At 47.6% G+C, this 144179-nt stretch overlaps 1 protein-coding gene across 2 annotated transcripts; it reads left to right on the top strand.

The window, feature by feature from the left end:
* The first annotated feature begins 73950 nt into the window (after positions 1 to 73950).
* Positions 73951 to 138262, top strand: LOC128833436 (uncharacterized). 2 transcript variants are annotated; one of them, XM_054021324.1, is made up of 7 exons: positions 73951 to 74066; positions 82688 to 82760; positions 84365 to 84535; positions 88172 to 88238; positions 106782 to 106854; positions 133396 to 134141; positions 136502 to 138262. In XM_054021324.1, the coding sequence occupies exons 2-7, from the start codon at positions 82753 to 82755 to the stop codon at positions 136541 to 136543; spliced, it is 1107 nt and encodes a 368-aa protein (XP_053877299.1). In that variant the 5' UTR covers positions 73951 to 74066; positions 82688 to 82752; the 3' UTR covers positions 136544 to 138262. The 2 variants fall into 2 exon arrangements, with proteins under 2 accessions (XP_053877299.1, XP_053877300.1); XM_054021325.1 differs by lacking the exon at positions 82688 to 82760.
* The last annotated feature ends 5917 nt before the right edge of the window (positions 138263 to 144179 follow it).

The raw sequence follows: 144179 nt of genomic DNA, 5'->3' as shown, positions 1-144179 counted from the left end.
ATGTGAAAGGGGTCACCAGTACAAAAGTTTGAGAACCACTGCTCTAACAGAACAAATTCCACCACTTCCCATCTGAAATAGGATTCCAATTTCATCCACCAACTGCAGATCTCCCCAAGTTGCTGCACCACTCCTGAGTCAAAAAGCATGTAATCTCCCTATTTTCCAACCAGTTACTATAGACTTGCTCAGTGAGGCCTAAATCTAGACTGGTTGCTTTGTGTTGATATTAGTCACCTTTCAACTTCCATTTCCAAGTAGCTCCAGGGTCTGTCAGTATTACAGTTGGTCTCAAAGAGACAAGGTGGGGTAGGTAATACTTTTTGTTGGACCAATGTCTGTTGGTGAGCAAGACAAACTTTTGAGCCATAGAGCACTCTTCTTCAGGTCTGAGAAAGGTACTGGAAAGTGTCACAGCTAAATACAATATAGAATAGATAGTTTAGCATAAGTAGTTAGCACATATTCTAAGGGACCATTCAAGGTGAAGTGACCTGTTAATTCCCCTGTGATCATAGGAAAAGAGTGGTCCATCTTGGCCTTGCCAGTGTTCTTCTCCCAGATATTCAAACATTTTAAGATATAGGGTCAGCAGAATCTAAACTGAGGCAGAGTACAGCTCCTCCCACCAATAAGCATGGTGTGAGATATGACACGCTTTTAAGCCAGAGGGGTCCCATCCACTGCACCATAAACCCCAGGACCTACCTGAAACGATTCTACTAGCACTTGCTGTTACTTCTGCATAAATTGAAGAGCAGCAAGTGCTCCATCTCCTTCCTTAGAGGTTTTTAAGGTCAGGCTTGATAAAGCCCTGGCTGGAATGATTAATTATTTGGGGATTGGTCCTGCTTTGAGCAGGGGGTTGGTCTAGATACCTCCTGAGGTCCCTTCCAACCCTGATATTCTATGATTAATCTGCAGCAATCAACTATTTTGCCACATTTGCTTTCTTCATCTTGTTACATTCTTCATATGCGCTATGGAAGTGCAAAATCACACAACACCCAACATGCCATCAAGGAAAATAGGTTGAATAGTTAAAATAAGAAAATTCTTCAGGTAGCTTATGTTCCTCCTTAAGGGCTAGCTCAGTGGTTTGAGCATTGGCCTATTAAACCCAGGGTTGTGAGTTCAATCCTTGAGGGGGCCACTTAGGGATCTGGGGCAAAATCAGTACTTGGTCCTGCTAGTGAAGGCAGGAGGCTGGACTTGATGACCTTTTGGGGTCCCTTCCAGTACTATGAGATAGGTATATGTCCATATATTATAAGGCTTTGTATTCCAAATGCAGTAGTTATAACAAAACAAACTGGACTTCACAAGCCAAAAATCAAAACCAGAAAAACTCCAATCTAGCCTATAACCTCAGCCCTATAATAACTTGATATAGATCCCTTCCTAAGTCTAGGCTGGTTCCTAAGCAGCTATCTTTATGGTGTTTCCTGTCATCCAACTGAGGAAACTGATTAGCCTGCATTCCATAACCCTGCCTCATGATCTTCCCCTAAGCACCTGTGCATGTGGAGAGATGACCTGAGCTAGAATAGGCAGCAGGTTTAAAACAAATACAAGGAAGTTCTTCTTCATGCAGTGCACAGTCAACTTGTGGAACTCCTTGCCTGAGGAGGTTGTGAAGTCTAGGACTATAACAGCGTTTAAAAGAGAACTGGATACATTCATGGTAGTTAAGTCCATTAATGGCTATTAGCCAGGATGGGTAAGGAATGGTGTCCCTAGCCTCTGTTTGTCAGAGGATGGAGATGGATGGCAGGAGAGAGATCACTTGATCATTGCCTGTTGGTCCACTCCCTCTGGGACACCTGGCATTGGCCACTGTCAGTAGACAGGATACTGGGCTAGATGGACCTTTGGTCTGACCCGGTACGGCCGTTCTTATGTTCTTATTATGTAGAATTAACTCCTTGTTTTCCAGGTGGGGGGTGGGGGGGGGCTCTGCACTGTCACAGGTTTTTTTATTATTATTATTCAAAGGTAAAACAAAAAAATTATTTTTAATTTTATTATTACTGTAGGTGCATTTTATAGGTAATACTGTACACTTTGTTCCTTCTGAACAAGTCTTTGGGGGAGGTTTCTGAAGATTGGCCTATATTTCCCATTCCCCTTCTGCATGGTTTGGAGCAGGGGTGGGCAAACTTTTTGGCCCGAGGGCCACATCTGGGTGGGGAAATTGCATGCCCTCTGCCTCCCCATCCCCACCCCAGGGGCCGCAGGGACATGGTGCCGGCTGCTTCTGGGAGCAGCGTGGGGCGAGGGCAGGCAGGGAGCCTGCCTTACCCCCGCAGCACCATGGGGGTGGCAATCCCGTGGGCCGGATCCAAAGCCCTGATGGGCTGGATCCAGCCCGCAGGCCGTAGTTTGCCCACCTCTGGTTTGGAGGGTAAAAAAATGCATGCAAGAAAGCCATATTGAGGCCACATAGAGGGGAAGAGTGGCTATGTGAGATGATACCCCCATATCAAATAGCCACCTTCTTTTCCCTACCCTACAACACATACACTCCATGAGCTGTACAGTCAACATGGGTTAGACCAATGGGTGGAAGAAGATGCACCATTTGTAACGCTCCTGAGTCTCCTTGAACTGCAACAGATCACAGGGAAAATCTGTGGAAAGTTAACAGCGACAGTAGCAATTAACTTCTGTTGCATGCTGGGTAACTCCTTTCTTTGTAGGAACAGAGTGCAGCTCTAATTGTCTGTTGCTAGCCCTCGGAGAACAAGATCTCTCTGGTTTCCAAGATAGCTGCCCCAGTGAGGTCTCTTTAGGTAGGTCTGGAGGACCCACCTTTACTGTTTTTTTTCTTCCCACTTCCTTCTTCTTGGGGCTGGGTGTAGCTGACCAGCAGTGGGCCAGGAAGGGCTGGTATACTTCATCACGGGGGAAATGCTCAAACTCCACAGCTCTATTAGAACTATGGAGTTTTTACATTAGTGTGGTTTCCTCCATGAATTTTTGCACAGGAGACTAATGTATGGGTCAGTTGCAGGGAAGGGATGCTTACGTTTTCAGTGAGACGCATAAGGCCATTTTTATTAATCTGCTAGTTAATTTTTAAATGGAATAAAGATATAAACAATATCATTTTAAAATACATACAGGGATGCCAAGCTGTGACAATATGAATGAATGAGACTTCAGAAGAAATTATAAGAGTTAAATATCTCACTGAAATATACATAGCAAAAATAAATCCATCAGAAGAATTAAATACTTTTTAAAATGCCTTAAAGTTATAATGATCTCATTTTACCTATGGGGAAACTGAGGTACAGAGTGGTTAAGTGATTTACCCAAGGTCACTCAGCAGGTAAGTGGTGGAATCACCAAATAGAATAGAACACAGTTTATTTGATTTCCCAGTTTCCTACTCTAACCCCTGTATAATGCTGCCTCCCTTTAGCCCATTTTTTCATTTAACTTGTTGGGGTGAGGAGGGTTTTTTCAGCCTTCATTGTGGTAGTTCCGAAGTAGCCACTGGACTAATCGCTACCTCAGATGGTTTGAGGCAGATTCATTAGTTAATATTGCAGTTATAAAGATACCAGCTCTGATGTAAGTGAGCCTTAATTTAATTGACAACAGCATTGCATCCACTTGATGCCAGGGAGAGTCTGACCTCTCAGTACTACATAAATTCTAAGTAGGAGCTGGATTCTGCAAAGTGCTGAGTACCTCTTGGGAGATATTGACTTCCCTCTAAGGATTGGGACCTAAAATGTTGGCTTGTAAAATCTTTATAAATGCTCATAACCTTTTTCTGCAGTTGGGTTCATCTATAACTTGGCTCCCTAGTTTTGGTTCTGTTCTTACCTTCATTAAGAGCTATAGGCATCAACTTTTTACTTTCATTGATGATTAGTGTAGCTAGCTTTTGAGACCACCAAAAGAAGTATCAAAGATTCATTTCATACTTAGCAGAGGATGCACTTAATACAATAATTTGGAGGCTTAGAGAAAAATGCTTTTAATGCATTGATTTAACATCTTTTATGTACCCTTTCTTTTTACAATTTTTTTTGTGACTATACTTCAGCCAAGATTAATGTATAATTCCATTAAGGTTAATTAGTTGTTTTACAATCAGACATCTACTTATCCTGTGATAATTCATGCGAGCAGTTGGCAGTGATGAAGACTTTTAGGACTTGCCTGGTTTACAGGAAAGTAGCTGTCTACATTTAAATAAATCCTTTACTAAAATGGTTGTTACAGTGTTCATAAAACTGCCTGTCTGTCTGCATTCTGGCTCTCAGCAGAGATTGAGTCATTCAACACAGCGCCCTCTTGTGCTTTAGACTAAAATGGAAGTGGTTGCTCTGTGGAAGTCTTAATGAAAAGCAGCTCATAAGCAAGTTACGTAACCTAATCATAATCCAGGATCAGCGGGGTAACAATATTTAAAGATACAGTGTCCCTTTTCTGTGACCTATTTTACAGTAAACGCAAGGGCAAAAGTATATGATTACTAACTCTGCTCTACCTTTCACAGTGGAGTCATTCAGTGCAGTTTTAAAAGCCTCGATCTGCATTTTTTTCTCCTGCTTTCAAAACAGGCTACTGGTACAAAACAGGCACTTTAGCTTCCTCCGTGACTTTTGATGGTATCAGATCCCACTCAGCCCAGAGCAACGTCTAGCAGCAGCAAGAAAGCAAAGTATAATCAATGAAAAAGGCTTAATATCTTACAGGAAACTGACATACTGTAAATTGGGTTTCATAGGCTGCCCAGTATGTGTGGCTATGTTACCACATACTTTCAAAGCCATATTTAACCACACAAATAGCTCTTATCGCTTTATTGGACCTCACACAACTACAGTGTGTGCTTTCCACATTTTGCTGTCACATTTGTATTTAACTTAAGAAATTCATTCAAATTGTATTGAATTAAATTGAGGCCAGCTTTCATAATTTTTTCCCCTTCAGGGTCTGTTAGTTTCAACAACAGATTAAATACTTGTATGTTGATTCAGATCTCGCCCTTTAATCTGACAACAGACTGGATCAAAATAGGGCTGTGTGTGTGTATATATGAGTTTCTCATAAATTAATTTTTTTCTTTGACTAAAGTTCCAAGCTTTAGGCCAAACTTAAAAACCCAGGAAACCTCACTCCTCTACCATTCCCCTTCTAAACACACCTCAAAGCTCTATGAATTGGATAATTTCTATTCATGATTAATAACATGTATATAACTATACATTTAACAATAATAAATAGATTTTGCGGTTATTAACATTTGTCTGTAGCACCATAGGTGAGGATGATACTGTACAGATAGATTAATGACATAGCCCCTACTCCAAGGAAGTTATAATATTGGGGCAAATATTGTGAATACTACTGGCTACAGGCCCTGATCCTGCAATGGTAGCCACGCTGGCAGACCTTTATGCATACACAGAGCCCTGTTGATTTCAAAATTGCAGCATTTACTACCAGAGTAGTCCCAGGTCTTGCATAACTTATTACCAAGTATGAATACTTACTACCATGAGTACTTGCAAGGAGCTCTTAGAAATTAAAAAATGATTGTTAGTTCTGGGTGGTTTGTAAACATTTCTTTTGAAATAGACACTGCCAGGCAATTTAGGCTCACATTTAATTTTCTTTTTAAATGTTTACAAAACCTAATATTTACAGAGATGTTTCATGACATTTAAAAAGAAAAGAGAGAAAATTCAATTAAAACAGTTATGCTGTGTTTGCAACCAAAATACTTCAGTATTGTACTGGTGTCTGAGAAACAGATGGGAACGAACTAAAACTGTTACAATGAAAAGTTAAGCCACAGGGAAAACAACTAATGAAGTTTCAATGTCTAAACTAAGTGAAGAGCAAAACTGAAAAAAAAAAAAAAAGTTATTTTGCTTTCAGCGATACAGGCAATGAATACCTTTTAAAAAATCTTTTAAAAACCTGACTATCCCCCTCCCATGAAGGTCTCATCCTAGTCCTTAATAGTTAGAGATTGTCATAAAGCATGAGGATTTTTTATCCCTCCCCCAAAATTATTAGCATTCATTATTATAACACTGGATATTCTTATCCATATAAATCTCTACTCCCTCTCTGAATCATGCTAAATACTTGGTCTTAACGACATCCCGTGGCAGAGAGATCCACAGTCTAATTGTGGAGGGAAAGTATTTCCTTTTATTTTTTCCACCTTTCAATTTCATTGCATGACCCTTGTTTTTGTCTTATGAGTCAGGGAGAACAAAAGTTTTTGACCCACCTTTTCTAGGCCACTTATTATTTTGTATATTTTTATCATGTCACCTCTTATTTGTCTCCCTTATAAGGTAAACAATCTCAATCTTTTCCAAGCTTTTTTCATATGAGGGCTTTTTCTAAGGGTCTCCCTACTCATTCTCACAACCTTTTTCTGAACCTCCCTTAATTCTGCAATACCATGTTTGAGATGGGGTGACAATACCTCAAAGGCAGATGATGGCATGCCATTTATTTATATAATGGCATCATAGAATTTTCCATATTGTTCTACATCCCATTCCTTATGCATCCTAACATCTTGTTTTGCTTTTTTGACCACAGCTGCACACTGAGTGGAAGGCTTCAGTGGTGCCTAGGTCCCTTTCTTGAATTGTTACTGCTAATTTAGACCCCTGTAAGGAGTAATTTAAAGTTTTCCCTCCAATGTACATTACTTTGCATTTGTTACTATTGAACTTCCTCAGCCTGTGTGTTGTCCATTTACCTAGTTAGTAGGTTCCTCTGAAGTATCTCACGGTCTTCTTGGGACTTGACAAATCTAAATAGCTTTCAGAGTGATAGCTGTGTTAGTCTGTATCAGCAAAAATAACGAGAACTTGTGGCACCTTAGAGACTAACAAATTTATTTGGGTATAAGCTTTCGTGGGCTAAAACCCACTTTATTGGATGCATGCAATGGAAAGAAAATACAGTAGGAAGATATATATACACACACACAGAACATGAAAAAAATGGGTGTTGCCATACCAACTATAACAAGACTAATCAATTAAGGTGGGCTATCAGCAGGAAAAAAAACGTTTGTAATGATAATCAGGATGGCCCATTTCCAACAGTTGACAAGAAGGTGTGAGTAACAGTAGGGGGGGAAATTAGCATGGGGAAATAGTTTTTACTTTGTGTAATGACCCATCCACTCCCAGTCCTTATTCAAGCCTAATTTAATGGTGTCCAGTTTGCAAATTAATTCCAACTCTGCAGTTTCTCATTGGAGTCTGGTTTTGAAGGTTTTTTTTGGAGTATTGCGACTTTTAGGTCTGTAATTGAGTGACCAGGGAGGTTGACGTGTTTTCCAACTGGTTTTTGAATGTTATAATTCTTGATGTCTGATTTGTGTCCATTTATTCTTTTGTGTAGAGACTGTGTGGTTTGGCCAGTGTACATGGCAGAGGGGCATTGCTGGCACATGATAGCATCTGGACTTCTACCAATGTGATATGTGAATGAGCCTCTGATGGTGTGGCTGATGTGATTAGGTTCTCTGATGGTGTCCCTTGAATAGATATGTGGACAGAGTTGGCAATGGGCTTTGTTGCAAGGATAGGTTCCTGGGTTAGTGTTTGTTGTGTGGTTGCTGGTGAGTATTTGCTTCAGGTTGGGGGGCTGTCTGTAAGCGAGGACTGGTCTGTCTCCCAAGATCTGTGAGAGTGAGGGATCGTCCTTCAGGAGAGGTTTTAGTCGGGGGCTGAAGGTGACGGCTAGTGACATTCTGTTACTTTCTTTGTTGGACCTATCCCGTAGTAGGTGACTTCTGGGTATTCTTCTGTCAATCTGTTTCTTCACTTCAGCAGGTGGGTAGTGTAGTTTTAAGAACACTTGATAGAGATCTTGTAGGTGTTTGTCTCTGTCTGAGGGATTGGAGCAAATGCAGGTATATCTTAGATCTTGGCTATAGACAATGGATCGTGTGATGTGGTCTGGATGAAAGCTGGAGGCATGTAGGTAAGTATAGCAGACGGGTGGTGAGGGCTAAGGAGATGTGAGTTCAAGTGTGCTCTACCACAAACTCCGTGTGACCTGGGGCAAATCATTGAGTCTATCTGTGCTTCCATTCACTCCCTATATGGGAATAATAGCATTATTCTGGGTATTGGGAGGATAAATAAAGACTATGAGGGACTGAAAGGAGGTGAAAAGGGAAACACAGGAAGTAAAAAATTAAATAAGGAATATAAAAGCTAAAATTAGAAGAAATGCATCTTCATGAAACAGTTTTAAAGATAAGATGTAAAAATGTAAGGGGGTGAAAAACCTTGTTTGTGTATTTTCCTTCAGACACTGAAAAAGACAGGAAGAAAAAGTTCAGAGAAAAGTGGAGGTGTGATTGATATAATCTGGGACCATATAGATCATTGTTGCAACCAAGGTCCTGTAGTGGCATGCAAATCTTGTATAAAGGGGGTCAAATGGGGTGTCTAGGACAAGGTTATGGTTTACTGGTTATGATTATGCTGTCTATATGTGTGTATCAGTTTTGTAGTTGAAGTTATGAATATTGGCTCTATACTGTCTGTATGGCAAACTTATGCTATGCTTCTGGGTGACATCCCAGACAAGCTGAGATTAGCTCTGCCTAACCTGCTTGATGGCCCATTAAGGACCATCAGCTATACAATGGACTCATTGAGAGAAGGCAAATATGCCTTGAGACTCAAAGTATGCAGGAACTTGCCCATGTGACTCCAGACTCCATTTTGCTGTAATTTTCCACAGTAAGAACAAAGAGGTGTTCTTACACCTGGAAAAGACTATATAAGGCTGATGCCTCATCTCCATCTGGTCTTCAATCCTGCTTCTTACCTCTGGAGGAACTTTGCTACAAGCTGAAGCTTTGAACAAAGGACTGTGGACCCATCCCAGCGGGGGATGTATTCCAGAGACTTGATTTGAACCTGCAGTTTATTCTATTGCTGCTGCAAGCCTGAACCAAGAACTTTGCCATCACTGTATGTAATTGATTCCATTTAACCAATTCTAACTCTCATCTCTATCTTTTTCCTTTTATGAATAAACCTTTAGATTTTAGATTCTAAAGGATTGGCAACAGCGTGATTTGTGGGTAAGATCTGATTTGTATATTGACCTGGGTCTGGGGCTTGGTCCTTTGGGATCAGGAGAACCTTTTTCTTTTACTGGGGTATTGGTTTTCATAACCATTTGTCCCCATAACAAGTGGCACTGGTGGTAATACTGGGAAACTGGAGTGTCTAAGGAGATTGCTTGTGAGACTTGCGGTTAGCCAGTGGGGTGAGACCGAAGTCCTCCTAGTCTGGCTGGTTTGGTTTGCCTTAGAGGTGGAAAAAAACCCAGCCTTGGGCTGTAACTGCCCTGTTTGAGCAATTTGTCCTGAGTTGGCACTCTCAGTTGGGTTCCGCCAGAACCACATTGTCACAGGAGGATAGGAAAATAAAAAGGAAAACTTCATTGCAAGCACAAAAGTTTTATTTTTGAGATTTACTGGGGGGGAAGGGAGCAGGAACTGCTACCACCCATGTGATAAGTATATTCTCCAGGGATGCCAGTTTAGCTCTAGAGCAGTTCTTTTTGTGGGTTTATTGCTTATTGAAAAGCTAGAGGAGCTGACATAAGAAAAAAAAACACAAAAACCATTCATACTGGTACAATATCGTCTTGTGTGAAAATGGGCCTAGATTCCATAGTGATAGAATTAAATTGAGGCTACAAAAATCAGCAAATGAAATAAAAAGTAGATTACCAATTCAACAGTGTGGTTAGCAAGGTCCAAACCTTGAATCTTTTATCACCCAAAAGGTGTCACGATCTGATGCCTGCTGGTCTTTGAGAAATGTACTGGTGGCCTCCATGGACAAATGTGCACATCACAAAACACCATCTCAACTGGCACAGTTAGATTGGTCTGAGGCTGAAATGTCCCCTTTCCAAGAAATCATTCCTCCAGGTGGGGGAATTTTGGCAGTGCTGTGTAGGGAAGCTTGCACTGCTGTGTATTGAGAGACCATCAGCCTGTCAATCTAACCTAGTTCAATAAAATTACATTTTGCCAAAAAAATACAGTACAAACCTGGTTATTGGAAATGTTTTGTGGTCATCAAAATCATCCAGATAAATGGAGAGTCAAGCGATCAGGGGAATTCTAGGGTAAAGATTCATACTAGGGGGAGAATCTAGATTAGGATTGGAGGAAATTGTAAGATGTACAGGGTTTTTCTGGACATACGTATGTTTTAATTCTTCTTCCCACTGTGGCAATTATTTAAAGTAATCATTCATAGGTATGGTTACAATTATATTGTAATTTAGAGTAGAGCTTTTTCTTGGCAGGGAGGGGGAGAAAGGGGCATTCTTAGGTTTTTCTAGCAGAGGACGCACCAAATAGAAAATTGTTTAGAAGGACAAAGATGATGGGGGCCTCTCGTGCTATTGATTTACAGTGCAGGTCTTCAAGAGAGAGGAAGGTCTTGTGATGAAAGCAAGGGTCTGGGATCCAGCAGATGTGGGTTCTAGATGGGGAAATTTGAAATAATTCACTTAACTTTCATGGGTTGCTTTCTTTGTATGTAAAAATTGGGGTAAGGTTTACCTTGTGAAAGGGGTATTCTAAGGCTAAATTAACGTTTGTACAATGCTTTGAGATCCTCACATGCCATAGAAATGCCATGTATTAAGAAAAGCAACAGCTTTGCAGGGACACTTGCTAAAATGGGTCTTTGCACTACACCAAGAACCTCTAGATTTTGACATTGCTCGCATTTTTTTTTTTTTTAAACTCTGTCTCCCTCCCTATCCCCTTGAAGACTCACATTTTTGGACTCAGTCCAAAGACTTCATTCTTGATCTTCTACATCAGAGAACAGCTACAACCACGCAATTCCATCTACACTGTATGTAGGACACGTTAAACATTCCACATCTGAGAAAAACTTGTTAGTTCTTCCTTTTTCGTTTCTGTAGTTGCAGTGCTTCTCCAATTGTGAGGTTGGCCTCCCCAGGGAGGCTCTGATCTCCTCCCAGAGGCGCTCAAGCAAGTCCAAGGACAATGAAAAATGGAATATTTCCTTGCTCGTTTAGTGATTTTCACTTAGGATTCAGCAAAGGCAGAACCATCTGTTGTGTATGTAATATCCAATAATAGATGGTTCTCAGTTTGCTGAATTCTAAGTGGAAGCAAGCCAACAAGAAAAAGAATGATCCCAGCTCTGTTTCAGAATATACTTCCAAAAGATTTTTTTTTTTTTTGCCACCCTCTTGAGACATTTCCAACAAGAGAGGTCATTTTATGGAAGAAACAGTGAGGCTAAAGATTACGAAACTCAATTTTCTTTATTTTAGTGATGTCATTTTCCTTATTTCATTTATAAAGCACTAGCAAGGTACCAGTTTACATGGTGTTTTACAGAACAGGTAAGACGACATAATTCACAAACTAGGGGCCTGATCCTGTCACACTGAAGTCAATGGCACTTGCCTCAGATTTTAGTGTGAACAGACTCAAGCTGCAACTCAGAGGAACAAAATATTAGACATAACACAGATGGGTCAACAAGTCAGGCATGAGAAAGTGTAGAAATCTTGTTGGTGAGGAGCTCAATTTAGGAAAGCAGGTGTTTTCTCTGATATGTCTGTGTTCACACCAGGCCTTTTTCATGATCAATTACAGTTAATTTAGAATCCAGCAACGTGTACAAGTAGTTCAAATTATTTCTTCCAGTGTGCATAATCGTGCACATATCAATAGTGACTTTGGTCTGCTTTAGGCTGATTAGAACCTAACAAAGTCAGGTGAACACTGAAGTTCCTCAAATCTTCCCCTTTAACCTAAATCATCAAATTATCATCTGCAAAATTAACTAACAGTATTGATGTTTAAATGACCAGTTTTCAAAGTTAACAACCTTTACAGAGGAATGGGGTCAGTTTCCCATTTCTCTCAGAACTATTGTTTCAGGCCAGCTACAGACTCAGGTAGACAGGACTGCATCAGGACTCGTTTACCCTGGGGTTTTTAAGCCACCAGTGCAGTTACATTGATGCAAACCCAATATAGATAGAATGGTAGACCTGAAAGGGACCTCGAGAGGTCATCTAGTCCAGGTCCCTGCACTCACAGCAGAACTAAGTATTATCTAGACCATTCCTGACAGGTGCTTTTAAAAATCTCCAATGATGTAGATTCCAAAACCTCCCTAGACAATTTATTCCAGTGCTTAATCAGCCTGACGGGAATTTTTTCCTAATGTCCAACCTATATCATCCTTGCTGCAATTTAAGCTCATTACTTCTTGTCCCATCCTCAAAGGTTAAGAATTTTTCTCCCTCCTCCTTGTAACAACCTTTTATGTATTTGAAAAACGTATCATGCACTGCACTGGTGTAAGCTCTGACTTGCACTAATGAGGCTCTCACCAGGATAGTGATTTGCAGTGATGCAGCTACATCAGAGGCTAAAAACCTAACGTAGACAAGGCCTCAGTTTATACTTAGTTCATGTTTAGAATTTTTTTTGTGGCTACTCTAACAATAAGCTTAATTTTTTTAAATTAAAACTGAAGCCTTACATTCTGGATAGCCGTTCTGTAGGAAGGGATGGATTCTGGGGCAAATTCTTTGGCCATGGAATTGCAGTGTTCATTGGGCCCAGTGTATGAGACTGTAAAGAGGAGACATTTTGGTCACTAATGACACATAGTCCTGGAAATAGAAATCAGGCCCTTCAGGTCCAAAAATCACAAGCTTGAGCTAAAGCTTTCTATGCCACTTGAGATAAAGACGACTCGGTGAAATAATCACAACCACTGGAGTAGGTCTGCTTCTACTCAAGAGAGGGCAGTGGTGATACATAGACACTAGCTAGTGTATTATGCCTACCTTGATCCAAAGACTCCATGGTATATTTAGGAAAGAGAATAAAACAAAATGCTTTATTCTATAGAATACAAGGCAAGGAGAGTTACCAAGCCATCAGACAAACAATGATAAAATTCACTTTTTTCCTTTTACACACACTCCATCCTTTAATAGACAACAATTCAAGCCCTCCAAAACAAGCCATGGAGTTCAGATCAAAGCATCTAAATACACACACAGGGACTAAAGCAGTCCCACTGCAATGAGGTTAAAGGTGTTGAGCCCTGGGCATTGAGAACACGTAGCACTTCACCAGAATATTCTGTAGGATCAATCCATGAATGCATTGCCCTAAAGCCACCAGCAAATCACTCACTATCCAAGCAAGGTTAAGGGCCTGTCCAAATTAGGGAAATTTACATTGGTGCAAACTCCTCATGTAGACAACCCTTCACTACTGCAAAGTGCAAGCTCCTAGTCCTCTCTCAATAACACATCGGTTCAAAAGAATTCAGACTTTTGTATACTGACTGCACTCCAGTGGTGTAAAGGGATACTGAAGCGGGCCACTGGGGATATACCTGCTGTAGTGGGAATTCTTGGATGGCCCAGCAAGCATAATAGCTCCAGAACTATGCCACCAGTCTTCACAGCTTAGGCATAGGGGAATAGGTCACCACAGTGGCTGAAGGAAAGAGAGCACAGCTAGAGCACCTCTACATTATGGCTATACTTGGCTGTCGGAACTGCTCCTTGGAGCCATAAGCAGCTAAATAAGTTAGAGCAGCCCCAAGGCTGCTCTAACTTGCGCCAGGAGTTGGCCACATAATACAAGGAGAAATAGCAGGTGGCATAACCCACCTTTGCCCTCTGACAGCTTATGCATTGAAGATAGGCCAATTGTCAATTTTAGCTGAAATGTGTCTTGTTAATGTCGGTTTCATTTTTAGGAAAATATTGATCTATTTAATATTGTAATGAGCTGGAAGGGGAATGTCCTGGAAATTATAAATATTTTATATGATACCAAGCTCAGATTTTCTCCTCGTAGCTGGAGGACACTACTCTTGAATCCTTTGGATACCAATGTGATAGGCACCATAGAGACAGACAAACAAACACACTCCTCTCACTAGCTAAGATATTACAAACAGTATAACTGGGATTTATCATTACAGATGAGCATCTCACAGGGTTGCTTGTTATGTGACCTAGAGCCACAGGATAATGGAAAAAAAACCCTGAAATTTTATTTTAAAAATAAATCTTTTGGGGGGGTAGATCTTTTTAACTGCATTAAGAAGAAAGTCTTAAACCCTTATCGCCAGAGCTATGCCAACATTTTTGACAATGCTAGTATGCTCAGACAAAACAAAGTAGCTGATTTTAAGGCCATAACAAAAACTGGATGGACATAGATTTTTCCTTCTATCAAGCATATACGTAAGTAGGGAATGGCATTTGATCTTAGAGCTTCTGATTCTGGAGCCCACAAACGTTCTTCACCATGTCCATGATCCTCGTGTGATCATTTACAGCAGTGGAAAGTAGGTCTAACATACCATGTTGGTTTGATTGGTAGCATTTTATACTCACTTTGCACTGGTGTATATGACTACACAGGGTGCAGGGCAATGGTGACTAGAGCACCAGGCATGCATATAACTCTCCCAGAAGTTAATAGGAGTTTTCCCTGTGCAATGAATTGGGAGCTAGGAATTCCCCCCCTCCGGTTCTGATACTTAGTTGTCGCAGCCTGGCAATGTTGTGTTGTTGCTGTATTACAATGCAATGCTCCTGCTGTATTATTCCACCACCCCGAACTGATTATTAAGGTGTAATCCTATCCATCCCAGACTTCATCGGGCTCAATGTACTAATTGTCCCACACGTTCTTCCACATACCCCCCATGATTACCTCTGAATGTCCCTTTAGGAGCTTTTGTCTCTTGCTATAAAGAGTTGCTTGCCTTTGAAAAATCCTTCACTTGAGAAACCTATTCTAAATACTTGGACCCTCTTAGCCCTAGGACACTTCTGATTGATTAGAACCTGGAAGTTATCCAAGACATCACTTTGAGTGAAATTAAAAATACCATCTTGTCTATGGATCTGGGAACACTTGAGCACCTGAAGGGCAGGCACTTCAACTAGAGGAAGTACTTTCAGTAACATAGCACCTCTTATTGTATTTTGGAGAGGGGCTTGAATTACAACCCTGTGTCCCAGCAGCCCTGAACTTTGCGGCAGCACAGATCTGGACCTAAGCTCGGTAGGCTGGCTCATCTTTGTGAAATGGGGCAAACAAAACCTCAGATCTGAACATCGCTAAGTTTTTGGCCAGTTCAGAGCCAGCCCCAAACGTGGCAAATTGGCCTCATCTCTTTTTTTAAACTTTGTTTCCTATGGCTGCCTTCCCCATTCTAAGTGAAGCACAGAGAGACTTTGAGGGAAGACAAGTTTAACTTAGCTTCAACTAGCTTGGTCTGAAGGAGGCTCCTTTGCAGTTTACCTAGTAGGTTGGCTGCGGCTGTCGATGGACCGCAAGGGCCCCAGCTTGCCTCTCAGCTGTATTAATGTGCAGGATACATAAACAGCAAGGACAGGTATTAATCAGCAGCCTTCACCAAAGAGTCACGTCTGCATTGTTGTCTAGACTAGCTGACAGCCACAGGAACATTCACTCATAGAAACCACAAACATTTTCTCTATTACTGACCCACTTACCTTCACCCACATGGGAGGGGCACTTCTAGCACTAGCTTACTCTAAACAACCGGCACTTCGACAGCACCTTCCATTCAATGAGCCTGCTGGGCTCCACAAACAGAATTCATCGGTGCAGTCCTCCTGCAGTTTAGATATTAGCCCCACTTTACATATGGGGAAACCGAGGCACATGAGAAGTTAAATGAGTTACCTAAAGTCATATGCTAAGGGCCAGGTTAACCAGGGGGACTTAGGTGCCTAACTTCCCCTTTAGGCACCTAAGTCCAACAGTCAGCATTTGTGGCATTCACAGAGCCCCTGCTCAGCTGCTACCTAACCCTGTAGGGCCGAAATTTGCTACAAGCCTAAGTTTCTGCTGGTGGGCACGCACACAGCCACCTCAGTCCTAACACCAGCAAGCGGCTTGGTGCCAACGTGCACCTAAGCCCTAATGGGATTCACAAACTAGGGTCTCCCTCACCTATCTTGCCTGCAGTTCCCAAGCTGGTAGACATGCTAAGAGGCCACCTTAGGTCATGTCTAACAGATGGGTCCTCCCACAAACAGCCCAAAGAAGCTCCCTTCCCCCCCCCCCCCCTACTCAATACCCCGGTGGTTAAAGCACTCACCTGAGATGTAGGTAACGGGGGTTCAAATCCCTGTTCTGCCTGATGTGGCACAGGGACTTGAACCCAAGTCTTATACATCCCAAGTAAATGCCCTATACTTTCTGTTCTGTATTTGGAGGTGGGTGGGGGGACAGATGATATAGGCTCATTACAGGGTGATATCACTTTTCATTCCACTAGTATCTCTGAAGGATGTTAAACAGAAGCTTCTAAAGTTAAACATTTTTAAATCAGCAGGTCCACAGAATTTGGATCCAAGAGTTTTAAAAGAGCTGGCTGAGGAGCTTGCAGGACCATTACTTCTTGGAGCACTAGGGAAGTTCCAGAAGAAAGCTCATGTGCCCATGTTTGAAAAAGGTAAACGGGATGAGTGGGGTAATTATAAACCTGTCAGCCATACATTGATCCCAGGCAAGATAATGGAGCGCTGATGAGGGACTGGGTTAATAAAGAACTAAAGGAAGGTAATGTAATGAATGCAAATTAACATGGGTTTATGGAACATAGATCCTGTCAAACTCACTTGATCTTTTTTGATGAGATTACAAGTTTAGTTGCTAAAGGTAATGATGTTGATGTAATAAGTTAAATGCCTTACAGAAGTCTATTACATCAACCAACATTTTGATTAAAAAACTAGAGTGATATAAAGTTAACAGGGCACTCATTAAATGGATTAAAAATTGGCTAACTGATAGGTCTCAAAAATGTAACTGTAAACGGGGAATCATCATCAAGCAGGTCTGTTTCCAGTGGGGTCTTGCAGGGATTGGGTCTTGGCCCTATGCTATTTATCATCATCATCATCAATAACCTGGAAGAAAACATGAAATCATTACTGATAAAATTTGCAGACAACAAAAATTGGGGAAAATGGTAAATAATGAAGAGGACAGGGCACTGATTCAGAGTGATCTATTCTAGATCACTTGATAAACTGTGCACAAGCAAACAATAGGAGTTTTAATATGGCTAAATGTAAGTGTGTACATCTAGGAACAAAGATTATATGCCATACTTACAGCATGGGGGACTCTATCCTGGGAAGCAGTGACTCTTGGGGGCTGTGGTGGATAATCAGCAGAACGTGAGCTCCTAGTACAGTATGATGCTTTGGCCAAAAGCGCTAATGTGATCCAGGGATGCATAAACAGGGGAATTGCAAGGAGGAGTAGAGAGGTTATTTCACCTTTGTATTTGGCACTGCTGGAATACTGTGTCCAGTTCTGGTGCCCACAATTCAAGAAGGATGCTAATAAATTGGAGAGGGGTCAGAGAAGAGCCATGAGAATGAATAAAGGATCAGAAAATGTGCTTTGTAGTGATAGACTCAAGGAGCTCAGTTTGTTTAGTTTAACAAACAGAAGGTTAAGGGATGACTAGATTACAGTCTACAAGTACCTACAGAGGGACAAATATTTAAAAATGGGTTCTTCCATCTAGCAGAGAAAGGTCTAACATGATATAGTGGCTGAAGCTGAAGCTAGACCAGAGGTGGGCAAATTAAGGCCCATGGACCACATCCAGCCCGTGGGCCACGTCTCTGAATCCAGCAAGGACTCCCTTTGAAGGAGCAAAACTTTAAGCCACACCCATCTTGTTTGGTTTACTCCTGGCTAGTTTAGGCTGCTCCCTGCTCTGTGTGCTGGCTTCTGAGAATCCATTTTTAGGTGTAAACTCTCCCTATGCCTTGTGTATGGAGATTGGGCATCTAAGTCAGGGTTGTGAATTCCACTTGGGGTAGTGCACCTAATGTTAGGTTGAACATTACAGTGCCCAAGTTCCCCTTGCAAATCTATGCTTAAGTTTTTGGTGTAGGTGGAGACAGCATCTCCGGTTTCCCATTCCTATGCTTTAACTATAAGTCGGTCCATGCCCTCTGTAGCTATAAAAGCCCATATCTTCTTTTCATTACTCTTCTGCTGTATTAGATGATGGACTATAGGACTTCGGTACCATCATAAGCAGGGTCGGTGCATGGAAGTTTCACACCCTAGGCGAAGCTTCCACCTTGCGCCCACCCCCTGCAGCCCTGCGGCAGCTCCCCACCCCCCCTCCGCCCTGAGACGCCCCCCCGCGGCAGCTCCCCCCCTCCGGGGAGCCATGTGGCAGCTCCCCACCACAGCTCACCTCTGCTCCGCCTCCTCCTCGAGCACGCCGCCCCCACTCTAATCCTCCTCCCCTCCCAGGCTTGATGCGCCAAACAGGTGATTGGCGCCACAAGCCTGGGAGGTGGGAGAAGTGGAGCAGCGACAGTGTGCTTGGGGATGGGGCATAGCATAGATGAGCTGGGGTGGGGAGCCCTGCGGCAGCTCCCCTCCCGCCCTAAGGCACCCCCGCCCTGCGGCAGGTCCCCATCCCCCCGGCCCGGGGAGCTGTGCGGCAGCTCCCCACCCCAGCTCACCCCTGTTCCGCCTCCTCCCCGAGCACGCTGCCCCCGCTCTAATTCTCCTCCCCTCCCAGACTTGCGGCGCCAAACAGCTGATTGGCGCTGCAAGCCTGGGAGGCGGGAGAAATGGAGCAGCTGCTGCGCTGGGAGAGGGAGTCTGAGCCGCACGTGTCAGCGCACCGCTGGCAGCCCAGCCCAGGAACGCTGTAAAAAAAAAAATGGGGGGCATCGCTTTTTGGCGCCCAAGACAACCACCTAGTTTGCCTTAATGGTAGCACCGGCCCTGATCATAGGATTGCCATGGTGGACCAGACCCTTGGTTTGTCAATCCGAGTACTCTGTTCTTGCACTTCATGCACCAACAGAAGGCAAAAAATATCCCAATGTGCTATTTAATGCACAATACTCTTGGCCAATTGACATGAAGGTAAATTCCTTCCTGAACACTATGCTAACCTTAAGCAGGAGACATGGCTGTCAATTACTTGGTATTTATGACTGTGTTATTATTAGTCAGACTCATACAGACACTTTTTAAATCTAGTTGCAGTAGATGAGCTAAATTCTGCTCTTGGCTACATCAGTGTAAATGTGGATTAACCCCACTGAAGTAAATAGAGTTACTCTTGCTTTACATTGGTGAGAGTCAGAGCAGGGTTTGGTCCTCTGGCTCTATGACCTCATATGGTAGGAAATTACACAGGCTGACTTCTCACTGCCTGAAGAAATACTAGTTCAAAATCATCTTGCCATCTAATCTCATCAAGCGAGCACCACTTTTTTGTTTTATAGGGCAGAGCAAAAGGAAGGGACCGAGCAGGTGTCACTAAGTCCTTCTGTAGGCTGCTGGCCTTTCTCCCCAGCCCAAGAAGGATTAAAAAACCATAGCCTGAACAGACAATGGGTTTCTTAGGGCACTATGCATTGGTTGCACCAACAATCTGTAGCAAATCCCTAAATGAACTAGCGCAACATGAACCCAACAGCTAGTCTAGATCCTTTCCCCTGACACAAATCTTCCTTGCTAGAGTCTCCCCTGCTCCAGTTCTAGCAGCTCTTCTCCAGTCTTCTTGCTCCATGGTCTACCACAGGAGCCAATTGGCTCTCTCTACCTCTGCAGCTCCAGTAACTATTTTCCAGCCTTTATTGGAATCAGGTGCTCATCCACTAGTTACCTGACCCCTTCCTTACTGGGTTTGATAATCCCTTCTACCAGGTCCAAACACCTATTCTTATTAACAGGGGTGGCTGGCCGGCCTCAGGCCCCCTGCCTCTTAAAGGGCAGACTACCCTATTATACCTTCATTGTGGAATCAACAGCTGCTGCTTCACAGATATGGTCTAAATGTCGCTTCCAATCCAAGTCATTTTTAAATCCATACCATAACTTTTCCTGTAAAGAAATCAATCTTCTTGAAATCTCACACATGGCTTCTCATCTCAGAGTAGAACTTTTCTGGAAAGACTAATAAAAAAAAATCAGAAAAGGAATTTTAAAGGCAGCCGGCCAGATCCTCAGCTGGTGTACATCAGTGTAGCTCTAATGAAACCAGTCGGAGCTATGCTCGGACACTAGCTGAGGAGATCTTTCCCAGAATGTTTTGAAAACAGAACTCATTTTCATTAATCTCCTAGAAACTTGTTATCTTGATCTTTTGCAAGGATTCTTGCAAAAGATTGGGGCAGGGGCAAAGTTAAAGTAGGACCTAGCTGGGCCTGGGTGATGGAGGAAGATCAATGGGGTGAAATTAGATCATTAATTATGCAGAAGCTGGGTTGGTGATGTAAATCAGAAGTGATTAAGGTAGTACTACCAACACCTAATCATGAGTCACAAAAAAGTTACAAGATGGATTTACAAATTAGGATTTAAAACAAAAATAGATGTGGGGTTCTTTTTATTTATTTAAAATTTTAGCCTTTCAGGTAGACTGACCGTGTTTTTAAGCTTTTCTCATCAACCATGAGGGGTAGAAACTTACTTTTAAAAAGAAAATCTGAGACCCTTATGTAATCACAGGACTTCAGGAGATGGGGCTTTATGAAAAAAACAAGTATAAGGGGGTGCACTTGCCTCTCGCAAGCACCCGATCTCAGTGCATGTACCTGGGCGCGCTCTCTCTGTGTTTGTGGTAGGTCTTCGGTGACTCAGCCCTCCAGCCAAGTCATACACAGTCTGTCTGTGAGATAACAAGGCAAAACCCTCCCAGGGTACAAATCCAACAGGGGCCTCTCTCATTGTCCTCTGTAATGTCTCTCTCAAGTTGTCTCTGCTCCACTATAGAGCAGTGCCCCAGGGCTCCCTCCCTGGAGGCAATGTCTTCACCCTCTCAAGGCCTTTCTAGCCACAGCTCTCCAGCTAAGCCACTATGGTTCAGTTCCCCTTCTGGGGTGCCTCAAGTCCAGGCCACTTTCCCAGTGGCTAGTGGGGGGGACCCAGGCCCAGCCTCTACTCTGAGTCCCAGCCCAGGGACCCTATAGATAGCAGTCATATCATGTCCCTTTATGTAAGCCACACAGCTGTTCTAATTCCCTGGACCACTCCTCCATGGCTCCAGCATATTCATCACCCTCATCTTATGGGCTTATCCTGATTGAGTCCCAACAGCCAGCCCATAGCTCCTTTGCATTCTCCTTGGCTTCTTCCAGCACTGCTCTATTCAAGTGCCTGTAGCTTGCACCCCGCCCGCCAGCCAGCCAGCCACACCATCTACTCTTCACCAGCTCTAGCAAGGAACTGACCTCACTTTGGCCCTGCAGCTCTTCTTATACTAACCTGCTGAGCCCCGATTGGTTGCTCCCTGAAGCTTCTCTAATTGGCTGCTGCCCGCACAGCTACTCTAGGCACCTTGGAGGACCTCTCTACTGCCCCTTTTTGGGGTTGGGTGTGGTAGGGCAGTGAGGCCTCTAGCAAGGGGCCTTCAAACCTAGTCCACCCTGTCACAATAAGATACCACAAGAATTGTGATAAAATCATAAGATGGCAATGCTGTGAAGGATTACATCGCAATGGAGAACTGTCTGGATACATTTATTTTTAAATTGTTCATTTCCATGCATTCTGTTGATTGGTTTTTTTTTTTTTTTTTTAAGAGGTCCAGAATTTTTGTAAAGAAAGCGTAAAACTGGTTTGGGTATTAGCTGAACAGCACTTAAGGTTGAAGTATGTTTAACTCTTTTTTAAATTACTATTTGTATTTAGGAATATTCTTAAAAGCTACGTTAAATCCTAGATATTCTGCTTTCTAGTTGATCTAAATCCTAAAACACCTAGAAGAATCCACCTGCTAGAGATCCGATTAACAATTTTGGAGATGGAAGTGAAGAAAAGCAGTCCCATCTCCTCCTCCATGAGTAAAATGTAAGGCACACTAGTGAATCAGGATTGATGGACTTTAAAGACTCAATTTAGTGGAGTTAGGTCTTAATTTGTAAATGCTTAGCTGTCTTGCAGAAGCCCAGGAATGTGCCATCCAGTCTCCATAAAGACAGTGGTGGAGGAATGGGTTTTATGGGGAGAACTGAAATAGAGATTCAGTCTCCATTGCTGAAACTACAGTCTTGGAACATACAAATGTTCTTATAGGGCTGCTAAAGGATCAAAGTACAGTCCCAAGGTATGTGAAGAATGTTATCGCAGGACTGATGAAGGATCAAATTATGGCCTCAAAATACCAGGATGTTATCACAGGGCTGATCAGCAATAAAAGTGTGTCTAATAATAAAATGAATTACACACCATATTACTATGCTTGTTATCTATTTTAAAAGCAGAGATGGAACCCAGGCTCAGATCAGGGTTTGATGTTCAGAAACTCTTGCTAAAGAATACAAGGTCAATCGTCAACAAATCCTGTATTATTTATGATCTGGTTTCAGACAAACCTTCCAACCTGGCCAGCATCACTAAGACCTGGCGAGATAACTTCTCTAGCCCCATACTGGCCCACATAGGCGGCGAGTTATATGGGCCGGTGGTGCTCATGCTCCACCAATATTCGGGAATGTGGGCCCGGCTTCACCAAAGTTTGGGCTTATATTTTCAGAGCCATCCCGTCCATAGGGTGGCCTGGGGGATTAGCAGGGGGCCTGGCACCGGCGAGTGACCTGGCCCCAGCCCACCCCACTCCGCCCTGCCTCTTCCCGCCCCTGCTCAGCCTTCACCCCACCCCCATTCCACCCCTTCCTCCAAGCCCCCACCCCGCCTCTTTCTGACTTCCGCCCCTCCCCCGAGCGATGCCAGGAGCTGGCGGAGCGGGGCGGGCTGGGTCACTCACTGCTGCTGGCACCAGGCCCCCCGCTAACCCTCCAGGCTGCCTTAGACCCCGTGTCCCCCTGAAGTGCGAGGCCCCCCTAAGGGCCCCCCTAAGGGCCCGGGGCGGTTGCCTTGCTCCGTGCTATGGACAGGATGGCTCTGCTTGGACCTATTCTGGGCACCACCAAAAATTATACAAACCTGGCACCCATGCTGGCCCAGATGGTTTTATTAACTACTCAGCTAAAAGGAAGGCAAAAGTAACCCAAGAAGGAGATAGTCATATTCCCATTCAACCTCATATGCGCAAGATGCCTCACCCTGGAGAAAAAAAATATCATTTGAGAGCATTCACGTGACACCTGAATCTAGTTATGACAGAAATCGATCTGGTATAAACGCCCCCTCCTTCCCCCCAAAATCCTACAGGATTCATAGAGAAATTACCGGATTGCTATTCAGGAAGATGTTAGAGTTCCCTAGACTCTTGATCTTTGGAGACTGTGTATCTGACAAGAGAAGTTTATTAGTGTAAGCGGTGGAATGGTCCCGCTATTGTGGGGAACTTTCCTGGCTTCTGCACTACCCCGGTGAAGTGGGCTAGTGAAAGGATCCGAGTCCTCACTCCCACTTCCTTTACCCAGAGGCCTCCCTGCCCTTGAGGACTCCCCTTCCACTCTCCTGTCTGGCAGAGTCCTCGTAACCCCGACAAGGCTGGGCCCAGGATTCCTGGGGGTCTCGACCCCCAACCCTGCTGTGGTCACCCAGGACAGGGGCTAGGGTGTCCCCACTCCGGGGTACTCTCTCTGCACTGGGCACCTCCCTGACCCACTGATCATTTCATACAATTTAAAGCAAATACAAGTTGTTTAATTAACAATTAATTTTAAAAAAGAATAAGGAAAAATGGGAAAGGTTAAAGGAAAACACATCACCCCGCTCTGTGGCCGGGAACATTACAAACAGTGTCTCTGGAACGTCAGGGCAGTTCACAGTCTGTTCCTTGTAGGTCCCAGGCTCCTTCTCAGGCCCTGGCCGTGCTGCAGAGACGCTGTGGGTTGGACACTTGCTCTGGTGGTGGCCACACGCTCTCAGGCTCTAGGTGGCAGGATCCTTTTTCCCAGCGTCGCCCCTGCCCAGTTGGGGTTATGATCCCCCTGCAAGTCTGGCTGCAAGGCCTCTTGGCTGAGGCGTCTCCCTGTGCTGGGCCCACTGCCCAGGGTCCCCCTCACTCTCCCCAGCTGCTCACCGCACTCGGACTGCACACGGCTCCGGACTGCCCCAGCCCCAGCTCCGGACTGCTCCAGCTCCACTCTGCCTCAGCACGGCTGCTGTTGCTGCTCTGCCTCCAGCTCCCTGGGCTGCTTCTCTGGCCTCTCTGGCTCTGGTTGCTGCAGCTCTGCTCGCTCTGGGCTGTGCTCTGGCTTTGGGGCTGCAGCTCTGCTCCCAGCAGCTCAGCTCGGGCCCCTGCTCTCTCCTTAGCTCGGCCCCACTCTGTCTGACCCAGGCCATTCCAGTTCACACGGAGGACGGGACCCCCTCTGGCCTCCTGACTCTCTGATTAGCTGCCCGCCCTGTCAATCAGGCTGATCTGGAGCATTGGCCTCTCCCCATTGTTCCTGGGGAGTCAGTCAGTCTCAGGCTCCTGATTTGCCATCGACCCCTCCCCTTTTAGTGCTGGGAGCTAGCAACCAAAACACCCCCACTGAGTGTTAGTAAGGGGGCAACAGTCCCCTTACATTAGCATACTGAGTCAAATACTAATGCAGAGCTTGCAGAGACTTCAGAAAGAAATTAACAAGAAGAAGTGGGCTGTAGTCCACGAACAAGAAGAAGTGGGCTGTAGTCCACGAAAGCTTATGCTCTAATAAATTTGTTAGTCTCTAAGGTGCCACAAGTACTCCTGTTCTTCTTTTAACAAGAAGAGGTAAACAGTGGAGGAGAACCCTGTTTTCAGATGAAGATCAAAGGTCTACTCTGATATATCTGGGGTGTAGATGAACTCTTCAGTCTGTGAGCAGAAGCTGCCAATGGGATTGATTTTATGAAAGGGGAGCTTAGCTAACCTGGCTGAAAACATGGGGAAAAAGGACTTTGGGGTAAACTAGCCTGTAGGAAACAGGGGAATGTCTTGGGAGTTAAATGTCTTGAGGGGAGGGATAGCTCAGTGGTTTGAGCATTGGCCTGCTAAACCCAGGGTTGTGAGCTCAATCCTTGAGGGGGCCACTTAGGGATTTAGGGCAAAAATCAGTACTTGGTCCTGCTAGTAAAGGCAGGGGGCTGGACTCAATGACCTTTCAAGGTCCCTTCCAGTTCTAGGAGATGGGATATCTCCATATATTTATTTATTTATAAATTTAGGCTCAAGAAAGGTGTGTTATGATTTTCTTTTATATGTGACCATTGGTTTCCAATATTTTTTACTTGCTGTCATTGGAATCTCTGTTCTTTGAAAATAAACGTATTCTTGTTTTCACTATATATCTAAGTGCTGTGTGTTAAGGGGAGTGGTGAGCCGGAGTTAAAATAGTGTGTACTGTCCCTTTGGGAATAGAGGCAGAGCCGTCCCTTGGGTATGGTGAATTGGGGCAACCGCCCTGAGCCCCGCGCTTTGGGGGGTCCCACGGGCGGGGAGGTGAGGTGGGAGGCGAGCAGGATGAGGAGGTTAATGGGGAGGCAAGCGGCAGGCAGATGAGGGGGGACAAGGAGCCTCCCCTACCAGAACCTCCCCCTCCCCACAGCACCGCCTGCCCACTTGCTGGCCCCCCCAATCAGCTCCTCCCCATCCCTTTCAGCGCCTACCGCCTGCCGTGGATCTAGGGTGACCAGATGTCCCGATTTTATAGGGACAGTCCCGATTTTTGGGTCTTTTTCTTATATAGGTTCCTATTACCCCCCACTCCTGTCCTGATTTTTCACACTTGTTGTCTGGTCACCCTACGTGGATCAGATATTTCACAGTGTCAGGAGGCGCTGTGGGAGGAGGGGAGAGGAGCGAGGGCGCAGCGTGCTCAGGGCAGGGGGTGGAACTGGGCAGGGAAGGGGTGGGGCAGGGGTAGGAAGAAGCAGGGTGGAGATGGGGCCTTGGGGGAAGGGGTGGATTGGGGGTGGGGCCTGTGCGGAGCCAGGAGAAGAACTCCCCGGCAGATTAGAAACTCGGTGCCTATGTCCCAGGCCCTGCATCCCTCCTAGGGACAGCCCTAAATAGAGGATCTGAGAGTTCTGGGAGTGTTTAGTGGAACAGAGGCTCAACACTTGGAGGACTCGGGAGTTGATGTGTGCCAGTCACTAATCTGTACAGAGAGAGTGAGGCCTGTGGGGGTCTGGAGGGCAACGCTTGTGCTGCCACAGACAAGACTTCCTCACGCGAAGGGCATGTGGTAGTGAGGTACCTCACAACCCTGGCATCTCTTAGAATCATCACTGAGACCCACACACAAAGCCAGTCACGCACACTGGGCATGATCCTCTGTCTAGAATCAAACTGGACATCAAAAACATAACAAAAATCTTCTCTTTCCTAGTTCAACCACCACCGCCTCCAAGCTACGTAGGACGAAATGCCTGCCCTTCATGGTTAGAGAAAGCCAGCATGAAACAAGTAGCCCCACTGGTGACTGAAATTATTAATGACAGGTTTCAGAGTAGCAGCCGTGTTAGTCTGTATCCGCAAAAAGAACAGGAGTACTTGTGGCACCTTAGAGACTAACAAATTTATTAGAGCATAAGCTTTCGTGGGCTACAGCCCACTTCTTCGGATGCATACAGAGTGGAATAAATATTGAGGATATATATATATATACACACATACAGAGAGCATAAACAGGTGGGAGTTGTCTTACCAACTCTGAGAGGCCAAGTAAGAGAAAAAAAACTTTTGAAGTGATAATCAAGCTAGCCGAGTACAGACAGTGTGATAAGAAGTGTGAGAATACTTACAAGGGGAGATAGATTCAATGTTTGTAATGGCTCAGCCATTCCCAGTCCTTATTCAATCCTTTGTTGATTGTGTCTAGTTTGCATATCAATTCTAGCTCAGCAGTCTCTCTTTGGAGTCTGTTTTTGAAGTTTTTCTGTTGTAATATAGCCACCCGCAGGTCTGTCACTGAATGACCAGACAGGTTAAAGTGTTCTCCCACTGGTTTTTGAGTATTATGATTCCTGATGTCAGATTTGTGTCCATTAATTCTTTTGCGTAGAGACTGTCCGGTTTGGCCAATGTACATGGCAGAGGGGCATTGCTGGCACATGATGGCATATATCACATCGGTAGATGTGCAGGTGAATGAGCCCCTGATGGTATGGCTGATGTGATTAGGTCCTATGATGATGTCACTTGAATAGATATGTGGACAGAGTTGCCATCGGGCTTTGTTACAAGGATAGGTTCCTGGGTCAGTGGTTTTGTTCAGTGATGTTTGGTTGCTGGTGAGTATTTGCTTTAGGTTGGGGAGTTGTCTGTAAGCGAGGACAGGTCTGTCTCCCAAGATCTGTGAGAGTAAAGGATCATGTTTCAGGATAGGTTGTAGATCTCTGATGATGCGCTGGAGAGGTTTTAGTTGGGGGCTGAAGGTGACAGCTAGTGGTGTTCTGTTATTTTCTTTGTTGGGCCTGTCTTGTAGGAGGTGACTTCTGGGTACTCGTCTGGCTCTGTCAATCTGTTTTTTCACTTCAGCAGGTGGGTATTGTAGTTTTAAGAATGCTTGATAGAGATCTTGTAGGTGCTTGTCTCTATCTGAGGGATTGGAGCAAATGTGGTTATATCTTAGAGCTTGGCTGTAGACAATGGATCGTGTGGTGTGTCCTGGATGGAAGCTCAGAGCACCTTGAAGTGTGCAATACTCCAGTTGGTTCTCAAGCAACCAACACCAGATGTTAACAGTTTCACCAACTGCTCTTCTGTTTCCAACCTTTTGGGCAATGATCTGCACAGGACTCTCTCTCCTGTAATTGCTGCTAGTATGCATAAAAACAACAAAGAGTCCTGTGGCACCTTAAAGACTAACAGATGTATTGGAGCCACAGGACTCTTGGTTGCTTTTTACGGATCCAGACTAACACAGCTACCCATCTAAGGTCAGAAGAGACCATTATGATAATCTAGTCTGACCTGTATAACACAGGCCAGAGAATTTCCCCCAACATAATTCCTATAGCAGATCTTTTAGAAAAACATCCAGTCTTGATTTTTAAATGGTCAGTGACGGAGAATCCGCCACAACCCTTGGTAAATTGTTCCAGTGGCTAATTACCCTCACTGTTAAAAATGGACGCCTTATTTCCTGTCTGAATTTGTCTAGCTTCAGCTGCAGCCATTGAATCATGTCATACTTTTCTCTGCTAGATTGAAGAGCTTATTATTAAATATTGGTTCCCCTTGTAGATACTTATACATGTAATCAAGTCACCCCTTAACCAGTTTGGTAAGCTAAATAGATTGAGCTCCTGGAGTCTACCACGATAAGGCATGTTTTCTAATCCTTTCATTATTCTTTCTGGATCTTATCTGAACCCTCTCCAATTTATCAACATCCTTCTTGAATTGTAGGCACTAAAACTGGACACAGGATTCCAGCAGCGCTCGCATCAGTGCCAAATAAAGAGGTAAGATAACCTCTCTACTCCTGCTAGAGTCCCCTGTATATGCATCCCAAGATCTCATTAAAGGCTAAGTTGTACCTGCATAGTAGTACAAGGATAGGGAGTGGATACAAGTGGATATCTTTGCTCAAGGGACAGGTATAATCATTATACTCCCAGTATGCATAGAGCAGGGGTGACTAGTGCCAACAGAAATGCTAGAAAACGCAGAGGCTGGGATTTACAAAGGCGCCTAAGGGAGTTAAACACCCAAATCCCATTTAAAAGCTGGGTGCTCAACTCCCTTAGGCACTTGTGAAAAATTTCAGGCATAGTGGGCAGGGATGGGCAGATGCCCCTCACGCCAACAGATCCAAGTTAGCCTGGGGGAGGATGGCTTCTGCATTTTCTGTAAGGTGGAGGTGACAGCAACAAGCACCAGGTTCAATACCTAGTGGTTCTTCTTAATACAGAGCTGGCTTGAGTCCCCTCCCACTAATCTGGGAAAATTTAACACTACCCCTGGGTAACTATAAGAGGCAATACTTGCCAGCTTGAGTCAGGATAACAAAAGAAAACTTTTATTAAAAGGGAACCCAGCATTAATCTGGGAAAACACTACAACCACATTCAAAAGCCTGTCACCATAAGCAAACACCCACCCCACAGTACCTTGGGCAGCGTCTTCTGCCTCAGTTTCCCACCTAGTGGTGTGAAAGTCCAATGAATGAATGTCCCTTTAACATGCCACTCCCCTTTCCCTCCACGGCACCCCCCTCACAATTTGTTGTCCTTGGTGAGTGAAGACCACGCGTTCAGAGATGGGTTCACGTCTGCGCCTGAGTAAGGGTGAGGGGAGGCCTTGAGCAATGTATCTGCTGTTGCCATACACCTGTGCAACTGGCTTACTGATACTGCCACTTATTGCTGCCGTTTTTTCTGTCCCTGCTGGCTGCTTGCTGCCACTGATATTTCCGCTTCTCGATGTGCTTCCTGCTGCATTTTGCCTGCCCCAGGCAAACTCACCCTTGTAAGAGCTGCACCGATCTTCCTGAGCCCTCCACAGCAGCTTAAAGCAACAACCTACCTCCGAGGGGCTCGCCGGAGGTCAGCCAAGAGTCAGCATCAGAGTTTGGACCAACCCAGCTGTCTTGTATCATAGGCCTTCCTTCCCCACGCTCATCACCTCATTCTTGGATATGAAATATAACCAAGAGGCAGGTGTCTGTTTGCTTTTTACATTTCACCCAAAGGCACTCAGCATTTGGCATTCAGGCTCCGGATCCTGAAAGAGTAAACGAGCAGATCTATCTAGCTATCTATCAGGTACCTATCACTGTAGTGTCTAGATGAAATGGAAATTAATTCTGCAAGAGTCTGTTTTCATAATGTAATATTATCAATCAGTCGGTGGATCAGTTTCACTCTGGGTTGCTTGTGCACTAGCTCCTGGCTGCTGGGTTTGAGCTCCTAGCGCTGCATGAGGAGGTGTGGTGAATGTTTACATCTCATTTGCACTGACATTTTACAAACATTTTGATAACATTGCTATTAATGCTATATTTTCTGAAACCCTTTAAAACAACACATTCAACCCGAGCGTGACGTGCATTCCATATTCCTTATGAAAATACGCATATGCTGTGAATATGACATAACTGAGATGTACTTTATGCAAGATGGTTCATATGAGATATCATTTGAAAGGTTATGATTTACTGAATGAGATGTTCCAATTTGTATGCCTGTATATTTCTGTATCTGAAGTTAGGAATATTGACTATGAATCTGTATTTCAGCTATGCTACTTTGGGTCATGCCCGCTGCTAACACTTCAGGTACAACAATGGAAAAGCCAGACAGAGCGGAAGGCCCATCAGCGAGGACAATAGACTGAAAATCTTGGCCTTCCTGTGGACCCTCCATACATGGACGCTGTGATCCTACAGAGTTAGGTGGTCTTGTCACCTGATACTAAAGCATTACCTGGGAGTCGGGACTTCTTGTAACTTTCCACTGTAAGGGAAGGGGGGTCAAGTTTGGGAAGCAAAGGATTCCCACCTTATGTAAATCCTATTTAAGGGTATGTCTTCACTACCAGTCGGACTGGCGGGCAGCGATCGATCCAGCGGGGATCGATTTATCGCATCTAGTCTAGATGCGATAAATCGACCCCCAAGCGCTATCCCGTCGACTCCTGTACTCCATCTCGGTGAGAGGCAAGGGCAGAGTCGACGGGGGAGCGGCAGCAGTCGACTCACCATAGTGAAGACACCACGGTAAGTCGATCTGAGTATGTCAACTTCAGCTACGTTATTCACAAAGCTAAAGTTGCGTAACTTAGATCGATCCCCTCCCCCAGTGTAGATCAGGCCTAAGGGTGGGGAGGACTGCAAACAGGACTCCTCCTCTCCGTGGCCTGGCTGCCAAAGAAGAAAGACTGCAAAAGGGAAGGCAAGGGGGGAGTCCTGTCTGAAAAGGAATATAACTGGAACTCTGAACCACAGAAACTTTGCAAACTGCCTGCAACAATATCTAGGGTGAGAAATACTATGTGTAACCAATTTCTTTAATGAAACTAGCGTAGTTTGTGGGTTTGATTTCATTTGCTTAGTAATCTGGTTTGTTCTGTTTGTTACCCCGTTTATCACTTAAAATCTGCCTTTTATAGTTCATAGCATTTGTTTTGTTTATTAGTAAACTGCTTACTCTTCCACCTATCTTTCCTTTGCATCAGGATGGTATGCTGTTGCTCTTTTAACATTGTCTGACAAACTGCCAGCTGTCCTGAACTCCTTCATCCCATAGATTTTCTTCCAATGTGATCTCACCTACCAGTTCTCTGCTTTTCTTGATTTCCATTGTCCTTATCTGCTGCTCTCACTCCTTCCTTTCCTTAGAATCATGGAAATCGCTTTCACCCAAATTGCTTTCCACCTTTCAGATTCGCAACCAATTCCTCCCCGTTAGTCAGAATCAAGTCTAAAATGGTTGTGCCCCTGGTTACTTCCTCCACCTGCTGAAAGAAAAAGTTGTTCCCAATACATTCCAAGAACATATTGGACATTTTGTGTTTTGCTGTATTACTTCTCCAACAGATGTCTGTCTCATTAAAGTCTCCCTTTCATACCAGGTCTTGTGTTTTGGATATTTCTGTTATTCTTTAAATGTCTCATCCACCTCCTCTTCCTGATTTGGTGTGCTATAGTAGATTGGGTAAAAGATAAAAGGGGGGAAAATAGGTGTGATGCTGTGATAGCAGAGACTTTCAATTGGTCTGCCTCTCCCCTCCTTCTGGACCTCAGAACAGGTGTATCTATTCTTGATGTATAATTCAAGACCTCCTTTTTCCCCCCGGCCTGTCCTTCCTGAACAAGCTATACCGTTGTATATTCCAGTCATGAGATTTAGCCCATCAAGTCTCTGTGATGCCCATTAAATCAAAATTTAACTTATGTACTAATAGCTCCAGTTCTTCCTGTTTATTCCCCATCCTCCTTGCACTTGTGTATGGACGTCTAAGATGTGGAGCAGATATCCCCTGTTATCCCTCTTGTTGCTCCTATGACCCTATTGTAATTTGCCATTTCTCTCACACATCTAGCCTTCTGTTAAGATTGCCTTTTTTATACCTACCTGTGGGCTTTTGTCACCTGCCTCCTTTAAACCCGGTTTAAAGCTCTGCTCACATGGTTGGTGATTTGTTGCACGATGCTCTTCCTCTTTGTGATCAGGTGGACCCCATCTCTTCCCAGCAGTCCTCCTTCCCAGAACAGCATCCCATGGTCAAGAAGGCAAAAGCCCTCCTGTCCACACCGTCCACACAGCCATTCATTCATCTTCAGGATGCATGTGTCCCTGCCTGGACTCTTATCCTTAACTGGGAAGATGGGCAAGAACACCATCAGTGTTGAATCCTTTACCCTCACTTCCAGAGCCCTGTAATCACTGCTGATATGCTCAGGATCACACCTGGCAAAATCATTAGAGTCCAGGTGAATGAGCAGCCCGGGGTGGTGGTCAGGGTGATGAATGAGGAAAGTGGATGCTGTGTTCTTCATTGGCTATTAATTATAATAATGTTTTTAGTAACTAAAGTCTGCCACTTTGTAGAACATAGAAAAGACATGGTCCCTTCTGTGAAGAGTTTACCACTAAGGCCCTGCTCTGGCACTTGGTACTATATGGGCAGGCCATTATAATAATAATATAATGAGATATACCTATCTCATAGAACTGTAAGGGACCCTGAAAGGTAAATTGAGTCCAGCCCCCTGCCTTCACTTGCAGGACCAAGTACTGATTTTGCCCCAGATGGCCCCCTCAAGGATTGAACTCACAACCTTGGGTTTAAGCAGGCCAATGCTCAAACCACTGAGCTATCCCTCCCACATGGAGCAGTATAGAGCCCCATATAATGGTATAAGTTATTAAAACAGACAACGAATTGTGAAGATGTCTGTAACACAGGTGGCATTATATTATTGGAGGAGGGATAGCTCAGTGGTTTGAGCATTGGCTTGCTAAATGCAGGGTTATAAGTTCAATCCTTGAGGGGGCCATTTAGGGAAATGGGGTAAAAATCTGTCTGGGGATGAGTACTGCTTTGAGCAGGGGGTTGGACTAGATAACCTCTTGAGGTCCCATCCAACCCTGACATTCTATGATTATATATCTCTTGGAGATGGTCTATAAATGATTCCCCACTACATTAGAAACCAGAATGAAGTCAAGTCTATGCTGGAAATCTTAGGCTAGCACCTGGGTATTGTACCTCACATCCCTTGAAATCAGCTGGAGTTAGAAGCTACAAACCCAGCTTGTTTTGTACTAAGTAATGGCTACAGAACAAGAAACAAAGTCAACATTGGTTCAATTGTTTTAACGTTATGAACATTTTAAGTCAGCAGTTTTGTGCATGCTCATTAGATGATTGTTATTCAGGTATTTTTATTAATTTGATAATTTAAATGTGTTTATGGACACACTCAGTGTTTGGTGGCTAAGAACATTAAAGTTTTAGGCCCCTACTCCTGTATCCATGCAGAGCCCTCCTGAAGTAAATTGGACTCCACAGAAGCACAGGGGTTGGCACTACTGAATCCTGCATCAGGATCAGGCACTTTATTAGATTTGTCACACTTCCAGTGTGACAAATCAAAGAGTGGCATGAGCAGCAAAGGTTAAATAAAATAGAATTTTGAGGCTTTGAAATGTGAATTCATTTCTTGAATGGCCTCTCTTACTTCTAATATTGGAAATGGCAGAATTTCCCCTTCCTCTACTTCTTGGTTGTAGGGATTGCTCAGGTTGGCCAGAATATCATATAGGATGTGTTTTGAGGTCTTCCAAAAGGTCCATCTCCCCAGCTCCTCTACAGGGGAGCTACAACTCTTGGAGGTACTTTGAGCCTCCCTCATGATCTTCCCTAGATCCTCAGCTCATAAAAGGAAGGAGGTGAGATCAATCCTTTCCTAGATTCCTATCAGAATCTTTTAGGACTCCAGCAGAAGTTCTAGCAGCAGAAGTGTTTGTGGTACCAGGAAAATCACCCCTAGGTGTGGACCCTAATGCTGACTCTGAAGTCTTGGTATCTTCTACTTCAGTTGAGGATAATGTTAGTGCTTCCCCCCTCTTTCACCCAGCTGGTCTGAGACAGATGGGGAGAATGGTAGCAACCTTAACTATCCAGACAGTAGCAATGGCCTGTCCCAATTTTAACATCTTAGGTTCTGTGGACAAAGTTAGAATCACTTTACCCACAACTGAGGGAATCTTCTAGCCTGCTGAGAAGATGGCGTTAACACCACTTTCTGGATCTTCTGTGTTTTTACAGAGTCTAGCACAATGGGGCTATGGTCCCTGAAAGAGGTTCCTAGGCGTGACCATAATACAAATAATAAATAATCATAGCTGAAGGGGTTATACTAGGGGGCCATGGATTTGTTACAGTACAAGTATTTTTTTACCTAAGATGAGATCCCTGCAGTTTTGATGAGCTAATGCCAATGTCTGCCTTGTTCAGAGAAGGCCCCAATCTGGATCCAACAGCTTGTCTTGATTCCAGTTTCCATATTTTCTCAGTGGGAGACTGTTGGGGAGATGCATGTTATCCAGTCTCTTGTTCTGAAGGCAATACCATCTGTGTTTTTCCACTCGGTACGTTGATCCAGAGATCAAACCTTCCTGCTGCCCAGTTTAGGGACTCACAAGCATTTAAACCCCCATAAAACTAATCAAAACCAACATGCCTATAAGCTGCAACCACAACTGGATGTTCATCTACACTGCCTGCTGTGAAGATGCTCGGGATTGAAGTTTTCTGTGGGGGCACTCTGACGTCATAAATCAGCTTAGCTTGCTCCTGTGAAGTTACAACTGTATTTACAGTTTTTACTATAGTTTATATACAGCTTCTAATTGTTTTATTTAATTACTTAAATAAATACATGGTTCCAGAGTAGCAGCTGTGTTAGTCTGTATCCGCAAAGAGATCAGGAGTACTTGTGGCACCTTAGAGACTAACAAATTTATTAGAGCATAAGCTTTCGTGGGCTACTGCATCCGAAGAAGTGGGCAGTAGCCCACGAAAGCTTATGCTCTAATAAATTTGTTAGTCTCTAAGGTGCCACAAGTACTCCTGTTCTTTTTAAATAACTACATTGCATTTTTGGGTGCCAGGCTTGAGATGCTTTAAAGGGTTGGGTCCCAATACTCACATTGAGGAAATCTTGAGCACCCAGTTCTGAAAGTGTCTCAAGTTGGGGATCCAAAAATTGAAGCACCCAAACTCACTAGTTGCTTTTAAAACTCGTGGTCACTGCCTATATCTACACATTAAAGAGGAGGATTTTGGTTCATTTACCTGCGTGGTTCTCAGCCTTTCCAGACTACTGTCCCCCTTTCAGGAATCTGATTTGTCTTGCGTAACCCCCAAGTTGTATCTCACTTGAAAACTATTTGCTTCCAAAATAAGACATAAAAATACAAAAGTGTCACTGCACCCTATGACTGCAAAATTGCCGACTTTCTCATTTTTACCATATCATTATAAAATAAATCAACTGGAATATAAATATTGTACTTACATTTCAGTGTAGTGTATATAGAACAGTATAAACAAGTCAGTGTCTGTATGAAATTTTAGTTTGTATTGTCTTTGCTAGTGCTTTTATGTAGCCTGTGGTAAAACTAGGCAAATATCTAGATGAGTTGATGTACCCCCTGGAAGATCTCTGCGTACCCCTGGTTGAAAACCACTGATTTACCTTACAGCAAAACAAGGAAGGAAATCATTTTATGGACAGTCACATGAAATTATACACACTGAGATTAAATTATATACACATGTTTCTAATCCATATATAATCAAATACTTGCAGAAATGTGCAAAGGAAAAGTGTAATAACTGAACATTCCCTGGCAGTGTAAGGCAATTAGTAAAAACAGTTCTATTAAATAAATGCTTCGGGAAACAATCCATAGAAACGTGATAAAAATTCACATACAGAAAAAAAAAAAATCGATGATCCATTAAAGAGGCTGTCAACCCAAGAACTATTAGATGTAAATCATTATTGCTGCTGTATGTTCTAGTAGGAAGTTGGGTACATACAGTTCTCAGTGAATCCTTTGGAGAGGAGAAATTTAAATGTTTTACCAGACAAAGTAGAGAAATCACATCCTTGTACTTGTGACAATGAGGAAAATAGTCCTGTAAAGTGCTGATCACTTTGCTTGTGATCCAGCAAAGCACTGATGCATGTTAGGGACTATTCACACTAGGGCCGGATTTAAAGGCAGGTGACCCAGGCAACCACCTGGAGTGCTGGGCTTAGCGGGCTCCATGCTCAGGGTGTGTGCTCTGTTTTTGTTGTTAGCGACAAAAGGGAAAATAGAATGTTTGAAGTAAAATGTTTCAGGTTTTCCGTATGTGGATTAATTTTCCACTCACCTCCTAGAATGTTCTGAACTTTTGTAGAATCTTGTGGAACCTTCCAGACTTTCTGAGAACTACATTTTCCTCGAACCAGAATGTTGTCAGCCAGTCCCCTGGGGCTATACAAGGGGTGGGGCGTCTCCAGTCAGTCAGTGAGAGATAAGAAGGGAAGGGAAATGAGAGCCCAGCTGCAATGTTGTGAACCTTGTTTTATTGTGTAATTGTGAAAGTGTAAATTTATCATCATATGACAGGGATAAATCATGCAAGAAAATCGTGTATCAAGGTCGTGAAATGGGCTACAAATGCAATAAAAAAAATAAGGTATTCAAAAGTTAAACAAATGGGGGGCGTTTCCTGAAACTCTGGAAAGGTAGAACCCAATCTTCAGCTGCTGTAAATAATGTCACTCCCTTGACGTCTATGTAGAGTCAATACTGACTTACCCCAGCTCAGGCCCATAATAAATTATGCACTGATACGCTTAGGCTTTTAAGACAATTCATGCCTTTTTGAAGACGTACAGTTAAAGTAATAAGAGAGAGAATAAAGGGATCCAAAAACTAGATGAATGCCCACTCAGGGTCATACAACACGCCTGGGATACAACTTGGCATGTTTAAATTTTGAAAGATACAGCAGCGTGGTACATTGCTTAAAGGTGATATGTATAGGAAAAATGGGTTGGTGCCCTTTTTTTGCTTCTTCGTAATGTCTGAAGGAGGTTTTTAAAAGGTATTAATCTACTTGTTTTACACATTAGTAATTCAGAGGTTGTCTACTTGGCTTTTCTTGGAAGACAGAAGGACTAGCAGAATTGTGACATCACATATATCAAGTGACAGAAAGTTGAGTGGGGAAGTGACTTTTATTCAGATTGCTTAAAACTTAGCATTTGTTTTCTTTTTGGAAACAGCTGTTTACGAAGGGTTTGAGTTAAACACTTGTTTGGTAAAGACGGAACATCACCACTCCTTCAATTAAAGACTGTGACCTCCAGTTATATGGAGGAGTCCTACAAGAAGATATCCAGAACAAGATCACACTCGCTGTTCTTATGGTTCTAATGTTAAAAAAAATATTAAACCCCTGGCCCTCCAGGCCTTCTTTTATACATCATAATTAAGCATAAAAGGGCACAGCCACCTGTAGCAGTGCAAGACTCACCCCTGCAGCGCCTCCTGTTGGTTTCCTGGGAATTAGCTCTTTTTCCAGCTCCAGAGCGCCCTCTGCAGGCCGGTGTCCCGCTTGCCACTGGCCCCCATGTCCCTCCCAGACCCCGGTGCCCTTTACCCAGGGGTTCTGCCCACTGCAGCAACCCTAATCTGGATTTCCCCACTCAGGGAACCCCCAATCCCCATCTCATCTCAGTATCAGGCTACAGCCAGTCACCATCTAGCCCCCATTCACTGGGGCAGACTACAGTGTACAAGCCACTCATCAGAGGCAAGGGGGGTTTGGACCTGCTGCCTTGGCCTACCCCTGGGCTGCCCTCTGCAACCCCAGTACCCTTCTGGGCCTTTAACAAGGCCTGCAGCCTGGGGGGTTTCCAGGTCGGAGTTCCTCTGGCCTTCCCCCAGCCCTGCTCCACTCTAGGTACCCGGTGAGCTCCTAAGCAGCTAGGACCTTCCCTCTCTAAAAGCAGACAGAGACTCTCTGCTCCTGGCCCACTGCCCTCTTATAAGGGCCAGCTGGGTCCTGATTGGGGTGTGGCCCGAGCTAAGGCTGCTTCCCCAATCAGTCTTGGAGCTGCTTGCCCCAGCTATAGCCCTCTCCCGGGCTGTTTTTAACCCCTCCGGGTAGGAGCGGGGTAACCACCCCGCTACACCCCCTGTTTTGTTTCCCTTGCACATCGCCTTTGATACTGATAGCAACTGCTCACAATCAGACCCGATCCCTTTCCAGGGAGAGGTACAGAATCAGCTTGTAACACGTTAACAATGTCATTCTTACTGCGGTAAATATGTTTAAAATCAAGGGCTACATCCTACTTTTAGTCAAGAACATTCTTTAATATTGTAGGGAGGCTGTTTCTGCAAGGTGGCAGCTGGATTGTCCCATCAGCAAGGGTCTTTGCTGAGTGGCTTAGTAGCACAGTGAGGGGATTACTGACCAGCTATACTGGCTTGGCCACAAGCGATGTGCAGAGGCTGGCATTCATAAAAACAATACCCGCTTCCTTGTAAGTACCAAATACCTGAACATTTGGCTACTAGAGGGGAGAGGAAGCCCAGGGATTAGGGCTCTAGCCTGGGATTTAAGGCTCAAGTTCAATTCCCTGTTCCGCCACAGACCTCCTGTGGGATCTTGGGCAAGTTACTTAACCTCTCTGTGCTGCTGTTCCCAATCTGTAAAATGGGGAGCTTAGCATTGCCTACCTCACAGGGGTGTTGTAAGGATAAATGCTTAAATATTGTGAGGCAGTCACATCCTGCAGTAACGGGGACTTATGAATACCGTATAGGAAGAGAAGAGTCATGTGACCAGGAATCTTTGAGTACTGACAATTATAGAATAGTGGCCACCTCTCCATAATGTAGTTCAGGGGTCGGCAACCTTTCAGAAGTGGTGTGCCGAGTCTTCATTTATTCACTCTAATTTAAGGTTTCACGTGCCAGTAATACATTTTAATGTTTTTAGACGGTCTCTTTCTCTAAGTCTACAATATAGAACTAAACTATTGTTGTATGTAAAGTAAATAAGGTTTTTAAAATGTTTAAGAAGCTTTATGTACAATTAAATTAAAATGCAGAGCCCCCCGGACCGGTGGCCAGGAGCCGGGCAGTGTGAGTGCCACTGAAAATCAGCTCGCGTGCCGCCTTTGGCACGCGTGCCATAGCTTGCCTACCCCGATTTAGATTAAAACTCATTTTCCATTATGAACCTCTCTTAAAATGGAATTTTGGCTCCTGGCCAAAGGAGTTTGCTGCTGTTGTAGTTTTTAACCAAGATGCCAGTTAGTTGGTCAAACTGTTTTTAAAAGATGCCAAATTAAAAGAGAGGGATTAGGAGAGTTATAAAATTCTTCTAAGTCTTTTTTGCCACTTGAGTTAGAAAATGGAAAGTAGACAAATGAAGTGTACTTTGCTAGATCCATCTAGTCAAGAGGTAGAGCAAAAGATCAAATTTCTTAGCTTCCTGGAACATTTTTAAAAGTCATAAAGTTTTTAAATAGGAACATCAGAATGGCACACCAGCTCTGGAGGGCTTGAAAATAAGGTGACAAATAACTGCTGGTGATATAAGATTTAATTACAAAATGCAGTAAGGTCAAAACTTTCACGTGTGGCTACTGGCTTGGTGTGCCTCAGTTCTGGGGGGACCCCACCTTGGGTCCGTTTTTCATAAATGCTGAGCACCCGCTCCTCCATTTGAAAAAAAAATCAGGTGCTACATGTCTCAAATTGGGTACCCTAAGTCAATGGCCATTTTTGAAAACTTTGGCCTAAACCTTGAGTTCTAGTCTTTGCAGAGACGAATGTTAATGTGTAAACCAAATGCTATAGAGGGGAAGAAATCTTGGCAAGTTTCTTTGCAAGAAACTTCCTCCAGAATGATTCCATCGGGTGGTAGGGTTTGCCTTCCACAGATCACGCTCCATGTATGGCCCACAAACTGCATGGATCCCTGCAATCTATGTGGAATCTGGGGCATGCCTGGAAAATTGAACCCATTCTTGCAGAGGCCCTGGAGTTTCTTGCTGGCCCTGAATCCATGGCAGTTGGTTTTGGGTCCTATGACAGTGCACCTCCTGTCCAGGGTAGTTTCTAGGGCATCTCCTAGGGGAAGAGATAGCTCAATGGTTTGAGCATTGATCTGCTAATCTCAGGGTTGTGAGTTCAAGCCTTGAGGGGACCATTTAGTAGGGTTACCATATTTCCACAAGCAAAAAAGAAGACACAGGGGGGAGCCCTGCCCCCATCCACTTCTTCCCACCCCCTCAGAACCCGCGAACCCCCCCCGCTCCTTGTCCCCTCCTGAGAACCCCCTAGGACCCTGACCCTTATCCACACCCCCACCCCATATTCACATCCCTGCCCCCGGGGACTCCCATGCCCTATCCAACTGCTCCCCACCCCCTGACAGGACCCCCAGAACTCCTGACCCATCCAACCCCCTCTGCTACCTGCCTGCCTTGACCCCTCTCCACACCCCAGACCCATCTAACCCTCCCTGTCCCAACCCCTCTCCACAGCTTTCCCCGCCCCAAACTCCTGACCCATCCAACCCCCCTTCCCTGTCCCCTGACCAGGACTGACTTTAAAGAGCCCAGGAATCAGGCTGCACTCTGGCTGGGGTTGCGGGGCTTGGGGCCAGGCCGGAGGTGCTGGGCCGGAATTGGGGTCGCCGCCCGGGGGCTGGGGCTGCTGGGCACCGCTCGGCCTGGGCCGGAGGGAGCTGCTCGGCCAGGGCCGCGCTGCCCCAGCTTACCTGCTGCTGCCTCCCGCCTGCCCCTGCTTCTTTTCAGACTTCCTGCGAAGATCTGATTTGCAGGAAGCGGGGGAGAAGCAGGTGGGTGGAGCGTTGAGGGGAGGGGAGGAGGGGGAAGACAGCTGTGGGGCCGGACAGCGTGGTAAGGCTGCAGGGGATGGGGGGAGCCGGGAAGGGGCTTTGGGTGCCCAGCAGCACTTGGCCACCGCTTTTCTGTCTATAAATAGCCGACCGGGGGGAAATCCCGGACATTTTTAGATTTTTAAACCGCCCCCCCCCCCCCCCCCCCCGGACAGCTATTTATAGACCGAAAAGCCGGACATGTCCGGGGAAATCCAGACATATGGTAGCCCTACCATTTAGGGATCTGGGACAAAAAAAATTCTGGGGATTGGTCCTGCTTTGAGCAGGGGGTTGGACTAGATGATCTCCTGAGATCCCTTCCAGCCCTGATATTCTATGAATTCCCCAGCAGGGATCATGGGCCACAGAAAGGTAGTAAAGCCTCAGCCTGTATCTCTGCACTGTGATCTGGCAATTCCGAAACCACGGGACCGACGGACCTACCGCAGGCATGTCGCCAAAGGCAGCTGCTTCCCTCACAGCGACCGGCACGCCACCCCCTGTGACTTGCTGCCCCAGGCACGCGCTTGCTGCGCTGGTGCTTGGAGCCGCCCCTGCCCATGTCTCATTTACTGCTTGCTATTCAAACCCTGCTTTGAAGACAAAATTATTCATTTCCTCATGGGTTTTTCTAAGATGCTCATCACTATAGGACCTGAGTGATTCACAAAGATGAATTTATTTTCACAACACTCATGAGAGATGAGGTGGTGTTATTGTAATTTTACAGACGGGAAACTGCGATACAGAGAGATTATGGTCAAAGTGTCCACTAATTTTGGTTGGTCAACCTGAGACATGCAAGGCCTGATTTTTTTCAGAGTACTTAGCAGTATACAGCTCTTCATACATTCAAAGCACACTTCAGCTGCAGCCGTGTGTGCTCAGCACTTCTGCAAATAAGGACTTCAGGATCTCAAGTTGGCCCCTCAGAAAATGAGAGCCACTAAGAAAATCAAACCTTTGCTGGTGTGGAATACAGTCCTTCTGTCTAGACCAGGGATTGGCAACCTTTGGCACGTGGCGGCCAGCACATCCCTTGGCCCATGCTGCTTCCTGCAGCCCCCATTGGCCTGGAACGGCGAACCGCGGCCATTGGGAGCTGCGATCGGCCGAACTTGCGGACACTGCAGGTAAACAAACCATCCCAGCCCGCCAGCGGATTTCCCTATTAGGCTGCACGCCAAAGGTTGCCGATCCCTGGTCTAGACTCATCCCAGCATTTGGGCTCTGCAGTGTAACTCAGGGCAAGGCAGTTTCATTTCCTATGGCCTGGCCAATACACAGTAGGAAATAAAAGCAACACTAGATTTTATGTAAACATAAAAAGACACCAGTATGGTAAAATTCCCTCTGTATGCGAGGGTGACATGAGTCAGCCAGTGCTTTGTTGCTTGCTCAACAGGGCAACAAAGTATTAAAAACCTCATAGCTGATGGGAAGCCAAGTATTACTAAACAACTCACACTGATAATGATAGGCTCTTTGGTGTTCAAAATATACCTTCGCAGCTATACCATTTTACAAAGTTGGCCCAGCAATCTGAGAGGGGGAAAAAGGAACTAACATATTCTACCCAATATTTGCCTTAGGAAACAAGTCATTTCAGCTGAAGTGCACCTGTGCTGGACATCCGATGTCTGTCAGCAGATGCCTGTAGCTAACAAAGGAAGCATAATCGCCACCTACGGTTCCCAGAAAATAATAGCAGGAAGTGGGGTTGTATTGATTAGGACTGTGGGCAAAAAAGCAATAGGTGCAATTTCTACAGTGCAGTAGTTATTATTCTTTGATTAATTGCACATCGTGTACAGCCATTTTCAATACAAAATGTAATAGCACAGGGAAAACGGAACATTTAGGGGCAGTGTAAGATGGATCTAGTACCAAGTTAAACCACACAAGGGACACTGTTCTGATGGCATTTCTTGTTTTCATGGTTAATTCAGTAAACCATCTAATTTCGAATGTACCTTGAAGTTGCCACAGCAATCCCAGTCTGCTGCCCGGGAGCACCATAGACAGCCGGGGCCTTGCCACCGAATGTCAGTTGAGCTTGTCATGGAATATATGTGCACCAGTGATGAAGAACTCAGATCCATCCTTTCCCCAGGCAGGACCACAGCTGGGCTTGGTCCCATCAGTGTGGGCAGGATAGGATCCAATCATCTTTGATGCATGGTCTCTCTTCTCTCCCTCTCCACCCTTTATTTCACATTGACTGGTTATTTCAGTCATGATACACACTAACAATCAGCCTTGTTACCTGCCTACTTGTGCTGCTTCAACACCATCCGTAGTCAAGGGAGTGAAGTCATCTGGCTAATACCAGCATAATCACTAATAAGCAGCTATGTTGCATCACTGAATATGTCACAGTCCCTCTGAGGGAGAGGGAGGTGATTTTTAGAGTGCCTTTTTGGAGGGTCTTTAGGGCAGAGAGGAGAAGGCTGCAGAACCCGAGGAGGGAATTGGTCACGGCATGGACCATGGAACACTGGAGAACAATCCTGCACTGGTCCCCATCGGTGGTTCTCACAATTGTCATAGTGCATACTGAATCTTAACAGAGAGATTAAGCCAGATTCTATCTCACATTAATGTGTCTGCAAAACAACTCCACTAAAGGGCAACTAAAATGATTAGGGGTTTGGAATGGGTCCCATATGAGGAGAGATTAAAGAGGCTAGGACTCTTCAGCTTGGAAAAGAGGCGACTAAGGGGGGATATGATAGAGGTATATAATATCATGAGTGATGTGGAGAAAGTGGATAAGGAAAAGTTATTTACTTATTCCCATCATACAAGAACTAGGGGTCACCAAATGAAATTAATAGGCAGCAGGTTTAAAACAAATACTGTAGGGATATTAAAGAAGGTACTAACAGTGATTCCCCCAAGTGACAGTGACCCCCTCATAATTTGTCCCCCTCACTTTAAAATCCAACAGTTTCACCAAGTACAAAAATCTCTTGGGTCTTCTGTTAAAACTTGTAAGCTACTGTCTGTAGAAACCATTGATTGTATCTATCCTGTGAAAGATACTTTACTACTATGTAAAACTTACAAACAAGTTAACTGACTTTGTTCTTGAAGTAATTGATACAAAGTAAACAAACACTATAAGCCGTTAAGTGACTTTCGCTTCATTCAACGGCTCCTAGGACAGACCCCCACCCTCTGTGATTAAAGGGCCGGGAGTCTCAAATGAATTAGCACACACCCTGAAAGTGGTAGAGACAGTAAATTAAAATATGGTTAAGATATGGAATGTATGCTGATGAATGCTTGATATACATGAATGGTTAGGGAGGTGCCAGCCTAGAAAGGGAGTATCCATCGGCCGAAGAATGTGTCAAGTGGATGACCAGAAAACCCCCGGAGGATAAACTGGGATCCACCCCATCACCTGGAAGGATGAGAAACACAAACTTTGGACAGTGTGGAGCCACCAGGAATGTACCACTTTGGACAGGAATGTGCCATCTGCTGATTGAGTCAGCAACAGCAGGATGAAACATCTCCCATAGACTAACATAGGAATTAATTCCTATAAGAATGGACTCTAAAGACTGATGACTTTGAGTCTCTGGTTCTGCTGCCAGCCTCCAGGAGCATCAGGTGCACCTGACACAGACTGGGCTCCATCCTCATGACCAAGATACCTGGCCAGTAACTTGGCATGAGCAACTTCTAGGCTGGTAACTATAACACCTATACAGAACTTGAATGAATGATTGTGGGAATGAACCTCTCTCTATATATATATATATATGTGTGTGTGTGTGTATGAGAAATAAGTAGTCAAACAACGTTGTTTACTTTTATCTTTTGCTTTATCAGTATATTTACAATAAATGTGGCATCTTTGCCTTATCCCTCTTAATAAGATCCTGCTGGTTTTTATTCTATTGGTATAACAATACAAGGAAGTTCTTCTTCACGCAGCGCACAGTCAACTTGTGGAACTCCTTACCTGAGGAGGTTGTGAAGGCTAGGACTATAACAGCGTTTAAAAGAGAACTGGATAAATTTATGGTGGTGAAGTCCAATAATGGCTATTAGCCGGGATGGGTAAGGAACGGTGTCCCTAGCCTCTGTTTGTCAGCGGATGGAGATGGATGGCAGGAGAGAGATCACTTGATCATTGCCTGTTAGGTCCACTCCCTCTGGGGCACCTGGGCATTGGCCACTGTTGGTAGACAGGATGCTGGGCTGGATGGACCTTTGGTCTGACCCAGTACGGCCATTCTTATGGTCTAAAGCTACTGGAGTGACTCCAGATTTACACTGTTGCTCAGCATTTGGTGTATTGTCCTGGGGACACGGTCCCTACCATTTGCAATTGCTCAAACCATCTTACCTTTCACTTGCCAGCATATAACATTTCCATGGGAGCTGCTGCAATTCTTTACATGGAGGAGCAATACGAGGGAAGTTTGCATTTTTAGCTGTCTTAAATGGAGAACCAGCATCTCTGATTAACTAGCTCACGGCCCACCACCCATGCTCTGTAGGCCACAGCTTGGGACCCACCCGCCTCTCAGCCAAAAATCCAGGATTCTTTCCACCAGAGATGCAAAAATCAGACATGGTTTCCTGGAGTGACCTAAGATTCCAGAATCTCCTACATTCTTTGTGAGAGAAAGTCCTAATCTAGGTCTTCTCCATCTCTGATTTCTGTGATTGTAATAGAGATAGGATTTAGTCATCTGTAATTACCTCTAATCTGGGAGAACTAAAAGGAATGTAGAAAGCTGCCTACACATTACTCCAATATGAGTGCAGTTTGCCTAGTTTCTGCCCTACAGACCTACAAATGGATGAAAACCAGCAGCACTGGAAAGTGAACTAGTCACAGCACCCACTGGGCTGAAAGAGAGGAGAGATTTGCCTTCCACTGGCCCAATCTAAGTAAACCCAAGTCTGGCTTGAAGAGTGTCTTCCTTACAAACTGAGAATCTGGGGTTGATTATTAGAATCCATACTCAGTTTCTTTAATTAGATCCTGTCCTTTTTGCTGGAATATATATTTTAAAACCTTGGCAGAAAAAAGTAAAGATTAGTAGGTGTCTCTAGACAGTGCTGTAGTTGAAATGGGACAGTTTTCATAGCCAGGGACTGTGCCAAGGGTACTTTACTTGCCAGGACACCATCTCCAGAGCATAAGGAGAAAACTGGACTGGACCCTTCCCCACCCATTCACCGGGTCTTGAATATTCCCTGAATACTCCTATCTACCAAATCCTCGTTCCTCCTCACATGACAGACATCCCCAACCTGGCCTTGCCCCCCCAGATTTTCCCAGTTCCCTCTTAACAAGTGTCCGCAATATTCCGTTTGCCCCCATGATCTGCCCGGAGAAGCGATTGGCAGGAAAGGAAGAAGCACTTACTCACAACCAGATGTCAGATGATGTGCACAGAGGCCAAGGAAGATACTAAAAACTTATCAGCAGAGTCTGCTAGAAGCTTGCCACAAAGACCGGAGAAGACATGTAATTAGGGTGGAGTCTGCTCGCTTGGTAGCTGAGAAAACATTCAGATGTTTGCCAAGAAATCTACTTACTTTATCAACTTTTCTAGCAGAGTTTGGACTCAGGATCTCAGACAAACTAATCAACGGCCAGAATTTTCAAAAGAGCTCTGCCTCCAATAGCTCCCACTGTGGCACTTTCGGTCAGTTTTAATAGGGCTGAATCCAGCATGCTGAGTTCTTCTGAAAATGTAGTCACTTATTTTGGTGCCTAAATGGAATCTCAGCTCTTTTGATAATTTGGCACAATCATGGGTGCTGTGAGCCTGTGACATGGTGTACCAGGCATTCACTACCCGCATTCCCACCGGACACCCCACTGCCTTGGTGCACACTGACCTAAGAAGTGAAAGGCAGAGAGTTTGGACTTCCAGGAGTTGCCTAAAAAGGCCTCCCAGGATCAGTTGCTGGTGGAACCAGTGAGACTTGGTCCTCCAGTGGCTAGAAGAGCTGGGAGTAGGCAGAGGCCAATCAGAGCAATATCCCAAATTAAGGTTAATAAATTTAATGATACAGTTTAGATATTAGCATCCAAATATTTGGGTACGTCACTCATAAAGGGTTGTACTAAGAGTAGATAGTGGAAAGTGAATATAGCAATGAGGGTAGATTGTCGCTCAGTAATTGAGAATTTAAGATGGATTATATTTACTGAGGGACAACCTATCTTAGAAGTCTTTCAGTGACTTTCCTGGCTTCACTAAAGTGAACTGTAACCCAAAACCAGCCAAAATTGATCAGTTTGGCTGAGCAGATCTGCCCGTTGAACACCTGTCTGCTCCTGACGTCTTTCCCCCCAGTTTGTCACTAACTGTCAGAGGAAAGCTCATTCAGACCCTGCTTACACTTAGCTATTAATTGGGCTACTGAAATTAGGCAAGCACACTTTGCAAGACGTCCTCTGGCTGAGGCGAGCTTGTGACAGAGCCCTTCAGAAAACTCCAGCCAGTGGATCAAATCCACTGGTGCAATATCATAATCTTCCACTTACAAAGCTCAATGATCAGCAAAAGGATGGCGGAGGGGAATACACCTTGATGTTTGCCGTCTCCAAGGAGTCACATTGCATCCGTATGATGAAGAAAGAACCTGGTAATGCCAGATGATATTTTGCTGGTGCATGGCTGAGTTGAGTTTCTGGTTATTATGTGGGAGTGGTTTTTTTTCTCTTCAAGTCTTGGAGGCGGTTTAGTGGCTCATTCCATCTTCATGATTGCAAACACACCACTCCAGGTTTTGGCTTTCCAAGAGCTTGTTTACTTCTTGTAGTTTTCTGAACTTGGACAGTGGAAATAAAGTAGTTATTTTCATTTTCATTTATGATCTAATTTTGGATCGATTTCACATGCATTTGCCCAATACTGCAGTGCTTGGACTGCAAACAGGCTGCAGGGGGGTTGTTTATTATGTATTTCAATTTACATCAAAGCACCCATCCATCACTCTGGGCATTTTTACCAAATTAAAGAAAGCATGGGAGCATTTTTGTTGGTCTTAGGCTTTAGACAACCTTGTTCTTATAAAAGCTAAATTTGGGTCCAAATTTGCCCTGACAATGGCACCAAAAAATGTCACTTCAAAGGGAAAAAGAAAAGAAGGGCAGTTTTGTGCAAAAACCACAGGACTGGGAGTCAGGGATACGGGTTCTATTCCAGGGCTGGTTGTAGGGGCAGCCACAAGAAAGGCGGTTGCCCTAGGCACCAACTTCCAGGGGGTACTAGACCACTGTGCTGCCCACTCCTGATCTATTCCCTGACCTACCGTAGACATGCTCTCTGATCTTGGGCAAGCTGCTTCACCGCCTTGCCCCGGTTTTCTCCGGCTGTATAAATGGGGGATAATCCGATCCATTTCACAGGGCTGTTTGGAGTTTTAATTCTCCAATAGCTCCTATCCTGCAACTGGGGTCACATTGACCTCAATGGAACTCTGCAAGAGTGCATGGCCGGATTCCAAGATTGGGGCCAATATTTGTAAAGCTTTTTGAGATCTTGGCTAGAATGGGCTATCAAAGTGCAAAGCAGAAGAACTGGAAGGAAAAGAGTCTCTCTAGTACAAAGTTTCTTACTCAAGCAAATTCTTGGTCATTAACCTGGTGGGGTACAAGAATTACCAAAAATACTCCTTTGACAAATAGGGAGGTACTTCTCCTCCTCTTTGGATCTGCAGCCACATAACACATCTGGAAATATTTCCTCTCCCCCTCAGCTGTTCAGCAGGGAGAGGAATTCAGCAAATCAGTAACAGACAGTTTGGAGAAGGAAACAATTCACTCTAACCCCCTGGAGCTTAGTGAATTTCTCAGTTCTGATGCTGGCCAACCAACTGTGAGTGTGATCATTTTGTGCAAAAATCAGATGCCCTTTTTTGTTCTACCTTCTCAGGGCTAATCCAACGTAGGAATTATAGAACCATGGGGAGATACAACTACATTGGCTTGTGGCCAATGCACACGTCTAGCCATCAAAAGGACAGGGTTCTATTCCTGGTCATACCGCAGACTTGCTATGCGCCCTTCAGTGAGTCACTTAGCTGATCTGAAACTCAGTTTCTCCATCCACAAGAGTTTAACTACCCACATCATCGGGTAGTGTGAGGGTGGATTCATGTATCTAAAGGGCTGTGACCCCTTTGGGTTGAGGGTGATATTGAAGGTGTCTCTAATATTATTAGAAAAAACAACCAACACCACAGATAAAAAGCAACACTGAACACATAGGGTGAAACTGGCATTGACTTCAGTGAGGCTGTGATTTCACTCATACTGTAGTGAGCTTCCCAACAGATGGTGCTGCTGCTGCTGAACCTGTTGCATGAACCCCAATATGCCAATCAGCTAAACGAAAAGATGGGGGCCGGTGGGGGAGGGCCGGGGCTCGCCTTTTACTCCGTGATGATTATTTTGGGAAAGTGTTTGTATTAAGTGCTATCAAAAGTCTGATAGGTTGGGAAACCTGGAAGATTTGTGTGTTACCTTTGGGGGAAAAAATATTGAAAAATAGTTTGAGGTGCCACAAGGTATGTGGCAAAATTTGGCCCTCTGGACTTATTTAACATTCATATTGCTGTGGTGCCTAGAGACCTTACCCGCATCGAGCACCATTGTACTAGGCACTGTACAAACTGTATCAAATGACAACCCCTGCCCCAAAGAGATTACAGTCTAAAAATCCTTAGAGTTTAATGGCTACATTCTCAGATGGTCCAAATTGGCATAGCTCTGTTGACACCAGTGGATGAATGCTGATTACACCCGATGAGGCTCTGGCCTAGATATCCTTAGGGAGGTTCCAAGTACGTGCTCCCATACACAATAGCGAATAATAATTTCCTGTGCAGCTGGAATCTCTGGGTGCAATCCTGTACCCTGTGTTACGCAGGAGACCAGATTAGATAACTCGACACAATTGTCCCTTCTGGCCTTAAAACTTACGAATTTATGGCTATTGCTATAGCTGACTGACTGTCAAAAACAAGTATCAATGTTGCTGAAAGAGCAGAAAAACTAATTCACATTAAGCTGCCATTTCAGAAGCTGAAATGGGATATTAAGACACTCCCTTTAAACAGACAAAATAAGGTGAGTTTACATATGAAGTATCTACATTCTGAAAGGATTTCCAGCCTTTAAAACGTTAATAAATAGCAGCTGCAATAATTCCTGGCATTTGTGAATAGATCTTTCAATAGGAGGACCAAAAAAAAAATCTTCCACACAGTAAAAGTTTTTGTGGTTAAGCCCGGGATGACTTATTCCCGACTTATTCCCACTGTGAAACCAACAGATTTGTGTTTTACCAAATGGATAGCTGGGAATAATCCTCTGTTGGGGAGATGAGAGGATTTCTCTAATTTCTTCCTTCCAGTAGTACTTGTGGTGACAGATAAAAGAGGTTTTCTTTGTTGAGCTGTAGAATGCCCCCCTGGAGTATGGGATTCAAATTGTGTTGAGGACACTAATTGCAGCAAATTAGATACAACTCATGGCCCACATCCAGCAATCTTATCTTCCAGCATAGTACCCTGCATTGGGGATCCAGGCGGGTGAAGAGGGCCATTCTAATTGATCTACTTGCAGGATTACAGCTGAAAACATAAGAGCAGGCCGGAGAATATCCACTGGAGGGCAGTGCAGAGATCTCTGCCATGAGGGTGTAGGAGGTTAATACTAATGACAGGGAAGCAGGCAGCATTGTGACAGAAGAATATTTAGATGGGGTGAGTGCTCACAGTTCAGGACAGATTTTCAAGAGAGCTCAGCAAGCTGGGAGTTACGTGCTCTTAAAAATCTGGCCCTACGGGTTACATCGGTTGCGGTGATAAATAAAATCCTGCTTTTGAGCAGCACACAGCAAGCTCCCTTTCTAGCCTAATGCGAACAGTAGTTCAGTAGCCTCATTTCCAGGACTTTAGCAACGGACTCTTCCATCACCTCCTCCTGGAGATTCTTCCACACCGGCTAAATCCTTGGGAATTTGCATAAATTCCTGCTGCCCTAGACCCAACCCCAAGTGCAGGCAAGGAAAGCCCCAGTGTGCTCTAGTGAATTTATCCTGGTTTTGGGCAGGGGTAAGTTCCATCAATGCAAATCACAGCTGGCCTTGGGTACAGGGGCGGCTCCAGGCACCAGCACTGCAAGCGCATGCCTGGGGCGGCAAGCCGCGGGGGGCGGCGTGCCAGCTGCCGTGAGGGTGGCAGTCAGGTAGCCTTCGGCGGCATGCCTGTGGGAGATCCGCCGGTCCCGCGGCTTCAGCGGCAATTCGGCGGCGGGTTCGGTGGCAGACCACCCGCAGAAGCGCTGCCGAAAAGTGCCGCCGAAGGCCGCCTGACTGCCGTGCTTGGGGCGGCAAAAAACATAGAGCCGCCCCTGTTTGGGTACCCTGGGGGTTTGCACAGGGGCAGCTCCATGGGTGCAAATTCCCACTATAGGCCAGGCCTAAATTACACTCTGTTCCTCTTAGTTATGCCCCCTTGTACCACACTAAATAATTCCTCTCCCTCCCACTCTGCAAATATTTGTAGATGGTTATTTTGTCCTGCCCTCCCTTAGTCATCTCTTAGCCAACCAATATTTATTTTGTTTGACACACATGATACTGCAACAATAGAGCACATATGTAGCTGTCTATGTATTCCAGGGTTGCATTGTCTCATTTTTAGGGTATTTAGTCATAGTCAGAATATAGCAGCCTTAACTCTTGGGTAACCAAGATTTTAAGAGTGGGAATGGAGATAGATTTTTGTCTTCCCTTTTACACCACTCCACCAAGTCCCCTGATAGCTTTTGTTGCTCTTCTTTGAACCCCTTCCCTCTAAAGCAGACTAAATATGCAGGGCGTGATTCACCACAGCACTATGTGTAGTCACATTCACTAGTGCAGAGAGCGAACAATGCTACCAGCATGATTTAGTCAAGTTTTACACCAATGTTGCACTGGTGTAAACTATGATACAAGATGCAAGGCAAAGGCATGATTCATGGAAGTATTTTGAGTGAATGCTGCTGGAGATCGGTGGGTCTGATGGGTATGGTAGAAGAGTCTAGAACAGAACAGATGTAAGGGGACAGGATGGGTATTTGAGTATTTCATATTCAAAACAAAGATGCAGAAATGTCTTCCCTTTGTCTAATATCTTTATAACTGACTCCATTTCCCCCCCTAAAATCCCTTTTTCTAAGCAAACTTTTTTGGATCCTTGCTCTTAAATGAGTATTTCCATTTGTGTTCTGCTCAGCTGTGTTCCCCTCCCCTTTTGGAAGTCCTGAATTGCTGTCTTCACTCAGATTTCTTCCACAGATTGACTTGTTGCCATCAGCAGAAGGCTTTCAGAGCTCACACTGAAAACCTCCCATTTTTCAAACACACTCTCCCATTTCAAACAAATGATTCCAATTTTTAAAATTACACTAATGCACTTTGGTTTGGAATTGCTGAAACAAACTAAACCGAGAGGGGGCGGGGAAGGGTGTAGTGGTTAAATAGAACTGGGAGAGTTCAGAGGTTTTGTGTTGCTTTTTAATTAAATGACTTACAGTAATTTACTGCCTGAAACAACAGGTTTAAATTATTCAGCTTGGGGATTTTTTCCCCTCTACTTGGCTTTTAACACTTTTTATGGCTTTTTATGTGATGCAGTGTCTGAATTCTAATGAAGTGACAGTAAAGTGATTATCTCATTTCAGTAAAACTTGCCATCTTAATTGAATAGAGCAATAATATACATTGCCACAGTTCAGAGATTGGAGGAGGAGCCAGTTCTACCCAGAGGCACAACAGTGCAAATTATGGCCCCAATTCAGCAAAGTATGTGCTTAAATGTAAGCATAAGGGTAGGTCCATTGACCATCATGGGACTTCTCATGTGCTTAGAGCTAAGCACATGCTTTAATTCTTTGCTGAGTTATGGCCCAGTTTATTTAGTTAAACATGGAACAACTGAACCCTTAAGAGAACAAAAGATTATTAATGGATGATATTATTTATTTGTATTGCATTAGTGACTAGGAGCCCTAGTCGGGGGCCAGGACTCCACTGTGCTAGGGGCTGTACAGACACAACAGAAGGATGGGCCCTGCCCCCAAAAGTGTACAGCTGAAGTAAAAAAAACCAAGAGAGAACAGATGGATACCCACCAACCAACAGGGGACCACGAGGAAAAAATGAGAAGATATTGGTCACAGCACACCAGCTACCTAAACGTTAAAAAGATGAGGTTTGTCTGGCACCTGGAAAAGGAAAACTCCATAAACTTCAGTTTTTCTTCCTCTTTCTCAGCAGCTGCTCTTTTTTCTCATCCTCCTTCCACTCAAAGGCCACGCCCACTTAACTACAGCTCCCCTGGCTTGGCTTCCCCTAAAATAATAGGGAAGCCTAATTCGGTTCTCCTGTATACCCTTTCTCAAAATACAAGAGCAAGAGGACTCTTTGGGCAATGAAATGACATCACATCTAAAACTGGAAATGGCGTAATCTCTTATTCCAAAACACAGTTATCCTGTGGAACTCACTGCTACTGGATAATTCTGAAACAAACATCTTAAGATGCCAGATAAGATAAAAGATGTTTATAGGATTAAGACTAACATGCTAGTTGGGATAAATATTATAACAGTTATTAGTGCCCATGCCTCAGGCCATCAATTTGATTCCCAGATAGGATCAGAATGAATTTCCCCCTCCCCACAACCGCTCTGCTATAGTTAAGGTTGAGAGTCACTTACTGTTTCAAAGATGACTACTCTAAGTGCTCTAAAATTCAAATGCTCTCTTGGATTTTCTTGAAATTTGTTGTGCCTCATGAGGCTGTAGGGTAGGGTTAATGGACCAAGTGTGGGATCATTTGAGAAAGAAGTTCCTGAGATACAGCCCCCCTAAAAATCATGAGTTTACAAAAATCACTTATTAATTGGAATTTGCAATGTTGCTATAGCTGTGTTGGTCCCAGGATATTAGAGAGACAAGGTGGGGGAGGTAATATCTTTTACTGGACCAACCTCTGTTGGAGAAAGAGACAAGCTTTCAAGCTACACAAGAACTCTTGAGTAGCTCAAATGCTTGTCTCTTTCACCAACAGAAGTTGGTCCAATAAAAGATATTACCTCCCCCACCTTGTCTCTCTGGTTTTGGGAATGTTTAATTTGTGCACACCTGGGGCTCAGACTGTGGAATTATAGAAATGTCAGGCTGGAAGGGACCTTGAGAAGTCATCAACTCCAGCCCCTGTGCTGTGGTAGGACTAAGGAGATCGAGACCAGGGATCGGCAACCTTTGGCCCGCGGCCTGCCAGGGTAAGCACCCTGGCAGGCCGGGCCCGTTTGTTTACCTTCCGCGTCAGCAGGTTTGGCTGATCACGGCTCCTACTGGCCGCGATTTGCCACTCCAGGCCAATGGGAGCGGCAGGAAGCGGCGCGGGCTGAGGGATGGGCAGGCCGCCACTTCCCACCACCCCCATTGGCCTGGAGCGGCAAACCGCAGCCAGTGGGAGCCGCGATCGGCCGAACTTGCGGACGCGGCAGGTAAACAAACCATGCCAAAGGTTGCCGATCCCTGATCTAGACCATCCCTGACAGATACTTGTCTTACCTATTTTTAAAACCTCCCATGATGGGGGTTCCACAACCTAACTCGGAAGCCTGTTCCAGAGCTTAACGCCCCTTACAGATAGAAAGTTTTTCCTAATATCTAACCGAAATCTCCCTTGTGCAGATTAAGCCCATTCCTTCTTGTCCTACCTTCAGTGGACATGGAGAACAACTGATCATTGCCCTCTTTACAACAGTCCTTAACATACGTGAAGACTGTCATCAGGTCCCCACTTCAGGCTTCTTTTCCCACGACTAAACAGGCCCCGTTTTTTTAATCTTTCTTCATAGATGAGATTTTCTAAACCTTTGATCATTTTTGTTGCTCTCCTCTGGACTCTCTCCAATTTGTCCACATCTTTCCTAAAGTGTGGCGCCCAGATACTCCAGCTGAGGCCTCACCAGTGCTAAAGAGAGAGGAACAATTACCTCTCGCATCTTCCATACGACACTCCCGTTAGTACACCCCAGAATGGTATTAGTCTTTTTTGCAGCTGCATCACCTTGTTGACTGATATTCTGTTTGTGGTCCATTATAACCCCTGGTTCCTTTTCAGCAGTACGACCACCTAGCCAGTTAGTCCCCATTTTGCAGTTGTGCATTTGATTTTTCCTTCTTAAGTGAAGTCCTTTGCAATTGTCTTTATTTAATTTCTTCTTGTTGAATTCAGACAAGTTCTCCAATTTGGCAAGGTCATTTTGAATTCTAATCAAGTCCTCCAAAGTGCTTGCAGCCCCTCCCAGCTTGGTGTCCTCTGCAAATCTTATAAGTATTCTCTCCACTCCAGGATCCAAGTCATTAATGAAAATACTGACTAGGACCACACCCAGGACTGAGGCACAGATACACCCTCCCAATCATGCAGCAAACCATTGTGTGGGGGAGGGATAGCTCAGTGGTTTGAGCATTGGCCTGCTAAACCCAGGGTTGTGAGTTTAATCTTTGAGGGGGCCACTTAGGGATCTGGGGCAAAAATCTGTCTGGGGATTGGTCCTGCTTTGAGCAGGAGGTTGGACTAGATGACCCCCTGAGGTTCCTTCCAACCCTGACATTCTATGATTCTATGATACCTACTCTATGAGTATGGTCTATGGCTTTGATCTTCTCCAAACTGCTTGGGATTTAACTCAGCTAGTGCATGACACCCACTCTCTCTTTGGGGCAGCAATATTAACTGAGAGTTAAGTATAAAACTCCAGGTTGGCATGATCTAAACTGGTGCTGTGGAAAGACGAAATGTGCAAATGGAGCTAGACTATGGCCTGGTCTACATTAGAAAACGTAGGTCAGCTTAACTATGTTGCTCAGGGGAGTAAAAAATCCATACCCTTAAGTGGCATTGTCAAGCTGACCTAACCCCCCAGTGTAGACAGCGCTAAGTTGACAGAAGAATTTTTCCATTGAGCTAGTGGCTGCCTTTTGGGGAGGTGTATTACCTATGCCAATGGGAGAACCCCTTCTGTCGGTGTAGGTAGTGTCTACACTGAACTGCTATAGCGGTGCAGCTGGTCTGCTGTAGCATTTCAAGTGTAGACAAGCCCTTGGGCTCTGTTGATGCTAGAATGTTTGCGGGCCGTGTGTTGTCACAGTAACTGGATGGCACAAGGTGATCTGCTGTAGTCATGGAACCTAAGCTACGCCCATGCACTACAAGTTCAAGCTCTACCCTTGCCAGCTTTCACAGGATTTGTCATTTCTGCATTCTGCATGGGCTCCTTTGGTAAGTTTTGCCCTAAGACCAACATATCTGTTCTAACAGCAATATTTCAAGATGCTTGAAAAATCTACATACAGACTCTGATTTCACTTTGGAAGTGCTGTGAAGAAAAAGTTGCATGAATTAACTAGAGGGAAGATGAAAACCTCTAGCAAGCTATTAGGGTAGCTTAATTGCGATGCATGCTCCTCAATCATTTCCTGAACAAAGGCACTTTGTATGATCAAAGGAAAGGAAGTCACTGTGCCAAAGGAAAGCAAATTTTACAAAAGGTAAATCACGTCAGACCAACCCGATGTCTTTCTCTGAGACGAGAATCGATTTTCGAGACAAAGAAAATACAGTAGACCTAATCTACCTGGATTTCAGGAAAGCGTTTCATACAGTTCCACGTGGGAAATTACTAGTTAAACTGGAGAAGATGGGGATTAATATGAAAATCAAAAGGTGGTTAAGGAGGAAAAGGTGAAAGGGGAAACTACAATGGGGCCTTGCCCGCCATCACGTCTGCTCTTGGACCCATGTCACCCTCAGGACCCCGGCATCCTCTTTGCAACACAGCCCTCCAGCCATGTCACCATCTATGCTCCCCACTTCTGGGGTTTAGTACGGCTGTCCAACTGTCCAGCCACTTCCCCAATGGCAAGTGGGGGAGGGGAACCAGAGCCCGCTCACTACTCTAGGTCCCAGCCCAGGAACCTTGTAGATAGCAGCCATGTGCTGTGTCCCCTCCAACTTCTCAGCACATATCCCTGGGCCACTTCCCTGCTACCCCAGCACCTTCTTCACCTTTACCTCAGGGCCTCTGCATGCTAGGAGCTCCCTCTTGCTCCCCCAGTCCTTGCTAGCAACTGCTCTGTCCATGGCTCTAACTTCCATCCACCTGCTAGGAACCCAATTCTCCCTCCTTGAACTCCAGGCAGCAACTGCCCCTTCTCTGCCTGCAGCTCTTCTTATATGGGCCTGCTAGACCCTGATTGGCTGCTTCTCACAGCCCCTCTCCTATTGGCAGCTTCTTGCACAGCCTCCCTAGGGCTTTATTAACCCCTTACAGGCCAGTGTGGGGCCAACACCCCATCATAGTGTGCTAATAAAATTTGTGGATGATACAACATTAGCAAGTATCAGAGGGGTAGCCGTGTTAGTCTGAATCTGTAAAAAGCAACAGAGGGTCCTGTGGCACCTTTAAGACTAACAGAAGTATTGGGAGCATAAGCTTTCGTGGGTGAATGCCCACTTCATCAGACGCAAGTAATGGAAATCTCCAGAGGCAGGTATAAATCAGTATGGAGATAACGAGGTTAGTTCAATCAGGGAGGGTGAGGTGCTCTGCTAGCAGTTGAGGCGTGAACACCAAGGGAGGAGAAACTGCTTCTGTAGTTGGATAGCCATTCACAGTCTTTGTTTAATCCTGATCTGATGGTGTCAAATTTGCAAAGGAACTGGAGCTCAGCAGTTTCTCTTTGGAGTCTGGTCCTGAAGTTTTTTTGCTGTAAGATGGCTACGTTTACATCTGCTATTGTGTGGCCAGGGAGGTTGAAGTGTTCTCCTACAGGTTTTTGTGTATTGCCATTCTTGATATCTGACTTGTGTCCATTTATCCTCTTGCGTAGTGACTGTCGAGTTTGGCCAATGTACATAGCAGAGGGGCATTGCTGGCACATGATGGCATATATAACATTGGTGGACGTGCAGGTGAATGAGCCAGTGATGTTGTAGCTGATCTGGTTAGGTCCTGTGATGGTGTCACTGGTGTAGATATGTGGGCAAAGTTGGCATCGAGGTTTGTTGCATGGGTTGGTTCCTGAGTTAGAGTTGTTATGGTGCGGTGCGTGGTTGCTGGTGAGAATATGCTTAAGGTTGGCGGGTTGTCTGTGGACAAAGACTGGCCTGCCTCCCAAGGTCTGTGAAAGTGAGGGATCGTTGTCCAGGATGGGTTGTAGATCACTGATGATGTGTTGGAGAGGTTTAAGCTGAGGACTGTAGGTGATGGCCAGTGGAGTTCTGTTGGTTTCTTTTTTGGGCCTGTCTTGTAGCAGGAGGCTTCTGGGTACACATCTGGCTCTGTTGATTTGTTTCTTTATTTCCTTGTGTGGGTATCGTAGTTTTGAGAATGCTTGGTGAAGATCTTGTAGGTGTTGGTCTCTGTCTGAGGGGTTGGAGCAGATGCGGTTGTACCTCAGCGCTTGGCTGTAGACGATGGATCGTGTGGTGTGTCCGGGGTGGAAGCTGGAGGCATGAAGGTAGGAGTAACGGTCGGTGGGTTTTCGGTATAGGGTGGTGTTAACGTGGCCATCGCTTATCTGTACTGTGGTGTCTAGGAAGTGGACCTCCCATGTAGATTGGTCCAGGCTGAGGTTGATGGTGGGGTGGAAGCTGTTGAAATCGTGGTGGAATTCTTCCAGGGTCTCCTTCCCATGGGTCCAGATGATGAAGATGTCATCAATGTAGCATAGGTAGAGAAGGGGTGTGAGTGGACGAGAGCTGAGGAAGCGTTGTTCCAGGTCAGCCACAAAAATGTTGGCATATTGTGGGGCCATGCGGGTGCCCATAGCGGTACCACTGGTCTGGAGGTATATATTGTCATCAAATTTGAAATAATTGTGCGTGAGGATAAAGTCACAGAGCTCAGCAACAAGTTGTGCTGTGTCATCATCAGGAATACTGTTCCTGACAGCTTGTATTCCATCTGTGTGGGGGATGTTGGTGTAGAGAGCCTCTACATCCATGGTGGCTAGGATGGTGTTTTCTGGGAGGTCACCAATGCATTGTAGTTTTCTCAGGAAATCAGTGGTGTCACGGAGATAGCTGGGAGTGCTGGTGGCGTAGGGTCTGAGTAGGGAGTCCACATATCCAGACAGTCCTTCAGTGAGAGTGCCAATGCCCGAGATGATGGGGCGTCCAGGATTTCCAGGTTTGTGGATCTTAGGTAATAGATAGAATAACCCCGGTTGGGGCTCTAAGGGTATGTTGATTTGTTCCTGTGTTAGTATAGGGAGTGTCCTGAGTAGATGGTGCAGTTTCTTAGTGTATTCCTCAGTGGGATCTGAGGAAAGTGGCCTGTAGAATTTGGTATTGGAGAGTTGTCTGGCAGCCTCCTTCTCGTAGTCAGACCTGTTCACGATGGACACAAGTTGTCATAACTATAAAGGGAAGGGTAATAGCTGTCCTGTGTACAGTACTATAAATCCCTCCTGGCCAGAGACTCCAAAATCCTTTTCCCTGTAAAGGGTTAAGAAGCTCAGGTAACCTGGCTGGCATCTGACCTAAAGGACCAATAAGGGGACAAGATACTTTCAAATCTTGGGGGGGGAAGGCTTTTGTTTGTGTTCTTTGTTTGGGAGTTGGTTCGTTCTCGGGGACTGAGAGGGACCAGACATCAATCCAGGTTCTCCACATCTTTCTAAGCAAGTCTCCCCTATTTCAAACTTGTAAGTAAATAGCCAGGCAAGGCGTGTTAGTTTTCCTTTGTTTTCTCAACTTGTAAATGTACCTTTTACTAGAGTGTTTCTCTTTGTTTGCTGTACTTTGAACCTGAGACTAGAGGGGAGTCCTCTGAGCTCTTTAAGTTTGATTACCCTGTAAGGTTGATTTCCATACTGATTTTACAGAGATGATTTTTACCTTTTTCTTTAATTAAAAACCTTCTTTTTAAGAACCTGATTGATTTTTTCCTTGTTTTAGATCCAAAGGGGTTTTGGATCTTGATTCACCAGGAGTTGGTGGGAGGAAGGAGGGGAATGGTTAATTTCCCCTTGTTTTAAATCCAAGGGGTTGGATTTGTTTTCACCAGGGATTTGGTGAAGGTTTTTCAAGGTTTCCCAGGGAGGGAATCCATTGAAAATGGTGGCAGCCGAACCAGAGCTAAGCTGGTAATTAAGCTTAGAAGTTTTTATGCAGGCCCCTACATTTGTACCCTAAAGTTCAAAGTGGGGATCTCAGTCCTGACATGGTGAATAGCGGTGGGATCATTTTAAACCCAAAAGCCAGTGAGATTTTTTTTTTCCTTCTAGCTGCTTGGAAAGCCGAGCTGGAAGTAGATAGATGCATATCTTATCTCTCCTTGCCTGAAGGCAGAGGTGTTAAGTTTTTTTTACAGGTCCTTTGTTAAGAGAAGGGTTCAATTAGCAAATGACTGGTAAAAGGTATTTACAAGCTGAATTGTTTTTTTTTCTTTTTACATCCTCCGGAGTAGCTAGTTAGAAAGTTACTGTTAACTCTGCAGCAGCCAGAGCTGAGAGCTTCCCAGTTTGTCAACTGCAAAGGGGGTGACCCAGCACAAGAAAACAGGAAAATGACTACCAAAGAAGAAAAAGCCAAAGAGGAGGCCCACAAGAGAGAGATAGAGCTGAGAGACAGAGAGGAGAAAGCCAAAGAGGAGGCCCACAAGAGAGAGATGGAGCTAAAAGAAAGAGAAGAAAAAGCCAAAAAGGAGGCCCATGAAAGAGAGATGGAGCTGGAAAAAGCCAAAGAGGAGGCTCACAAGAGAACTATGGAGCTGAAAGAGAAAGAGATGGAGCTGAGAGAAAAAGAGATGGAGGAGAGAGAAAAAGAAAGGAAGCATGAACTGGAAGTAGCAAAAGCTAAGCAGGATGCACCAGCCAATGCTAACAACCCCCCTCCAGGTACCACTTCCCATCCCAGAAAATTCCCCATCTACAAGGCAGGCGATGATACTGAGGCCTTCTTAGAAAATTTTGAAAGGGCCTGCCTTGGATACAGCATCACTGCAGACCAGTACATGGTAGAGCTGAGGCCGCAGCTCAGTGGACCCTTAGCAGAGGTGGCGGCTGAAATGCCTAAGGAACACATGAACAGTTATGAACTTTTTAAAAACAAGGCCAGACTCAGAATGGGGCTAACACCCGAGCATGCCCGTCGGCGGTTCAGAGCCCTAAAGTGGAAACCGGATGTGTCATTTACCCGTCATGCCTACCACATTGACAAAAATTGTGATGCCTGGGTATCAGGAGCAAATGTTAAATCTCTGGAAGATCTGCTTTCCCTAGTAAAAATGGAGCAGTTTTTAGAGGGTGTTCCTGAGGAAATAGAAAGGTACATCCTAGATAGGAAGCCCAAAACTGTAACTGAGGTGGGGGAGATTGGAGCCCAATGGATGGAGGTGGCAGAAAAGAAAAAAACTAGTAGCAGTTGGAGCGAATATCAGAAGGGGCAAGCCGAAACAAAACCTTACCACCGGGGACAACCCAAGGCCCCACCCACATCCCAAGGGAAACCCCAGACGCCTTCTCACCCCACCACACCAGTCTCCACCAACCAACCTCGTCCCGGTGATACCTTAGCAGGGCGATGTTTTAAATGTAATGGACTGGGACATATAAAGGCTCACTGCCCCAAGAACCCCAACCGATTACAGTTCATTACACCCCAATCACACCAAAGATCCCCAAACCCAGATGCCTCTCTCATACCCTCGGAGCGAAGGGAAACCTTGAGAGTGGGCGGAAGGAAGGTTACCGCTTGGAGGGACACTGGGGCTCAAGTGTCAACTATCCACCAATCCCTAGTGGACCCCAAACTCATCAACCCAGAGGCTACAGTGACAATTCAACCCTTCGTGTCACAATCTGTAACCTTGCCTACAGCCACGTTGCATGTCCAGTACAAGGGCTGGTCAGGAATGTGGACTTTTGCAGTCTATGACAATTATCCCATTCCCATGCTGCTGGGGGAAGATTTGGCCAACCATGTGAAGGTAGCCAAGAGGGTGGGAATAGTCACCCGCAGCCAGGCTAAGCAAGCTTTCACCCCCATCCCTGTTCCTGAGCCGTCCACCAGGGCCCCGTCTGTGTTACCGGAGACCCAGACAAAGGTGGTGGAACTGGATCCCCTGCCAACGACTGCAACAGCCGTAGTGGATCCAATCCCAGAGACCCAGCCACAGCCAGTCCCAGAACCGGAACTGGCAACGCAACCAGCACCAGAACCATTGCCAGCCCTGAGTCCAGCGCTTGCAAACCCGTCTACAACTCCAATGCCAGAGGGCACCAGCGAGCCTGAACTGGCAGAAGCAGCAGATAACCCTACGCAAGAGGCTCAGCCAGAGCCTGAGTTACCACATAGTGCACCAGCGGACAGCGGTTCACAGTCAATGGAAACAGCCCCAGCACCTGCATCACTTCCAGAGGGACCAAGCCCCAGTCCACAGTCCAAGGAGGAACTGATGTCTCCAGCATCAAGGGAACAGTTCCAGGCCGAGCAGGAAGCAGATGACAGCCTTCAGAAAGCTTGGGCGGTGGCGCGGAGCACCCCACCGCCTCTCAGCTCTTCTAACCGATCCCGGTTTGTTGTAGAACAAGGACTTTTATACAAGGAGACTCTTTCTGGTGGACACCAGGAAGACTGGCATCCTCAAAGGCAGTTGGTAGTTCCCACTAAGTATCGGGTAAAGCTCTTGAGCTTAGCCCATGATCATCCCAGTGGCCATTCTGGGGTGAACAGAACCAAAGACCGGTTGGGGAAGTCCTTCCACTGGGAGGGAATGGGCAAGGACGTTGCTAATTATGTCCGGTCTTGTGAGGTGTGCCAACGAGTGGGAAAACCCCAAGACCAGGTTAAAGCCCCTCTCCAGCCACTACCCATAATTGAGGTCCCATTTCAGCGCGTAGCTGTGGATATTCTGGGTCCTTTCCCAAAGAAGACACCCAGAGGAAAGCAGTACGTACTGACTTTCATGGATTTTGCTACCCGATGGCCGGAAGCAGTACCCTTAAGCAACACCAGGGCTAAAAGTGTGTGCCAGGCATTAACAGACATTTTTGCCAGGGTAGGTTGGCCCTCCGATATCCTTACAGATTCGGGAACTAACTTCCTGGCAGGAACCATGGAAAACCTGTGGGAAGCTCATGGGGTGAATCACTTGGTTGCCACCCCTTACCACCATGAAACCAATGGCCTGGTGGAGAGGTTTAATGGAACTTTGGGGGCCATGATACGTAAATTTGTAAATGAACACTCCAATGATTGGGACCTCGTGTTGCAGCAGTTGCTTTTTGCCTACAGGACTGTACCACATCCCAGTTTAGGGTTTTCACCATTTGAACTTGTGTATGGCCGTGAGGTTAAGGGGCCATTACAGTTGGTGAAGCAGCAATGGGAGGGGTTTACGCCTTCTCCAGGAACAAACATTCTAGACTTTGTAAGCAACCTACAAAACACCCTCCGACATTCTTTGGCCCTTGCTAAAGAAAACCTAAAGGATGCTCAGGAAGAGCAAAAGGCCTGGTATGATAAACATTCCAGAGAACGGTCCTTCAAAGTAGGAGACCAAGTCATGGTCTTAAAGGCAATCCAGGCCCATAAAATGGAAGCGTTGTGGGAAGGACCATTCACGGTCCAGGAGCGCCTAGGAGCTGTTAACTATCTCATAGCCTCCCCCACCTCCAACATAAAGCCTAAGGTATACCATGTTAATTCTCTTAAGCCCTTTTATTCCAGAGAATTAAACGTTTGCCAGTTTACAGCCCAGGAAACAGATGACGCGGAGTGGCCTGAAGGTGTCTACTATGAAGGAAAAAAGGATGGTGGCGTGGAAGAGGTGAACCTCTCCATGACCCTTGGACGTCTGCAGCGACAGCAGATCAAGGAGCTGTGCACAAGCTTTGCACCAATTTTCTCAGCCACTCCAGGATGGACCGAACGGGCATACCACTCCATTGACACAGGTAATGTTCACCCTATTAGAACCCCACCCTACCGGGAGTCACCTCATGCCAAAACTGCTATACAAAGGGAGATCCAGGACATGCTACAGATGGGTATAATCCGCCCCTCTAACAGTGCATGGGCATCTCCAGTGGTTCTAGTTCCCAAACCAGATGGGGAAATACGCTTTTGCGTGGACTACCGTAAGCTAAATGCTGTAACTCGTCCTGACAACTATCCAATGCCACGCACAGATGAGCTATTGGAGAAATTGGGACATGCCCAATTCATCTCTACTTTAGACTTAACCAAGGGGTACTGGCAAGTACCACTAGATGAACCCGCTAAGGAAAGGTCAGCCTTCGTCACCCAGGCAGGGGTGTATGAATTCAATGTACTCCCTTTCGGGTTGCGAAATGCACCCGCCACCTTCCAAAGACTTGTAGATGGTCTCCTAGCGGGATTGGGAGAATCTGCAGTTGCCTACCTCGATGATGTGGCCATTTTTTCTGATTCATGGGCAGAGCACATGGAGCACCTGGAAAAAGTTTTCGAGCGCATCCAGCAGGCAGGACTAACTGTTAAGGCTAAAAAGTGTCAAATAGGCCAAAACAGAGTGACTTACCTGGGGCACCAGGTGGGTCAAGGAACTATAAATCCCATACAGGCCAAAGTGGATGCTATCCAAAAGTGGCCGGTTCCAAAGTCTAAGAAACAGGTCCAATCCTTCTTAGGCTTGGCTGGATATTATAGGCGATTTGTACCCCACTACAGCCAAATTGCCGCCCCGCTGACAGACCTAACCAAAAAGAAACAGCCAAATGCAGTTCAGTGGACTAATGAATGTCAAAAGGCCTTTAACCAGCTTAAGGCAACACTCATGTCTGACCCTGTGCTAAGGGCCCCAGACTTTGACAAACCGTTCCAAGTAACCACAGATGCGTCCGAGCGAGGCGTGGGAGCAGTTTTAATGCAGGAAGGACCGGATCAAGAATTCCATCCTGTCGTATTTCTCGGTAAGAAACTGTCTGAGAGGGAAAGCCATTGGTCAATCAGCGAAAAGGAATGCTATGCCATTGTGTATGCGCTGGAAAAGCTACGCCCATATGTTTGGGGACGGCGTTTCCAACTACAAACAGACCATGCTGCGCTACAGTGGCTTCATACCGCCAAGGGAAATAACAAAAAACTTCTTCGGTGGAGTTTAGCTCTCCAAGATTTTGATTTTGAAATACAACACATTTCGGGAGCTTCTAACAAAGTGGCTGATGCACTCTCCCGGGAAAGTTTCCCAGAGTTAACTGGTTAACAATTGTTTTTGGAATGAAACATATTGTTAGTTTTTATATAATCAGTCGTATGTCTAAAGGTACATGTGTCTTATTAACTCTGTTTTCTCCTAAAACTCCAGGAAGAAATCACAGCCAGTGTGGAACCGAACATCCAACACTATCTGTGATTTGGGGGGCGTGTCATAACTATAAAGGGAAGGGTAATAGCTGTCCTGTGTACAGTACTATAAATCCCTCCTGGCCAGAGACTCCAAAATCCTTTTCCCTGTAAAGGGTTAAGAAGCTCAGGTAACCTGGCTGGCATCTGACCTAAAGGACCAATAAGGGGACAAGATACTTTCAAATCTTGGGGGGGGAAGGCTTTTGTTTGTGTTCTTTGTTTGGGAGTTGGTTCGTTCTCGGGGACTGAGAGGGACCAGACATCAATCCAGGTTCTCCACATCTTTCTAAGCAAGTCTCCCCTATTTCAAACTTGTAAGTAAATAGCCAGGCAAGGCGTGTTAGTTTTCCTTTGTTTTCTCAACTTGTAAATGTACCTTTTACTAGAGTGTTTCTCTTTGTTTGCTGTACTTTGAACCTGAGACTAGAGGGGAGTCCTCTGAGCTCTTTAAGTTTGATTACCCTGTAAGGTTGATTTCCATACTGATTTTACAGAGATGATTTTTACCTTTTTCTTTAATTAAAAACCTTCTTTTTAAGAACCTGATTGATTTTTTCCTTGTTTTAGATCCAAAGGGGTTTTGGATCTTGATTCACCAGGAGTTGGTGGGAGGAAGGAGGGGAATGGTTAATTTCCCCTTGTTTTAAATCCAAGGGGTTGGATTTGTTTTCACCAGGGATTTGGTGAAGGTTTTTCAAGGTTTCCCAGGGAGGGAATCCATTGAAAATGGTGGCAGCCGAACCAGAGCTAAGCTGGTAATTAAGCTTAGAAGTTTTTATGCAGGCCCCTACATTTGTACCCTAAAGTTCAAAGTGGGGATCTCAGTCCTGACACAAGTCAGATATCAAGAATGGCAATACACAAAAACCTGTAGGAGAACACTTCAACCTCCCTGGCCACACAATAGCAGATGTAAACGTAGCCATCTTACAGCAAAAAAACTTCAGGACCAGACTCCAGTGAGAAACTGCTGAGCTCCAGTTCATTTGCAAATTTGACACCATCAGATCAGGATTAAACAAAGACTGTGAATGGCTATCCAACTACAGAAGCAGTTTCTCCTCCCTTGGTGTTCACGCCTCAACTGCTAGCAGAGCACCTCACCGTCCCTGATTGAACTAACCTCGTTATCTCCATACTGATTTATACCTGCCTCTGGAGATTTCCATTACTTGCGTCTGATGAAGTGAGGTTCTTACCCACGAAAGCTTATGCTGCAATAGTTCTGTTAGTTTTAAAGTTGCCACAGGACCCTCTGTTGCTTTTTACAACATTAGCAGGCATTGCCAATCTGGAGGAAGACCGGAATATCATATAAGAAGATCTGAATGACCTTGAAAATTGGAATAATAGAAATGGGATGAAATTTAATAGTGCAAAGTGCAAGGTCATGCACTTAGGGATTAACAACAAGAATTTTTGCAATAAGCTGGTGATGTATCAGTTGGAAGCAACAGAGGAGGAGAAATACCTAGGTATATTGGTCAATTACAGGATGACTATAAGTCCCCAACATGATGTGGCTGTGAAAAAGACGAATGTAGTCCTAGGATGCATCAGGCGAGGTATCTCCAGTAGAGACAGGGAAGTGTTAGAACAATTATACAAGGCACTGATGAGATCTCATCTGCAGTACTTGCAATTCTGGTCTCCCTTGTTTAAGAAAGATTAATTCAAACTGGAAAAGGTGCAGACAAGGGCTACTAGGATGATCAGAGGAATGGAGAACCTACCTTATGGAGAGTATCAGAGGGGTAGCCGTGTTAGTCTGGATCTGTAAAAAGCGACAAAGAGTCCTGTGGCACCTTATAGACTAACAGACATATTGGAGCATGAGCTTTCGTGGGTGAATACCCACTTCGAAGAGGAGTAGAGAGCCCGTATGGAGAGGAGATTTAAAGAGCTTGGCTTGTTTAGCCTATCAAAAGGAAGGATGAGAGGAGAAGTGATTGCTCTCTATTATCAGAGGAATAAACACCAGGAGGGAGAGGAGTTATTTCAGTTAAGGGCCAATGTTGGTACAAGAACAAATGGATATAAACTGGACATCCACAAGTTTAGGCTTGAAATTAGACAAAGGTTTCTAACCACCAAAGGTGTGAAGTTCTGGACCAGCCTTCCAAGGGGAATAGTGGGGGCAAAAAAACCTAACTTGTTTCAAGACTCAGCTTGATAAATTTACTGAGGAGTTGGTATGATGAGGTTGCCTACAAAGGCATATGGCCCATCCATGACTGCAAGTAGCAAATATCTCCAACGGCCAGAGATGGGACACTACATGAGGAGGGCTTTGAATTGTTATAGAGAATTCTTTCCCAGGTGTCTGGCTGGTGGGACTTGCCCACATGCTCAGGATCTAATTGACTACCGTATTTGGGGTTGGAAAGGAATTTCCCCCCAGGTCAGAGTGACAGAGACCTGGTCATGGGAGGGGGCTATGCCTTTCTCTGCAGCACGGGGCATGGCTCACTTGCTGGTTTGAACTAGAGTCAATGGTGGATCCTCTGTAATGTGAAGTCTTTAAATCATGATTTGAGGACTTCAGTAACTCAGCCAGTGGTTATGGGCCTGTTACAGGAGTGGGTGGGTGAGGTTCTGTGGCCTGTGATGGGCATGTCAGACTAGATGATCATGATGGTTCCTTCTTGGTATAAAGTCTGAATCTAAGACACTGTGCCAAAGCACAGCCTCCAAACATGAGCGGCTCATAACATTTTCAGAGTCTTACAACTGTTTGTGGTGCAAGCTAGGTAATATGTGGGTTGTAGCAGTGAGGGGAAATGTGAGGGGGCAGGAGCAGTGCAAAGGGCAAGGGAACTGGGACAGGGGTGGGCGGGGGGCTCTACACCTTTGCCAACCTTCTGTTACAGACCACCAAACTGCACGAGGGAACAGGGTGACCACCTCCTTACAGACCTATCTATAATGTGTAGGGGAAAAAGCTGCGTGATCATGGAGGACGTCAATCTGAGTGACATATGCTGGAGGTTTTATGCTGCCAGTTCTAAAACATCCCTGGAATTTTTAAACACTGTAGATGACAATTTCCTAACTCAGGAAGTGTTGTGGCCCGTGCAAGGGAATTCTTTATTAGACATTATAAAGAGGAACTGATCACAGAACTAAAAATTAATGGCAGCTTAGGTGATCATGACTTGATCACGTTTATACGGTGCGATCAGACTAAAGTCCAGCCCAGTAATATATATAATTGGTGCTTTAATAGAGCCAATTTCATACAGCAGAAAACATTTATGAGCCAAATCAGCTGGGAGGAAAAATTTAATAAGAAAAATGTGATTGATAATTGGGAGCCCTTTAAGAACATCTTACTAGATGTCCAAAAAGCCATGATCCCACAACGAAAAAAGAAGACCATACTGGTTAAAAAACTGACCTGGTTTGGAAGTGAAGTGAAGGCAGCTATAAAAAATACATATATAACAAATCAAAAAAAGGGGAAGTTGATAGTAATGAATATAAATTAGAAGTTAGGAATTGTTGAAAATCTATAAGGGAAGCAAAAGGACACAAGGTGAAATATATGGCCAGCAGAGTTAACCGTAATTAGAAGTTTAAAAAATATTAGGAACATAAAGAATCCTGACAATGTATTTGTTCATTACTAGATGGAAATGGTAGATTATCAATAATAATGCAAAAAAGGCAGAAGTGCTCAATAAATATTTCTGCTCTATATTTCAGGAAAAAACAGATGATATCATCTCATTATAAGGTGATGATAACACTCTTTCCATTCTTCTAGCATCGCTGGAGGATGTTAAATAGATGTTACTAAACTTAGACATTTTTAAATCAGCAGGGCCAGATAACTTGCATCCAAGAGTTTTAAAAGAGCTGGCAGTGGAGCTTCCTGGACCATTGAAGTTGATTTTCAATAAGTCCTGGAGCACTGGGGAAGTTCCAGAAGTCTGGAAGAAAGCTAATGTTGTGCCAGTTTTTAAAAAGGGTAAATAGTCTGACCAGGATAATCACAGGCCTGTCAGCCTGACATTGATCTCAGGCAAGATAACAGAGCAGCTATGATATGGGACTTGATTAATAAAGAATTACAGGAGGGTAAGGTAATTAATGCAAATGAACATGGATCCTGTTAAACTAACTTGATACCTTTTTTTGATGAGATTACAAGCTTGGCAGATAAAGGTAACAGTATTGACATAATATACTTAGACTAATGCAAGGCATTTGACTTGGTACTGCATAACATTTTGTTTGAAAACTAGAACAAGGTAATATTAAATGGCACACACACAAAATGGATTACAACTGGCTAACTGATAGGTCTCAAAATGTAATTGTAAATGGGGAATCATCATCAAGTAGATGTGCTCATAGGCGAGGCATGTGACTCTGGCGTTTGGGGAGGCTGGGTGGGAGCGCCGGAAGCTCCTCAGAAGTGGGAGGGGCCAACTGGCACCCAGACTGTGGCCTCACCCCCACCTGGCCTCTTCCCCCAAAGGCCCTGCCTGCACTCCACCCCGAGACCCCACTCCACCTCTTCCCCCAAGGCCCTCTCCCCTGAGGCACCCCATGCCCACTCCTCTCCGCCCCTTCCCTGAACCCCCCTGCCGCTCGCTCCTCTCTACCCCTTTCCCCAAACCCCCTTTGCTACTTGCTCCTCTTTGTCCCTTCCCCTGAGCCCCCTGCTTGCTCCTTTCTGCCCCCTCAGGCCTTAAGGGCAAGTGATGGGGGGAGGGGGCACAGAGGGGAGAGAGAGGCGGGCAGTGGGTCTCAGGGGGAAAAGACAGAGCGGGGGCAGGAAGATGCTGAGCGAGGGCGAGGCCTCAGGGCTGGGGTGGGGGGCGGTGGCCCCCTCCCTTCTTGGGAGCTCCCAGCAGTGGTGCTCCAACGGCTGCTGGACTGGTGCTCCTCCAAAGGGAGGCACGCTGCATCCAGCATTTCTTGCCCCGTTAATCCTCTTATACACACTGCCCAGGGGTGTGCTTCCAATGGGGTACACAGGGATTGGTTCCTGGCTATTTAACATCTTTATCAATGACCTGGGAGAAGATATAAAATCTCCACTTAGAAAGTTTGCAGCAAAAATTGGGAGAACGGTAAATAATGAAGAGGGCAGGTCACTGATTCTGAGCGATCTGGATTGCTTGGTAAACTGGGCACAAGCAAGCAAACAATATGTATTTTAATATGGCTAAGCGTAAATGTATTATCTAGGAACAAAGACTGCAGGCCATACTTACAGGACAGGGGACATTATCCTGGGAAGCAGTGACTCTGACAAAGATTTGATGGGTAAAGATTCTGATGGATAATTAGCTGAACATGAGCTCTAAGTCTGACTCTGGCCGAAAAAGGGAACGCGATCCTGGGATGTCTCGAATAGGAGCCGAGAGGTTATTTTACATCTGTATCTGGCACTGGTGCGACTGCTGCTGGAATCCTGTGTCCGGTTCTGGTGCCCACAATTTAAGAAGGATGCTGATAAATTTGGGAGGGGTCAGAGAAGAGCCACGAGAATGATTAAAGGATTAGAAAACACATGTTAGTGTGATACACTCAAGGAGCTCAGTCTATTTAGCTTGACAAAGAGACGCTCAAGAGTTCCTTGATCACAAGTGCCTACATGGGGAACAAATATGTGATAATGGGCTCTTCCATCTAAGGGTACGTCTTCACTACCCACCAGATCGGCGGGTAGTAATCGATCCCCGAACGCGCTCCCCGTCGACTCCGGAACTCCACCAGAGCGAGAGGCGGTAGCGGAGTCGATGGGGGAGCCGCGGCCGTTGATCCCGCACCGTGAGGACCCGAGGTAAATCGATCTAAGATACTTTGACTTCAGCTACGCTATTCACGTAGCTGAAGTTGCGTATCTTAGATCGATCCCCCTCCCCCCCCCCCCCCCCCCCCCGCCAGTGTAGACCAGCCTTAACAGAGAAAGGTATAACACAATCCAGTAGCTGGAAGCTGAAGCTAGATAAATTCAGACTGGAAATAAGGCATACATGTGTAAGGGTGAAAGTAACTAAACATTGAAACCATTTACCAGGGGTCGTGGTGGATTCTCCATCACGGACAATTCAATCAAGATTGGATGTTTTTCTGAAAGATCTGCCTTAGGAATTATTTTGGGGAAGTTCTCAGTCCTGTATTATACAGGAGGTCAGACTAGATGATCACAATGCTTCCTTCCGGCCTTGGAATCTATGCCTTTCCCAGCCTGCTTGGTATTTTTTTGGAGTGTAAAAACTTCAATGATTAACTGAGTGAGGAATGCAAAAAGGTCAGTCTGTTTCCCGGTATTATAAAACAGGGCTAAGGCTCTGTTGCCTTGTGTAATCATAGACACCTGTATAAAGTGAGAGTCAGATGCTAGCACTCTGGTCTGATGCCTTTTAACCCTTACTTTGTACAGGTGTCAATGACAGCACAAGCTGCAAGACAATGGACAATCAGGCCTAATAATTATTCTTTACAGAAACGCATTAGGAGGGCTTGGGGGAAACCATTCTTCCTACACTGGAGCTTCAGGATACTTTAGGCCACCCTGCTCAGACCCCCAACATAAGGTTGTGGCTGGAATGCTTTGATGATCCCTCCCCTCCAGCCCTGAAGCTTCTCTATGTGAGGCTGGGAGGCTGAAGCAGCTCCGGGGAAGTCATTGGGGGGTGCCTTACTGTGCTTCATTTGTAATGAAAGAGGGGCCCAGGGCTGAAGCAATTTTTTTACATTCATAACTGATAGAGCAAGCCCAAAGGTGCCGGGGCTAGGAACTGCCAAGTCTAGCGATGCCAGGGCTAAGGGCACCAATTAAGCACTGATATCTTGTGGTCATGAACCCTGCCCCCCTAGCGGAGCTGCAGGGGGACCATCTAAGGCTCAGAACTGAAGGTGGACACATAGGATCTCAATTGATGATTCAGCCCACTGCAAAGACTGGAGCAAGTGGCAGAACTGAGTCCCTCATCTGGGTTTGAATGTCATGTATGCACCCCCCAAAGTTCTGGGGTATTCAGATCTGGGGGGGGTTGGAAGGGCTGGATTAATGCAGGGGCGTTAGGGGCTGCAGCCCAGGACTCCGGGCTAAGGGGGGCCCTGGCGTAGCAGGGCTCAGGCATATAGGTGCCAACTTTTCCTGGCGCCAGTGGGTGCTCGCCTCCGGCCTTGCCCCAACTCCACCCCGCCCCCTTTCCAACCCCTTCCCCAAAGTCCCCGCCCCAACTCTGCCTCCTCCCAGCCCCTATTGGACTTCTTCCCCAAATCCTGGCCCCGGCCCCACCTCTTCCTGGAGTGCGCCGCATTCCCCCTCCTCCCCCGCTCTCCCTCCCAGTACTTGCCGCCCCAGTACATCTGTTTTGTGGTGGCAAGCACTGGGAGGTAGGGGGAGAAGCAGGGATGTGGCGTGCTCAGGGGAGGAGGCGGAGTGGAGGTGAGCTGGGGTGGGGAGCTGCCGGTGGGTGCAGAGCCCAGCCCCGGAGCACCCACGGAGTTGGTGCCTATGCTCAGGCCGGCTGCCTGCATGCCGTGCCCCATGACACTCCCAGAAGTGGCCGGCTGCTGGCACATCTCTGTGGCCCCTGGCAGGGGAGGAGGGGGAGGCGGCTCCAAGCTCTGCCCCTGCCCCCAGCACCATCACCACGGCTCCCATTGTCCAGGAACTGGCCAATGGGAGCTGCGGGGATGGTTCTTGCAAGCACGGGCAGTGCACGGAGACACGCTATTCCCCTCCCCCCACGGGCGCACAGAGATATGCCAGCAGCCGGCCACTTCTGGGAGCGGCATGGGGCCACGACATGCAGGCAGCCTGCCTGAGCCCTGCTGCACCGCCAGCCAGGAGCTGCCTGTGGTAAGCGCCTCCTGGCTGAAGCTTGCACCTCGCATCCACTCCTGTACCCCAACCCTGTGCCTCACGGTCAGAATCCCCTCCTGCACCAAACTCCCTCCCAGACCCTGCACCCTGACACTCTGCCCCAGCCTGGAGCCCCCTCCTGCACCCAAACTCCCTCCCAGAAAGAAACTAATATAACAGCTGTTGTAAGGTAAGACATAGGCTATTCTGAATTAACTATATTCTATATGTTTTAAGACTGAAATGTAACCACAAAATGGCTTTATGTTAATTAAAAAGCAAGTTTAGTATAGCGTTAATAGCTTCAATGCCATAATTGTGATCATTTTGTTTTAAATTAGGAAAAAGACTTGTATACAGGGCTCCACAAAATCTAATAGCCCCGGGCCCACAGGAGAGTTAATCCGGCCCTGGGGATTGGTTGTGCCTCTCTCTACAGAAAAGGGGGCTTGCTGGGTAAATAGGTCAATATAAAGGTTTGGGTTGGTTTTTTTAAATGGGTACTTTGTCCATCCCTAGTTTCCCTTGTGCCCCATTATGGGGCCATGGTTGCTGCCCATGCTGGTTGGACTCTGTCTGGGCCCCTTTTACCTGTATAGCCACAGGTGAATCTGTTGGTTTTGGCAGATGCCTTTGCTCTGTGCCCTGGCTGACGCTGCACAACCAGGAAGTCCCTGAGATTGCAGCTACCCACCCACAGACTCCTGTTCAAAGTTTAGAGCAACTGGGGAACGGCAGCTCACAGCTGGGAGAAAGTTTCCCTGCAGAGAAGGAAGCCCCCTTCCCCCTTCCAGGAGGCAGGGCAGGTTGGGACCTGCAGGAGACTCTGAGCCAGGGCCTTGCTTCTCCTTGTGGTGAGTGGCTTTGTGCTCACAGAAAGTTTGTTCTGGGAGAAGCGAGTGGGAATGAGGGTGGAGATAGCAGCTGTGTGCTCTCCCCTGGGGCTTCCCTCTGCACTGCCCTGGGGAAAACCAGCATGGGGGCACCCTGCTCTCCCTGGTGGGATACAGGGGTGACCCCTGCCCCCTTCTCTTCCCTATGGCTCCTCTGCTGTCCCTGAGGTGGGGGGGGCAATCTACTCTCTCCCATGGGGAGTCCCTTTGCTCTCCTAAGGGGGCTGCCCCATATCCCTAGTGAGCCCCTTGTCCTCCCCAGGGGGGGCCTTCTTCCTTTGCTCTCCTGCGGGAGTTGTGCCTTAGGAAGGTTCCCCTCCCTCCTCCTGGAATTAAACCTGCCGCCTTGCATTGCTCAGACAGGGGAGACTGGGAGGCAAGGTGGGGCTTCTTCCTGTGGCTTTGAAGTGGGGACTGGCAGGGTCCAGGGGTGTTTGAAAATGGGATGCAGAGTACAGGAGTCTCCAAGCTAGATGCAGGGGGATCTCAGTGTTGCTGGCAGAAGGGGGCATGGCTCTGTAAAAGTGGGGAGCTCCTGGAATTGCAGGGAGTTGATTGGAGGACAGTGGTTATGAAGTGCTGTGGGGAGGATGTGGGGGGCAGCAGCAGGGTGGTTATGAAGTGGCATGGGGGGTGTGGGGGATGGGGTGTCTGGGAGGGTGGGTATGAAGTGGTATGGGGCTGTGGGGGATGGGGTGTCTGGGAGGGTGGGTATGAAATGGCATGGGGGGGGGCTGTGGGGAAAGTGGCAGGGGTTTCAGAGGAGTGGTTTCCCCGTGGTTATGAAGTGGTATGGGGGGAGGGGTGGTTGTGAAGTGGCCTGGGGGGTTGTTGTGGGGAGAGTGCGGGGGATCAGAGGATTGGTTAGGGAGTGGCATGGGGGGCTGTGGGGAAAATAGCGGTGTTCAGGGGGTGGTGATGAAGTGACATGAGGACTGGTGGGGAGGTGGCCAGGGATCGCGATGCGAGGAGATGGCAGAATCCCCAGTTTGCACACTGGGAGGAGATCTGAGTTGTATGCAAGGCCTGGGAGCCCAGATCAGGAAGACAGGTGGCTGGTATCTCCTACCAGACTGCTTTTGTGTCCCTAAGGGAGGGAGGCAAATCACTGAGGGACTAAGGCCATGAGGGAATATGTGGCGCCTGGTATCTCTGGGCTGGGCCTTCTCTGACTTTATTAGTACTTGGGCATTGGGCAAGCACCTCCTGAGAGCCCATCCCTGCCCTAAAGAACTTGCATTCTATATGCACAACAGACCATGCTGGGATGAGGGAAACACAGGCCCAGGGAGGGAAAATGATTTGCCTAAGATCACCAGCAAGCTGGCAGTTAGGATTAGAACACAGGTCTCCTGAATGTCAGCTTAGTGTCCTAACCATTGGATCACACTGGCAGGCAGTTTCAGGCAAGCACCCTTCAAGGTGACTTGAGGTGTGGGGGGAGGAATTTACCTTGGGCTCCTATTGTGCAAGCATAAAGAAGGCCTGAAACTTTGGTGGTTCTCAAAAAAAAGTGTTTTAAAAAAAAACAAAACATTTTTTCTGTGCTTTTTTTCCTCCTTAGAAATACCAATGACAACTCCTGTCTCCCCTCTGGTGTTCAAAATTTCCTTGGGAGCTTTCTCATCCCTTCACCGAAGAAATTGTGAAGGTTGGGGGGCGGGGGAGATTGGATCTTTAAAAGAGACATTTCTCCCAAGTGTTTCTCATGTGTTTGAGTTAAATAGGTACATGGGTTAGAGGCAGAACAATGAGTTGTCAGCAGTCTGAATAAAAATAATTTCCCCTCCTGGTGAATCAGGTTTCACTTCGGTCCTGTGTAGGCTAGAAAAATTGGTTGTATTTGAAAATCTGGTAGCTAATAGGTTTTTTTAAAACACAACTTGATACCAAGCTCAGACACAGCTTTAAAAACCTTTACAACCGCCTTGGCAAACTCCCCTGGGAGCCTTTAAAAATATGCTAGCTGGCCATGGCCCTAAGATCGGCCGTGACCAGCTAATCCGTGTCTACGCTAGGTGCATAATGCCCACTGAACAGCTTCTCTTGATTTAGCATTGTCCATATCAAGCCCATTACATTGGTGTGTGCCCTCCCCCAGACCACTGGTGAAGAGAACCATACTGCTCCTGGTATTGACTAGTGTGTCCTCTGCCACCTCCCGCTGTTATCACTTACCTATTCACCAGCTGTTATTACTTATATACTTTTCTGTTCACTTCCTTCTTGGTTCTTGTTCCCCAGCTGCTCCTCTTTGAAAACAGGCCACTTGCTGTGAGTAACTAGGCTGTAAGAGAGACATATCTTGCAGCCAAGATTTTGGGTGCTCCAATATGACACCTTAACGGGGTCTGGTTTTTCACCAGCCCATTGTATGGACCCTTGTCTTGATGTGCACCCAGATCCACTAGTTATTCCTGGAAATCTTGGTCCATATTTTTCCTCCTTCCTCTCCAGCTAGCCCACGTCTGCAGTCAGATGGCACCTTCCTGTCTGTGCCATCTGATCAGCACTCTGGTTTTCTTCAGGTCTTGGAGCTTCCCTCTCATTCACCAGGCAGAAGCTCCTGCTGCTTTCACGGTGTGCTGTCTTGGATCCATGATGACCGCTCCGTATTCCGGGTGTGATGTTGTGCAGTCTATATGGTTTTATAAAAATATAAGTGAATATAATGTAACTGGGATATGCTTTGTGCAAAAGGTCTCTTGTAAGGTATCATTACAAAGCTTATAATCTACTGAGTGTGATCATCCTATTTGTAGAAATGTACCACTCTTGTATCTAAAACTAGAAATATAAAACATAACTCTGAGGGCCTATTGTAATTATGTAAAGTGTGGGCCATTAAGGATGGTTTGGAATCTTGATGACTCCCATTGTCTGCAGATGGCTGTATTTACCTGTGAGTCTTCCTGTATATGTGTGTGCTGGCAAGTGGGCAATGAAGTCTTGCAGTGATATGTGATCATGGGAAATTGGAATCTGAAATAACCTGTAGCATCTCCCAGCTTCCAAACCTTTTTACAAGCATTAATGAAACAATTCTCAAATCACTAGAGCTCTGCAAATTTGCAGATATCTGCTTTATATCCATAGGCCATATTTGCCAACCAGATGCAGATACAAATTTTGTATCCGCGGAGGGCTCTGCAAATCACCCTCAGGTAGTTCATAATTACTATTCCCATTTTTTTTCATGGGAAAACTGAGTCTGAGTCTTTGCCATGATCACACAGCACATTAGGGTTAGAAGCCAAGAATTCCTGGATCCCAGCCCTGGCCTCAGACTTCATCATACCATGTTTCTAACCTATAAGTATATTGCAATTGACACTACTATGATGAGCTCTTCTGTCATTATCTGAAATAATGAATTGGGGTCCCATTGTGCGAGGCTTTGTACTCACCCCTAGAAAGAGAGAGCCCATCTAAACAGATATGATGGACAAAAGCTGAGAGAAAGGAAGTTGTATTATCCCCATTTTACAGATGAGGAACTAAAATGCAGACTGGCTCAGATCCTTATAGATAGTTAGGCTCCTAACTTCCATTGAAATCAGTTTCAGTTAGAAACCTAAGTGATTTGACCAAGGTAACCCAGGAAGTCTGTGGCAGAGCTATGAATTGACCCCCTCAACCTCCTGAGTCCCCAGCCAGTGCCGTAAGTGCAAGGCCAGCCTGCTTCAGCTTAACCTTCCTTCCGCACTTGGGGTCTATTCCTGCAATGTGCCCTTGGAAATTATTGAGGACGTTCAGCACTTTTCCGTAGTGAGTGATCAGCCAGGATGACTGACGGGGGATTAATGATCTCTTTCTGTTGTTTGAGGGCAGGTGCTTTGTAGCTGTTGAGATCTCCTCTAGAGGCTAAATTTAGATGGCCAATTTCCCCCATGGTGTGGTGTTTTCAGTCAAGAAGCTTTGCCCCCGCTTGAGCAGCCAGACCACATATCATTAGGAAGAAAATGAGAGATTGTTTTCTCAGGGCTCTCTAATTTGTAAAGATTCAGAGAGGAAATTCTATAGAGTCCTAGGGAATTGGAGAATCATATTGTTTCTAAGTGCATTCAGTGTTGGTGAAAGGTGCCAGACTGAAAACCCTGGAGAGCTAAGCCCCCGAGGTACTCAGAGTAGGTATAACATGAATGGATGATGCAAATCCTCCATTCTATTCTATCTAGGTTCTTACACCATCTTCGTTGCTCATCACTATAGCATCTGAGTGCCTCCCAGTTAGTGCATTAACCACTGTCCTAAGCACCTGTCACCTGTTATATCTTCTCTCATCCTCTCCCCAAGGGGAGCAATGCATTCACTGGAATGTCTTGTTTTGGTGAGGGCTTTAGGTTTTTGGATTTTTTGTTTTGTTTTAAATATACCTGCTGCTCTGTATTTATTAGAGAAGACAAGGTCCAAAAAAGGCACCTTTCACTTGGAGTGGAAAGTGGTGAGGTTTGTGGTGGTCCGTAGGGCCTGGGGGAGTTCATGCTGCAGGCCCAGACCAGCCCCTGAGAACGTTCTGTCTCCTTCACAGACAAGCTGTTCCCATATTTTTGAGAGTTCCATTGTGCCAGCGGAGCAGAGTTGTTGAGCAGGGTCTTCATCTTGGAGCTTTCGGCTGTTTTAAATAGGCTGCACCCAGGAGTGCTTTGAAGCTAAGAAGCAAGACCTTGAACTTGATCCCAAAGTCTCTGGGAAGCTGGTGTAGAGAACAGAGGGCGGGCGTGATGTGCTCGTGGTCGCCGGTCTTGCTGAAGGGATGCTCTGCAGAGTTCTGTACTAGTTGGAGTTTCCTAAGTGCTGAAGGCTTCATGCCCAGGTATATTGCATTGCTGTAGTCCCGCCAAGCATTGACAAAGGTGCGTGTAACCAAGGGCAGGTCATCATCCATCGGGATGGGACAGAGCTTCCTAGACAACCAGAGTTGACAGAAAGCATTATTTGTGGTTGCTGCTACATCAGACCTTAGTGTCAGCAAGAGTTGAAGAGTACTTCTAAAGTATGGACTGAACTGACCAATTCAACCACAGACTGCAGCATGGCTGCAAACTCCTCGACATACTTCCCTCTCCCCACCATCCTCGCCTGTCTTGCCTGGGTTCAGCTTCAGCCAAATGCTCATCCGCGAGCTGATCTCAGCCAAGCACTGGGCCATCTTCATGGTAGTGGCATGGTCATACGTGGTGAAGGATAGGAACAACTTTGTGTCATCTGCATATTGCTGGTGCTTGAGTGAGTGTCATCTCACCAGTTCACCTACTGGTTGTGTGAAGAGGTTGAAAAGGACCGGAGAGAGAACTGATCCCTATGGGACTCCACAAAGGAGGGGTCCTGCGGTGGAGATACTCTCTTTCCAATCACTACTTTTTGAATGTGCCCTTCCAGGAAGAATTCAGACCATTTTAGCACATTCCCCTGGGCCCCAGTTACCTCTCTCAGGTGAGGGGCACCACCTTGCTGCCTGCACGCCGCTCTGAAAGAAGCCTCTCTAGTGCGGTCCTAGGAATTTGGTCTCTGTGGTGAATTCAGTCCTTAGCCTCCTGGCTGAGAGTGCCAACAAGTGTGGTGAGGTTTGGGAATATGACACTGTAACAAATATACTTGCTGCAGGTAAGTGTGCACGTCAACTCCCCAAACTCCATTCCAGGAAGTTGGGCCTTCAGCCTTAGGCGCCAAAGGCCTCTACCAGCTGAGCTAAAGGAGAATTCCCTGCGTACCGTGATTCGTGGTCCCTAGCCCAGCCACTAAGATTATGGCTATGCTGCAGTCAGTGATATGGCAATAGCACAGGTGGGCATACCTGCCCTACCTTGAATCAAACTAGCACTGGTAACAATAGTACTGTAGACATGGAGGCATGGACTTTGGCATAGGCTAGCAACCCAAATAGGTCCCCACTTCTGTTCCTAGATTAAAGCTAGCGCAGGTTTGCCTACTGTGCTACAGTAACACCTATTGCCGTGTAGACACAATCGTAAGGGCAACGTCACTTGTGTTAACGCGTTTCGCAGGTGTGAGGCCTGAGAATGTTTAAGAAGTCGGCCCCGTTCTTATCATCAGTTTGTTTCTAGGGCACCATGGATGCACATGGTGGTAGCCCTGTACAAACATAGATGTGTTGAGCAATAGCCGGAGTCCCTGCTTGCAAGAGCTTCCAGGGAGCATGAATGCAGCAGAGAGGACAGATTAAATCTCTCATGCCAATAAACTGCCTTTGCCAAGACTCAGGGTCCAAGGCTAAGCCGGTGAAGGATCAGCTGGAACACAGCAATGCTGGTATGTGTCTTAGATTCTTTGCTCCGAGCGTACCGACCTGAGGCCAGTCAAAACCAGGAGGAACTGAAATAAATCACGTTGGTGCAGCTGAAAACAATGCAAGCCTGTCTCGTGAGTCAGGCTCAGCAAAACTCGATCATCCTGTTTGTTGTTTCCTGGGACCACATGGATCTTGTGGCTGCTTCTCTGGGGGTCTCATCTTTGTCCCCTCTGCTCCAGGTTTTTTTTTTTTTATTTTTTTATTCCTTTTCTAAGTTTTACCATTCTCCCGGGGCTACTTATGCTAATATAATTCATCTGTTGCTCCACCCAAGGAACAAGGGTCTCAGCTATTTTTTCCAATGCGGATTGAGGGCCAATTTTCTTAGTTTGTCATCTTAAAAAGGGAACTTTAATTTCTTTCTGGGGGAGCGAAATCCGCCTGATTTTAGTCAAGCCCCTTCAGCTTCTGGTGGGAGAGAGCAATAACGTGGTTCGTGAGGCTGAAAATTCGGTTTCGGGGCGGGGGGTTGGCGGCAAATGTTTCTTTTGGGAAATAGTTGGTCTTTTTCTTCCCTAACTTTGGAAATTAGGAACAGAAGGTCCAAGCTTTAGCTGGGGAATCCAACAGGGCTCCACCAACTGCAGATCTGGTTCTGAATGTCCTTTTTCCCCATCTTTGCCCTGTCTATTTCCAGGTGGGCTCTAAATGCAGGGCTGGATTAAGGTGAGGATGCATGGAGCTCTAAGCTGAGAGGGGCCCATTCACCCACTAATGTTAGAGGTGCAGGCCCTGTCAGAGTGTGCGGGATCTCTCCTGAGAATGGGGAGCCAGAAGCAGCCACAGAAAAAGAGCCAGGAGCACTGTGATTTGTTGGGTCTATTGGGCCAAGCCCAGTTTCGGCTCAATCCCTCACTGTCTAAGCACATTCCATACAGGTCATGCTGCTGGAAAGGACGTGTTGCTTTCGCTTCTCTTGTATTTTAGCTCGTTTCATTATTAGTATATGCAGGGTTGTATAGGAGAAGGTTGCAGCTGAACAGGTAACGCCGCCCTTGCTCGGAAAGGGCTCGCTCTAAGTGAATGCAAACCGTACAAGACCAGACAGATCATACACAGAGCAACAGGGTGGGGCCAACGCAGCTTGACATAGGTATGTTCTGAAAGTCTCTTCCCAGAGATGGAGGGTGGTGTGGGCCACTATTCCAGGCACATGGAGTGGCATGGGAGAGGGGTCGCAGACCCAAGCACTGAACACCGAAAATAGTAATCGGCAGTCCTCTGAAGTGCCTTTAAATACAGGGCTCTTGGAGCTCTTTACAAACATTCATTCATTCTCCCGACTCCCCGGAGAAAGGAGAGAAGTATGGCACAGAGAAGGAACTGAGGCAGGGTGAAGGGAAGGGACTTGCCCAAGGTCACATGGGGAGTGGGGGGTAAAGCCAGGAGGAGAGCCCTGCTGTAAAGGTCGATACCGGTGTTTCCCAAACGGTGTGCCATGATGCAGTGCTGTGGGTGTCAGCTCTGAACCAGTGTGCCGCGTCATTTTTTTTGAAATGCGAGAACAAAAACATCCTTCCCTTCTATTTGAATGAGTGTTGGAGCCAGATCCCACTCTGTACTTTTGCTCTCTGGGACGAAGTCATGTTCCATGCCCCAAAGCCAGGTTAAGATAGCAAGTCTGAGTCCTGCAAGGTGGGGGTGAGAAAGGAACGGGGGGGGAAGCTGCCTTCTGATTGGCCATCTGCCTCATTGCCCCGCCTCCTCCAGTGGCAGAGCAACCAATCTGAGCGCCAGCTCTCTCTCCTCCCCTCCTGTGATCAATGGGTCAGCTTCTCCCCCTCCCTCCTGCAGCCAGGTGCTGGGCGAAGATCCCCTGGGGTCCCCAGCCTGGAAGGGGAGCAGGGACCCTACTGCAGCCCCTCAGGGTTGGGAGTGGGGAGGAACCCCAGGAGAAACACAGGTGAGGCAGGCAGGGGAGCTGAATTTGGGTGGGAGGTGGTAGACCCAGGGGGGCAGAACTGGTGGGGGAGCTGTGGAGGCAGAACTGGTAGGGACAGCACTGGGGTCAGATGGGGCTGGACTGGTGGTGGGTAAGGACAGAACTGATGGGGGGCTTCAGGATAGAACTGATTTGGAGACTAGGGGCACAGGATTGATTTGGAGGTTGGGGGCAGAATTCATTGTTGGGGAAGGGACGGTAGGATGACCAGACAGCAAATGTGAAAAATTGGGGCAGGGGTGGAGGGTAATATAAGAGCCTATATAAGAAAAATATGGAGCCTATATAAGAAAAAGACCCTAACATTGGGACATCTGGTCACCTTAGGGGACGGGGAGATGTGGAGGTGAGAACTCCTGCAGCAGGGGCCATACAAAAGGAGAGCCTCGAAGATGAAAAGGTAATAACATAAGTCTTGATACAGAATAATGTTGGTAGCTGTTGTTTCTTGATTGGTACAACTTTTGTATTATTCCTTCATCATATAATAAAACAATTTTTTTATTTGGCGTCTGGGTGTGAATGTGTGAGTCGACTGAAAATGAATGTCACAGGCTGTACAATAAAGTGAACGATGTTTGTTAGAGTCTATTGTAAAGACTGTGAATGGCCAGGGTGGTAAACAGCCAGGAGCGCCGCCAGCTTTTCTGCGGCCCTAGGTGGCGGAAGGTCCCGCCCCGAAATGCTACCCCCCACAGAGGCGGTGGAAGGTCTGGCCGCCGAAACCCCCAAATTGTAGTGCCCTAGGCGACCACCTAGGTCGCCTAATGGGTTGCGCCGGCCCTGTAAACTGCTTGAACTGAGGCGATAAGAGGGCGAGTTCGTTTTGGAGACAAAATAACTAAAAGTTTCCAGGTGTGCCATGGCAGAGAGAAGGTTGGGAACCAGTGGTCTAGATCAGTGGCTCTCAAACTTTTTTACTGGTGACCCCTTTCACATAGCAAGCCTCTGAATGCAACCCCTCCTCCTTATAAGTTAAGAACACTTTTTAGTTATTTAACACCATTATAAATGCTGGAGGCAAAGCGGGGTTTGAGGTGGAGGTTGACAGCTCGCGACCCCCCCATGTAATCACCTCATGACCCCCTGAGTGGTCCCGAGCCCCAGTTTGAGAACCCGTGGTCTAGATGTTTTGTTACCTCTTTACGCCCCCTTCTTTTGCTGCTTTATTCCACAAATATTTATAATACATTTAAATTTAACAGAGCAATTAAAACTGATTAGTTGAGATTATTTTTTTAATCGTTTGACAGCCCTTGGTTTTTAATTTTTATTTTTCATATTGTCTTATAATAAATCTTAGAAAAGAGAAGTCCTTTTCAAAAGAAAAATTGAAATGTTTCATGACAAAAATGTCAAAACAGGACACGTTGATGGTATTAGGACTTTCCCCTTTCTTACTCTGAAACAAATTTTTAGCAAAATCATGTCAATTTCATGAAGCATCTTGATTTTGGCAGAACTGCAGTTCCTGACAAAACTCGTCGTTCAACCTTTTTCTGACCAGCTCTAGCTGAAAGGCAGCCAGCCAGGTAGAAGGGAAGCTTTAGGATGGATCTGGGCTCGAGGTCAAGAGCTCGCTGATCATTTTCGCTGTCTGGTTCCAATATTCTAGCACTTGGTGCTGTTCATTTGATGTTCCTCCCTTGCAGTGTTGGGTGTTTAATAACCCCTGGCAACATTTCTCTGGTTGTTACAGGAGGGTTCATAAAACCTTAGTAAATTCCATAAACCCTGCTGCTGGGCTTGGGGCGTGATCCGAGTCCCTTTCTCACCTACTACCAAAGTCCAATCCCCATCTCACACCACCTCCCTAAACTTTACACATGCACATATTATATATCATACCACTATACAAACCTTCAGATACAAGCATGCCCTTGTGCAAACAACACATACCGCCTCCTTCTGATGCACATTGCTACCTGAATAATACAAATGTTGCAGGTTGGTGCTGGTATTCTTTGTGATTTTTATTTGCCGTGCGTGTGTTTCTTTTTTCAGTGGTTTTATTGCCCCTCCCCTTCCACCTGGCCACATGGCTCCCTCTTCGGCAGAGAAACCAGAGTATTCGACAGTCACTTTCAGCTCCTGCCTGCTGCAATGGAGTTTAGCATCCATTGTCCCTGTCCTGCTCACGGTTCTCCTGCTCCTTCTCTGCATCCCCTTTAAAAGGTAGGTGCTCTCCCTCCTAAATCTCTCACTCTTGCTTGCTCTCGTTATTCATGATGAGTGCTGCTGGTGGAAGGTGCTGGGCTGGGCTGTCAGCCCTGGGGACAAAGGACCACATTCAGAGTGGAATCTAAGGGCTTGCTGAATTCGGGAAAACTGGCACTGGTATAACTACACTGATGTAGTTCCATCGCTGTAACCCCTGGTGCTGACACACTGTGCCCGTGCAAAATTGAAGCTAGACAATTTGAGACCAGAAATAATGTGGAAATTAATTACCCCTCACTGTTAAAAATCACTGGAACAACTTATGAAGGGCTGCGGCAAATTCTCCAGCACTTTAAAATCAAGATTGGATGTTTTCTAAAAGCTAAGCTCTCGTTCAAACAGGAATTAATTCAAGGAAGTCCTATGGCCTGTGCCATACAGGAGGTCAGGTTAGAGGAACACAATGGTTCCTAACCTCTGAATCCGTGAAAATGGGTTTTGCACCAGTGTCTGGTCTATATGCAGAGCTGCACCAATTTCACTAAAGGTGTGTTTTGAAAGAGATTTAGTTTAAGTGGTGCAAACTGCTGTGTAGATGCTCTTAAATCAGTTTAAACCCGGTCTATAGCTGAATTTGGTTACTAACCGTTTTTAAAATGTACCAGTTTAAGTTTAATAGGCTCTAGATCAATTCAGTTAAAGCAGTGCCCTGCTTTATTGTAGTCAAGGCATCCCTAACACTTTGGTCAGAGAACATAAGTGGGTCAAAGGGCATTTGCATGTAAAGGAGTCTGACTCCCTCTCTCTCCCCCACCCCAGAAAAAATTGGGCCGTAGCAATGGCTGAATCAGAGAAAAAAGAAGAACAGGAGTACTTGTGGCACCTTAGAGACTAACAAATTTATTAGAGCATAAGCTTTCGTGGACTACAGCCCACTTCTTCGGATCTGAGTCCACGAAAGCTTATGCTCTAATAAATTTGTTAGTCTCTAAGGTGCCACAAGTACTCCTGTTCTTCTTTTTGCGGATACAGACTAACACGGCTGCTACTCTGAATCAGAGAGTTAATTTTCTAGCTAGCACAAATATCAGGCCTAGGTGGTGAGCTGGATATTTCTGATGGGTATTCATCTATCTGCATGCTAGACTGCTCACCGCCCTGTCTGATGTGACAGCCCCTCTGCAGGGAGAGGGATGAGAGCGAGACAGAGGACCTTGCATTTGTTGATGCCAGTCTCCTTGGCTGATTGAGGATAATACAGATCAGCCTTAATGGGGGTCCCGTGAAGTTTGTGGCAGAGCAAGTGGAGGGAAGGGGATGAAAGGACCATATGAGAGGGACAGAGCGGCTTCCCCTTCACTCCAGGGAAGGAAGCAAAGCTGTGGTCAGGCCCTGGGCCAGTTGAGAGACCAGCTGCACCCTCTCCAAAGGACACTATGTGCAGCGGTGCTGTGAGATTTCTCCCCTGGAGGTGCACTTTGCCAGCTTGGTCACTGGGTGGCGTCCGCTCACACACATGGCAGTGAAACAGCATTTGTGTGGCATTTTAACTCTAGCCATTAACTCACCCAGGGCAGAAGGGGAATTCGGCTACCCAGGTTTCATGTCGCTGAGCACAGGGGTTCTCAGCCTTTTTCTTTCTGCCCCCCTCCCAGGATGTAAAATCTCCACGGCCCACCTGTGCCACAACAACTGGTTTTCTGCATATAAAAGCCAGGGCCGGCATTAAGGGGTAGCAAGTAGGGCAATTGCCTGTGGCCACAGGGCCCCTGCCAAGCGAAGTTGCTCAGGCTTCGGCTTCAGCCCCGGGTGTCGGGACTCAGGCCCTGGGATTCAGCCCCATGCAGTGGGGTTTCAGCTTTCTGCCCTAGTCCCCAGCAAGTCTGACACTGGCCGTGCTTGGAGGACCCCCAGAAACCTGTTCGCGGCCCCCCAGGGGCCCCCGGACCCCTGGTTAAGAACCACTGGGCTTAGAACATCTCTTGCTGCTAGTATCGTGTGGGACTTCATCTGCAAAGCCTCATTGGCAGAGCCAGATTTTAAAACCGAGCGGTGCAGGAGGGCAGAGTGAGGGGTCGCTGGCGGTGGGTTGGAGAGCGAGCCCACCCCATGCTCGCTTGGCAGCAGTCGGTTGTTGCGACCTGGCACACGGGGTTATGGCACCAGCACCATCTTGACAGAGAGGCGGCCGGGACAAATCTGAGCACGTGGTGGTATGACATACCGTAAGGGGTCACGGAGACACGTGACACTGTGCACTAGTGTTGCAAAATGGAGTGGGTAGCCACGCCCAGCCCCCCGGGACAGGAGCTGCTTCTGCCCTGCATGAAAATTTGTGTCGTGTGCCTCCTTTTGTCAGCTGCATAATGGGCTTGAAAAAGCACCCCATGTACATCGAAAGCTGCCGGTGGAGGGAATGGCCCGGTCACTCTGCCACTGCTTATCCTGTGCGCTGCTCCTCCTGACTGTGTGCACAAAGGGCTCCGCAAGGGGGAGGGGAAAAGGGGGATTAACAGGCAACACAACATCTTTCAAATGGGACAAAAACACCAAAGGGTTTGTCTGCACGGCAAGTCACTGCCCGGCAAGCCAGGGTGTGAATCTCCAGCGCACCACCTGGCCACGCAGCTACGTCCCACGTGGACGCCGCTACGGTGCAGTGAAAGCCCCGGAGTGCAGCTTGGCTTACTGCTCCTTGGAAGCGTTACTGCGCAGAAAGCTGGGAATTCACACCCAAATACTTACGCACGTGCCTGAACTTAAGCGGGCGACTGGTCCCATTGTTGTGGTCAGTACTCAAGTGCTTTGCTGGTGTGGGGTCTCCCCCTGAGCCCATTGAAATGAATGGAAATACTCCCAGGGCAGGCCTACGCTGCAGTACCAGACCCGGCGTGGCGCTGACACAGGTCAGCTGACTCGGGCTGGCAGAGCTCTAAAATGGCAATGTAGACATTCAGGCTCTGGGCTCGGAGAGCCCACGTGGAAGCCATGGCACTCGTTACAATGCCTCTCTCTGCTAGTCACTGTCTCAGGGGCCCGCCACTCCGCAGTGTGATTATTCATAGTCCGTGAAACAAGGAGGAAAGGGCTTGACAATGGGGACAATACGGAAATACATGTTAGAAATTGCTGATGGGGAAACCTGTGCTGGGTTCCATCTTAGCCCATCCCCCAGCCAATGCTGGGCCATTCCTCCTCTCTCTCCTCTACTCCGTTCTAGTTTTAAGTGTATCAAGTGACTGGGCTTTCGCCCTTTGTCTGGGAAGAGACTGCAGTCATCATCTTGCCATTAGGAATTCCCTAGGATGACCAGACAGCAAATATGAAAAACCAGGACGGGGGTGGGGGTAATAGGAGCCTATATAAGAAAAAGACCCAAAAATCAGGACTGTCCCTATAAAATCGGGACATCTGGTCACCCGAGAATTCCCTGAGCTTCCTTTTAGCAGAGTTTGATCCTGATACTCCAAATTATCCACCTAAACAATTCCTCTCTCTGGCCTGGCTGGGGTCAGGAAATATCTCCTGGCCCCATTCTGATCTGTCCAGGTAGCGGCTTTGGGCACAGAAAGGTGATGACCATCAGAGAAACATTCCACGCATTCTCCGGAGGAGCAAAGTGAATCTTTTGTGTCTTTTTCATCTTTGCAGGAAAAACCGAAGTTTTTCCATCAGACCCATCGAGAGACATGTCAACTCCTCCAAGCTCATCAGAGTGGTAAGTGCTGGAGGCCTCTGGAAAAGGTGTTTTTCCTCAGCGCCGCTGCGGCAGGATGATCCTACAGCAATGTTAAGTGGGTGCATTCCTGATGCCTTTGCTTTTGCTTCCCTCTTCCTCTTGTTGTACCTGGTGCTGGGCGCTCTAGCTCTTAAGCGTTGCTCGTGCTTGGAGAGAGACAGGACAGGGTGGGTCAACACTGGTGTGAACTGGGCCAACGTGGGCTTGTGCAAATCTGCTGGAGACTGGCTCTTTGAGGGCAGGACCTTGAAGGAGGGGAGAGGAAGTGCCTAGAGATAGCGAGGAGCGTGTCCAAGAGTTCAGATCCAGGAGTGGAAATTAGGAACTCTTAGCTCCCTCTGATATTGGGCAACCCTTTCTGTGCCTCAGTTTCCCAGTTCAGTAATGTCATAGTTACGGAGCTCATTGCACCCCTGTCCCCTTTGGGTCTGTTTGAGTGCATCCCCCCAGTGTCGGGCCTCATGCCCTTACTTATCCTGCAGTTAGACCAGGCTCAGAGTACAATCCCCACCCACCCACCTATGCCAACCACTTCCGTGCAGGTCTGACTGGACGCCTGCTTTTCTTCCCTTCAGGAGTTTCAGAGGGTAGCTCTGACCCTCTGGCCCAGGCTACCTCTGACTCCTCCACAAGGGGGAATGAAGCAGGTCAGGTTCACCTGGGAGTAGTTACTCAGGGAGTTAATCACTCCGGCAGGGAGGCACTGGGGCATGCTGAAAGGTTAAGGAGCTCAGTTAGACGGGGAACGTCGGAGGAGAAAGGTGGCTGCCAGAGAGACAGAGGGATTGCAGAGAGAGGATCCTTCCAGCAGACTCATGAGAAGCTGCCAGACAAAACCACCACTCCAAAGAGGGAGAAATAGGGCTGACAGCTGGGGAAGGCTGCACAGACGAGAAGTAGCTCTGGGAACAGCAAGGGACTGAGACGAACTGGTTCTGGTTGTTGTAAACAAGGGACCTGAGCTGGAACCCAGTGGAGTGGGCAGGCCTGGGCACTTCCCCCTCACCCCCCAACACACACAACCCAGCCAGGGACTTTTAGAGAAGAAGCTCCTAAACCCATAAGACCTAGGGCTGATTAGCCCCTACTAGAGCCCTACTCAGTCCCAAGGGGGCCCTTGGGAGGTGACAGTGGCCGGTGATGCACCATGCAAGTATGTTTATTAGCAAACAGAACAAAGCATTGCACAAAATGACTTCAAAACCACAAGCATGCCTAGGCTCCTCCATGCTTACACTTCGCCACAAGCGAAGTTACGATGGGCTTTCCTCTGGCGCTACAGAACAGACCCGATTTACGTTCGTTTAGGAAGGCAAGGGGCTCCTGACACCCAGCCTGGTCCCAGTTTGCCTTCAAGAGAACATATGTCCCGGACTGTCTCCCCCCCCACAACTTCTTAGGCACAATTGCCTGCCCCCCGCCCCCAAAGCCCCACCCAACCTGTGTGTGCCCGAGCCCACTTACCATATTGCTCAATGGCCTTTGTTACAGGGCCGTGGTGTAAGATCATCTATTTGCCAGTGATTGGTATTTCCCAGCCAGTCAGGGCATAAGAGTTCTCCCATGGTTGTAGCTATGTTGTTTGGCACTTAAACAAATTCAGTCTTAACGGCTCGCAGTCCCAGGCCCCGTCACTGTGGGGGAGGGTAACGAACTTGTCAGCTCCCTCTGACATACCAACTCCCCACCCTGTACAGGCAGTACTGGGTGGGGTAAAGACCCAGGTGCACCACAGAGCACCCCCATGTTTATCACAAGTCAAATGAGCAAAACTGCTCTTAATTACCTGCCTGGCTGAGCTTGTGCAAGGAATAATTATTAAGTACTTCAGGGCAAGGGCTTTCTTTATTTTTGTCTCTTGTATTGAGCTGAGCACAATGGTGCATAATTAATGAGTAGACCAGGGATCGGCAACCTTTGGCACGTAGCCCACCAGGGTAAGCATCCTGGTGGGCCGGGCCAGTTTGTTTACCTGCCGCGTCTGCAGGTTTGGTCGATCGCGGCTCCCACTGGCCGCGGTTTGCCGCTCCAGGCCAATGGGGGCGATGGGAAGCTGTGCGGGCCGAGGGATGTGCTGGCCGCCGCTTCCCGCCACCCCCATTGGCCTGGAGCAGCGAACCGCAGCCAGTGGGAGCCGCGATCGGCCGAACCTGCGGACGCGGCAGGTAAACAAACTGGCCCGGCCAGCCAGGGTGCTTACCCTGGCTGGCCATGTGCCAAAGGTTGCCGACCCCTGAACTAGAACGTCTTAAAATGTGACCATTATTTTCAAACTTGGGTAGTTAGTGTTATGCATCAAAACCTGTATTTAGTCACCTAAATCAGTGCCTGTAAAAAGTCAGGACATTTAACACACTCAATTCCTATTGACTAGATAAGTTCATGGAGGACAGGTCCATCAACAGATATTAGCCAGGATGGGCAGGGATGGTGTCCCTAGCCTCTATTTACCAGACGCTGGGAATGGGCAACAGGGGGTGTATCACTTGATGATTCCCTGTTCTGTTCATTCCCTCTGGGGCACCTGGCATTGGCCCCACTGTTGGAAGACAGGATACTGGGCTAGATGGACCTTTGGTCTGACCCAGTAGGGCCGTTCTTATTACTCTAATTGTTCCACTCTATCTGAAACCGTGCCCAGCACTCTGAACTGTTAATGGTACCAGTGCCACTGCAGAAGGATAAACTGCGGGAGTTGTTCTTAGGTCATGTCATCCTCTCTGACTATTTGAAAAGGCTGGCAAAATCTTCCAGGGATCAGTGGAGTTACCCGAGCACTGCCTTTTGTGTCTCTAGGGAGAGATGCTACCCGAGGAAGAATCCCTCAACTAATAGAAAAATATCTGTTTGTAACTGTCAGTGGTGCTCACCTCTCCCAATTGTTGCTGGACAGCCTTGACGTTAGAAGGGACTAAAAAATGGGAGAGGCAGCCCTTCCCCTTTGGTTCAGCATCTCATAGCCAGTCACTACAGGTCTGTAATGACTGGAAGTTACCACCATCTCTTAGCTGTTTGGTAGCCTAGGTGTAGCAGGTCTCCTAGCAGGCAGATATCCATCATAGTCTGGATACCATGGAGTGTGTGGTATATCTGTACTCCACCAACTCCCATATTGGACGTCTCAGCCCTGACGCTAAGGACTGAAGGGGCCTTTGATTCACACCCTCGTGGTTGGGATAGTCACATTGGGTCAGAGTGCGGGAGGCTGGTGCTACTTTGGTCTTCGTTGCACGTGCGGGTTGCACAGGGGACTCTGTCCAACGAAGCCTTTCACCAACACATGAAAAAGAAGGGCCCTAGTCAGGGAGGGGTACAATGGAGTTTTCCCTTTAGCAAAGACAAGAGAGAGACGTTCATGTTCACACTGAGAGACTACAGCCTGGCTTCACTTCTGGTGGCCTGGAGAACAGGGTGGGAAACCAGTAGTAACTCACTCTGAGCAGCCTGGTTAAACACAACCCTTGCAAACAGGCTGGCTGTGGAGGATTGGAGAGGGAGAAGGATACTAATTAATATCATCAGAGGATCTTGCAGCCCTTTACAAGCATGAATTAACCCTCAGTGCCCCAGGGTGAGACAGAGAAATTCTATTCTTGTTGTGGTTATCCCCATTTGTAAAATGAGACCCAGAGTTTAAGTGACTTGCCCCTCATCACCCAGCAAGTCTGTGGCTGAACTGAGAACGGAATCCTTCCCCTCCGAATTCCCAGTCCCGTGCCTTGGCCAAAACTACCAAGTCTCTGGGAGCTGCAGGTGCTTAGCACCTCTGCAAGTCAGGCCACTTTTATTTAGGGGCCTATGTGTAGATTTGGGAGCCCAGTGTTAAGCAGCGAGTTAGAAAATGGCAGCCTGTTTTACATCTTCAGAGTGCTGTACAAGCCGTGTCTATGTGCTCTGAGTATTACTAACAAACCATCGGATAGGTGCATATTGCAAAAGCCCATTCTACACACTGATTGGAGATTGCTCCCCCAGTCAAGACCCCCACCTAATAAACATCCCATGGGCCTAATTTATCATTTTCCCACAAGCAGTACCTTTCCACCTATCATCTGATGGGGAATAGATTAGTAATGCTAACGATCACCTGGCAATACTGGGTGGAATGTGTAAGCCCATGTGGCGGGAATCTGTAATACCACTTCTGGACTAGTTGTGCTCTGCACAAAATATCAAGACTCTGGTGTCTCGTGCTATGACAGCCCTCTAGTGTCGGAAAATGGAAGGTTCTCTGCCTTTTACAGTAGAATCTCAGAGTTACAAACTGACCAGTCAACCACACACCTCATTTGGAATTGTAAGTACGCAATGAGGCAGCAACAGAGACAAACAAAAAAAAGCAGATACAGGACAGTACCGTGTTAAACCTAAACTACTAACAAAATAAAGGGAAAGCAGCATTTTTCTTCTGCATAGTGAAGTTTCAAAGCTGCATTAAGTCAATGTTCAGTGTAAACTTTTGAAAGAACAACCATAATGTTCTTGTTTCAGAGTTACGAACAGCCTCCCTTCCCGAGGTGTTCGGAACTCGGAGGCTCTACTGTATAAAAGGGGTGTTTGAGGTAACCAGTAAATGTTTCTATAGCAATTTGAAACACTGAGTTTTACTTGAACGCTAAAGACGGTTAATTTTAAATAAATGTTTGAATGGAGCAGAGACGAGATCAGTCGACAGGAATACGGCCAATCCTGTAGCTAGAGCCAGCCATTGAAAACCATGCCCATGTGAATGGCAGCACGCTGCTGAAAGCATGAAGGTTCTGTATGTGTGAGTCAAAGATCTAGGGCGAATCTCTAACCAGGAGCCGCTGGGTGCAGTGTTGCTATGTGGAGAGACAGGCATTGGCTACTTGTTGCTTGTAGCTTCTGGATTTTCTGGGGTCAAGTCCAGGAAAGGAGAAAAGACGAGAAAGGACTTTGTTTCGAAACTTGCTCCTTTTTTCAGGCTCATTGGAGCCAGTTATGTTGGTTCCTCTGGTACTGCCAAGCGGGGAGCGCCCAGGGGGGTAAGAAGATGCGTGTTCTGGTGGGAAAGCCTAGCACAACTCCAGAAGTGGTTGGTTGATCGGTCTGCTGTGCTCATTACCATATACTGTGTAATCAAAACCGCCCTGCAGCTACTCCCCATGCTAAGTAGAATTCCCCAAGGGGGAGAAAATAATCTCCCATTATTGGCCCTCTCCTGGTGCCTGAACCAAAGTTACTTAAGTCGACAGGAGTCTTTCAGGCCAGCTCTGGCCAGGCTGGGCCCACTGCTGGCTCTGCTATTGCCATGGCAGCAGGTGAGCGGCAAACACCACTGATTTGGTCGACTTAATGCACCCTCACTACACACACCGCCTCATGCATCATTTGAAAGCTTATTATGTTTACTTTTAAGATGAGAGATGATGTGTCGCTGTCAGGTGGTGCCGTTACCATAGAAACAGCAATAAACCATCTCATCAACATGTTAAAATGACCACTTTGAAATATTTGCATTCATTTAGAACACAAGAACATAACATAAGAACGGCCGTACTGGGTCAGACCAAAGGTCCATCCAGCCCAGTATCCTGTCTACCGACAGTGGCCAATGCCAGGTGCCCCAGAGGGAGTGAACCTAACAGGTAATGATCAAGTGATCTCTCTCCTGCCATCCATCTCCACCCTCTGACAAACAGAGGCTAGAGACACCATTTCTTACCCATCCTGGCTAATAGCCATTAATGGACTTAACCTCCATGAATTTATCTAGTTCTCTTTTAAACCCTGTTATAGTCCTAGCCTTCACAACCTCCTCAGGCAAGGAGTTCCACAGGTTGACTGTGCGCTGTGTGAAGAAGAACTTCCTTTTATTTGTTTTAAACCTGCTGCCCATTAATTTCATTCGGTGGCCCCTACTTCTTATATTATGGGAACAAGTAAATAACTTTTCTTTATTCACTTTTCTCCACATCACTCATGATTTTATATACCTCTATCATATGCCCCCTTAGTCTCCTCTTTTCCAAGCTGAAAAGTCCTAGCCTCTTTAATCTCTGTTCATATGGGACCCATTCCAAACCCCTAATCATTTTAGTTGCCCTTCTCAGAACCTTTTCTAATGCCAGTATATCTTTTTTGAGATGAGGAGACCATATCTGTACGCAGTATTCAAGATATGGGTATGTCATGGATTTATATAAGGGCAGTAAGATATTCTCCATCTTATTCTCTATCCCTTTTTTAATGATTCCTAACATCCTGTTTGCTTTTTTTGACTGCCGCTGCACACTGCTTGGACATCTTCAGAGAACTATCCATGATGACTCCAAGATCTCTTTCCTGATTAGTTGCAGCTAAATTAGCCTGCATCATATTGTATGTATAGTTGGGGTTATTTTTTCCAATGTGCATTACTTTACATTTATCCACATTAAATTTCATTTGCCATTTTGTTGCCCAATCACTTAGTTTTGTGAGATCTCTTTGAAGTTCTTCACAGTCTGCTTTGGTCTTAACTATCTTGAGCAGGTTAGTACTGTGATGGGTTGGATCACAGAAACCCCCTTGGGAGCTGCCACCTGATGTACAAAGACTACCTCTGCACCTGTTTTCCCTGCCAGCTCAGGACTCCAGCACCCTGTCTTGCTGAGCCAGACACTCCCGTCTGGTTCCAACACAGACCCAGGGTCTGAATCACTTGCCCCAAAGCTGCAAGTTTACCTGAAAACAGCTCCCAGAAGTGTGCTTGTCTTTAGCACTCAGATGCCCAACTCCCAATGGGGTCTAAACCCAGATAACTCCATTTTACCCTGCATAAAGCTTATGCAGGGCAAACTCATAAATTGTTCGCCCTCTATAACACTGATAGAGAGAGATGCACAGTTGTTTGCTTCCCCAGGTATTAATACATACTCTGAGTAAATTACTAAATAAAGAGTGATTTTATTAAATACAGACAGTAGGATTTAAGTGATTCCAAGTAGTAACAAACAGAACAAAGTAAGTCACCAAGCAAAATAAAATAAAATGCGCAAATCTATGTCTAATCAAGCTAAATACAGATAATCTCACCCTCAGAGATGCTTCAGTAGGTTTTTCTCAGACTGGACACCTTCCAGGCCAGGGCACAATTCTTTCCCCTGGTACAGCTCTTGTTGCAGCTCAGGTGATAGCTAGGGGATTCTTCATGATGGCTCCTCTCTCTCCTTTGTTCTCTTCCACCCCTTTATATATCTTTTGCATAAGGCGGGAACCCTTTGTCCCTCTGGGTTTCCATCCCCCCTCACTGGAAAAGCACCAGGTTAAAGATGGATTCCAGTTCAGGTGACATGATCACATATCACTGCAAGACTTCATTACTCACTTGCCAGCACACACATATACAGGAAGACTCACAGGTAAATACAGCCATCTGCAGACAATGGGAGTCATCAAGATTCCAAACCATCCTTAATGGCCCATACTTTACATAATTACAATAGGCCCTCAGGGTTATGTTTTATATTTCTAGTTTTAGATACAAGAGTGGTACATTTCTACAAATAGGATGATCACACTCAGTAGATTATGAGCTTTGTAATGATACCTTACAAGAGACCTTTTGCACGAAGCATATCCCAGTTGCATTATATTCACTTATTATCAAATCTTTATAAAACTATCCCAGTTACATTACATTCACTTATTATCATGTTTTTATAAAACCATATAGACTGCACAACGTCACAACCATAAAGGATTTTTCCAAAAATCATAAACACTATACATTGTTAGAGGGGTACTTATTAACATTACATTTATTTTAATTAAAGGTATCGTGTTATACCGTGCCTTTTATTTAGACAATTTGTTTGCTGACCAGGTATGTTCTTTATCTGCAACTTCTTTGTGCTGGCAGATCTCTCACTTCCTTTATCAGTTAGGTAATTTGCATCATCACAGGCTTGGCTTTTGGATGCAAAGCCATCAGCAGAGCTCAGAGACTCTGTCTAACAAATTCTAATTAAACTAATATGTTAGTCTCTAAGGTGCCACAAGTACTCCTGTTCTTTCTGTCTTAAAAGGAACACAATTAACTTTTACCAGAGTTTTGATTACTTTTAACTCTTGCTTCCAAAACACAGAGAGCTGAAAAAGAAAACACAGTCTCTTGTGGCTCCTTTGGAGCCCTAATAGGATTTTAATTAAGTAGCGTGTTTCGTTTGCATTTCTTTTACCCCCCTCTATAATATACACTGCACACGTCTGCACATTCCTTCTATACTTTAACTTTTAAAACATTAGCCACATTAATTTTTACATGAGGTGTAACTGTTTCTTTTGTTCTTACAGAGTTTTATGTACCCTTATCAAAGTGACAGTCTGATTACACACAGCCATTTTAAGGCTCAGTGTTTCTAACATTGCTTCTTTTTGTTTTGTGCACCTCATCCCTGCTGTTGCTTCAGAGGGGCACTGTCTTTATTCTTTTACTACAGCTTTCATCTGCTATTTTGTTACAAAAACAAACTAAACAAACAAAAAGAATCCAGAATCTCTCCCTATTCTTCTGATTTTGACTGCCCTGCTGCAGCCATGACTTGGTCTTTATCTGAAAACATTTAAATTTTGTAAAGAATCAAGTTACCCCTTAAGGGTTAAATACCAAATCTCAAAGCCAACCAACTCTGATTACCTGTGTCTGGCAAAAAGGTCTGTCAGTTTTGCAACTTTGAATTAAAGAGTCAAATGGATTTTTAGTGGCATTATAAACAAAACAAAACCAATTTATCTTAAACCTACAAAACAGGAGTTTTACAAACCTCACATATTCCCACAGACAGACGGATACATACACATTTTCTTTTCCTTAACATCCCTCTTACACTGCTTTGTTTTTACATAGCTGTACATAGATTACATTCCCTTTATACATTTGGGCAGTTAAGTTCCAACAGAACCCCCCCCCCCCATGTTCTTTTAGCAAATTTGACTCAATTGTCCATAGTCAAATGATTTTAATTAGATAGTCTCTTTACCTGGATTATTTACAGACATTCTTTTGGAAAAGGGCCCATTTTTCCCTCAGAATGGCTGCAAAGAAACCAAGCATTCTTTTAACAAGGTCCTTTTTAACATTTTTATAAGGTTTAACTGCTTAATTCTTTTCAGCCTCTGTAGAGTTAACTTTTCACTCTCTTTCCTTAAATCACTTGTTTATTTCCCAAAATGACACCTTTATCCACTCAGATTTCACCATTTTAAGTATTGTTCCAGGGGTTCATGTTTGCACTTACTCCTGACACTATGCCCTTAGGGCTTCCAACCTGGTTTTCAGTTTCTTTATCTGTTGCTTGCCTGCTTGTCTGGGCCCGATCCTGCTTTTTCCAAAGAACCGTTTTTGTGAGTGATATTGTGGTCATTTCACAATTTTGAAAGAAATGTTTAAGGAAAGGGACCAGGAAGGGTGGGGGCTAGTTAAGGAGCCCACCCTCCTTGCTGAATTGGTAGTGGAACACTAAAGAATCAGTTTCTGAGGCAGACAATGAAGGGGAACAGAACAAGGGGCTTTTTGTCCTTTTTACAATGAGATGGGAGTATGGAGGGGGTTGGGATCGATCCGGGGTTGTTGTTTTTTTTTCCGGAGGACGGGGTAAAGAGGAGCGCTCAGTCTGGTGGTGGGAGAGGAGGCTTTTAATAAAGCTTTTAACTTATTATTTGAATATTTGAGAGAGGCAAGTTTTGATTTTGTCCACCTACGATTTGCCTCTTCCCACCACTGCATGAAACAATCAACCTCTCCTTTTCCAATTTAGTTTTAGGCTGGCCGAGTTTGTCTTTTAAGATGTCCACTCGGTCCTTGTTCCAAGATTTTAAAAGTGGCCACTGAGTTTTGGGATCTCCCTGAGTTAGTCTAGACCATTTTTCCAGAAATTTACAGGAGTCCGGACCCTTCCTAAAACTGAGCTGGCGTTCCTTTAGGGAACTGTCCCGACTTAGACGTCTGGTTACCAATACAGGAGGACTTCACACACACCGATCACACACGAAGGAAATTCGGGTTCGTCAGAGCGATGCCCAGTGCAACACACACACAAAAAGGAGCCCAGAGGCTACTGCCTCAATCGCCCTTGCTTTCACACCAAGGGTTTTACCCAAATTGCAGTGCGGCTGCGATTGTGCAGATTTCACCCACTCAGACTGTGGGGACAGGAACCCCTTGGTCGGCCGATCCCCGGACGGAGATGGCACCCAGACTCAAACACTCCACAGGAGGATGGATAGACACAGAGATAGGACAGTCCTCAGTCCGGACAAAACACAGAAATAATTACCTGACCAGATTCCTGATGTCAGATCCCAGGATCCCTACCAGAACAGAGTGGGAACCAACAGGTTCGATGGCGTAGACCTCACTGTGGTCGTGCACCCTTCCGTTCAGGAGGAGGACCACTCGGGCCAAATGCCCAGGTGCCGGCTGCCACGGTCGTCCTACAAAACTGGTCAGGAATCACACGGCCCCAGTGAAGATGGTTGCCATCTCAGTGGGACCTCCAAATTGTCAAAGTTAGACTCAGGACTCATAGTTTGTCAGACCACTCTGTTTTAATAGCACAGCGCTCTGCTAATACATTCAGATAATGTGAGCCCCCCTGCAAGATTCAAACAGTCTTATTTATACAGATAAAAGGGTGCGAACTAAACAAAGGGACAGAGAGAGCAAAATTGTAAAATTTGCAAGGGCACAATATGCATGTCCTGCTTCCTTATTAACTCTTATCGATCTAAGGCTAATGCTTCCTTAAGTGGGGCAATTCATTAAGCAGTTAATGTCTGCTTTCCTGCCCCCTGGCTTGCAGCATTTCTCATTTCTACTTAAAGGTACATACAGCATTCTTTAATTCATTCTATTTCTTTAATATAATTCATTTCACTTTCACAGTGCGCTCCTACACTGTCAGGTGCATTCTGAAGAACCATATATTGACAGAGGAATTTTTACAAATGACTTTAAACTTGGTATCCAGCAAGCAAACCTTTCCCATGGAGGCACAGGGCATCCCCCAATCATCTGGTATTTCCAGAATCCAACATTTTATCCTGTCCAGCTCTGTCCTTCTGTCATTTTCATGGAATTACTGTTGTCCTATCTGTCAGACTTCGATTACAGAATGAAATATGTTACATTATTTTAAGACACACCTCAAATACTCAACAGCCAATTCATCGAATGTGCGGAATTTGTCTCCAGCCGTCATTTCTGTGACAGCTGTCGCATCTCTGTGGCTTTCTTTGTTGCATGCCCATAGCTCATGGATGCTTTCAGCATGAGCATCCAGTTGGTGCCCTAATTCAGCTTTGTTTGTCCTTCTCATTGTTCCATCAGCATGGAAGAGGGACGTAGTCACCCCATAGGATCTGTGCCTAAGAACAGATGCTATTGAAACTGTGATGGGTTAGATCACAGAACCCCCCCTTGGGAGCTGCCACCTGATGTGCCAAGACTACCTCTGCTTCTGCTTTCCCTGCCAGCTCGGGACCCCAGCACCCTGTCTTGCTGAGCCAGACACTCCCGACTGCTCCAACACAGACCCAGGGTCTGAATTACTTGCCCCAAAGCTGCAGACTTAACTGAAAGCAGCTTACAGAAGTGTTCTTATCTATAACACTCAGAGGCCCAACTCCCAATGGGGTCTAAACCCAAATAAAACGGATTTATCGTGTATAAAGCTTATACAGGGTAAACTCATAAATTGTTCACCCTCTATAACACTGATAGAGAGATATGCACAGCTGTTAGCCCCTCCCCCCCCAGGTATTAATACATACTCTGGGTTAATTAATAAGTAAAAAGAGATTTTATTAAATACAGACAGTAGGATTTAAGTGGTTCCAAGTAGTAACAGACAGAACAAAGTGACAGGTTTCAGAGTAGCAGCCGTGTTAGTCTGTATCCGCAAAAAGAAGAACAGGAGTACTTGTGGCACCTTAGAGACTAACAAATTTATTAGAGCATAAGCTTTCGTGGACTACAGCCCACTTCTTCGGATGCATATAGAATGGAACATATATTGAGGAGATATATATACACACATACAGAGAGCATAAACAGGTGGGAGTTGTCTTACCAACTCTGAGAGGCCAATTAATTAAGAGAAAAAAAACTTTTGAAGTGATAATCAAGCTAGCCCAGTACAGACAGTTTGATAAGAAGTGTGAGAGTACTTACAAGGGGAGATAGATTCAATGTTTGTAATGGCTCAGCCATTCCCAGTCCTTATTCAAACCGGAGTTGATTGTGTCTAGTTTGCATATCAATTCTAGCTCAGCACTCTCTCTGTTGGAGTCTGTTTTTGAAGTTTTTCTGTTGTAATATAGCCACCCGCAGGTCTGTCACTGAATGACCAGACAGGTTAAAGTGTTCTCCCACTGGTTTCAAAATACTCAAAAATAAAATGGAACACGCAAGTCTATGTCTAAGAAACTTAATACAAATAACACCTCACCAGTTCCAGTAAGCTTCCTTTTACGGACTAGTCTCCTGCTAGTCTGGGTCCAGCAATCACTCACCCCCCCCCCCCCCCCCGTAGATATTGTCCTATTGTTCCAGTTTTTTTCAGGTATCTTTGGGGGTGGAGAGGCTCTCTCTTTAACCAGCTGAAGACAAAATGGAGGGGTCTCCTATGGGCTTAAATAGACTTTCTCTTGTGGGGGGAGACCCCCTCCTCTCTCCTATGCAAAGTCCAGCTCCAAGATGGAGTTCTGGAGTCATCTGGGCAAGTCACATGTCCATGCATGACTCACAGTTTTTACAGGTAGCATCCATTGTTTTCATGCTACCTTGAACGTCCTCAAGTAGACTTCTTAGGTGGATTGGAGCATTCCAAGATGCATTGTTCCTTAAGTGCTTCCTGATTGGGCACTTAACTTTGTGAATTCCTTTCTCCAGGAACTGACCAAATGCTCTACTAAGGTTATTTAGAAATCAAACCAGTACACAGCCAGTATTCGTAACTTTGAGTACAAAAACGATACCTGCATACAAATGGGATTAATAGAGTCAGTAGATCATAACCTTTACATAGATATGTTACATGGCATATGTAGCACGGAACATATTCCAGTTATGTCATATATATTCTTAAGCATATTTCCATAAAGCCTTATGGGGGGCGCCGTCACAGAAACATCATCTCTTGTTAAGGACAGGACTCAGCAAAAAATTATTTCTGGACTTATAGCTGCTGTGATTGTCCATCCCTTGCCCAAGAAAACCAAATTTAATTCTGGCATGTCAGCAAAAGTTTTTTTTATGCCAGAGTTCTTGACTGAGCTGAAGAGGTTCCATGTCCCATCATAATCAAGTGTACCTCTCACAGATCTCTCCACTTGTTCTTCACCAGCATCTGCTATTTTTTGGTACTGACTCCTTCTGTCCATCTGATATTACATGCATTCCAGCAGATATGCGGATAGGTACCTCTGGGTGTGATTCAGGATCACATGGGTTTGTCATATTGATGACATGGTTGGTAACAGCTGTAACATGCTCTTCACCCCTCTTCAGGGCAGAGACAGGGACTTGTTTGTGGACTTTGTCTTCACTACTTTTTGTTAGGCCACTTGTTTCTCTCATAGCGTTTGCATATTCATAACATAAATGTGTATTGTCATCTCCAACACTTATACTGACTTGTGCATGAGTGTCACTGAACTCAAAAGCTAGTTTCTAGAACATTTCAAAGGCTAGTACTTCATGCATAGGTCACTGAAAAATTAAAACCTTCTGCCAGGCAGACTAGATGCTACGTTGTATGTGACTTGCTGTGCCGCTGTAGCCATGCCATTGTAAGGCGTAGCCGATCTTTATCTCCGGCAGAGAGCTTTCTCGGCAACAAAATAAAACCACCTCCAACAAGCAGCAGTTGGTTCGTTGCTGGGAGTGTTGCTCACGCTGCTGAAGCACTGTCCACACTGGCACTTTTAGTTGCTAAAACTTTTGTCGTTCGCGTGTGTGGGTGTGTGGGTGTTTTTTCACCCCCCTGCGTGACAAAAGTTTTAACGACGAAAGTGCTAGTGTGGACATAACCTGTATGTACAAAAGCTTATACATGGAAAAGCATTGCATTAGGAATTCACATACTTTTATATCTCCCTGTTGTGCTATACAAACCATGGGCATGCAATCTACTGCTTCTCAGTGAGAGACTGATCTGGCGAGCAAATTTCAACTCAAATGATAAACGATTATTATAATCACTTGTGAGATACTTTGACAATGAAGAGATGTGAATATACTGCAAAATGTTGATGTTGGCTGTCTTTCCCACAGGCTAAACAGCTTCATCATCTCTGAAAGAAACAAAACTTGCCTATGCAAAACCAATAAACATCTTTTAATACATTGGCAGTAGGTAGTTTTGATCAGTAAACCCCACTTTTGAGGCATTGAAGTTAACTCAAACAGTACACACGGTATTCATGGCCCAGTTGCAATGTTTTTGGAGCTGTGCAGAAAACTTTCTCATTGTGGGTCCCATTGTTTCACCTCAGCTACAGCACCACTTGACAGCTCAACTCTATACCTCATCTAAACCCACCTAAAATAAGCTTTAAAATTATATCTGATGGGGGGGGAATGTAAGGAGGGGTTTTTTTGAGAATTGCTGCATGGTTCCAGTTCTTGGTGCCATCCCCACATGGCCAGGGATTCAGCGCTTTCTTTGGGGATGATGGGATGCAGAATTGGGCTGCTGGATAGGCGCAGGGCTCATTCTTCACCTGCTGCTGGGGGAAGAGCGGCCAGCGCTTTGAAGAACAGAGCAGTGTGGTGGGAAAGAACTTCGTGATACAAGATCTGAAATGCCATCTTGGGGCAATCTCTGACCAAACAGGCCTTGCTGGGGAGGCAATCCCTAAACCCCCACCCCCACCCCGATGCACCTGCAGACACTTTCTGGACCTGCAGGGATAAAGGGCAAGGAAGCTGGGTATAACTACCCAGCATGGGATCAGGCCAGGCTGCATAGTGTTAGGGAATTCAATGTGATGTGGGAGCTGCAATAACTGCAAACGGTCAGGACTCTGGTTTCACGCATGTGAGACGTGTGCTAATGTCTTCTGCCGACGGGTGGCAGCAGGCACCTACACATTCTCGCCCCGGCTGCACTGAACGGTAAGGTGGCTGGGTTAGGCTCCTTACTGTGTAAGGCTACGGGCTCTGTGATCCAGATTAGGCTCTCTGATCTCTACAACCAGGGGTGGCTGGGCAGGGCAGCCATATGTGGGCATGGCTGGAGTGCTGTGGTGGGAAAATGCATGGATGCTTCAGTGCCAGTGCAATACTAGCAATGCCCAGGTTTAGCCCACGGCTCCCAGCGCTCTGCTGGGGAGAAGGATGTGTCTGGCCCTTGCTCTATTCATCCAGCCCCCTCCCCTGGTCCTGCTGATATTTCTCTCTGGAACCATAGCTACAGGCACTGTGGTCCTCACTGGGGATTGAACCCAGGACTTTCAGCACCAAAAGCACATGACTCCACCCTTGGAGCAAACAGAGCTCCTAGGGCGGTGAGCATGTAACAGGCTAATCCAGCCGTGGGGGCCAGATGCTAGACGGCGACATGATCACGCTCACTAAGTCAGTGTATTGCACTGAGATGGCAGAGCCCCTCACTAGCTGCTTCTCTGTCTAGTGGTGCCCACGCTGCTAGGTCTGCAGAGCCCTGAGCATAGGCATTGTGTGGGGGGCAGGTGCTCCTGTCCGGGCTAGTTGATTGTTGCTGTCCCATTGGTGCTCAGCTCCCAGGTGGTAGGAGCAGAGAGACCCTTTTACAGGTGCCCATCAGTCACTCTGGGGATTGTGGCAGGGTCCAAGCAGGCAGCTCTCATCAACCTTTCCCAGTCTGGGACCCCTCCTCCTATTCAGCAATATGGGAAAGGCAGAATGGTCATGACCCCCAGGTTGACAGGGGACAGGCAGTAGTTGGATAGGCATGGGAGTCCCAGGGGTTTGTCAGGGGACAGGTAGGGGGTGGGATCCTAGGGTGGAAGTTAGGAGGGGTCTCAGGAGGGGGCAGTTGGGGACAAGGACCAGTGGGACTTAGATAGGGGGTGGGGTCCTGGGGGGCAGTTGGGGCAGGGGTCCCAAGAGGGGGTGATCAGGGGACAGGGAGCAGGGGGGTTGGATGGGTTGGGGTTTCTGTGGGGGGCAGTCAGAGGGAGTGGATGGGGACAGGGTGGGGCTACCCTCCCTCCCCGTGGAGTGTCCTATTTTTTGAATATTAAAATATGGTCTCCCTGCCCTTCCCAGTGCAGCACTCCATTCACAGCAGGCTGCAGCATGAGGTCTCAGCTTCCTCCCTCCCTCCCCCTTTCCTGTTGGTAGTGGCCAAGGGAATGCTGGGTAATGTAGTTCTTCCCCTGCTCCAGGGCTGGCTCTATAGGCAGGGAGCTAACCAAGGAACTACAGCTCCCAGGGCCCCCTATTGGTTCTCAGCTCCCATGCTGGACCCCTGCCGCCCCTGCAAATGGGCTGCCCCAAGCACGTGCTTGCTTTGCTGGTGCCTAGAGCCGCCCCTGGCCCTCGAGCACCTCTGCGCATGTAACCTCTTCTCTGCTGGGTCGCTCGCTCTAGCCTGGTGGAATAGCACAACCTTGCTGTGTGAAAGTGGACCTGCAAAGCGGACCACAGCGCTTGCTCCAGCTCCCGGGTCTGTATCTAGGTGGCCTCATCATAGCTTGTCTCTGCTTGTCTCGTACATCTGGAAGGTTACCTCCACGTTCTCCTCTCTCTGCTGGAAGATCTTAGCAAGATCTTTGGAGGACCTGACTAGCGAGGTCCCATGTGGCTGCTGTAATGTGAACTGCCGCCCTGCCCGCTCCAAGGGAAGAGGGACAGGGATGCTGGTTCTTAGACAAGCCTCAACATCCACTCCCCTCCAGCTGGGAGCCACATGTAAGCTTGGGGTTTTTTAACCCCTTTATGCACAGCTTCAAGGGAGCTAAGGTGACAGCCGTGGGTTGGAGTCTCCCACTCGCTACGGTAGGGGATCCTTTGCCTTGAGGCCAGGTACAGATGAGTCACAGCCTTAGTCTCCAGGCAGCTCCTGGGGCAAGGTATTCTTCTCACCGTGTTAATGACTCTCCCCCATGCCGGGAAGAGCTCCCACCAGCACCAACCCAGTTCAGCTGTAGTGGTAGGAATGCATCCGAAGAAGTGGGCTGTAGTCCACGAAAGCTTATGCTCTAATAAATTTGTTAGTCTCTAAGGTGCCACAAGTACTCCTGTTCTTCTTTCTGTGTCTCCCGGCACTGTAGACATGGCCTCAGTGTCTGTATCAAGGTGGAGGAGAGGGGAACAGTCAGGGTTTGAAGGGCCAAAGAAGATGCAAGGTGTCCAAAGGGGTTATAACTAGGAGTAATGGGAAGAAAGGGGGAGGCTGAATGGCGTAGGACGCCTGGGTTCTCTTCCCAGCTCAGCCACTGCCTTCCTGTGTGACCCTGGGCAAATCACATCCCTTCTCTTAAGCCTCTCCTTCCCCTCCGACCCTATGTCTGTTAGGTTGTGAGCTCTTCAAGGGACTGTCTTGCAATGTGTAGGTGCAATGCCTAGGGCAATGGGGCCCTGATCTAGACTCAGTTTTAATAATAAGGCAAATTTAGGCTCATTACAATGGCTTTTGGAATAATCCCCCAAGAGAAACCATGTTGGAGCCCTTGTGTAGATGGGGCCCACCAGCTGCTACCATTTTAAACACCATGTCAACTAACCTGGCTCAGAGCAGGTCTAATTAACACAGTTCCCTACCCGCCCCCCCACTTCAGGCCACCTTCACCCATCGCAAAGAAGTAGGGGTACTGTACGTCCGGGTTTTCGCAGACGTCGTCTCTTCTTTGAGGCTCTGTCCTCTGTCCCGGCAGATTTTTTCAAATAACAGGAAATGCCTGGGATTTTTGCAGAGCAGACATTGGTTCGCTTCCCGATTGGTCCCTCCCCTGCATCCGCAGCTGATTGGTCCATTCTCCGGCAGCCACAGCTGCTGTATCCCACCTGCCCACCTAGGCCCCAGCTCCCAGCCCTGGGGAGGGGGTCCAGTGAGGCACTGACTGATGGCTGGCACTGCATCCTGGGTAGCCACCCTACCACTGTGATGGAGCAACACAACCCCCCACCTCCAGTGAGTACCCCCTGCTGCAGGTCCCCGCCCCCCCTCTCCCCTCTCCTCTGGCAGAATCCTCTTTTGGGGACCTGAGATATGGTAACCCTACAAAGAAGCAGAAACTGGGGGGCCTCATTCCCATCATATTGGAGAGAGGGGACTTACCTCTGTGCTGTGTGATGCTCTAGAAAGGATCTAATCTCAGTGTGTTTACACTGTGCCCATCACCACGGTATGTTGGCACCTATTTGGTTTTTGTGTGAAACCGGTCCTGTCAGGTCTGAAAAAAGAAAGGTCTGGCTGGAGAGTAACACTTCATTTCAGCAAAACACTTAACCAAGTTCCTGCTTGCTTTGCTGAACCAGGCCCCCTCGGAGGGCCGATAGGGCCGCTGTCAAACTTCTGTTTCTCTCTGCAGACTCAGCTAGGAGATCAATCAGCCAGCAGTCCCGCAGGGAAGCAACCAAAGGCTGGAACAACTGTGCAGGAAGGTAGGACAATGAGATGGTTTGCGTTGTAACGACACCAGGTATTAACTGATCACAGTGCCTGCGTACCCTGTGCTGCAGAAGCGATTTGGGTCCATCCCAGCACCTCCTGGGTCCAGTCTGAAGTTCTAAATCTCTATGGATGCATAACGTGGTTCGATACGTGTCACAGCGGGGGTGTCTGGGGGGGCCTAGTGGATCAGTTCCATTCCACTGGGGGAACTTACACAATGCCTAGGATGACCAGACAGCAAGTGTGAAAAATCGGGACGGGAGTGGGGGGTAATAGGAGCCTATATAAGAAAAAGACCCAAAAATCAGGACTGTCCCTATAAAATCTGGTCACCCTAACAATGCCTGGGGGAGCTGCTCAATCCCTAGCTCTGTTGGGTGCTGCCAATCCTTTGCTTTTGGGAGCATGATGGGGTTTGCAAACCCTACGCATTCCTGGGCAGGGTTAATGTATTGCTGTGAGCCTAATCAGCCCTACCTGCCACACCCGTAGTGTGTGTTTGGCCGGAGGGGTGGGGCTAAAAAGGGGAATGCCGCTCAGCAGGGGGCTGGCTGGGAAGGAGCTCAGAGCAACAGACCTGTTGAGAGAGAGAAGCTGGGCTGGAGTCCAGAGCTGAATAAATCTGATTCCTGATCAAGTTTCCCTGGAGGGGTTGTAGGCCCTGACAAGGAACCATTTGGATGTACCTGGGACCTGCTGGTGAATTTTAAGCTGAGCCATGGTAGAGGAAACAGGAGGAGGACAGAAAGCTCAACCCAGAGGGCAGATGGATGAATAACCCAAGGAGCTGAGGACTTACGCCCCATGTTTACGGGCAAAGACTCCTTTGTTTAGTGACTTTGGACTCTGCTACCCTGGAAGGGAATTGAACTTGTGTAGTGACTGGCTAGAAGGCTGAGCTACGTAAGCCACCAGAGCAGGCTGGAGACACTGTTGGGGAAACTGAGGCAGAGAGCCTGCAGCGCCATGTCTCACCACTAGGAGGCATCGATCCAGTCACAGGGAGTCTTTCGCAAATTAAAAGAAAACAGGTCTCTAGTGCCTTGGGATGGGTCAGTGGCTGCTTATGGTGGGGCAAGCTCATTCTGGACACAGGCGTGCTTCAACCCTACGTGACGCTTGGGCCTACAGGGGCCCGCTGCATGGGGAGGGATCCATTAACAACACAGAGCTGTGTGGTGTCCATTTTAGTTCCATCTCATTGTTGCTTAAGGCTGTTCAACTTGCCTGTGTAGGATGATGGGCAAAGCTTGCCCTAGCTCTCCCAAGCTAAGCAGGGTTGGGACTGGTCTATACATGGATGGGCGGCTTCTCTTCCCCAGCAGCTACAATGTGAAATTGCCTAAGCCGGCCGAAACAATCCCACGCCCTGGTGTTGTTTGGATCTGTTTATTCCCGGCTGACGTGAAAGCCAGATCGAATCGTTAATGGTTCACGTGAGAGAGTCCTTTATCCCAAGCGCTGCCTGGCAAACAGGAATCAGGCCATCGCTGGGTATCTGCTCCAGGACTCTGAGCTGGGCCAGCGGAGCGGGATTTATAGTGTGTGTGTGTGTGTTTGTATTACTTGGCAAGCACCTGTCCCATTGCATGGCTAATCTTGTGTAATCCCTTTATAAAGGCACTATAAACATTTGGCTTCCTCGGGGCTTTGTTTGCATTTCAGTGTAATTAGGATTTCCTCCAAATGAACTCGGAAGGGGCGAGGGGGAGGGGAGGCCTTTGAAGATGCTCCCTGGACCTGGCATGTGAGTGCTGCCTGTTTCTGCCGGAGCCGAGAGATGTTCCTATGATAGAAGGAGCAGCAGCCAAAATGAGAGCCCCGTGTGTCCTCTCTCTCTCTAGGGTTGCCAACTTTCTAATCACACAAAACCGAACATCCTTGCCCTGCCCCTTCTCCGAGGCCCCGCCCCCACTCACTCCATCCCCCTTCATCTGTCCTGCTCTCCCTCACACTCACTTGCTCGTTTTCACCAGGCTGGGGCAGGGGCTTGGTATGCGGGGGGGAAAGCGGGGTGCGGGCTCCAAGGTGGGGCTAGAAATGAGGAGTTCAGGGTGCAGGAGAGGGCTCTGGGCTGGGGCAGGGGGTTGGGGAGGCCCCTGCTGGGGGTGTAGGCTCTGGGATGGGGCCAGGGATGAGGGGATTGGAGTGCAGGAGTGAGCTCTGGGCTGGGGTTGAGGGATTCAGAATGTGGGAGGGGGATCCGGGCTGTAGCAGGGATTGACATGTGGGAGGGGGTATGGGCTCTGGGCTGGTGGTGCGGGCTCCAGGGGGGGCCAGAAATGAGGGCTTCAGGGTGCGGGAGGGGGCTCCAGGCTGAGGTAGGGGGGTTGGGGTGCAGGAGGGGGCTCCAGGCTGAGGTAGGGGGGTTGGGGTGCGGGGGGGGCTCTGGGCTGAGGTAGGGGGGTTGGGGTGCGGGAGGGGGCTCGGGGCTGAGGTAGGGGTTTGGGGGTACAGGAGGGGCCTCCGGGCTGAGGTAGGGTGTTGGGGTGCGGGAGGGGCCTCCGGGCTGAGGTAGGGGGGTTGGGGTGCAGGAGGGGGCTCTGGGCTGAGGTAGGGGGGTTGGGGTGCGGGAGGGGCCTCCGGGCTGAGGTAGGGTGTTGGGGTGCAGGAGGGGGCTCTGGGCTGAGATAGGGAATTGGGGTGCAGGAGGGGGTGTGGGCTCTGGGGTGGGGCTGGGGATAAGCACGTGCTCAGGAAAGGGCTGTCTGTGGCACCGGATCCCTCCCCTCCAGAGTCCCCAGGGTTGAGGTCCCGACGGCAGGGGGAGAATGCCTCGCCTCAAAGGAGTGTGTCACACCCCAGCTGGCAGGGGCGGGAAGAGCCACCCGGGGCAGCAGTGTCCCCAGTCCCTCTCTTCCTACCCTAAAGCCCCAAGTTTCCTTGCATCGAGGCAGGGGTCCTGCGGCAACTTCCTATGCAGCCCCTCTGTGTGCCCTGATTTGGACGCTGCTCCCTTCTCCTGCCCTGCTTCCCCTGCCCCAGGGCTGTTGCCTTCACAGCACTCCCAGCCCCAAAAGCCTGAAACGCAGCTGGGTGCTTCATAAGGGGGCACTGAACCAGCCCACGACTCATCCTTGCCCTGCCTGGCACTGGATGTCCCCTCAGCGTTTTCATTTCACTTGGGCTAACGTTGCTCTGCTCCCCGAGGGCATGGGGACTGTTGAATCTAGCGCCCATCACTGCAGTCTGTAGGTGCTCAGAGTAAAGAGACGCCCCCACCATTCCCAGTCTGGCCCATCTCCGCTGCTGCTCCTCTGGCAGGGCTGGTGTTTCAGGGTCAGGCTAGATGGGGAGCAGGGGAAGATGCCAGGCCTCCGTTTATTCTTCTTTAGCGAGGAAGCGCTTGGCAAATAAGTGCGTCTTCCACCAGCTCCATCCCACTCCTGGCGGGTTGCATTAGGGATGGAGGAGGCTGGTGCTGGAGTAGCGAGAGGGAGAGGCCAGGACTAGGAGTCTGGGGCGACTCCAGGGGAGGCTTTAAAAACAAGCCCGCTGAATATCGCTTCCTAACAGTCTCCATGCCAGTGGCCCCAATGGTGCACAAAGGCGCCTGGTACAAGCCAAGGGTGTCTCTGTGCCGCCTGGCATGCAGATCCTCGCACTGGCAGGACGTCCTCTTCCTGGTCCTGAACACCAGAGCAAAGCAGCTGGGAGTGAAGCGGGGGGAAAGCCCAGGAGAGGGGACTGGTGGCCGATTGTAGATCACAGTCAGTTGCCCAAATGTTCATTTTAATGTGACTTCAAAATCAAGCTCAGCCAAATGAGAGCGACGTCCCCCCACAGGAGCACGAGAGAGGAGCTCCCTTCTCCAAACCTCTGGCTGCAGCACGGGGAAACGCGCTCTCCCGTTGCCGAAACAATTGCTTCCTGCCGGTGAATAGCTATATATCTAATCAGAGCGCTCTGCCTGTCTGCTCAGTGTCTCCTTTTCAGCGTGGCCTTGTAGGTCCTGGAGATGGAACCAACCCTGTTATATCATCCAGCCCACGTCCCCCAGGGCCAGCATAGTGCTCTTCCCGCCAGCATAATAACACGTGTGACCCAATCAGTGGGAATCCCACCCGGTCCCATAGCCTGATACAGGATGTGTCTCCTGATGTCAGGGCCGGCTCTGGTTTTTTTGCCACCCTACGCAAAAAAGCCACCCTCCGCCCCCTCCACCCCCCCAGGGCGGCAGGGGAGGGCGCCAAGCAATCCCCGACCGGCCGGAGCGCCATGGGGAGGGCGGCGAGCCCGCCGCGGCTCTGCTCTCCCTGGTGGCCAGAGCGCCGGGAGCAGGGCGGAGAGCCCGCTGCGGCTCTCCGCTCTCCCTGGCGGCCAGAGTGCCAAGGGGAGGGCGGAGAGCCCCTGGCGGCAGGAGCGCCGCGGGGAGGGCGGCGAGCCCAGTCGCGGCCCCGCTCTTGGGCTGGAGCGCCCCACCACGCCGCCCCCCTCCAGGCACCGCCCCAAGCACATGCTTGGTGGGCTGGTACCTGGAGCCGGCCCTGCCTGATGTTCAGCCCATCCCTCCCCTTTATAAAGCCTTGTGCACCCTTAACAATTCTCCTCCTCCCCTGGTGCTTGCAGCCTTCAGATGTTTGTTTACAGTGGATCCTTTGTGCTTTACACAGCCAAGCGACATGTATTTAACATGTTATGGATAGAGCCCCTTAACAGGAGCCAGGAAATGTTTTTTCTTTTTTATGATTTCTATTATAGCAGCATTTATAGACCTGCAGCTGAGATCAGGCCGGAGTGTGTGAGGTGCTGTAGCAGTGTATCCTCAGAGGCAGTCCCTTCCCCAAAGAGCTATGGAGACAAGACAGCCAATGGCTGGGGTAAAGTTCTCTTCTGCTGTTGGTTCTATTTTGTTCTCAGGTCTGCCGCTGAGGCCTGTGTAACCTAGGACAAGTCACTTCATATCTCCATGCACCAGTTCCCAATTTGCAGATAATCCCTCCCACCTGTGTTCTGGGGATCAGTGCTTCCTTTCTCTGGAAAATGCTGTAAAAGTTCAAAGAATGGGCACGAACTGCCTGGTGCGTATTTTGCCCTGCTCTCTGCCACTGGGGAACTGCTCCCCTTCGGCCATGGCCGTATATTGCTAGTGGAGATTTGGTAGCTCAAGAGGCCTGTGCTTGCGGTTGATCTGGTCTGAGGTCTGTCCCTGCGCTAGCCATGAAGTTCCAGGAGGCCTTGGTGTGCCCTGTGACAACAGCTGAGAAGCCCTAGCTGGCAGTGGATTTGTTACAGTACTATTGGCCCTTCCAGCCCCTCGCTGCCATTGTTGCTCGTCGCCAGTTTGTTTCTAACAGTCTGGTAATGCAGTGCCCGGAGCTCACTGCAGCTGAGTGAATGTCACGTAGGCAGTAATGTGATTGGTGCGGCGGTCTCTTCATATGGGCCACCCTGGCGTAACCTGCCGGCTCGTCTGGGGAGAGCTGAAAGGGCTCTGCGGCCGTAGAGCCCGCATAAGGCAACTGGGATTTATTTAACATGGATTATACTGCAGAATAATAGCCAGATGGAGGCTGCGGTTTAGCACAACATCTGCGGAGCTTAAGCTGCGTTGATTTCATGTCCGAGGCTACGGGATGGGGATGGGAGTTTCTGCTGGCAAAGGAGGATTCCCTGCCCTATCTCCTCCCTCCCCAGCTGATTTTCCAGGCCTGGCTGGTTTTTACTCTCCGTTGTGGAGAGACAAGGACTAAAACCCTGATTGAGCCCCGTTGGCTCCGGGTTGCCCAGGTCTTAAAGCAGTGAAAGGATCCGTCTAAGCAGAGAGCATTCTTTCCAGATGGAAATGCATCACTTAAGGCCCAGCTCTGCTTCTGTTAAAGCTGATGGTGAAACTCTGGCGCTGATTTCCCTGGGAACAGGCTGGGGCCTTGAGGGCATGTTCACTAGAGCCACAAGTGACTTACATAAAGGCTGCACCAGCCCCCCATGTTCCCTGCCCAAGAGGAGGTAGTAACCGTTGTGTCCCTGCCATCATCGGTCCCGGTAAGGGAGCTGTTGAGAGGTGAAACCACTCAGAGTCACTCAGAGCAAGGACAGTGCGACGACAGCATGGAGACACTTCATAGACTTTGGACCAGAAGGGGACCATTATGACCTACTCGGAGCTTCTGCATAACGCAGTCCTGAGAACTCATCCAGCCTGTACTGAGTAAATCACAGGGGGAGGTGGCAACTCTAAACAAGAGGGTGGGTGGGTGTTCTTGGAGCGGGGGGGTTGCATTGTTCCGAGGGGAGCTCCCCAAAAGATCCATGCTGAGGCAGACAGGATCTCCCCAGGAATGACTGGCAGAGAAGTAATTGCTACGCCCTCCTGCGTGGTACAGCATCTCCACCTCGGCTGTGCTGGCTGGTGCAGAAGAAGGCATGGTCATGACGCTGTCACACCCCCACTGGGAAAGCCAGCATTGCTGCCCATGTTAGCCTCAAGCAGAGAGCTCAGGATGGGTGGGGCGAGGAGACTGTCCCCAGCACAGATGTGCACATGAGGAGGTGGTTTCCTCATCCTGGCACACCCACCCAGAGCTAGGATGATCTGGCACTCCTTTGGGGTGGGGACCATGTGCATGTACAAGGCCGAGCACCACATGGGGCCTATCCTGATTGGGACCTCTGGGGGCTCCTGCAGTACCTATTAACAATATGCCTTCAGCACCCTGTGAATTGCCTGGAAGCTACTAGAAAAAGTGTGTTGGCTACTGTAATGTTCACCCAACACGATAGGAGTCACTAGCTGCCTTTGCAACGAGCTACAGGCTTAAGCGGATTATGCAGTCAGTGCATGGTTTTTGTGCTACTATAGCACCTCATCCCAAAACGCTTCTCCGTATACATATACCACACAGGGCCAGCGAAGTGCAGCCACCTCGGGGGTGAATGATACACAGAAGAGGCAGGAGGGAGGGACATTTTGCCAGGAATGCCAGGGCAGATCCCTGCCCTTATGAAAAATCCTGTCTTATCTTTAATATCCATACGGAAGATCCAGGACCTACATTTTTCAGGTCTCTGTGGAGTAGTCCTCATTGTGTACTGCATGGAACCCAGCGTATTGCTCTAAATGTCCCGGACGTAAATGTTTGCCACATGCTAGGAAGACAGACAGAGCTACGGTACTATTACCTGTGAAGGGCTCAGTCAATCCGACAGGACTCATTGCTTCCAAGAGTCTGGGTGTTGTAGGCCTAGTACTGGACCACCAAGCCATCCCTTTCTGGGCCTGACCCAGAACCTCGCATCTGAACACACCCATAAGTGGGGAAAGTGCAGATCCAGATTCACGCTTACCAGACCAAGCCCATCCTTACCTTAGCCAAGATAAATTTAAATGGAGCCAGCTGTGCCTCTGAACTCCTGCTCTGTGTAACTCGAGTGCGAATTGTCGATCCTGGGTCTGTTTCAGAACCTGCTATCAAGGCTGGAGAAGAGGCTTGGAAATGTATCAGAGCTGCCTTTGGGCTTTGGAGCGCACATGTCGAATGACTGGGGCTCTTGAGAACGATCAGGGGCTAGTTGGTCATACCCGAGGGGTGATGGAAAGTAGGCTCCATGCTGGCTGGCCACATGCTTGTTTTGAGCCGTTGCTTGTTTCTCTTCCTATCTCTGGTTGTGCTCTTGCAAGCTAAGCAGAAACAAGCCTGGTCAGTCTTTGGTTGGGAGACATCCAGGGAAAACCCCCAGGACTGCGGGAAGCAGTGTGGGGGTTCTGTAGGAGCCACTTTCCCCTGTGAGTCAGCAATGAGCCGATGCACAAGAGTGGTGTTTAGGAACATGTTGTGCTGGAGTTATCGTCTTTCAGCTGAGACCTACAACTGACATCTTGACGCTCGTGGCCGTTACCCATCCCATGGGGCTTTTTGCAAGAGCAGTTTTACTCTGAGCCAGCGTCCAGCTCAGGCAGTTCCCTTCTGCTGCTCTAAACTTCCTCTTCTATGGCTTTGTGTGGGGAAGTTTGCTTGTTACTCCCACCTGTTGCATCATGTCTGTAATTCGATTGTAAACTCTTAGGCTCAATGACCACGTCACTGTGTGTCTTCTCTGAAGGGTCTGGTGGTCTGGGTGCTGTTCTTCTTGCCCTTTGTAATGCTGAGGGTACAGAAGGGCCGTGCGGTTCCACTCCAGCAACAGCTGCCTTGCTGGGGTAAGTAGAGCGATCCCTATACACCGAGAACAGGCAGTTTGTGAAGCGCTTTGTTCAGGATGAAAGCCATTAGAGTAAACTCTGCAGGGCTATAATCTCTTCTGTGCGAGGATCTCCACGCGCTTTGCCCGCACACATGAATTAAGAGTTCTAACCCTTCTGGGTGGTGGTGGTATCCTTTCCATTGCAGGTGACATGACTTCTTTGAGGCTGCACAGCAAGGTCTATGGAGTAGATCCAGACACCAGATCCTTTGACTCTCAGAAATGTGCCTCACCAATAAGGCGCCCTCTTCTCTTGGGAAGATCTAATCTGGCTAAAGATTATAGGTTCCCTTCTTTCAAGCCATGCCATATTATCCTGCCATGTGAACAGCGAGCAGATTCAATTCTGCACCAACTTCAAAACTGATTTTCCAAAAGCCATACGAATGTCACAGTAAATTCACATAATCTCCTCATCTGAGCTGGAGCACTGCCTGATCTGACAATGCTGAGCCCAGTGCAGAGAAGGGAGCTGCAAATCTTTTGTCTGGTGGTGACCACGCTACTCGGTTGTATGTCAAGGCACCTCTGCTGCCTCAGCTTTTTAACCCCCCCTCCCGCCACCCCCAGCCTTTTTGTACTCCCCACCACTTCCTGCCTGTGTGCTATGAATGACTGTGTGTGGTAATGCAGTGTTGTTGTAGCTCGTAGTACTGTCGGCCCCAGTCTATTAGAAGATAAGATGGGTGAGGTAATATCTTTTTATCAGATGAACTTCTGGTGGTGAGCGAGACATGCTTTTGAGCTACAAAGGGTATATATCTACACAGTACAGAAAAACTCGCAGCTGGGTCCTTGCTAGCCAACTTGGGCTCATGGGGCTCAGGCTACAGGGGTATTTCACTGCTGTGTAGACTTCCAGGCTTGGGATGTAGCCCAGGCTCTGGGTCCCTTCCACCCTGCAGGGTCCCAGAGTTTGGACTCTAACCCAAGCCTGGAAGTCTACTCAGCAATGAAACACTCCTGCAACCAGAGCCTGCGAATCTGAGTCGGCTGGCGCAGGCCAGCCGTGGGTTTTTCTTTGCTGTGTAGACATACCCACAGCACTTTTCTCGAGGTCTGGGAAGGGTGCTAAGAGTGTCACAGCTAAATCCAAGAACAAACAGAGAGTTTAGCAAAAGTGGGTTTGGAGTTGTATGTAGTGGTCAGAGTCAGGGCCGTCCCTATCCATACGCAAAGTACGCAGCTACGTAGGGCACTACGCGGCTGCGTGCTGGTCCAGCCCCTGCTCCGCCTCTTCCCAATGGCCCCCACCCCTGCTCCGCCCCAGCCACGCCTCTCCCCACCCCTGCTCCGCCCCAGCCACCCCCCACTCCACCCCTTCCCCAAAGCCCCACCCCGTTCCACCCTCACCCCACCTCTTTCTGCGCCTGCACCACCCCAGCCCCGCCTCTTCCCACCCCTGCTCCGCCCAAGCCCCACCCCCCTCCACTCCTTCCCCAAAGCCCCCACCCCTGTTCCACCCTCGCCCCGCCTCTTTCTGCACCTGTGACACCTCAGCCCCGCCTCTTCCCACCCCTGCTCCGTCCAAGCCCTGCCCCCACTCCACTACTTCCCCAAAGCCCCTGCCCCTGTTCCGCCCCCATCCTGCCTCTTTCTGCCCCTGCTTCACCCCATCCCTGCCTCCACTCCCCTGAGGACTGCAGCAGGGGTGGGGCGCCCTGCACTCACCGGCGGCGGTAAGAGCAACCCAGACCCAGCCCACTCTGCGCTGCTGGCTCCCAGCTGTGCCACCGGTGAGTGCTGGGGGGTAGTTCCCCCCTGCCCCTCAAACCCCAAGGCTGGGAGCAAGGGGAGCAGAGTGGAGCAGGGTGGGGCCGGGTCACTCCACTTCCCGCCGTCCCATGAGTGTGGGGTCAGGCCTGCCCTCCACTCACTGGGGGGCAGGAAGTGGAGTGACCCGGCCCCAATCCACTCTGTTCCGCCAGCTCATGAAGGGGGGTGGTTTACGCCCTTCCCCCCAAGCCTGCTCCTGCCCCCCCTGCAGAGGCCTGGGCTCCCCCCCACAAAGGAGGGCTGCATAGGGCACCAAAAAAGCTAGGGACGGCCCTGGTCAGAGTGTTATAGAGGGTAAGACCTCTGGGGATGATGATTTGTTTCTTACGTTTGCTCAGGAAGTAGATGTCACTGTTACGTTTTGCTTCCTTTTTCTTCATGTTGTGGAGTTTCCAGTTCAGATGGCGAAATTCGATATCTTCCATTGATCACTCTGTCCTCATCCCCAAAAGAAACCTGCACAACACTTTCAAAAACCAAGCCTGGGAACTAAATTTATAACGTTGCTAGACACTGAAAATCATGGTCTTAATAAAGACACTGCATTTGTGGCTTATTACAACAATCTGTAACCCACCAACCCCACTTTTTTGTCCTATGACTTACAGGGGTGTTAACAGGCCACTTCATCTTGAATGGCCCCTTAGAATATGTGCTAACTGCTTATGCTAAAACATCTGTTTGATCTTGTATTTAGCTGTGACACCTTTTTTCTCAGACCTGAAGAAGAGCTCTGTGTAACTCTCTCACCACCAGAAGTTGGTTCAGTAAAAGATATTACCTCACCCACCTTGTCTCTGTTATATTTACTTGCAGTGTAGTGTTCAGCCACTAGATGGCTCTGTGTGCTTTATAGAGCTCCAGTCAGGGTGGGTCACTGGTAAATAAGGAAGGCAAAGCTGGAACTCAAGCTGTGTGGAAGTCCATTTGTGTCTATAGCTAGTAGCGGTTTTCTCTAATAAATGTTTCCTGTTTAAAGAGAACTGTGATTCCATCTATCATGACACCATCAGGGGCAGTGACTGAGATTTCAGGGGAACCTAATCACATCAGCCATGCCATCAGGGGCTCATTCACCTGCACATCTACCAATGTGATATATGCCATCATGTGCCAGCAATGCCCCTCTGCCATGTACGTTGGCCAAACCGGATAGACTCTACGCAAAAGAATAAATGAACACAAATCGGACATCAGGAATCATAACATTCAAAAACCAGTAGGAGAACACTTTAACCTCTCTGGTCACTCAGTAACAGACTTAAAGGTGGCAATTTTGCAACAGAAAAGCTTCAAAAACAGACTCCAACGAGAAACTGCTGAACTTGAATTAATATGCAAACTAGATACCATCAATTTAGCTTGAATAGAGACTGGGAATGGGTGAGCCATTTCACACATTGAATCTATTTCTCTATGTTAAGTATCCTCACACCTTCTTGTCAAACTTTCTGAAATGGGCCATCTTGATTATCACTACAAAAGTTTTTTTTTCTCCTGCTGATAATAGCTCATCTTAATTAATTAGCCTCTTAGAGTTGGTAGGGCAACTCCCACCTTTTCATGTTCTCTGTATATGTATATATATCTCCTTACTATATGTTCCATTCTATGCATCTGATGAAGTGGGCTTTAACCCACGAAAGCTTATGCTCAAATAAATGTGTTAGTCCCTAAGGTGCCACAAGTACTCCTGTTCTTTTTGCGGATACAGACTAACACGGCTGCTACTCTGAAACCTGGTTTTCAATATCACTTTTTTTCCTTTGTTTCAGGGTAGAGTGCCTTCACATCCCTTTGCAGAACCCTGAGAATCTCTCTTGCCCCCTTATCACACCCCATACTGCAGCTGCTCCCCTTCTGCCCAAAGGGGACTGGAGGAGGCTCCATTTGGAGAACACTCGTGCTGTTTCTCAATCTGCTGAGTGATGTAAGATGGTCCCTCTTCCCATGGGGGATGCTCAGAGATTTGGGAACAAGAGGCCAGAGCAGGGAGCCGAACCTGGCTCTTCAGCCTGGCAGTGCAGATCTTACCACCGGACAGTCAGGCCAGTCCCAGACTCAAACTGGAGAGCGTTCAGAGACGAACCATTGAAATGATTAAAGGACTGGAAAACTGGGCATACACTGAGAGGCTCTAGGAGCTCGATCTGTTCAGCTTATCAAAAAGAAGGTTATGGGGCGACTTGATCACAATCCGTAAGTACCTACATGGGCAACAGAAATTTGGTACTAGCGGGCTCGCCAATCTAGCAGAGAAAGGCCTTACACGACCCAAGAGCTGGAAGCTGAAGCTAGACAAATTCAGACTGGAAATAAGGCGCCCAATGTTGACCAGGAAGGTAATTAGCCTTTGGAACAATTTACCAAGGATGGTGGTGGATGCTCCATCGTTGGACATGTTTAAATCAAGACCGGGTGTTTTTCTAAAAGATCTGCTCTAGTTCTAACAGGAATTAATTCCAGGGAGTTCTAGGTCTTGTGTTATGTGGGAGGGCCAACTAAATGATCACAATGGTCCCGTCTGACTTTATAACCTACGATACCCTGCCGCTTCCTCTCAGCATTTCCCTGATCATTTGCATGGTATTTTGCAACTAATATTTATACGCTTGTTCCCAATCTTGTTAAATTGCGCCTGAAATCTGAAAATTCTTATGAAATGCATCTTTGTCCTCCCAGTAAACGGGCAGGCAGGCAGGTAGTTTGTGAGTACTGGGCACCGTGTGCCGGTTTGTTATTGCAGAGCCAGTCTGCGTGCCCTTTATTATTGTAGAGTTACTTGTGAGCACAAAGTTGGATGCACCGTTTGCTATTGTAGGGTCACTTGTGAGTTGTTGGCACAGCTTACTCCATAAAGCAATTGCTTTCAGTGCTGTCTCCCTTGAGCTGTACCAATGTCCTGACTCTGTGTACGGCTTGAAGTTGCAGTCGCTGGTGTTTCTAGGAACAGAGGGAGCACGAAGCAGCCACAGCATAAGGAACTGATACCTTGCTGATATCTGACAAATACTGAGAGGCTTCAGCTGCCCCTGGCCTGGAGGTGAACATTACAGGAAGCTTGATATTTATGCTTCTGGCTGGAACTCTTCTCAACACCTGATGAGTCTGGATGAAAGAAGAAGTGCCTGAGAGCAAGGAAATAATAAGGGAGCTTGTTAGCAGTGAGCAGCAGCTTCTTGCATTCCCTACCCTAGGAACAGGACCACGGAATGAAGCAGTCCAGGGGAATAAGATTTCAGGAGAGACGGTTTTGGAGAATTAAATCTGCAACCGAAGGGCGAATTAAAATCAACCTGTGGAGAAGAAGGCTGGGGAATCCCAGCAGACACCAAACCAAATCAAACTCCACAACCTCTGAAAAGAGATGCTCGGAACAAGCAGTGGCCATTGTGGCTTCAGCAGCGTCTGGTCAAGAAAGGAATAGTCAAATATCTTGACTGCGAGTGGAAAAGGCAATCAAAGCAGGTCTGAGAGTCAGTAACAAGGTGCAGGGAAAAGAGAAGAGCAGATAAAAATAGAGAGGCTCTAACAGGTATATTGGGAGAAGGAAACACTCAGTGGAAGTAGGCCAGTGAATGAAATGGGGCTGACCGTTTGATGATGACTCTAAAATGACTGAGATATTGACTCACTTTTAAAAATACCTGATGCTAACAATGACTAGAACAAAGCAGTTTAGACATTTAGGAAGAAGGGAAGATCTCGTAAAAATAGCTATGGATTTGGAGCAAGGCAAGGGTCTGATTGCATTGGAACAAATCGTTTGCCACCTGGGAACATCAGCATTGGCTGTGTCTACATGGCACAGTTAGCCTCAGTGCTCAGCACCCGAGTCAGTGTAGCCCGGGTGCGAGCGTCCCTACTGCTTTAGGATTCTTTCCCAGTCAGGTATGTCAGTTGCAGAGAGCTTGCCTTTCATTCCAGGGACTTGTCGGAAGGCATTGGAGGACAGTCAGTGCTTGAGAAACTTAGCAGGCTTCCTCATTGCAAAGTGGGTGAGTTCCAGTCTGAATGAAAGTGGAACTTGGGCTCTAACCTACACCCCAGCCAAGTGAACTCGCCCAAGCTTAAAGTCCCTCCGTACCCAGGCCAAAGGTTTTTCTGTGTAGACAGTAGAGGGGTTAAGTCTAAAACCCTACTAAAAGTCTGGGTTAATTGTACAGTGTAGATATACGCTATGCTGTGCTCCACTCTGCACTTCACAACAGAGCTAGAACTTGGATTCTCCTGCTCCAAAAGCACAGATCCCCACCATCAGAGGGAAAGGAGATTCTCCATTAGCTGTTATCAGTCTAGGAACTTTGACACGCGGTAAAGCAGTTTTATTTATGTCCACTAGAGGGCCCTGCTACTCTAGCACATTCACTTCACTAGAGTGGTTCATTATTGGTTTAGAAGAGACTTGAGTCTGTTCAGGAACGGTGGTGCTTCTAGCCGTCTCCTGTCAATTGTGGTTTCACAATGTTCCCTGATCTGGGTTCAGTATTGGCCCAAAGCCACTTGACATGGGGAAGCTTTTTTTAAACAAAATAATAAATACATGTAACGCTCCAATAAGAGAAATCAATCTGCCGACTTAAAAATTCAAAGTCCACCTGCATATCAAACAAAATAGTTGAATGTGAGTTTCTCTTCTACTTACCTGTCCGCAATAATACGTTATTTAGCGTTGTTCATATGTTGGGAAGCGTTGTGTAGCAAAGTAGAGGCAGGGCGCTTGACAAAGAGAGGCCAAAAAGTGACTAGTGGTTGCGAATGCCCAATTTGAGACATCTTAAGCTAATTTTCAGAGGGTGGGTGCTCGGCACGTTCTGAAAATCAGGCCTGTTTTTAAGGTACCTCGAGTTGGGCCCCTGGAATCATTAGTCACTCTAGAAACGGGCAAATTCTGTGGCACTTCATCAAACAAAACTCCCCAAAATCTGAGGGGTTCTCAGGCTTTGTAATGGAGCAGAGCTCATCTTACTGGAGATTGCCTTGTGGACACTTCGCATTCTGTTCCCCATTGTCAGCCTGTCCCATTCACAACCATCCACTCCCTTCTCATTCACAATCTCATAATGTCCCTGTGGCAATTGCAGCTGTTGCTCATGTAGTAGAGTGACTTAGGACACTTGTGTATTGTGTGCTTTATTAATGCAATTTAGCAGCCGGAAATGAGGAGGAGGAGCCGGCATCGGGTGACCAGCCGGTTCTCCGCAGAGCACTCTGCAGACCTCAGCTGGGGGACCGCAGATCTAACTAATAATAAATTATAAAGGGGCACCTTCCTTTTTCTGCCCATTGGTTGGCGATGCCGCTGCCCAGGAAAGGAGCTACAGAGGCAGGCGAGAGGAAGCTATAAGCCCTGGGGTGGGGCAGCGAGAAGGGCAGGCTTTGTGATGATAGCGCTGGATTTAGATTTCAGAACAGGCTTGGGCAGGCAGTGGCTCCGAGGGGACTTGGTCTAGCCCTTCTGCTTACTGTGCTGATTCGCTGCCGGTGTGTTCCAGGCCTGGCACCCCCCCAGCTCCCTGCTTTGAAAAGCTTTGAGTGTGAGCCCTGAGGGAAGGCAGAAGAGGGGAACCTTGTGACTTCCTGGCCTCTGGTCACTGGGTTTCTTCCAGGCAGTGTGGACGTGATGGGTGAGGAATAGGCATCTGACATGCAGGGCCCAGAACAGTAGCTGCTGCTGTTCCTGATGAATCATTGTGGTTTCCCCGTGAGACGCCTCACTGAGAAGATGATAGGTTGTTTTGGGAGCTAATTAGCAGGGAGCCTGGCTAAGCGCCCCCTGGCTGGAGGGGGGTGGGGGGATGAGGAAACAGGAGCTGGGCTGAGATGATTTCCCCACAGGCTGCAGAACAGGAATGTAAACCCTGAGCAATAGTTAAAACTTAGGGGGAACAAAAAGCCCAAGTGTCGCTTTGGCTGTTGAAACGAACGCTGTGTTGCGTGCTGGGCGGTTCGCAGTCTCTCTCCACCTGACGCCTTGCTTGCGCAGTGCTGCGGGAAAGGGGTCTTGCGGTCTGGGAACCAGGATTTATAGAGTTCTAATCCCATCTCGGATGTTGCTTGTGGCTGCAGGCGTCTCTTAACCCCCCTGCCTCCATTTCAGGGTATGCCCCAGGCTATCTCCCAGAGGCGCTGTGACTGCAGATCGGGGAGGGGAGAGGGGAGGAAGGATGGTTGATAAGGTTAAGCAATGTAATTGCAGGATCAAAGCTCTAATGCTGGCCTCACTGATTTCCAATTTGAGTTTGGGGGTGCATTACTTCCCTACCCTGTGCCTCAACTTTCCCATCCGGAAAAGGGAGATGACACCTCTCTGCTCTCACAAAGGAGCTTTGACGTTTAGCTCATTCATATTTGTGAAGAGCTTTTTGCTCCTCGGAAAGTTCAGTGTATGATTTTAGCAGCTGTTGTCTCTGAAGCTTGGAGTTCCATCTTAGAAATGGCCTCAGACATTAATCTCTGTCTATTTCACGAGCTATTGGCCACTAACTCCATTGCGGGGTGGAAGTGGGGAGGGGGTTGGGAAGTAAGTAGTAGATGGATCTGTAAAGTCAAATATCCCGTGACCTGCCGTGGGCCCAGCAGACTTTTCCAATCACAGCCCCGGACCCGTGAGGGGAAGGGACAAATGCTGCTCCCTCTACTGCTGCAGCTTCTTGAACTACCAGGGTAGGGTTACCATACGTCCGTTTTTTCCCGGACATGTCCGGCTTTTCGGCAATCAAACCCCCGTCCGGGGGGAATTGCCAAAAAGCCGAACATGTCCAGGAAAATACCGGCCGGGCACTTCCCCTCCCGTGGCTGCTCTGCTCCTCCCCTGACTCTTCGGCTCTGTTTAAGAGCCAAGCTGCCCGAGCGCTACCGGCTTCAGGCAGCCCCCTTGCCTCCGGACCCCAGCCGCCGGCTGCGCACTTCCCCTGCTGCATTCCAGCTGCTCTGCTCCGGCGGCTGGGGTCCGGAGGCAAGGGGGCTGCCCGAAGCCAGAAGCGCTCCAGCAGCTCGGCTCTTAAACAGAGCCAAAGAGTCAAGGGAGGAGCAGAGCAGCCGGAGCCCGGGAGGGGAAGTGTCCGGCCGGGGGCGCAGGGTCCGGAGGCATGGGGGCTGCCCGAAGCTCGAGCGCTACCGGCTTCACGGTTTGCCGGGCAGCTTCCAGACCCTGCGCCCCCGGCTGGGCGCTTCCCCTCCTGGGCTCCAGCTGCGCTGGGGAAGCGCCAGCCGGGGGCGCAGGGTCTGGGGGCTGCCCGGCAAACCATGAAGCCGGTAGCGCTCGGGCAGCCCTTTTCGTGTGGCTGGGAGGGAGGAGGGGGAGTTAGGGCGGGGACTTTGGGGAAGGGGCGGGGAATGGGCGGAGTTGGGGTGGGGAAGGGGCGGAGTTGGGCGGGGCTGGGGTGGGGAAGGGGCGGGGCCAGAGCCCGGTGGAGCGTCCTCTTTTTAATTTTTTTAAATATGGTAACCCTATACCAGGGCACTTGCTTTAGTCAAATCTCCCATCATGGAGGGGATTGGAAGTGCCTTCTTGCATCGCCAGGACTCTGCTCTGGCCCAGGCTCCGTGCTGCTCGTGACATGCACTTGTGCATTCTGCCATGCTAAGGGGTTGCAGTCGGGTCCTCCGCCTCATTACACTTGCCTCTTTCCCTGAAGGGGAGAGCACGTGCCAAGCCCCGGCTCTTCCCCCCTTCTCTTGGTCTCAGTGGCCCCTTTAGGTGGCTGAAGAGACTTTTAACGGAGGAGAAACCTTTTTAGGGTGGTGTTGGCCCCTTTAAGCCTGGGCGGTGGAATTTTGGTTCCCTGACGGTGGGTGGAGCTATTTGGTGCCTCTCTCTTTTGGTGCCAGTGTGACTGGGGGGGGGGGGGGGAGACAGCGCGCTGCTAACAGAATTAACATATGCCCACCCAGTCAGTGACCACGGAAAACAACCAGGGCACTTGGCAGCTCTCCCATCAGCAGCATGACAGCCTGCTCTGAGAAGAAGTGACCCTGGGATCAGAAAAGCCTTTGAGTTTCAGAGAGAGCAGCGAGGGCCAGATGTTGAGCGAGAGGCAGAATAACCCTCTGGTCTGTTGGGGGGTTCAGGGCGTCGGCCCTGACCTCTGGGCTAGCGTCTGTATGCGTGTTTGTGCGTTGTGTTGGCTGGGTTAGGCGTGTGGTGGTTATTTTTAGTTGCGGCTATATTTGCATTGAATTGGAGCCAGTGGAGCTGACCCCTGCCATGTGACAGGGGGTGTTAATCTTTAGTAACCCTGCCCTGTGCCAGGCAATAAAGAGCCGACTCCTAACAGCACTGCTCTGTGCTGCACCCTTATTCCACCTTCTGGGATTGGCTCCTTGGTATGCGTCTCATGCGACAGATTGGGCAAGGAGCACTTGATACAGAGACAGTGTAAACCTGGCTGGGCCTGGGAGAGCCACAGCCCTGTCTCAACCACACGGGGTTTGCTTTTCTGGAAGAAACCTTTCAGCGTCTGTGGGTTTGGAAGGGTGCGGGGGAGAGCGTGTGCGTTCGTTGCTCATTGGGTCGTGCCCAGTAGGACAGGGTGGGTGCTGCAGGCCCCTGCGTGCTTCCTCTCTCTCTACTCTCAAAGCTTCAAAAGGCTGTGGCTGCTGGCACTGCTCACGCTGTGATATGTGATGTTCGCTGCTGCTCCGGGGAAGAGCAGGCAGCGGGATCCAGGCCAGACAATGGTAGTGGTTTGACACGAGGACAGTGGTGGTGTGTATGTCTGTTATATACCAGCACTCAGTTTCGTGCACCAGTAATCTGGGCTGGATTACCAGACCATAATCCGCAACAGCCAATTATATCCTATTAACCTGTGAGGGATTAGTTCATAAATAGACCTACGCCCGCTTTTGTATGAATTCAAGATCCCTATTACATAATTGCATGTTAGTTACAAAGAGACACTGCAAATGTGCAGTGAATGACTGAGACGTTCCCCACCAGCCCTCTAACCAACCCAAGGCTCCCAACATTGACCTGACGTGCACCTCTGATAGGCAAATGCCCTGCCTGCTCACAAGGGTAGAAAGGTGACATGATCTTGCACCACAGGGGTTAAAGCGAGGCCGGGAATTCAGCTCCCCCTCTTCTGCTAAAAGCAGCAGGAGCCCTCCATCACTCGTAGGTGTGGGTGAACTCCCCCTCCTCTGTTGCTGGTGTGGGGAGAGTTTCCCCCACCTATTTCAGTCTACAGTTGCCTCCCCTCTGCACAAAGTACCGAAGGTCAGAGCCTTTCAGCTCCCATTCTTGTTCGAAAAGAATCTGGAATGTGGAGTCAGAGTATATTGTTAGCATAACTTATTTGTTTACTCGCATACACCAGTCCTGGAACAGAGGTGGTCACAAACAGCATGCAGGCAAACTCCTCTGTCAGGAATCTCAGCCCAAACACCAATGCCCAGTTTCCAGGGAGCAGCTCTGCCGCAAAACCTGATTGGTTAGAGAGAGCATGGCACAGAGGAAACTCCCTTGCTGCTTTCCCCAAAGCAACTGTATCACAAAACAAATGACAATGAAGCACTTCTTCAAAGACTGGACATTGCTTTACATTAAGAAATAGAATTTATGGGATTACATGAAACACCACCATCCAGTGACTCCTGCCGTAACACTGCTTTTAACCACAGCTTGTATGTCTGACATCACATCGTGTTTAGCTTTCTGGGTGCATGCGTCTGTGCATCACCAGCTGAGGAACTAGGCTTTGAGCAGCCCTAGATCAGGTGAGCAAGTAGATTCTATTTTTCAGCAACAACGGGGCACTTAGGTAAAAGGGGGAGGACTTTTGGGGTATGTTAAATACTGGGCCAGTGCCTCAGAATTCAAGTAAATCTCTTTCAAAGGTTCTTTCGTCTTTAGGTGAACAAACCTGCTTAATGTACGGCTTTGCTGAGCACCGATGTTGACAAATCCCGTATGGGGAGTAGAGAGCCCCTTCTTAAATAAATATTTGACTAAAGAAATAAACTCGCTACAAGAATCAACATTCTGCGGCCTGTGGACTTGAATACTGTGGTCCTCCATGGTTAGGAAGAATAGACCTGCTAAGCAAATGTTCGAACCTGCCTCGGCCTGATCCCTGTCTGTGCTACCGAGTGTGCAGTGCTCCGAGATGAAGACCTGGCAGCGAAAGAAACAGGTCCCAGAAATAGACTTGCTGGACCAAATCCTCTGGAGTCAGGGAGAAGGTTTTGCACATACCATGCAGCCTGTTTGTTTGTTTTGCCGAGAGCCTTCATTTTAATAAGGGGATCGAGGGATGTTTGCTCATTGCCTTGTGTCACCGCGGTAGATGCTAGCCAGGCTTCTCCTTCGTCCCCATCGGAGCCAGGGGAGAACCAGCATTAGCTCGGCAGCCCTGTTGTATCTACAGGGGCCCGGGAAGCCATTCTCTTCCCCTCCTGCCCACACGGCTGGTGCAACATCTTTGTGTCTCCTCCTCTGTCTTCCAGTGCCCTGGCTCACCAGAGGGCGCTGGCAATGGCCATCAAGCACAGGGACTGTTCAAGTCCAGAGCCCTATAAGTGTAGGTTACAATAGCACAGCACAGAGCAGCAATGAAGGGGCATTGTCTGGTTACGAATGTCCTTGCCTGGGATGGTGGTAACACCCCAGATGATTAACACTGGATGATCCAGTGCAATTTTTACCATTTTTGCTGTTTGTTTCTTCTCTTGTCCTGTTAACTTTAGACAACAAAAATAGGAACATAGGAATTGCCAGAGCAGCTCAGACCACTTGCCCATGTGTCCAATACCCTCTCTCTGACTGTGGCCAGTACTAGCTGCCTCAGGGACAGATACAAGACACCTCAATGTAGGCAGTGATACGATAACCTGTCCCCAGGGATGTTCCTTGTACCCTGGAGCCAGAGGTTTTAGATCCCTTCCCAAGCTCCTGTTAACCGTTTTATCATTAATTATTATAACTCTGGATATTCATAGATTCCAAGGCCAGCAGGGACCATTGTGATCAGGTCTGACCTCCTGTATAACACAGGCCATAGGACTGCCCTAAATTAATCCCTGTTTGAACTAGAGCGGATCTTTTAGAAAAACATCCAAGCTTGATTTTAAAGTTGCCAGTGATGGAGAATCCACCGTGACCCTCGACAGGTTGTTCCAATGGTTAATTACCCTCCCCGTTAAAAAATTGTGCCTTATTTCCAATGTGAATTTGTCTAGTTCAACTTCCAGCCATTGAATTTTGTTAGACCTATTCCTGCTAGATGGATGGGCTAAATTCACTAAATTTTTGTTCCCCATGTAAATACTTATAGACTGTGATCAAGTCACCCCTTAACCTTTTCTTTGTTAAACTAAACAGACTGAGTGCTAGAGCCTCTCACTATAAGGTGTGTTTTCCAATCCTTTGATCATTCTCGTGGTTCTGCTTTGAACCCTCCACCATCAAAATACTGCTTGAATTGTGAACGCCAGAACTTCTATTGTTATTCATATAAATGTCCCATTCCTTCTTTTTGAACCCTCCTAAACCCTTGGCCTCAATAATACTTTGTGGCAATGAGTTCCACAGTCTAATTATGTGTTTTGTGAACAAGTATTTCCCTTTATTAGTTTTGAATTTGCTGCCTTTCAGTTTTATTTAATGTCCCCTTAGTTCTGGACTGGTCCTTATCACTTTTGTTTTCGAGACGTTTTCACTTTTTAGCACTCCTGCATTGGCATAGCACTGCAATGTCTAGGTTGCAATTGCTGCAGAGGCATATTTTAAATCTGAACCCCTCAAAAATTTGCTTAAAAAAATATGGAAACATTTCTAATGGTCATAGGATTTATAGTTGCCTGTTTCTATAAAACCTGAAGGCTGTGCCTACATAGACATTTAGAATTATTACTCCACTTTCTTAGCCAAAAGACCAATAAAAATGTACTGATGCTCAAATAACAGATTAATTCCAGCTGTTACTATTAGTTTTTTGTAAGTGAGATACACAAATGTACCCCATTTTCAAAAACGTAACATTCTAAAATTACATTTAAAGAAGGAAAAAAACAGAATATGGGTTTGTATCACTATTAATGCTTTTATGATGGTAATCATTGAAGACCCCATCTGAGATCAAAGCCCCATTGTACCAGGCACTGTACAAAGGCATAATAAGACACAGATGCTTCAGAAGAACGTCCATACTAGGTCAGACCAAAGGTCCATCTAGCCCAATATCCTATCTTCCGACAGTGGCCAATGTCAGGTGCTTGAGAGTGAATGAACATAACAGGTAATTATTGAGTCATCCATCCCCTGTTGCCATTCACAGCTTCTGGCATACAGAGGCTAAGGGCACCATCCCTGCCTAAAGATCTTGCAGCCTAAACGGAAGGAGAAAGAAAGTGTTTTCATCGTGCCCATTTTACAGCTCTGGAACTGAGGAACAGATGGATTAAGTGACGTACTTCAGGGTCACATAGGAAGACTGTGGGAGAGCGGGGAATGGAACCCAGCTCTTCCAGGGCTCCATGAGGTAACCACTAGACCAGCCTTCCACTTTGTGCTGTATTTATTGGACCCAAATTTGTTTGAGAGTTTGTCCCGGCTTTTATTTTGTTAAAACAGAGATTCTAGGTGGATTTTGTTAAACAGGTTTCACTGAAATCTCTAACTGATTCTAACATTCCCACTTTCAGTTGGTGTACAGGGAACTTTTCTGGTGAATTGCAGAGTCTATAACAGGCTGGCAATTTGCCTGAAAAATCCCTTTCCTGCTATCAGGTGTTTGATCCTGCCAGGAAAGGGTGAAGTGGGTTCTGCTGACTCACTGAGGCAGGTGGCTTGTCACCTGGATATAAGAACGTAAGAATGGCCATACTGGGTCAGATCAAAGGTCCATCTAGCCCAGTATCCTGTCTTCCGACAGTGGCCAATGCCAGGTGCCCCAGAGGGAATGAACAGAACAGGGAATCATCAAGTGATCCATCCTCTGTCACCCATTCCCAGCTTCTGGCAAACAGAGGCTAGGGACACCATCCCTGTCCATCCTGGCTAATAGCCATTGATGGACCTATCCTCCATGAATTTATCTAGTTCTTTTTTGAACCCTGTTATAGTCTTGGCCTTCACAACATCCTCTGGCAAAAAGTTCCACAGGTTGACTGTGCGTTTTGTGAAGAAATACTTCCTTTTGTTTGTTTTAAACCTGCTGCCTATTAATTTCATTTGGTGACCCCTAGTTCTTGTGTTATGAGAAGGAATAAATAACTCTTCCTTATTTACTTTCTCCATACCAGTCACGATTTTGTAGTCTCAATCATATCCCCCCTTAGTCATCTCTTTTCCAAGCTGAAAAGTCCCAGTCTTATTAATCTCTCCTCATATGGAAGCCATTCCATACCCCTAATCATTTTTCTTGCCCATTTCTGAATCTTCTCCAATTCCAATATATCTTTTTTGAGATGGGGTGACCACATCTGCACGCAGTATTCAAGATGTGGGCGTACCATGGATTTATATGATATTTTCTGTCTTATTATCTATCCCTTTCCTAATGATTTCCAGCATTCTGTTCGCTTTTTTGACTGCTGGTAATCACTCTCCAGAAAAAGAGGATCTAGGGTGTGGGTTGAGCACTCCTCAGGGAGGAATCCTAGGAACAGCCAAGCCTGGGGAGGACTGATCAGAACTTTGTTGTATTATTGTTAACCAAGCCCAGGAAAGGTGTGAGTTTTGGCTTTACACAGAGTGTGGGCTGTATTTCAGAGCAGGTTGGGAATGGCACATATTCGCTATATTCCATTGCTTCTTGGAAGGGCAGCTAGGTACTGGTAATGGGATTCTATAAAGTGCTGACCTCATTTGACTAGATCTTTAGCCTTCTTGAAGGGTGGCTGTTTAATGTTCATTGATTTATGGGGCTACTTTAAAGAGGAGATTTACTGTACCTCTCAGTTTTTGCTGGACTGGGATCTCTGCAGATTCAAACCTTCAGTTGAAATAAATGCAAATGGGGTGCAATACACCCTTGTGCACAGGGCCAGCTCCTGTGCACCACATAATCCCACTAGATCCTTCAGCATGGATGGTCCTATGCTGGCCCTCTGCGGACCATAGGTTCCCAGTCGGGGCTCACAAATGGGTGTCTGGGCATGGCCCCCCTGCCCTTCCAGCACTGCTAACTGGGAGGGTGAGATGCTTTGGGGTTCAACTCAGACCAATAAGGGGTTGTGTCACTTCTCACCCTGCAACTCTGGGTGCCTTGAATGCTATGCTGCTGCTGTTCACAGCCCTCACCCTACCAGCCAGCCTACCAGCATGCAGGTCTAACTCTGGCTTCCACCACCCAGTTCCTGTTTGAAGAGTGACCCCAACACCCTCCCAATCCCGAGTTTTCCCAACACCATCATCTGCCCTGTGACACTCTACTGGGTGTCCCAGAATTGAGACTTACCCCGGCTCAGCAAGTCAGAGTTTTGCTGTGTGACAACTCCCTGATACACCGGTTTGTCTGCTGCCTTGCCAGCAAACTCTTCAGGACTCTGCCAGCCTTGCCTTGTAAGTAACAAACAATGAACCCCAATTCCTGAGTTCCCCAGAGACATCTCCCTATGGTGTCCAGCCCTCTTCTGGAACACTCCCAGAAGCTATTCAGTTTGTTACTCCTTTAAAGAGACAATATGCTACAGCTCATCAATTTAACTGGGGTTTGACAAAGACTCTTATTTAATCACAGGCCTGGACTGGTTTATAGTAAAAGTCATGGGTTTAACTGATCGCAGGTATAAGGAGTAAAGACAGAAATGGTTACAAACCAACACAAGTAAAAACTATACTTCTAAGGCTAAAACTTAATTTCAGCAAGTCACAATCTTTGCCTAAGCAGGTTTCTCACCTGTGTTCAGTTCCCAGAGACTTCAGCCCCCTTGGCTGAAGGATCCAATGTTCTGTGATTCCAAGAACTCTGGCCCCTTTAATCCCCCAAGTGATGGGTACCAAAGTGCCTTTCTGTCGCTGCTTATATCTCCCAAAGTTCATTGACCCTGTTACAAGAGGCAGAAAAGCTTCCTGACGTCCTTCCTTTCCTGTGGACTTCCCATCTCTCTGCTGATTCGTATGTAAATACAGCCTTCATTGTTTTGATTCCACAGTGCTTAATTTACTTTGCAGACAGTTAGATTGCTGCCTTCCCAGGGAGAAAAACTCTGGTTAAAGCATGATATCAGTGAGTATCCATAATTCCTCGTGTAGTGGTAAAACAGACATTTCACAATGACGTTAATCACCAGAATGTCAAAGGCTTTCATAAAAGACCTATTCTATACACTTTTATAGTACAATAATAGTGTGTACAATCAGTTGATTCAGTTGCTTATCATTTGAGATTCAGACCACCTGTCTTCATAGCCCAATAATTCTTTGACACGTATTCATTGAAAAGTGAGCCTAGACCAAGCTTCTCTCCCCTGCTGGAATGGAGATGCTGAGCTGCCTTCCCAAAGTTGATTGACCCTGCTTCAAGAGGCAGGAGGTCTCCCTGGCGTGTGCTTGCCATCCCCCGTTGAGATTGCTAAGTTTTCATCTTTCCCCACTTGCTGTCTTGAAGGCTTTGTTTACCTTGCATATAAACATGCTTTTCTTTGTCTTTGGTCACACCTTGCCTAACTTACAGTGGAGACGCATTCAAGAAGGTGGAACCCCATTCCTTTGTGTAGGATGAGGTACCTTGTGGGGCACTTCTAAAAACATATTTTCAGCATATGTTTGTAGTTTTGCATACGTTACCCGTTTGTACACCACACAATAATATTAATGAGCAGTGAGTTATGAGTCTTCCAGGGATATATTACATGCCACCTTTTGCATATATAGCCTGACAACAGTGTTAGGTGTAGTGAGTATGTCAGGCCTGAAGAGTTGCTGACTCAGAGTAGTGGACCACCAGTGGCACTTGGTGTCACAGACAGGGATTCCAGTTAGATGGGTTGAGGTTGTGGAAGGGTCCTGGCATGGAAAAGGTGGAGAACCACTGCCACAGGGCATTTATTTGTGTATGTTCACTCCGTCCTTTTTAAATTAAGGAAGTTCAGTGCAAAAATCTTGTGCTGCTGGAGCACTGTGGCCAGGGATTTTAAAATCCAAATCAGGCAGAGCTGATTTTCTGTGCAGAGCTGTGAATAAACATCTTGTCATCCGTTACAGCCATCTTGAGAGAGGGAGTGTGATCCCTCTTCCCACGTCGCACCCTGGCAGCCGGAGTGAGTCCCATCCTAGACACACATTGTCTTAAATATGCTGAGGATGAGTTGGCACCCAGGAGATTAGCCCTAGGACATACCGAGGGAGTCACAGGGTTGCTAAGGGATTAGGGAGAAAGAAACTGATCCTTGAGGGGCGTGAGAGTTTGCAATGATGCTTGGGGGCATCAGGGTGCAGAACCCCCCATCCCAGGTACGTTGCTTGATAACGTGCTGCAATGCACTCTCCACCTACCCAGCAGAGTTTGCTCACCCAGCTGGTTTTCCACGTGTTGCGGTTGCCTCGTTTGTCCTACTTTAGTTGAATTAAAACAAGGAGCATGCATTTGGCTCAGTCTTTCATTCTGCTTTTCTTTCTGCAGGCAGCTCTTTGCCCAGCGACCCGGGAGCACCAGCCCAAAGGCAGATAAATGGCTTCACTGGAAACTCCCATCCTCAGCCAGGAGGCTCCAGCCGCACAAAGGATTTGGACGCCTCTCCAGCAAACCATCGAGGGGAGAGAGAATCCAGAGCATCGGCCCTGGGTGTCTTGGGAAGCAGCTCCCCAACCGCTTCTCAGAAAAACTCAACTGCCCCAGAGTGTTTGCAGCTCCGGGAGCTCCCAGCAGCTCCAAGGAATGTGCAAGTAATGACTGCAGAACAGCCTAGTTCCAGTCAGGACGCATATGGTCCAATCTACGAAAGCATCAGGGATAAAGGAATCACTTGCTGCCGAGGGAGTTTGTACGAACTAAGTGCTGGCACCGCAGAGGGCCCTAATATGAACTCAGGCCATGTTACTGCAGGGGGTGAGGAGAGTGAGCCAGGGGAAACACTGCCACGACGCACGAGCAAACAGGAGCAGCTTGTGGGTGATGGTTCCAGTGGGGAGTCACCTCAGGAGTGGCAGGAACTTGCCTTGGAGGAAGATGCCGTGAACGAGTCCTTGACTGAAAGGGAGAAGAAGCTAAGGGCGATGTATGCGCGAGTGTGTAAGAAATCCAGGTCCCCCGGGCACACACCACATGCAAGCCCAGACGCGTCCACAGAGCCGGAAGAGGAGGAGCCTCCGCCCCTACCAGAAAAGCACTTGGATGAGATCTATGAGACCCTGGGGTCTGAGACGCAGGTAATGCGGGGTGCCCTCTGCCTGGCCTGATGTTCAACTGGCCCTGAGTTCCCTGAACATCTCCTGCCCTCTCGCCTGAAAGGTTCTGTTTGATCTAGGCTGGGACTTCTCCCTGCTCCCCCTTCTACAGACCTTTCCAAGGGGAGGCTTCTGGCTGTCTCCTTTCCTTCTCTATCAGCTAGGAGCCGCCAAAGGAATATTTGAGCTACTACTCTGCTGTGATCTTATCAGCTCTCCTAAGCTCCCCAGGGCTGGGCCTGGCCAGTACTTGGTTGGAGAACCCTGCCAGATGCTGAAGGGAGTGTTGTTTGGCACTCGGTATGTACAACTCCTCCCCAAGTCTGTGCTAATTGGATGCCCTACCATGGTGCTGGGGGCACTCTGGGGCTGGAGGTGCTGTCTGCTGGATGGGATGTGAGCGGGATCCTGGCCGTTGTGTAGTTAAAGATCCCATGGCATGGGAGTTTCAGCATGGATGGGGTGTGAACCCCAGTCTCCTGGCTGAATTCCGTCTTGCGGAATTGCATCCTGACCTGTTAATTGGCTTTGAAGTCTCCCCTCTCCCTCCAGTCAGACACTCCTTCTCCTCTTGGGGCCGGATCCAAAGCCCAGTGCAGTTAATAGAAAGCTCCTCACTGACCCCAATGGGCTTTGGTTCAGGCTGTTGCTGCACTGAGCTTAAACGTCCCCCCGTGATTGAGCTTTAAAGCCTCCTTTCTTTCCAAGTCAGCACCACTATTATCAAGGCCCCCGTTTGGTTTGGGTATTTTTTTTCTTCTTGTAACTATGTAGCCCAGCCTGTAGCTCTCCTCTTTCCCTCTCTGAGGCACGGCCGAAGCCAATCTCCACCCACGCCCCGCAGACCTGGGGTTATCTCGCCGCTGCCCTGTACATTCTTTGCACCAGAAATGCTGATCTGGGAAAGTGGCCATAGAGGAAACATGCTGCTAGATGAGTGAAGCCCACGTGGTTTAGGGGCTGTCCATCAATTGCATAACATGTTTTGTGGTGATTTTTCAAGACTCACCCACCCCTTTGTAACACGGAAACAAGCACTCCTGCAACATTGAGGACCCAGCTACCTCCCAATGTGTTATGTAATTTACGGACAGCCCCTTGATGCTTCCCTGTGCTTCTGGTTCATGATTCCCCCCCCCCTCCGTTCTGCATCTTGATCCCATCTTCTTGGGAGGTTTAGAGCTATTTCGGAGGAGGAAAGGGACCAGGATGAGAGGAGATAAGAAGCGGGGGGGAGCAGGAGCTGGAGAGAGACATTGGAGGTGGAGGGGATAGGGAAGGCTGAACAATTGGGGAGAGGGGCAATGGCACACCGAGAGGGGTAGGAGGGACAGCGGCATGTGGGAGGAGCTGACCTCACTATTACTGAGTCGGGAGCTAGCTCTAACTTCGCAGCAGCGGCTGGTGGGTGAGCTCGGGACCTCTCCAGTAGAATCCTGCAGATCATCCCAGCTCGGAAGCTAGGAAATGACATGTGGCGGGAGAAGCGGGGAATCCAGAGAACCCACTTCAAATAAAACATGGCAGAAATCCTATCTGAAGTCACTGGGGCAGATTGGGTGCTGGTGTGAACAGGCGAGGCTGCATGGACATCAGCCCTGAGTTGGTGCTCGGAAATCCCCAGGGGGGTTCACATCTTTCCCCTGAGGTGTGGGAGAAAATTCGGGTTCTTTTTTTCTCTTGATCAAGCTGAGACAGGCCTTTGATTCACAAGCAGTTCTGACTGGGACCCATCCAACTTGCTGGCACGTACAGTAGGCATCACACCGACAAAAGCTCAATCACAAGATATGGGCTTGATGTAGGACTCAGTGAGGTTCTCCAGCCTGTGTTATACAGGAGACTAGATAATCCCAATTGTCCTTTCTGGCCTTAAAACCTATGACTCTACCCCCCCCCCAAAGCTCTCGCCTGGCCTGAGCAGGTGTCATCCCTTGCCATCATCCCCCTTCGATAGATGGGAAAACAGAGACAGAGAAGGGCAACATTAACATGCTGAGCTTTGTACAGGAAATCAGCAACACAGCAGGGAATAGTATCCCAGTCTCCCCTTGGCTTGGCCGGTCCACAAAGCCATCCGTCATGATCAGGCCTAAGCTTCTTCCAAAAGAGGGAAAACACAAAACCTTCTCTTGGAACGAAACAGATGAGCTGGGTTTAGTGGGCACTATATAGGGAGGCAAACTATTAACAGTATTATTATCCTAGAAAAGTCTGGACCAGATTCCCAGATCTGGCCGCTGCCAAACTCTGGGGAAGTTTGGACCTGGAGCCACTTTGGATCCATCTCTAATTATTGCTCATGCTAACAGGCTTCTGCTTTCCTCTCTATCGTCCCACAGGACAGTGAGGTGCCAACCGTCATAGCCCAGCCAGAAGAATGAGGAGCCCCAACTTCCGGGGAAGGCTGCATCAAGTGCAGCGAGAACGCCAACCCTGACTGGCCCTGCCGGGAGAGGCAGACATTTCCTGACCTTTCGTGGAGGGATGCCATGAAGCCACGCCTGACACTAAAGCATCCCCAGCTCCTACCCCTACCCTGTTAACGGTGTTACCCGGATACACCAAGGACTTCCTTAGAGATCTCAGTTAGGAATGTCCCGCTGACACTGATGTCGCACTGTCGACAGCTCTATCAAAGGTGCTGGAATAGCATGTCTTACCCAGAGCAGCTGTTGAAGAAACTGATACCAATCATGTTTGAGCATGGAGCGTGACATGACAGGCTCTGAGAGTTACAGGGAGACTCAGGGAGTGATAGATCTCCACTAGTATCCTCCTGAGACCTACACACTGGGAAGGGATGTCTGCACTTTTGGAGACACTGTTGTACAGAAACTGCCAGATCCCTCCCTCTTACCCAACTGTTACTCCAGGGTTTGAAAGCCAGCGCTGTACAACAGCGTGGTACAATAGCTGTGCACTCAGCTGTGATGAAGTCTTGGCTATTAACTGAATGCCCTTGAGGAGGCATTCCCTGGCTGGGTGCAGCAAGGTTTCAGAAATGAAGAGCATGTCTGGGAAGTCCCAAGGGGAAAGCAGAACGAGCAGGGTGATTTCAGTACATTATGCAGGCAGGACAAATCAGTCTAGGTCACCATGTCCTACAGGGCTTTTGGATGTGGCTTTTGGAAACTCGGGTCTAATTCTGTAGGAGCCCAGAGGTTTATCAGACCAAATAGTAACTTACCAAATTTCTCTTTCTCCAGCACTTGGTCTGGGAATTAATAGCCCTGCTGTGATCTGAACTTTTGGGCCTTCTGATAGTAATCTGTAGCCTTATCTCAGTTTCCCCCTGAATCTGCTCTCTGATACTGGCATAAATCCTCTGACTTCAGTAGTGTTACTGCTGAATTACACTTGCAGAGGAGAACTGGGCCCAGTACCCTCTTGAGCTAAAATCTACTGTCAGCATGTCCCAGCCTGGCTTACCCATTTTGAGTACGTCATGACTGCAGAAGCTGATGCATTGTGACTGTTAGTTAGTATGATCCCAGTAACTTTGTCCAAGTGCCGATGGGGACATTGTTCAGAACTGCATCCGATAGTGTTTGGTGCAAGGGGAAGGGCCATCCCTTCTCCGTTATCAACCCGGTTATTCAGAGTTAAGACAAACAAATATCTGAGCCAAGCCTCCGAAAAGCATTTAGCGGGAAATGGCTGGGGGATGTGCCAGGGAATTCTGCCCTCCCTCCGCTAGCTGTCCTGAAAATAAACCCAAAAAAGGTGAGTGTGTTCATATTGTAAGGAGGCATCAAAATCAAGACCCATCTGAAGTCTGTCTCCCACCCACAAGAACTGGCAAATAACGTTTTACAGGGACTCTTAAAGCTTGGCTACCTAGCAAAGAGCTCACACAACCATCTCTTAAGCAAAAATTTCCATCATTCTGCTCTGCCTGGGGCTATGAAAATCAACAGGGTAAGAAACCATTCTCACTGTGAAATGTGTATATTTTTTCATTTGTATTAAGGTTCTGTTTGTAGGTAGTTTTTAAATGGTTTATCAGTGATTAATAAATGGTTCATAGATTGTTACAGAATCCAGCAAGTGAGAGGTTGCTTATAACCAATGGCTTATAACTATCTATAACACCTACTGTTACCTTGTAACTGTCTATAACATATTCATCCCCTCATTTATTAACCTGTGATATGAACCTGCCTTATTATAAATGGAACCTTAACAAAGGGCGACTCTCCAGCTGAAGAGGGTGGTACCTCAATCACACTTTATCCAACCCCCCTTTTTGCTCTGGTGGTTTGGACCAAATGGACCCTGCGGATGAGCTAGCCCTGGTTTTGCAAAATGAAAACTCCATCCAGTCCTGTCCTAGCCTGTGTTCATCATGCTGGTGTGTGCGTGTGCCTCGTTTTCATATGTTCAACCCTAATGGCCAGCAACAGCCGAAACGTCTCCTGTGTCTGCGGTAGCTGGTGCCAGACCAGAGCTGTAAAAGCCAGTGGAAGTTCATGCTCCTCAGTTAAGCAAAACGGTTCCCTTTCCCTTTAAATGGCTGATTGTGCACTAAGTGATCAAAGGACGGATAAAAGCCCACGTGGGATACTTTTCTCACTGGGGATTGAGGGTTGAGACCCATTCTCTATTCTTTCACATTCTTATACTGTGCCCATCGCTGTGGTATCTGAGCACAGGATGTAACCGGAACAGTAGGCAACTGGGAATAAATAGGGATGAATATTATTATTTATCGTTTGTATTGCAGCAGTATTCAGGCCCCATTGTGCCAGACGCTGCACAAACATCTAGGAAACCTTTGTCCCGGCAATGAAGATCTTACAGTCTAATTACATCTAACAAAGGCAGATCTAATTCATGCAAAGGCCTGTGGAAATAATAGCCACAGCGGCTAAACCAAAGTGTGGGACAAATTCAGCTAGGTGCAGAGCTTAATACTGAGTGCCAGAGCTGCGGGCTGCTAGGAGATCTAGCCCTGCCCTCTTCTGCCCCTTCCAAGGCCCTTCTAGGGCCTACCTGCCCCTACACATCCGTGAAGGTACATGGGTGCCTAGACCCCAGCCTTAGGCACTTAAGTCCCAGTTTTAGGTTCTACTCGATCCACAGAACTCCCACTAAACCCTGCAGAAATCTACATTTCCAGTGTGAAAGTTCTACCGGCGCCTTTGTTTGTGGTTTCAAGCATGCCCACTGCTGCCTTGTGCTTGGTGGCCAGATGCCTATCTCCCGCTTAAGCCCCAGAGCGCTCTGCGATCCAGGGGAAGATAAGCGTTTGGCTATGTAATGTGTGTGTATGGGGGCCCCCTCCAGTAGGCGTGCTTAGAGGCTGCCTGAGAGAACGGCTCCCATTCAAAATCAGGGGAGAGGAGGAGGTGATGCCCTCCACCGTATAACTTTTATCCCAGGGGATAGATCATTTACTTGGGAGGTGGGAGACCCAGGTTCAATTCCCCCCTCAGCAGAGATGGAGACAAGTGGGAGACCCCTGTTCACATCCTCCCAGGTGGTGGTGTCCTAACCCCCGAGCAATGGCATGTTCTGATATAGGGCTCCTTCAGTCATAGGCGCTGACTCTGTGGGTGCTCCGGGCCTGGAGCACCCATGGGGAAACAATGGTGCGTGCTGAGCACCCACAGGCAGCCCCCCATCAGAGCTTCCCCCTTCCCCCAGCGCTTCCTATCCATCAGTGGGCCACGCTGATCAGCACCTCCCCCTCCCTCCCCACACCTCCCACCCACCGCAATCAGCTGTTTCATGGCATGCAGGAAGCGCTGGGGGAGAGGGGGAGGAGCTAGAACATGGCATGCTCAGAGGAGGGATGGAACAGGGTGGGGAGGGGTAGGACGAGGCGGGTGGGGCCTTGGGGGAAGGGGTACAATGGGAGCAGGGAAGGGGGTCAAGCACCCTCTGGCACATTGGAAAGTCGGCACCTGTGCCTTCAGTCTCTCCTGCTGAAGCTGTTCCTCTGTATATACCTAATTAAAGAGGCAGTAGGCCAGAGAGAACGAGCAAAAGTGAGAAAGTCTCTATAGGCCAGTGGTTGGAGCAGTCATCTGGGTGGGGGGAGACCCAGGGTCCAGTTCCCTTGCTCTCATTAACGTCAAACGTCAACTGTTGTGTCAGGAGTCGTAGGGAGTGGCTATTGCTTAGGGGACACAGAGCCTTTCATCTCCAGGTGATTCAAATCCAGCCAGCCTTGATGATGACTGAACGTTTTGCTGATGCTAGGTGTCCTGTGTGCAATGAGCCACTAGTCTCAGTCTGGTGCTGTTTGGTCCCCTTGCCCTCAAGCCCTGGTGACTTTGGGTGCTCGTGATCCAGCTGTGGTGCGGGGTTTGCTAGGGCTGCATGGAACGTGAGCCCCTCGGAGTTGGGAGCAAAAGGTGAGACCAGACCTATCTTCCAAACCCGATGGGAGCAATAGCAGCAAACCCTGGGGGTTCAGATCTGGTGACGAAATGCTGATTCTGTGGCCTGTGACGGGAAGGGGAGAGGAAACTGGGACAGAAAAACAGGAAAAAAAGAGAGAGTGGAAAGAGAGGAGAGCTCTCTTCTCGCCTCTCCCCCTCCATCTTTCCCCTTCTTCCATACTACAGTGCCCCCCGCCCTTCCCCCGGACCCATTGTCCAAACATCCCTATTTTTTGGCATCCTTTTGTAGCGTTCACTCTGTAGTTGGTGCTCTAACTGTGGCTCTGTCGGTTCAGCCCTTCTCCAGCGACTGATAGGCGTCTATCTCCAGATGGCCCCGCAGCAAGTTCTCCGGAAGCTAGTCTGTAAACTCTTCGCGGGGAGGGAATCGCCTTTTGTCATCTTGATCGTCAGGCTCCTAGCATGCTCTGGGAGGCTGTGTAGTAATAATATCAACGTGCTGTAGTGGGGTGGCCACCCGCTCCTGCCCTGAAGGGCTTGAAATCAGCCCTGGCAGAGGGCTGAGGCTGCGACAGGCTGCTGCTAGGAAAAGCAGCAAGTCTCCGCTGATTGGGGAACCAGCCACAGATGCGGCCATGCCCCAATCAGGGCAGTGGGCCAGGAGCACACAGAGACACTCTCTCTCTCGAGGTGGAGAGGAATGGGCCTGGCTGCTAGGAGCTAAGTGGGATACTGAGATTGGAGCAGGGTTGGGGAAGGCCAGAGGAGCTGGGGAGTTCTGGCCTGGAAACCCCCCCAGGCTGCAGGCCTTGTTAAAGGCCAAAGATAGGTACTGGGGTTACAGAGGGCAGCCAAGGGTCGGCAGAGGCAGCAGGTCCAAACCCCCCTTGCCGGTGATGACTTACACTGGAGTCTGCCCCAGGGAGCGGGGGCTAGGTGATAACTGGCAGTGGCCATAGACTGAGGCAAGGTGGGAATAGAGGGTGGGGGTTCCCTGGGGAGGGAAGACCCAGATCTGTGAGGAGGTACTGCCAGGGGGCAGCACCCCGGCCTGAAAGGGGCACCAGGGTCCAGGAGGGACTCGGGCCCAGCGGCAAGCGGGACACTGGCCTGGAGAGGGCGCTCTGGAGGTGGAAATGCTAATTCCCTGGACGACCAGCAGGAGGTGCTGCGCTGGTGAGTCCCGCCCCATGACACATGCATGTCAGGACAGAGAGCTCTGCCAGGGGTAAGCACACTCCATACATTCACCAGAGCATCCCCAGTAGATTAGTCTCAGAAACGGGATCTTGGATGACCTTGTGCTCCAAGGGACTGTCTCAGTCTAGGAGTCCCCATGAATAGTCTTTGTGTCTCAGTCTATCCAGCAGGAACACTAGGTAAAGAAAAACCAGCAGAAGCCTCGCACTCAGCCATGAGCTGTGCTGGGGGAATTGAATTCTGTGCAGGAGACATTGTAAAACGTCCCCACAGATTTGCAGGCTGTGAGATGGTGGCCGTGGGGGAGCAGTTTTCACCCAATTGTAGTCCTCTTCCCCCGGCCCTTCTCCCACACTTGAATATCAATGAGAACATTGTTTGTGACCTAATTTTTTCCCCCTTGCTGAACTCTGGCTACTATCTCTGTAGTAAACTAACAAAGAGGGACTATGTTAACGTAGCAAGGGTCCTGCCTAAACTGGAAACAAAGCAGGGGTATTCAGAGTTAAGGCCCTGACAGCCTAGATATCCCCACTCACGCTCGCTGCCTGGCCTGATAGAAAACCGGGTGACACAACAGGGCAGAGAAAAAGAGAGAGAGAGTGAGACACTTGGAGAAGAGGCCTTAGCTCGGTGTTCTTTATTTGTGTGTTTCAGTATGATCCCGGGGGTTACATTCCTTTCATGAGGTGGCTCTGTTTCATTATAATCTCATTATTCATAATATTTACTGGTTTTTCTATAGCACTTAGAGGCCCCAACCAAGATCAGGGCTAGGTGCTGTACAAATGCAGAGTAAGAGACCGTCCTTACCCCAAACATTACAATCTAAGTCAACATGACAGACAAAGGGTGTGTTATGTCCATTTTACAGACTGGGAACTGAGGCACAGACATTAAATGGTTTGCCCAAAGCCATGCAGCGAGTCCATGGCAGAGCTGAGTCCCAGGCCAGTACATTGCCCATACAACCATCCTTTCTTCTTCCCTACCTCCAATCTCACATGATCTGTGCTACATGTCCATAGGGTTGTCAACTTTCTAATCACACAAAACCAAACATCCGAGCCCCGCCCCCTCCCTGCCGCCCATCTCCCTGCTCCGCCCCTCCCCGAGACCCTGCCGCCACCCACTACATTCCCCCTCTTTCGGTGGCTCACACTCCCCCACCCTCACTCACTTTCACTGCGCTGGGGCAGGGGTGCAGGAAGGGGCTCCAGGTTGGGGGATGGGGCCGAGGGATTCGGAATGCGGGAGGGGACTGCAGATTGAAGCAGGGGGTTGGAGTGCGGAAGGGGGTATGGGTTCTGGGGTGGGGCTGGGGGTTCAGGGTGTGGGAGGGGGCTCTAGGCTAGGCAGAGGGTTGGGGTGCAGGGGGGTGAGGGCTCTGGCTGGGGGTGCAGGCTCTGGGGTGGGGCTGGGGGGGTTTGGGGTGCAGGAGGGGGCTCTGGGTTTGGGGGGCTCAGAGCTGGGACAGGGGGTTGGGACTAGGGGTTGGGGTCCAAGCTTACCTTGGGCGGCTCCTGGTCAGCGGCACACCAGGTCTAAAGTAGGCTCCCTGCCAGTCCTGGCACCTAGTGGCCAGCAGGTCCAGCTCCTAGGCATGGGGGCCAGGAGGCTCCGCGCGCTGTTCTTGCACACAGGCACCGCCCCCCCAGCTTCCATTGGCCAAGGTTCCCGGCCAATAGGTATGTGGAGCCGGTGCTCAGAGTGGCCCCCCGCCTAGGAGCCGGACCTGCTGGCCACTTCTGGAGCACCGCATGGTGCCAGGACAGGTAGGGACTAGCCTGCCTTAGTGCCGCAGCACTGCCGACCGGACTTTTAATGGCCTGGTTGGCGGTGCTGACTGGAGCCGCCAGGGTCCCTTTTCAACTGGGCGTTCCAGTTGAAAACCGGACACCTGGCAACCCTACAAAGTCCATCATGTTATTGAGTGAGGCCAGACCCAGTTCAGAATGAGCCTGGTGTCACTCTGGTTTCAGGGAGAGACCATCTGTGGTGTCGCATGTTTTCTGTACAAAATGAGGTGAGACTTAATCTGCTGGACTGAAATCCACTTCGAGCTCTTGGGTTAACTGGAGGGAGGAATTGTGGGGAGGGGGGAAGGAGCAATACCTGAGTCTGCTTTGTGTGTAATGCACCTTTAAATACGAGAGATCCGGTCCTCCCTTGCAGTGCACCTGGAACTTTCATTTTACACCTTTTCAAAGTGAAATTGTGCCCAGATCCGGACGGGGTTTGGCCCCATGTCGGCTGAAGGAGCTGTAAAGTTCCAAGGCAGATGCAGATGTCCCCCGAGTTGAGTGGCTCTCACAGATGAGAGTTCCGTTCAATTGAAGGTCTATTGCTACTTACCATCTTCCGAGGGAGCCATGCCTGGAAGCACACTGCCCATGCCCTGTTGCTCTTACAGAGGCCAGTGCCCACGGTCTGTGCCCCTCTGTCCTGCAGATACCCATGCTGAAAGCAG

The sequence above is a fragment of the Malaclemys terrapin genome, chromosome 3 (assembly GCF_027887155.1).
Source record: "Malaclemys terrapin pileata isolate rMalTer1 chromosome 3, rMalTer1.hap1, whole genome shotgun sequence".
In the NCBI taxonomy this organism is placed as follows: Eukaryota; Metazoa; Chordata; order Testudines; family Emydidae; genus Malaclemys; species Malaclemys terrapin.
This window is presented reverse-complemented; position numbering and strand designations above follow the sequence as displayed.

What these genes read in the sequence shown, in the direction of transcription:
- LOC128833436 (XM_054021324.1), top strand. An exon ending in CTCTGCATCCCCTTTAAAAG is followed by an intron (nt 84,536 to 88,171) that starts GTAGGTGCTCTC and finishes TCATCTTTGCAG; the next exon opens with GAAAAACCGAAGTTTTTCCA. An exon ending in CCTCCAAGCTCATCAGAGTG is followed by an intron (nt 88,239 to 106,781) that starts GTAAGTGCTGGA and finishes TTCTCTCTGCAG; the next exon opens with ACTCAGCTAGGAGATCAATC.